General features: G+C 38.7%; 2 protein-coding genes and 1 long non-coding RNA gene across 3 annotated transcripts; 1 reads left to right on the top strand and 2 right to left on the bottom strand.

Annotated features, from left to right (window-relative positions):
• Positions 1–24428: 24428 nt before the first annotated feature.
• Positions 24429–106198, top strand: PRR5L (proline rich 5 like). The gene is made up of 10 exons (XM_081312643.1): positions 24429–24563; positions 25910–25990; positions 54761–54885; positions 57342–57422; positions 64222–64270; positions 77147–77204; positions 82704–82795; positions 86920–87060; positions 89653–89779; positions 103868–106198. Exons 3-10 carry the CDS (start codon positions 54767–54769, stop codon positions 104248–104250), a joined length of 1050 nt encoding a protein of 349 aa, XP_081168769.1. The 5' UTR covers positions 24429–24563; positions 25910–25990; positions 54761–54766; the 3' UTR covers positions 104251–106198.
• LOC308659187 lies at positions 100958–104118 on the bottom strand. The gene is made up of 2 exons (XR_014024472.1): positions 103993–104118; positions 100958–101026 (listed from the first exon to the last, which is right to left on the bottom strand). It is a non-coding gene; the product is annotated as an uncharacterized lncRNA (long non-coding RNA).
• A 6279-nt stretch (positions 106199–112477) lies between the features above and the next one.
• On the bottom strand, positions 112478–139716 carry TRAF6 (TNF receptor associated factor 6). The gene is made up of 7 exons (XM_081312642.1): positions 139474–139716; positions 127960–128289; positions 124879–125029; positions 123897–124055; positions 121968–122039; positions 120420–120497; positions 112478–117068 (listed from the first exon to the last, which is right to left on the bottom strand). Exons 2-7 carry the CDS (start codon positions 128262–128264, stop codon positions 116190–116192), a joined length of 1644 nt encoding a protein of 547 aa, XP_081168768.1. The 5' UTR covers positions 128265–128289; positions 139474–139716; the 3' UTR covers positions 112478–116189.
• Between the last annotated feature and the right edge of the window lie 4463 nt (positions 139717–144179).

The following is a 144179-nucleotide window of genomic DNA, read 5'->3' as shown; positions in this document are numbered from 1 at the left end:
GTCGCAACTGGCGCACCAGGCAAACCTGGGCAAAAGCCCCCTTGGTCACGGCTCCTATATGGTCTTCCAAATTGAGTCGTGAATCCAGGAGGACGCCCAAGTTGCGAGCCCTATCAACGGGGGGTAACACCTCACCCCCCCATCGTTAGAGATGGAATAGTCTGGTTGACCCGAGATGCCGATATGCACAGCCACTCAGTCTTGGCGGGATTGAGACGAAGCCTGTTTCTCCCCATCCAGACCTGGACCGCCTCCAGGCAACGGGACATCACAGCGAGGGCATCGCTGGGTTGTTTCGGGGTGGAAAGAAAAAGTTGGGTATCATCAGCGTACTGATGATACCCCACCCCGAAACCACAAATGATCTCACCCAGCGGCTTCATATAGATGTTGAACAGGAGGGGCGAGAGAACTGACCCCTGAGGAACTCCACAAATGAGAGGCCTCGGGGCGGATCTCTGCCTTCCCGTCAACACCGACTGCGAACGGCCCAGGAGATAGGAGGAGAACCACCGTAAAACGGTACCTCCCACTCCCAACCCCCTGAGATGCCGCAGTAGGATACCGTGGTCGATGGTATCAAAAGCTGCTGAGAGATCTAATACAGTCGGCTAGCAAGCCACGCTAGCTACCACGTGCTCAGCGGATTCAGTTCCTGGGCCTTGGAGAAGCAGGATCGAAAACCACAGGAACCAGCTGTTGGGACTCTTCACAACAAACAAACAAACACCCCACATACTTTTTCCAAGAATGTTGAGATGGTCTATTTTCTTATCTGCATACACTTTTAAATTGGTTCACAAACCTGGTAAAGAAATGGGCCATGCTGATGGCCTCAGTAGACTCCCACTGCCACTAACAGAACCAGACCCGGCCCCTGCGGCCAGAATTCTATTCATTCAGGACCTGCCAGAATTTCTTCTCCATGCTGGGGACATAGCTGCAGAAACAGCTACAGATAGAACACTTAGTAGAGTGCTTTCATGGGTACACATGGGGTGGTTGGATAAAAGCCCAGGCTCTGAGTTTCAGAGTTTTTTTGTCAGAAGACATGAGCTATCAGCTCACAAGGGGTGCATCCTATGGGGAAACAGAGTCATAATCCACTCTTCACTGAGAGACAGGGTTTTACAGTCATTACATGAGGGCCATCCAGGCATTGTCAGAATGAAAACTTTAACAAGAAGCTACCTTTGGTGGCCTGGCCTTGACCAACCTGGAGAGGCCATCCAGAGAGCATCTAATTCCTTTGACTCAGGTGCATCAAGGGACATTGGTCTACCTGGCCCAACGGGTAAGCTGGTAGACCAGAAAGTGACTGGAACCCCAAGGCGTTCCACAAGGGCACGCAAGCCTCCTTCTTATCTAACTGATTATGTTGTAAAATAAAGGAACCATAATGTTGCCTGTACTGTAACTTGTCACTGTACTGAAACAGTATTGGAGCTATGACATTAACTGTCTCGTGTGCTATAATGGAAGTCTATTCATTTGGACTAACTGATGCTATAATGTAACTTGTATTGTTTTACAAAAGTTGCTATGATGTTAAGTCTTGTAACTTGTACTGTTTGCCAATTATTGCTATGATGTTGTCTGATCTAAGAGGGGAGGGGTGTTATGTATTGGGCTCAGTTGTAACACCATGTGGTAAGCTGGAGCAGCTAACGGCTCTCCAGCAACCCAGACTCCAGGTCTCCAGTGCTGCTATTGGCTGTCCCTAGGCGGCAATGGGTTGTTTTAAACCTATTGGCTGCTGCCTAGAGGCCAGGCTATAAATTGCTGCAAGCTGCAGCCCACTTCTCAGTTCAGATCCTGCAAGCAATAAACCATGAGCTTTGTTGAACTCACTTGCCTCGTCTCCTTTCCTGCACGAAGAACTCACTACACAACACTTTCTTTGGGATTGTATTTGAAGTGTAGATACCCAGGAAGGCCACCTCCCAATGAAAGTATTGGAATCCTTGACTCCAGTAATCAGAATGTCATCACAATATTTTTCTTTGTTCACTTCTATGGATGAACTAATGATATGCAGATAGAGGTTCCTTCAGGGCTCTCATGTAACTTTGTCCACAGAGTCTGGTGAGTGAATAAGAGTCTTCCTGCTTAAACTAAGCTTTATTTGAGCAATAGGAACTTATATATGAAATATTAGTGCTGTATAAAGTTTGTTAATTTTAGTCCTCTGGTGTTGGTGTTGGCCACACCAAAACTGAATCCATATTGTGAATAAATGAAGCCATCCTTAGGACAGCCATTCTTTCAGACTGTTCAAAATATGTTCTAAAATTCAAAATGTGCCTATTGGTGTGCAGTTATGGGATTTGTAATATTGAAATTAGGCTTAGCAATAATAATAAAATTTCAGTTTAACCTGTCTTCTGTGGAAATTTAAGGAGTATTCCAAAAATATTCTGGACTCTGACCAAATAAACATTTATAGAATGTGGCAGCAGATGAAACAATTGTCTCTGTTGCAAATGAGAATATGCCAGATGTTCAAATGGATGTTTTATTCTAACCATACATCATTATGCAGTTAATGGGGCTTGGTTAGCACAAATTAATACAGGCATTTTATTTAGTGTGAAAAGCAGTAAATAATTTATTTAGTGTGAAAAGCAGTAACCACTATGTAGCAATTCATTATCTTAATCCCTGTCCCCAAATCAGGAATTTATTATAGTTAGTAATAGCTTTGTCTAAGCTTTCTAAGCTTTTAAAACCTTGTATTGATTTTAAGGCCCGTTAGTGGCTCTGGGTAATATATATGAATTAGAAAAGTGGGACGATGCCAAATTTTATATAAAAATTAATTATCAGTTCTAGCTAGTGATAAAGGGACATTAGCTGGGTTTGTATCATATGCCTGACTCAATTAAAATGGCTTGGGCTGTTTGGGGTTCTGTATGGCAAGGAATATATCTTTGTAGGTTGTGTGAACCAGGCTATAACATGGTTTGTTTGGAATTAGTAAATCAGAATTCTTAGTAGGCATAAAGTTAGAATTACTGGTAAGATTCCTTGACTGCTATGTACACTGGAAAGTTGAAGGTGCTGATTCTGAATTATGTATTTATTTATTTGTAGCCTACCTTTATTGTTTTTACAAATAACTCAAATTGGTGATCATACCCAACATACCTTCCTCCTCCTATTTTCCTCACAACAACCCTGTGAGTGGGTTGAGAGAGACTGAGTGTCACCCAGCTGGCTTTCATGACTAAGGCAGAACTTGTTGTGATGCAGGATGTATAGAAGGAAGGAAGAAATTACATCAGATTCAGGAACTGGTGCATAAAACATTTTATTCCACAACCTCCATCATACCAGCTCACTGGCCATGTTGGTTGGATTTTTTCAGAGCTTCAATTCTTAGCTAGAAGAATCTTTAATGCCTTCAGTAGATATAAGTAAATAAAGACAGACAAAACCCATCCCATTAAGAACAGGGAAGTTATTACTGTTTTTCCTTTTTAACACTTTTAGTTTACATAAATGAGGATTATTTTTATACAGGAACCAATTACAGCATATAAAAGAAGATTAGTCTATGCACTTCCATTTTCTCTAGACTGCCATTGTCCCTGTACAACTTGGAAATTCCCTATGTAAAATGAGACCTGAAAATTTTCTTCTTGTTTTTAGTCTTCCTCCATCTGAGCCAGGCCAAAGAGTCTCCTTGGGATGTAACGTTTTTGTTTTTCTGTTGTTAGTACATTGAACAAAGAAGCTGATTTCATTCCTAGTTGTCACAATGAGGGTATTATACTCTGAATGTAATTAAAAACCTTATTCAATAAAAGGGATCTTGTCACATAGCACTAGGGCTCACATCAGGGAAGATTTTAAAGCACAAATAGTCCTAACATACACATAATGGTAAATACAAAATTGCTGCCTAACTATCACATTCCACTTAGGATTTCATTGCTTCTGGTAAAATAATATGTTCCTCACACAGTTTATATTAAAGGTACATGTGTATATCACACGTATATTGTAGGTTAATACAACCTGCATTTCCCTTCAGTGCATTTAATTTATGTATTAAATGAAATGGGAAATTTCTTTGTGAATTCAGTCTAATCTTACTTGATTGTTTATTCTTCAGACAGAGAGACACACTAGGATGTGAAAGTGGAACATGCAAGTTAAAAGCAAGTTATTTGCTTGTAGAAAAAATTAGTACAGTAATTTATGCAAAACAAATATTGCTTTTATACCTTTGGGGAAATATATATTGCACTGGTTATTGAGGAATGTGTACCCAGAAAATATATGCACCTTTTTTGCTGATATGAACATTTGAGGAAACACAATTCTTTATAAAACAGCATTATGCGTTGTTTTGTTTAGCTCAGGAAAGCAGTCTCTGATCATTTTTCCTCTCTTTCTTCCTGCTAGGAAACATAAAAATAGCAGTCATCTTGCTCTGCAGTCTACAATGGAGGTGAGAACATGGTCCATCACTTTTCTTCCTCTCTGAAATGATTATATATTATTTCCATCAAAAGACACCAATATTGCTATGCAGAAAAAAAGGTGAACTCATTACATACAAAAGGAGAAGGAATGCATTTCATTTAATCGGGCTGGCATGCAAGCTAAAACTAAATGAAGCATTGTACTATAAGGCTTCTGCTTTCTTACCCTTTTGCATTATGGACTAAATATAACCCTAGGCAGGCAGATAAGTTTAAAATGGCTACTTCTCCATTCAAATTATCAGCACTTCTGTGACTTAATTTCTACTGTCTGTAGCTAGTTCTTTTAATGCTTCAGAAAAGCATGTTAAATGCAGTCAATCTGCTCTTCCTTAAAACTCCAAGGAAGTTGTTCTTAAATCAAAAAAGAGGGAAGACAATCTTAATCTTTGCCTTTTATCTGATTAATAAAACGGACAATCATGATAAAATATCGCAGTCCTTCATCTGCAGCAACATATGTTTTCCCATTACAGTAGTGTTTCTATCAGTACTGCTGAGCCTTTGTGGTAAAAAGCTAAAGGTTACAAATTTCCTCTCCTAGAAGTGTTCTGTATATTCACATATCCGCCTGCTTCTTGTTTTGAAGTAGTGGTTTGCTAGTTCCTGTTGCCACCGCTTATTTTCCAGAGCATCTCATTGGCATCTACTTCCTGACCCTGGTACGAGAGAGCTTGGGATATCACACCTTGTGTGACCTAAAAAATAAAATTGCAAAAAAGTTTATTAGTGCACTCCCTCTGGGAGAAAGATACTCTTTCCCCGCTAATTAATATGTTCTTGTTAGCTAACCACCAAAAATGCTTTCTTTTTTAAAAAGATGGATTAAAATCTGTTTCGATTGGTTCATTTATTTCAATTTACATGGGTGCCCATCTCAACCTCTTGATTCTGCATGGGAAAAAGCAATTAAAAATTATATAATAAATGGTACTGTAAATAGAAATTAGCAGCAAAGTAAAAAAAAATCATAACTATCACCCCAATTATCCCACAGGCTCCATCATGTATTCCAGACCTGGTGGCGTAATCATTAGATGGCATAACCATTAGATATTTGTAAACAACACTGCATTATTTCTGGATAAAATAATGTTTAAAATAAATAAAATAAAGACATAAGAGTTACTATGTTTACCTCCACAAAAGCTTTGTCTCATCTTCTTGAAGAGCAATGTTTGACTTTGCTTTAAGTTTTTTTTTAAAAAAAAATTGGAATAGTCAATAACACTGAGTCACTGAATGATTGATAAAGTAAAATGAGAAGCCAAAATCCCACACATGGTTATGGATTTAGCTCAGCAGACAAGAGTACATGTTTTGTATGTCAACGTTTTTAGATTCAATCCACGTAAGCTGTTAATAAGGGCCTCTGCTGGAGAACCTGGAAAACCACTGTCAGTTTAGACAATAGATGAAATATTTGTCTCTTTTGGTATGAAGCATTTTAAATTATCCATGTTGTCTCGTATTCCAAATATGGATCTTGGAGTTTTTCTTTCTTTTTTCAAACCATGTAAGTGAGTCCTCAGTTAAAAGACTTTTCTTATTGTAACTGTTTGGTGTCTGTAACCTACAACATGTACAGGAAAGACTGGCCAGCACGATTAAGTGGAACTGAATCAATGCCCTTAGATAGAGGACAGGATACAGGACAACAGTATTATGTCTTGGGTTTCCTGAATGGAAGTCTGGTCAAAAGGGGTAATCTGCATTCTTTTAAGGCTATTGTTCATTCTCAAATTTAAACCCTAGCTTTTCTTATTTATTTATCCGGGCTGGCCAGCTGCTGACATATTTGTTTTTGTTTGTTTCGTAAACAATGGTATAACATGCCCCACCGTTATGCATTTCCTTATCTTTCTCAGTTTCTTTAGTATGCTTATCATTTGTGCCATTGCTTTATTTAGCTATCTAGTTTCTAAGCACTATATTATGAAATATTATATAATGTAATCTTTTTTCTTTATACAATAGTAATAGGAATGTTTCCTAATAGAAAATTCACTTAGATAATGCATGAAATCTAGATGCCCCATTCAATGCATTGTTGAAATTGACTGTGAGATACCCAGTTCAGCCATAATCTGTGAGCCTTGGTGGAGCAGTGGGCTAATGCCTCCTTAAGTAACACCAGCTGCCTGCAATTAGTGCAGGTTCGCATCCCACCAGGCTCAAGGTTGACTCAGCCTTCCATCCTTCCGAGGTAGGTAAAATGAGGACCCAGATTGTTGGGGGCAATAAGCTGACTTTGTAATAATGCCGCTTGGGTGTGTGTGTGTGAAAGCCCTAACAAGCAGGCATATACATAGAATGAAGGCTACTGCTAAGCTTGTAAGCCGCCCTGAGTCTTCGGAGAAGGGCGGGATATAAATGTAATAAAAATAAAATAAAATAAAATAAATAAATAATCAGTTCAGACAAACCATGCATCACTTAAGTTCAGGGCAGAAACAGGATGGGATAACATCAGATTATAGATTTAAACCTTCATATTGAATGTGAAAAGTGTGATCGAAAGTCTCAAAAATATATTTCTATAGTAAATCCATAACAAGGAAATTAACATGCTTAATAGCTATTTCCAATATATAGCCAGTCATTTAAGGAACTCAATCTGTTCATATTGCTCTCTCCTTTCTTGGTATTCACATAATAAAGAAAAAAAGGAAGTGTGTGTTGGGGGGGGAATTCATTTTTAATAGCAAAAGTAGTGCCTAGATAAAGGTTATGATAGCTTGCATTTCTGAAGACATATGCTTGAAATATTCTTCTCCCATCAGGCTTGTTCCCAGTACACTGCATTGGATAAAAAAGGAAAAAATAATTTATCCGCCAGCATTCTAGGATTTTAGAATTTTAGGACTTCCTTCCCATTCTTAATTGTACAAGTTAAATTAGAACTTCTCTTCTACTGTTGGGCAAATTTATATGTAAAAAAAATACATCTATAGTATTCTCTTGAGTTTCTTCCTTAAAATGAAAATGTGTTTTTTACTCTGAAATATTCTCCTTTAGAGTCACTACATCAAACAGTTTATTTTGGAAATAAATATAACCTGGCAAATGGAAGACCATATGATTTCTCTGCCCCTTACTCTGAAGTGATTTTATGACTAAAACCCTAGGTGAACTATTCACTTGATACATGCGTAAATTGTTGTTCTGGTACACTTTATGTGCTATTATGTGAAGACGTATAGCCTAGTTATAAACAATTATAGGCTGCTGTCAAGACAGTTCCTCACATTCCGGTCACCTCACGGTTTGACTATTGCAGTGCATGGTGTTACTTCTGAAGACCACTTGGCAACTGCAACTGGCAACAGTGGTGTGCGGATGATGGCCGTGGCATGCCTGTGTGAAACTGCTGCTTCATAAGCTGCACTGGCTGCCAGTATTTTTCCAGGGGCAATTCAAGGTGCCTGAATTATCAGCTATAAAGCCCTACATTGCACATGGTCAATTATTTGAGGGACCAGCTAGCTCCTGAAGTTTCTGTCAGCTTGGTAAAAGCTGTCAGGGTAAGTGCACACTGAGTCCTCTCAGTCAAACAATTTCATCTTTTGAGACCCAGGAAGAGTGTCTTTTTTGTCATAATGTTTGACCTCTGGAATGAGAGATCCAGATGATTTCCACCCTCATGACGTTTAGGAAGTCCTTAAAGACATGGTTGTTCTCTGAGGCCCTGGGTTACAGTGAAAGGTCCCTGTTATTAAAGCTGTTGCCATTTTTTCCTGTATTCTATTGTTTATTTATTTGTATTTAGGTTTGTTTGTTTTTGTACTGTGAACCTGTCGGAGTTGCTCTGGAGTTGAATAGTACCAGCATCTTTTTTTTTATTTATGATAATCTATAAACAAATTCTCAAAACCCTATCATTTCAATCCTGATCGGTAAAAATACATTTAGGATCTCCAGAGATAACAGTATAACTACTGTATTTTAACCTTGATCAGAGGTTTAACCTTGATTAAACTTTATATTCCTTCATTTTACTATTAACGAACTTGCTCTTTAATTTCTTCAAATAATGTTCTAAGAACCTGGTCGTGGTTTTTTTCTTCATTTTTTCTTTCTCCCTTCTCAAAAAATTCTTCAAAGCTTTAACAAGCCTCTTTTGTAAATCCAATATAGGAAAATTACCCAGGTCATTTTCTTGCTTTATAATTTGAACATTCCTTTTAATTTAAGCTGGTTTCTTTTCTATGTCCAGTGTAACATCTTTTGTCATGTCATTTTTTTAGCCTGCTATTTTTAAATCCACTTTCAAATCAATTGCAATCTTGTCAGGTAAAGCCTGTTCCTTTTCCACAACATATTTTAAATACAATCTAGCTATAGAGACAGACACTCCAAATAACTTCTGGGATTCTTGTTTCAGTATAACCAATGTTAAAATATTTTGCTTCATTCTATATTATTAATGCAAGTTTGAAAGTTCTCCTCCTGTAATTATAATCTGTAGTTTCTTCTAGTTCCCTCTAGTGTTCAATGATTAAAGTCTTATGTTTTTTCCTGTAGAGTTCAATGCAAAACATTTTCCCATGGGAAGGAAGGAAGGAAGGAAGGAAGGAAGGAAGGAAGGAAGGAAGGAAGGAAGGAAGGAAGGAAGGAAGGAAGGAAGGAAGGAAGGATTATAAAAACCACAGCATCAGTTTCAGAGACAATGAACCATGCTTCACTGTTCAAGAATGAAAATGCAAATGCAAAGCTAAAAGAAGAAATCCTACAGTAGTTTCAAACTCACTGATATGCAAAGTCCTGAAAAATGAGGCTGCTTGTAGAGGCTTTATAGAATCAACAAGGTTCATTTGCCAAGTAGCTTTACTATATTTTCATGGTCATCTCCTGATGGTTACCCACAGAAGGAAAACTAACAAAATGTCTTTAGATATTCAGTCCTGGGGAAAGATAATTATCCCCTCCTTACTTTCAAAAATGTTTAGATGTACTAAAAAACAATGTACTAAAAAACAATTTTCGTTTGTTTAAATTACCACTGGTAAACCCATATGAATTCCTCTGGAGAGGTTCATACTAACTTTCCCTTGATATTTTCAAATAAATAAATAAATGACTAATGAAGTTGATGTTCTGTAATTTACCTGTATGTATACTGTATGCACACACACACACACACACACACACTTGGAATGAGTTTATTGAAACTATATAACAATTTTCAAATATATGATATATTAAATTAAGGAGATACAACTTGTGCCAAATTGAACAAAAATCTGTGTTGGGTGTTTCAAGCAACAATGCTTTAAAATCTTTGTTTAAAGTGATAATTTTATTGTTCAGAGAGAAAATAATGAAACTTGCAATGAGAGTAGTCCCTAACATGGAAAACTAATTTTTGATCAGTAAGATAAAGAGATTCTGTGTAGGGAGAATACACAAATTCTAAAAAGGATATGACTTCTAACAGTACAGTAGAGCTTCTTAACACAGTTTAAATGTAATTTAAAGTGTTGGTTAAGCTCTATGTGACCTGAGACCTGGCTATCTAAGAGAGTGTTTCTCCCCTCACAATTCTATACAAGGCTTAAGATCTTAAGAAAGCATTTCTTTAATCACATCATCCTCAGAGAATTTCTAGATGGCTGGTCCTAAGCTTTGGAACTCCTGATGAAAACAGCTCAGGCTTCCCTTTTTCTATTTTCCTTCTACCAATAGCCAGATATATTTTATTTAGAGATGCCTTTGATATATGAGCATGTTTTTAGTGCTAACTTGGCAATGGAAGATGCTGATTACTTTTGTTTTTATTCTTCGCTGTCATTTAATAGCATTTTAATTATGCTTCCATTGCATTTTAATTAAATTCTTTTTATAGGAAAGACAAGAATGTGGAACATAAATCCAGTCAATAAACAAATATCTACTTGTTATATATACATAATCAGCCAAGTACACATTTTTGTCCTTACATCTTTAAGCACAGCCATTCTTTGCTGTCTTAATCCTATCTCACTCTTCAGTAGCTTGTACAGATTGAAATTTATGTCTTGCACTTACTTGGAAGATTGATTTTGCAGGCTGTGTCAGTTTCAATAATTTGATTGACTCCCACGCTTTTGACATCATCTCTTTTGGGGTGAAGGTTATGCATTCATGCCTTCTTATCATAAAATTTCTGGCAGTTTTATTGCTTTTCATTTCTATGTATAATGTTTATTATGTTGGTGTAATTGGGAAGATAGATGATGGTAGTGGTGGAGGGTAGTGCCTAGAAATCGTATTTCTAAATTTTGTCATGCTAGGTGGCCATTGCCAAAAGGGGACAGGGCAGAACTAAACTTCAAATAAGATGCTAAGGGGGCAATTCGGAAATAAACCTCCGTTTGAGCATGTAGAAGAAATAGGCGGGGATAGCAACACCCGTCCTATGACGCCGTGCACAGCAGTGAGGAGTGAAAGAATAAGGTTGAAAATGAACCCTGCCATAGAAAAAAAACTTGATGAATCACAGTTGCTGAAAGATTTTTCGTACACAGGAATCGTATTACTGCACACACTTGACATTTTGCGGGATTTTGGTGGGATTTTCTATGGCAGGATTCATTTTCAATTGATCTAGCGGCCGAGTCAACTGCAACACAACCTTCTCCTTCCACTCCTCTGCCTACTGGACTACTACGCACGGTGCCTTAGGACGGCCATCACTATCCCTGCCTATTTCCAAATCACCCTCGTATTTAAATGTTGCTCGTCTCATTTTAGGTCTTTTCATGTTCTTGTGAGTTTTGTTTTTTTTATCATAAATAGACATGAAAATGATTCTATCAGCTAAAAATCAGAAATGTATCTAGAGATAATATCTCAAAATAAATGATAATTTTTAAAGAAAAGGGTTTTATTTCTGATGGATGTCTTGATTTTTATTTCTGTAAGATGATAAAAGTGAGAGTGAGATAGTATCCAAATCTGAGAAATAATAAAATGACAGGTCATGAGTACAGAAGACATGAATCCTCTTGGTAGAGAATTGATGGACTGTTGTAATGAGATTCATTTGTTGGCAACAAGATAGCACACATGTGCAACAAAATAACAAACAGGAAACCAGTTTAGAGAGAAGGAGGAATTTCTCCTGGTTATTGTTCACAACTTGTATAGACCTTACTGAATAACAATCCAGGTTGTGTTTCCCTAACATTTTCCAGGAAAATATGTGCAGTTATGTAGCTTCTGAATGCTTCAGTAGTTGAAATGGTTGAGTGAAAGAAGTGAATCTGTTCTACTACCGCATGCAGATCAATGCTGCAGTTTCTGTGAACAAAAAAAAAAAAATAATATCCATGATTTGTCTTACTGTCTTACTGATTTTCGTAAGTGGAAATGGAGGATACTCTAGGTAGAGGCCTTCCATCTTGAGAAAAGAAAGAATTTGATATCAACAAGACTTCCACCTTATATCCATACATATGGCAAAAGATCAAAATACCTTGTCCAGAAGATAGCCAGAGAACAAGATAGAAAGAATTACTCGGATCATGAGTAAAGGAGGTTCAAGACATAATAATTTGTGTTTCAAATTTTTCTCATTGTATTTCATATATAAATCACAGTTGTTTCTGTTAGAATATGTTGTTGAAAAAATGGTTTGTTTAACAGAGTATTATTAATACACAGTGGAAGTTGTACTGGGACTTTTAGGCAAACAGTAATGCACTAACACGAGTTTTATAACTTATTTTTACTCAGACAACAAAAAGAAACACAGTAAGAAATAGTCCAAGTATCAATCCAGTATCATGCACATAAAAGTCAGTCCATAAAAAACATAGTATCAAAATACAAAAGCTGCTTACCAATATCAAAAACAATATACACTGTAGCAAGCAGTTGATTCTTGAGAGAATAAATATCAAGTTAGCAAACAAGAAAACAAGAGGTATCCAAACACTAACATCAAACACATATACAAGAGCAACTACGTGTAACATCTAACTCTCTTTTATGTGGAATAATTACAGCCACACCCTTAGGCCGTTTAACTCCTTAAAGGTGCTTTTACTCCATTATATAATATTGTCACCCAAATCAAGTTTAATCTCTAACAATCTCCCCTTTTGGGTGGCATATTATACATATATTTTTACAATCTCAAATTACACATATCACAAACAGATTTATGCTTTATAGCACCCTGAGCTTTAGTAAACTGGTCAGCAATATTATCTTCAGTTGCACAATATTCCAGTTTAATCAAATTATCTTTAACACATTGTCTGACATTTAGATACCGTAGATCCGTATGTTTTGATCTAGTTTTCACTGCAGCATTAGTTGCTAATTTTATAGCTGCTTGATTGTCTTCATACACTTTTATTGGTTCATTACAATTTAAACCCATATCAAACAATAATTGTTTCCATACCAATAGCTCAGTACATAATAAAGATAAACAAGAAAATTCTGATTCAGTTGTTGATAAGCTTATATGCTTCTGTCTGTTAGACCTCCATCCTACTAAAGCGTTTCCCAATAATACAACCAATCCTGAAGTGGATTTCCTGGTTACAGTATCAGATGCAAAACTAGCATCTGCAAATGCTTTTAGTTCCAATTCCTTTGTTGGCTCTAGATATAGAGAATAATGTATGGTGTGTTTCAAATATCTTAAAACTCTTTTCGCACCTTGCCAACATCTGGTTGTAGGATTCTCACAATATCTAGCTAAATGATTAACCGTAAATGCTATGTCAGGTCTTGACCAGTTACATAAATACATCAAGCTACCTATTAATGATTGATATATCTTTTTATCAAAGACATTGCTGTTATCTGCTGAACTCTCAAAACCTTGAACCATAGGTGTTTTTACTGGTTTACAGTTTTCCATATTATAACGTTTCAGCAAACCATTAATTTTCTTAGCTTGAGACAGTTTAAATCCTTTACTAGTCCTGACAATATCCAGCCCTAGATAATGACTAATAGCTCCTAGATCTTTTACTCTAAATTTTCTTTTTAACCCTGAAATTATTCTTTCAGTTTCTGTTTCATCTTTTGCTATAATAGCAATATCATCAGTGAATAATAATAACAATGATAATTCACTATTTTGCTGTTTTATAAATAAACAAGGATCTGCAATACTAGCTTTAAATCCCAAACTATTTAACTCTTTTACTAAACATCTATTCCACTCATAACCTGACTGTTTTAAACCATACAAACTCTTATTCAGTTTCCAACAGTACCCTACCTTACTTTCTATTCCTGATGGAACTTTCATATATATATCATGGTTTAATGTTGCATGCAAATAAGCAGTTTCAATATCTACATGTTTTATACTATAATTCTTATTTGCTGCGCAAACTAAAGCAGCCCTAAGAGTGGAAGCTCTTAACGTTGGGGAAAATACTTCATCATAATCACTATTATTCTGTGCAAATCCTTGAGCAACTAATCTTGCTTTATGTATTACCTCTCCTGTAACACTTTCTTTCAGTTTAAAAACCCATTTACATCCAATTAACTTTTCTGTTTTAGGTATTTTAACCTCTTGATAAACATTAAGATCTTGCAAAGACTTTATTTCTTTATCCATAGCTACTTTCCAATTCTTTCTTTCATTCTCAGGTTACATTTTTATTTCTTCAACATTAGAAGGTTCAATGTCTATTTGACAAATTAAACCTGCCTCGAAACGATCAGGCTGTCGTCTTTCCCTGTTAGACCTTCTGAGAATTATTGGACTTATAGGTACATTTACATTATTATCTTCTTCCTCTCCTGTCTCCACTATCAGTGGTTCTTGTTTGATCTCTCTAGCAGGTTCCTCCTCTTCTTTATCACTTTCATTTGAGGAGTTAGTTAAATCTTGTTGAGGAATATATACAATATCTTCTACCCTTTCCCAGCCTGACTGTTCTTGAAAAACAGCGCTAGAACTACAATAAATGTTTTTAGTACCTTTCTCCCAGAACCGATAAGACTTATGGTTTAACTCATAGCCAACAAAAAATAATTGTTTAGCTCTATGTTCTCCTTTATTTCTTATTGAACTTGGAATATGTACCCAAGCAGGTGTCCCAAATGTGTGAATATAACTAAGATTTGGTTTTCTCTTATACCATAAGGTATAAGGAATTTTACCTGTAGCTGAACTAACCACATTGTTTAAAATATGATTAGCACATTTTGCTGCTTCTCCCCATAAGCTATCAGGTAAACCAGAATCTTCAATCATAGATCTAATCATAGCTTGCAATGTTTGGCCCCTCCGTTCAACAAATGCATTATGCTGAGGTCTATAAGGAGCTGTACGTCTATGCTCTATTCCCTCTGAAACTAACAGCTCATTGAACTGTTTATTAACAAACTCAGTTCCATTGTCTGTTATTATGGTTTTTACATTTAACTGAGTTTTCCTTTGTACAAACTTGAGCCAATTAGATATTGTTTGTATAGTTTCAGTTTTTGACGTAAGGAGATAACAGAACCCATATCTGCTATAATGGTCTAAAATATTTAATATGTAGCAAGCACCCCCTAAACTGGGTTTCATAGGACCTATCAAATCCATAAATACCAGTTCTAATGGAGTTGTGGTTTTAAATCCATCTAACCTATTAGCTGGTGCTGCCCTGCTCTTTTCTCTACCACATACGTTACACTGCAGATATTTCTTACAAGCCTTTAACTTAAACCCATTAGACAAAGCTACAGTTCTTTTTAGTGTATTAAAATTCACATGACCCAATCTTCTATGTAATAAATGAATACATTCATCATGTGGTTTTTGATTTGTACAAGTAGTAGCCATTATTATAGGATCATTGCTAATTACAAACAAACCGTCTTTCATATTAGCTATTAAGTTCACTTCATTCTTTTGAATAAGACATTCCTCCCCTTGGAAAGTAACTTTAAAACCTGCTTCCAATAATGCCTTAACTGATAATAGATTATAATCACATCTGGGAACATATAGCATTTCCAAATTTTGTTTTAAAAATGAACAGTAAACCTTACCCTCTCCAGAGACCTTGACTCTCCAGCCATTAGCCATAGAAATATATTTTTTACTAGACCTTATATTCTCAAAATCCCTTTTTATTTTTGAAATACAGTGTGTAGCTCCACTATCTACCACCCACCAATTGTGGTTATTAGTAGTTCTATTAGCTACAGCTACATTAATCAGCTTTTTATTCTTTCTATGGCTTTCCTTTCTCTGACAATTACTATTCTGACAAAACTTAGCAATATGTCCCTTTAACCCACAATTAAAGCATTTCCTTAAAATATAAGCAGATTCAGTCTTCTTTATTTCTTGTTGCAATGGCTCTCTCAACTGTTTTCTCTCCATACGACATCTTGATTCTTCCAACAACCTTCCAGTTATTGAAGAAACAGTTAGGTCTTCTTTGGACAAAACCTCCAAGGACGATACAAAGGCATCGTAGCTCTCATCCAATGATGATAAAATGATGTAAACCTGGTGAAGCTCTGAGAAAATAAGTTCTTTTTCTTGCAGTTCCAACAAAGTTGCTTTTATAAAGTTAAGGTGAGCTAACATATCGCCATTCTTTTCCAGTCTAGCTCTAAATAGCTTTCTGGTAAGATTTATATGAGCACCAACACTGTCCCGAACAAAAATCTTTTTCAACTTAGCCCAACATTTAGCAGCAGATTCTTCTCCACGCACATGGACTAGCTGTTGGTCTCCTAATGTTAGCCCAATGATAGATAAAGCCTTATCATTGTCTTTATTGAAGTCTACAATCTTCTTGTTATCTTCTTCATTAGTTGGATCCCAGGCAGTTACATCAGGAGGATTATGGACTATTTTCCAAAGACCTTGATTTTGTAATAGCAAACTACATTGTGTAGACCAGGATACGTAGTTTGACCCATTAAGCCGGGTAATGCAGAATGGATTGAATAGTCCTTGTGCCATTGTCTGAATTTGAAAACTCAGTTAGGAAATATAAATACAATACTGTGCCTGTCCTCAGCACCACACTGGATCTGGGCCCATAACCATTGTTAGAATATGTTGTTGAAAAAATGGTTTGTTTAACAGAGTATTATTAATACACAGTGGAAGTTGTACTGGGACTTTTAGGCAAACAGTAATGCACTAACACGAGTTTTATAACTTATTTTTACTCAGACAACAAAAAGAAACACAGTAAGAAATAGTCCAAGTATCAATCCAGTATCATGCACATAAAAGTCAGTCCATAAAAAACATAGTATCAAAATACAAAAGCTGCTTACCAATATCAAAAACAATATACACTGTAGCAAGCAGTTGATTCTTGAGAGAATAAATATCAAGTTAGCAAACAAGAAAACAAGAGGTATCCAAACACTAACATCAAACACATATACAAGAGCAACTACGTGTAACATCTAACTCTCTTTTATGTAGAATAATTACAGCCACACCCTTAGGCCGTTTAACTCCTTAAAGGTGCTTTTACTCCATTATATAATATTGTCACCCAAATCAAGTTTAATCTCTAACAGTTTCATTTCTGGTGACTGAATTGTGACACTCAGCAATAAATCCATCCTTCCGAGGTAGGTAAAATGAGGACCCAGATTGTTGGGGGCAATAAGCTGACTTTGTAATAATGCCGCTGGGGGGGGGGCGAAAGCCCTAATAAGCAGGCATATACATAGAATGAAGGCTATTGCTAAGCACATTTGATTTGTGCTTAGATTGTAAGCCGCCCTGAGTCTTCGGAGAAGGGCGGGATATAAATGGGATTAAAATAAAATAAAATAAAATAAAATAAAATAAAATAAAATAAAATAAAATAAAATAAAATAAAATAAAATAAAATAAAATAAAATAATAAAATAAAATAAAATAAATAAAATAAAATAAAATAAAATAAAATAAATGTAGTTATTTATATTGCTATGTCTACATGTGTAACATGGCTTTGACACATATGTTAGATTGGCAGATGCCCATACTGAAAACCACAGTGTATACGAGTGGACCAAACAATCAAAAATTAAAATCTGTTCTATTTGGTCTGTACAATCCTTTGATGACAGCTGTCATTATAACTTTGTTTTCATAAATAATGCTTTTAAAAAAAAAGAAATGTGTGTAACATGTTAGCAAAGTACATTGTCAAAGAAATGCCAGTGAATTGAATTGGATTACAGTATATCAGTGGCTGATTACAGCCCAAATGCACAATTTCCTTGTAGCCATTCCCTGCCTGTCAGCTTACTGATAGAATTTTACTGAAAACAGTTCAATCATACTGTAATACTCCATTTCAGATACATGCAGAGTTACCTAAAAGGGCAGGAGAAATTGCTTTGGCTAGAAAGGTATTAGATGCAGTCACGTGTGAAACTGAACTTCTTGTATCACCTTTGTTCCAGTTATTCATTACAAGAAGCCATGGATGGCCTTTTTTATTATTAAAAAGTTTTACAATTTTTAAATACAATGAACTCCCTCCTCCCCCTCCCCTCCCCTCTCCCCAACCCTCCCCTCCCTTCCCCCCTCCCCGACTTCCCAGAGCTGAATACAGGGTATAATAATACAAACATAAACTAAAATATGCTAACAACAAAAATAAAACATTAAGTTCTATCGGACTTTAACTCTCCATAGTCATAATATTAATAAAGTAACAAATAACTAATCATACATCATAAAAATCCACTACTTATTCAAATGCTAAATGAAACTTTTTAGTCCCATATTTATTCTGAATATATTCAATCCATCTTCTCCATTCCACAATATATCTCTGTTGCGATTGGTCTTTCAAATATGCTGAAATCTTTGCCATTTCCGCCAAGTTGGAAACTTTCAAAGTCCACTCTTCTATAGTCGGCAATTCCTCCTTCTTCCAATATTGCGCAACTAAAAGTCTTGCTGCTGTAATTAGATGCAACATCAACTTAGTGTCTATAACAGTAGTATCTGTAATAATACCCAATAAAAACAATTGCGGAGAAAACTTTATCCTTTTCTTAAATATCTTTTGCATATTCCACCAAATTTTAATCCAAAAGGCTTTAACCTTTTTACAAGTCCACCATATATGAAAATATGTTGCATCCTCACAACCACACCTCCAACATTTGGGCTGGCAGTTCGGATACATGCTTGCTAATTTTTTAGGGTCTAAGTGCCACCTATAAAACATTTTATAAAAATTCTCTCTTAAATTTTTGGCCTGTGTAAATTTTACATTTCTAACCCAAATCTTTTCCCAAGTATCCATTGTTATAACTTCTTGAAAATTCTGGGCCCACTTTATCATACAATCTTTAACAAGTTCCGTTTCTGAGTCAATTTCTATCAATGCATTATATATCCTTTTTATATGTGCTTGACCTTGATCTCTAATTTGTTTTACCAAATTTTCATCAGTCATCGAAAAGCCAGCTTTCTGGTCCTCTTTCCATCTTGCCTGTAATTGCCCATACTGGAACCAAGTTTGTACAATCTTTTCTTCTTTTAAAATATTATATGGCTTTAATTGCCATACATTCCTTTCTAGACTTAAAATTTCCTTATATGTAGTCTCATCCTGTTTGAATCCCACATTTATATTTTCTATTGCATGTTTAGGTATTGCCCAAATTGGTATCTTATAATTTAACTTATGTCTATACTTTTTCCAAACTTGCAACAGAGCATACCTTAAAATATGTATCTTAAACACATTATCCACCTTCTTATCATACAATAAAAATGCATGCCAACCAAATAACAAATCATGACCCTCAAGAATTAATAATCTCCCTTGTGTTAAATTAAACCAGTGACTTATCGATGACAAAGCAGCAGCCTCATAATATAATTTAAAATTAGGCATTTTAAGACTACCTCAGCCTTTTTTTTTCTTCATTAGAGTGGTCTTCATAAGCAGTATGAACATTTGTTACTTGATCTTATATGCTACTCCAATCAAAGCAACTCTGGCCAATTTACAGTTTCTCAATACATTAGTAGGGTTTAAAACCTACAATATATTAAAAAAAAAAATCCAATCAGCAACTTACCCCAAGAGTACAATTTCTACAATTACTTTACTCCCAAAGATTCTCCAAAAGAGCTATTTATTAACATTTTTATTGACACTGGTTGGGATAGTGCCATCCTTATCTATGAAAGTAGGTTTTTTTCCCAGAGAGGGGACCACCACTGGTAAAGCTCTTCCTCAGTCCCTGATGATGACATTCCCTATAGGTTGAGACCTGCAGCAAGCCCACTCTTTTAAATGTTAGTTAGTGGACAGATGCTACTAAAAGAAGGTGGTCTCAAAAGTAGCCACATCCTAAGCTATAAAGGTAATAATTGCTCCCAAAAACCCACTGGAAACCTGTGTAGCCCCCATAGTACAAATATAGCACAAACAAAATGCAGTAAATCCTTTAATACTCAGAATGCTGCATTCCAAATAGGAGTAACCCCATTGATGGTCACTGGCTTCAAAAGACAGATGCAAACAGGTGATCATGCCTGCCATTTTGAAGACAGGGACGATAGCTATAGATGCCTCTGATTTTGCAGTAGCTACAGAATCCAAGTGATTGTCAAGGACAGCAATAGTCAAACAAGAGGTAAGAAGGGCATCGCAACAGTACTTCTTAGTCTAGGAATATCCAAAATTGGCACCAACATGAAGCTGTGTACAAGGGGTCTCCTGGCTAGAGCTTTCATTTGCTTATTCAGCATTGAGTCCAACAAGACCACTTCCACCACCACCCCAGTCCCCAAAATTGTGAACTTTTCTATACAATGGAGAATAAACTAATGCAGGGCTAAAAATGGAAACTATCAGAAACCACAAGCTTCTGAACCAACAGCCATTCTGTCTTGCAGGGATGGAAGCTAAGTCTCTTTTTCTCCCCTCCAGAAACAGCTATCCTGGTACATGATCTAAGAGACATTAAAAGGTAAAGGTTCCCCCGCACATGCGTGCTAGTCGTTTCCAACTCTAGGGGCCCATGCTCATCTCCGTTTCAAAGCCGAAGAACCAGCGCTTGTCCGAGGACGTCTCCGTGGTCATGTGGCCAGCATGACTAGACGCCAGAGGCACACGGAACGCTGTTACCTTCCCACTGTAGTGGTCCCTATTTTTCTACTTGCATTTTTACGTGCTTTTGAACTGCTAGGTTGGCAGAAGCTGGGACGAGTAACAGGTGCTCACTCTGTTACGCGGCACTCGGGATTCAACTTGCCAAACTGCCGACCTTCTGATCGACAAGCTCAGCGTCCTAACCCACTGAGCCACCTTGTCCCTTAAGAGACATTAGATTAGCTGAAATGGTCCAGCAATAGAAATGTAAGACAAAAGTTTTAAAAGAGGTCTGTGCTTAATCAGTCTTTTTCTGTCTCTTATGGTGTAAGTTGACAGAAATCTCACCTTTCTTAAATTTATAATGGTACCAAAACCGTTTCAAGCATTCAGCTGCAGTTTTGATTAGGTGACAATTTTGTGAAGATGTGTAGTTTTGACAAGCAACACCTAATGAAGATATTTTTCAGAATTGCTTCATCTTAGCAGTTGTTCAGGTACTTGCAAGGTGGGCAAGGAAAAGATATTCTAAACATATTTTATCTAATTCTTAAGAAATGTGCTAGTTTTCCAAAGTTGTTGTGTAGAACATTAGAAAGAGAACTTTGGCTACATATTTCATAATTTGGGGCCTTCAAGGTTTATTGTGTGAAGCAAACTTCCCTTTTAAAGATTCAAAAGCCTATTTTCAGGTACACCTGTCTCAGCTGTTGACATCACTGTTGTAAAACAATCATACTTTATTACTGTCTTCAACCTCAGCTTGTTCTGCTATGTAATGGTTACATGTCCAAAAACTGAGATTAAGAGGGAAATGTTCAACAAGTTTTATCAAGTACTGATAAACAAGTGCAATTTGTTATAATCTTCCAGCTAAGTCCTATGCAGGAAATTCCCATGAAGAAGTGAATTGGTTTTATATTCAAATCAGCTTGTAAAGAACTACAGAAGCTGGAATGATCCTCCTATCACACTGTGTGGTGTGGAATAGCCACAGCAGGACATTATTGAGACAAGGAGCCATGGTGCCTTTATGTAAATATAAGTACATGTAAAGTGGGGGACAAGGGACAAGGGAAATGCAAACTTAACTAGAATGCTGAAAGGACAATTTGTAGCAGTGAACTGAAATAACAAAGCACCATTTTGGAATTCTAGTTCAGTATCAGTTCATTGAAACCAGGTGCAAAAGGAAAGCAGATTCCTGGGCCCATCATTGTCACTAGCATTCCAAATGACCTCCTAGATTTGGAGTGCTTTACAACAGCTCTCACTCTACTTGGACAGGGACAATTTTGTAACAGTGACTCAAAAACCTTGCATTGGCATTATCGCAATGCTGAATTTTACAGGCTGCCTTTTCAAAAAGTCAGGATACTTCAACTAGTTTTATACCAAATACAGTAGTTTAAACAGGAACTGGCTGAGATGATCACGTTTATGCCAGTCATTTGCCAAGACCCAATCGAGTTTAGTCTACTTTGAGATCAAGCAAGGTTGGCTAAATTCCATCATTTGCTGCAACCACAACAGATGGTGCCACATTTATGAAATACTCTCATAAACACTCTCTTGTATTATCCTTCTGGCCTCAGGTAAAGACCTTTATTCTCCCAAATATTTAAGAGAAAAAACAAACATTTTTAGCAATTTTAGAACCTCACTCTATTTCTTGCTATTTGAAAGGAATTGTTTTACTGTGTATGCTTCACATATTATCCTGGCTGATTATGATTATGATGTTTTTTCCTGTGGTGGCTTTATTACTTCTTTATAGGAAAATACTGTAACTGAGGTTGTATAACTCACTTTGAGAATGAGCAACTAAATTTCATTTTTAATGTGTGCCAATGTACCCACAGTAAAAAATGGCAATAAAGGTTATCTATCTATCTATCTATCTATCTATCTATCTATCTATCTATCTATCTATCTATCTATCTATCATCTATCTATCTATCATCTATTCTGATGTAGTTTAGAAGCATAACAACATGGATTGAAATTTTTTAAAACTGTAAGCAGACACAATGAATATATATATTGTGAGAACATGGTCATTTTCAGACTCTTGTACAGGAGTAAAGCAGCATTCCCAATCTGTTATTCTATCTATTCAGCTCCAACCTCCACAATTTTCATCTATAGGGACATCACCATGTGGGGAAAGATCTAAGAGCTATTCACGTGTAAATAAAATATATTTGGCTGTAATATTGAGTTCATATTCATAATACTGTTGTGCCAATTTCTGAATAAATACAACTTGCTACTGGGTCTAGTATAAGAAAGTTTTGGGAAAAATATAGAAAGTGTTAATACAGGTAGTCTTGACTTATGACCACAATTGAGCCCAAAGTTTATGTTGCTAAATGAGACATTTATTAAGTGAGTTTTGCCCCCTTTTATGACCTTTCTTGCCGCAGTTGTTAAATGAATCACTGTACTTGTTAAATTAGTAACTTGGTTGTTAAGCAAATCTGATTTCTCTATTGGTTGCAAAAGGGGATCACATGATCCTGGGACATTACAACAGTCATAAATATGAGTCAGTTGCCAACTGTCTGAATTTTGACCACATGATGGTCTTAAGAGTGAAAAATGGTCATAAGCCACTTTTTCCAGTGACGTTGCAAGTTTGAAGGGTCACTAAATGACCATTTATCCTCTTACTACATTTCCTTGGTTTTCCTTTCTTTCATTTTGGCTGATTCCAAGGCTGCTGACTCAGTAAAATCATGGAATCCGGGGCAGAAACCCATCAACAAAACGCAAAACAAACCTTTCTCTCGCCTGAACGGCGTGTGCCGTAGTGAATCTATATCGGGAGGACCTTCTTCCTCCACCAGCTACCTACCGGTATTAAAACTTCCACAGTCATCTCTAATTTCCCATCCTTCCAAAAGCGGCGCTCTAAGCTCTTTTTCAATAAAATTGGTGGCGGCGCGTAAAGCGCAAACTTTCCTCGCGTCCGATTTCGACTGAGGGCACGGCGAAGTAAGGTGAGAACTTCCCCTAAAAGCTGGGAGGAGGAGGAGGAGGAGTTGGGGGCAGTTGTAAGATTTAGGAACCGCTGCAGTTTCCCCAGCAACGGCTGTACTATAGACGGATTCTGAATCTCGCCGTCTGTTCGTCTGAAGAGACGCTTACAATTTACAAGTTGTGCGTTTTGGGTTTTTTTTTTTTACCACCCCCACCCCTCACCCCCGCTATACGAGTAGCTCTTGGGATGCGCTAAGAATCTTTTATTAAGGGGGACGCAGTTAGTTTCAGAACGAGAGAAAGAAGAAAGTAAGTGGAAAGAGCCGTGGATTTGCCTTATGTTTGATGGCGGGACGGGGTGATGTTTCTGTGTGTGTGTGTGTGTGTGTGTGTGTGTGCGCGCGCGCGCGCGTGTGAGTGAGAAAAAAAAGACTTTTCTTTCACACTCAGCGCCTTGTTTACGCTTTCGCGCGGCGCGACACACGCGCTGGGTCCTCGCCCGCCTCCAGCAGCGAGGCAGCTCCTGGGTCTTTCTGTGCAGACCGACTCCCGCTCCCGCCGCCTCCCGAGTCCAGCCTTCAGAAAAACAGGGAGGGAGGCGGCAGCGACTCGCTCCCCACGACCGGTGCGCAGGTTTGGGCTGCGGCCAGGACAGACCCGTGAGTGTCTGTCTGCTCGGAAGTGATGCCTCCCTGCGGATGATTCTTACTTCCACGTTACAACTTTCCCCTCTCCGGCTCGCAACAGCAGAACTAAACCTGCTTGTTTTCCAAGTATTCGTCTGAGCGATTCGCCAACTTACACGCTCCTTTTGAGCTATTTTTTTCCCCCTCCGGGAGGTGCTGCTGACTTCCGAAAGCCGAGTAGGCGGAGACGGCGGATAGGTCATTCCTTCCTTCCCCCACCCACCCACTTTTTTTCATTTATTGCTAAATGAGTTTAATTAAGAGCGTAACCGGCTGTGGCTATGTAGAGACTGAAGACGTGCGGTTAGCGTGGAAAAAAAAAAGATCTGGCTGGCTTCCCCCGTTTAAATCCTCGTCTCGGGGACCGGGTGAGTTTGGCTGAAGGATCCAGGGAAGAATGAAACGCTTTTGGTTAAATTAATGAACCAAGGCATCTCCGAGCTGGGAAGGCTAGGATAATTGAGCGCCTTTATTCCGTTAACAGAATGAATACCTTTTTTTTAAAAATAGAAACAATCCTTTTGCACTCCGGATAACAAGAGGCTCAGGTTTTTCTTTGCCTTCTCCGATTTCTTTCATTTCTGCCTTGTTTCATGAAATTTCCCCTCCTGTCTCAACACTCCCAGGGCCCGAATGACTAAACTGACGCTTGAGCCGGTCTCTTGTGTATTTTTGTTTGTTGGTAACAACTATGGAGTGTATTTATAGGCAGTGCTGTAATTTTGTGGTGCAGAAAGTTTCAATTTTGTTCAGCCAGCAATTTACTACAGATCCAGGCACCCTATAATGTTCTGATAAGAATAGATGCAGTTTATTGAGAGGCAAGTCAAGTGCTGGGAGGCCCTGCAGAATTGGATGCACAACATTTTGGCACCTATGCAGAAGGTTTTTTTTCCCCTTCCCATTTTATCGTATGGCTGGATTCATGCTGCAGAGCCAAATACGCAACCCAGCAAAAGTGTGCTTTTTAATCTGTCACTGATCTGTATGGGCAAGTGGGACAAATTGGAGGGATGAATTGTGGCAAGTCACAGCAAGTAGAATGTGAGTTGGCTGGACTGTATTCTGATGCCACCGTAGTAGTGGCTTGCAGTCTCTTCAACAGTGGGGTTGCCAGCAGTTGTCAGATATGCTGGCATGATTCTTCTGTAGCGTCCTGGATGGATTTGTAGGAAGGAACTGGCAGATACAGTAAAGCTTTTCCAGCATGTAGGCAAGCATTTGTGCACCCTGGATTGGTGCTCAGCTGAAGTTGGGGAGATCTAGACTCAAAGCATCCTTGGTCATGGAGCTTCTTAACAACTCTGGGCCAGTCCCTTTTCCTTTGATTTCTTTGAGGATAAAAATGATGAGAGTTCTCATGAAACTACTCGGAGGAAAGGGAACCATAAAGCTGAAATTTGGTCTGCTAAAAAAATGAGCAAAGCTATTTAGTTCATCTCTACTGCCTTCATATTGGTTTTATGTTCTGGATAGTTAAACAGTAATGACTGGTGGAAGGCAGGTAGGCTCCCCCATTGCTATATGCAGGAGTAGACACCTGTTTGCATACCATAGGTATACCAGGGAAGCTAAGTGTATTACAAAACAACATCTGATCACTTGTAAGAGCCCTTTGGCGGCTGTTCCCATCTGTTATGTGCTAATTAACCAGTGTCGTAGATTAGGCAGGGCAAGCATATCTGTATTAAATATGTTCCTTTTCCCTTTTTAGGAAAGGTGTCAGGACTGTCCTCTTTAGCAAGACCTTTTCGGGTTGAAGGAAGGTGGATCTGTACGACAAGCCTGGTCTAGTGTGAGTAGGAGCTGCTGCTCATTTTTATTTACTTGTTCTACTCCACCAAATCAACAGGGGCCAAATCATGGAAATTTACAAAACACGCATAACAATTAAAATGTCCACATAAGATGCCAGTAAACAAAACCACCAGTAGTTAGAGTTAAAATAATACAAATATAAAAGTTAATGGTGGTAATGATGGATAAATCATGCAAAAGCTGGTAAAATGCCCACAGTTAAATTAATGCAAGTAATTAAAGTCTTGAGGGCAGGGATGTCTGATGGTCTCACTTACACTAAGGTCACTGGAAAGGCAACTTGAAACCCTCATTTTTTTTGGGGGGGGGAAATGCATCAAAAGTAGTATTTTCTGACTTACCTGCTATGCTTTATTTCATTATAGATAACATATTGTGGGCAAAAAAGTCTACAACTAGATATTCTGCTCTATATCAGGAATACCTGTCTCCTTCAGTCACTAGCTGCTGCCTTGAACATTTTTTTTAATAAAATCATTGGTGAAACAGTGAAACATTATAGAATTAACTGTCTCAACCACCTGTGTTGTGAGTTTAAGAATTTTATTTTATTTTCTACGCTTTTCAACACCTAGAATCATTTGGCTATCTAGCTGTGCAGGCTAAAATGTCATTTTACCACTGTATGGACAGCCAACAGATTTAATAAATTATATAAATAAATATAAATTAACTACTTTTTTAAACTAAAATCAAGTGAGAGTGTGGATGCTCTGAATCAGTTCTTGATTAATATTGGACGAAAGCCAATAAAGTTAGATTTAATCAAAACAAAATAGATCAGAAAACTAATTAGGCAATGGTCACCTATCCTGGAAGAGATTGCAGTAGTTTAAGAACATCAGATTGGTAGTTTAAGGATCCGTTGGTAGTTCTTGGATCTATCAAGTTTTGCCATACAGACAGGGCTTTTTTTCTCATAGAACACTCAGAATGGCATTCCAGCACCTTTTTTTGCAAAAAAAAGCTCCCCCTATTGGCTTTAGGAGTAGGCAATCTTGGCTCTTTTTTATGACTCGTGGACTTCAACTCCCAGAAATCCTGAGCCAGCCACGCTGAGGGGAAAGAGAGAGGTTTCCAAGCTGAGCCATGCTAGCTCAGGAATTCTGGGAGTTGAAGTCCTTGAGTCATAAAAGAGCCAAGGTTGCCTACCCTGCACTAGAGGAGGACGTTAAAATTATTTACAAGGTTACTTCTTTAGGAACTAAACTTTTAGAATCTAAAACAGCTAATTCAAAAAAGCCAACAGGAAAGAACCTCACATTTTTCATCTGCTTCTGTCTTCTGGAAGGTAAAATTAGATAACAAAATGATCTATTTCCTACGTTAACATCTCTGCAATGAAATCAATCAAGGTAACAGGAAAGAAATGAGAAACATTTTTCTCAATGTAATATGTCTAATTTAGCTGATGCTAAAAAAATAGTATCTTTTGTGCACTCTTGAAAACTATTTTGAATCTATAACCATCTATTACAACTAAACCACTTTAAATTAAACAATTCTTAAGAATGAAATATTCTTAATTTGGACTTTACTTTTACTGTTTGGACTGTTGTGTGTTTTGAAAAATAGATTATTTAGAATCTAGTTATGTTGCACTTCAGTCTTTAAATAATTAACCTAGTATATACATAATAATATATGATGTTTTCCATGGTGAGCTTAACATCAATAACGACATTTATTTAAAAGGCTAAAATAATTTCTGGTGGTATTATCTGTAAATTAAAATTTTGTTTAGTCACAATCTTTCACTTTTCACATTCTGGACAAGCAGTGGTCATGTATCCTAGAAAAAGATGTTACATATGTGCATAAGTGTAGTCAGTAACATATGCCTTTTTAAAAATATCAAACATGCAAAGAAACAAAAATAAGTCCAAAATATCTGTATTACATCCAGAAATGCCAACTTTGCAACCAATATTTCTCATCCATAACTATGGCACCCTAAGGATACCTTCATACATGCAAATGCTTCTCTGGAATCAGTAACGCAGCAGGGATTGCTTTTTCCTTCCAGTAACAGATTATTCTGACTGACTGTTGTTTAATGATTTATCCCCTTGCTAAGACCCCTGTGCCTGGCCTGTATAAGTGGATACTATCACTGTTAACACCCTTTGCCAGATAGCAGAACTCGTGGAAGTACCTTTTATCATCCAGAAGTACCTTTATTTGCATGCAGAGAAGATTACAGCAAAACAAGATGTGGTAGATGATGAATGGCCAGTATTTCCAAGGTCAAAAGACAGTAATGGTACCTACTGTGTCTGCATGTTATGGTGAGAGGTGAAGCACAGAGGAACAAGAAGCAGGAAGTACGTCCCAGAATGGGAGGGGTGAAAGTACGGGGTTAAGAAGGAGGAGGAAGTACGTCACAAAATGGGAGGTATTGGCTGACCACATTAGCATAATGTTGCAATTTCCCCAAACAACCACATGGTGGCAGCACGATATGCATTACATAGTTCTGATGTGACAGCACAGAGATTACTGGTAAATACCAAACATGGCCTTGAGAATTCCAATGTTTGTTACAATTTTTTCTGGATGTGGTTGGAAAAAGGCTGTTTGGCACTGGAGACCACTGCCACGAGGAACACAGCTCTGGGTTGGGGTTCGGAGCAGCTCCGGGTGGGGGCTCAGCGTGGGGCATGGCAACTGCGGGGAGGGGAATCCCCACGGCAGCTGTGGGGAGGGGAATCCCTGTGGCATGTGGCTTGAGCCGCAGGGGTGGGGGTGCAAAGGGCGGGCGGCAACACCGTAGCAAGACACCGGCATCGCTCCCAGTGACAGCACCGCTGAGTTCCGGCACCTTTTTTTTTTTTTTTTGAAAAAAAGCACTGCATATAGAGGCAGAGGTAACCTTAATGGAGTGTCTTATATCACATCAGATTGATACAGGAACTGCTTCTGTAGAAATAGCTTATGCGAGTTAACTTCTAGGGTGAATTATTAGAATTTGCTGTACAGAACAATGTCTCTAAAATTGGATGAAAATATTATTACTCTAAAATAGTACCACTTTGGCAAATTATATCCAGGTCTAGTTCAAAGTTTTAATCTCTAATCTCTAAAGTACAAAGTGACTGGCACCTGGTCCCCATATTTAACTTCCTTGATCCTGTCATTATTGGCTATATATTGTATTTCCGTGTGTCACTATAAATGAAACTGAAGCACTTTTTTCAGTGCATTTAGAAAGGAAGGAAAGAAACAAAGGGGAAACCAAACTAGATGACTATGAGGTGAAAGGAAGAGCAGTTAGGGAAGAAAAGAAAATCAAGCAAAGCCCCATTAAAGCAGGGGTCCCCAACCCCTGGTCCATGGACCACTACCGGTCCATGGCATGCCAGCAACTGGTCTGCACAAACAAGCAATGCCCCATCTGCACACAAAACAACGTACCTTCCGGTCCGCAGAAAAACCTCTCTCCACAGAACTGGTCCCTGGTACCCAAAAGGTTGGGGACCTTTGCATTAAAGCATTAACAAGAGTTTACTAAAGTGGTAAATGGGTTTTCCAAAGCTCTTCTAAAGCTAGTCTTTAGACTAACTTTAGAAGGTAACCATAGCTTTCATTAGGGATGGTGCATCAATTTATACCATCTGCCCTGTTCCTAACAAATTTAAGATATCCTTTCCTTTAGTTTATAGTAGCGATTAGGAATGGGGAAACCCTTTTTTTTGTTAGGATAAATATAATCATGCTATATAAAGCTTGCAATTTTTCACTTGGGAGATCAGTGTAAAGTTAAAGTCTGTATCTAAAGTTAACCTTAGCTAAATTTTCAGCAAAAGTCCCAAATGTGAATTGCCTTGCAAATGTAGTTCTTCATCAGCATGTCTATGTTTAATTTGTATTTATGTATATATTTCAAATAATACTAGTAATTCACTAGTTTTTAAAAAAATAAAATTGGTGAATTACTAACATTTAAATTTAAAAAACATGTGATGGTTGGAAATTTGACTTGCCAGTGAGTGATCCAGATGACTTGCTAATCATTATTAATATCCAAAAGTAAGGATAACATTTCCATCTAAGGGATTTTTAAATTAGCAATCAAGCAGGATGGAACTGTATCACTAGGGTCACACGGGATATCTTTACTCTGTGCATAAAAATGGCCAATGCCAGGCTCATCCACAAAGCCCTTAAGAATGTTTCCTTGTTTCTTCCCATCATTGAGATCAGAGGAAAGTACTGTGTGTCATTTTCAAAATTGCTATCACCATACTTGTTTTACCCATGGGAACCAGGTTTGTAAGATTCCTGACCTTACAGAAGGATGGAGGTTACTATGCTTATTATATTATGGCAGCTAGGAGTAGGGATTATTCTCATCCTTCTCATCCTCCTTTCCCTGGCCCAACATTGATCCTCCATCTTCCCTGGTCCAGCATTGATCCCTGGTCTTTCCCCCTTTATTATACTTTCTTTAACTCCATCCTTTGCTCTTGGAAAGATCTGTACTTGGTCCACATGGTCAAGGGCTGATGCTGCTGATAATGGCATTCTCTAGTATACATGAAGGTAAGAAAAGTTGCAGCAAAGGAACAAGGAAGGTAAATAATTCACAGTTGGTTTTTTGGGAGAGGCAGATGCAGAAAAGTAAAATAATCCTTTTTGCTTCTTGCTCCCTCAGCTGCAGCAACCTTGCTTTGGTGCTTGGCTTTAGGGGAGAGAGGTAGGTAGACTGACTTAGGAATAGGAATAGTGATGTTATTTAAGTTGTTCCATAAGGTCAATATTCTCCTAACACACACACACACACACACACACACACACACAGGTTGCCTATTGAGGAGGCTCTGATCTCTCTAGCAGGCAAAGCAAAAATGATGACACAAATATGGGCTCCCGCTGTACAACATAAAGTGTTCCCATAGAGGGTGGCTTGTTTCGTTTTCTCAGCATTAACATTACTTTCCTGCTGGATCACCTTGATCTGCAATTGGCTTCAGCAATAGGCTGGCCTTGAAGTGATCCCTTGATGCGAGAAAAATGTTTTTAACCAGTAGTAAGCAACTACCTCAAAGTTGCTGGTGCCTATGTGTACTCTGTGATTGGAAGCTAAGCAAGTTAAGACTGGTTAGTATTTGAATGGGAGACCGCCAGGGGAATTGTAGGTTTAAGGTTTAAAGGCTACACTAGGAAGTTGAAAAACCATCCCATGTAAATAAGTCAGTCTATCTGAGCTAAAATCTCTGAAACACCATGTTGAAAGCCTTCATCAGGCGTATTCAAAGATAAGACCTGGATCAAATTATTTCATTCTTTCAAAATAATATGAATTCTAGTATCTTCAACAACTTCCAACTACTTCATTAGAACATGCTGTACTTGGAGAGACTTAGTTTTGCTTCTCACAAGCATGTACGTATAAGCAGTTCCTTTTTTTGGTAATACCTCTGATGGAAATGTATCAACTATACTACCTTCAATTAATAACTGCTCCATATACTGTGCTGCACTCCTAAACGGTACATGTATCAAACTGTAGTGGATGGATAATGCTCCTAACAAATACAACAAAAAGATAGCAATTTAACAAATCAATGAGCAGGAGGCTAGGCTGAAACTCTCCTAAATTAACCCATGCTCTGCTTTATTGATTTCTTTTTCCTGCACAGAGAGTATCACTCTCTCAAAAAATCCTCTCAGCCACTGCTACTGCAGGATTGTGAACATTTTACATGCTATGTAGAATGAAGTTTTTCACATTCAAAAACGTTACTTGCCTTAGAGCTACAGAGGGTTTGAGCCTGAATTTTAATGTCAACAAAGCTCTTCGATGCAGTAGGTGTACTAAGTGTTTCCCGCGATAAGAAACCTGACCTTTTTTTCTTTTGAAATAAACTGATCTAAAGATACTAACTTTTTCAGTTTACTAGTTTGGGTTATTTGTTAAAGGTAGGATGAGGGGAAAAAATACATTGAGAGTATTGACAAAAAGCGTAATCTGTTCCTGGTTTTTCTAAAGCAGATTTACTGAAGCTATTGAACATGTTTCAGCTGTGACTGCAGTGCGTACTTGCACTGAAATTAATCAAGAGTCATATGGCAAGTTAATCAATTATACTGGAGTTCTACAGTAATTATTGTTTTTATCTTAATAGCATCCAGGATTTGATAACCCTTCGTCTAATCTATCATTCCTGAATTAATTTTATGAACTTCTGTGCATCAGTTAATATCATTTTGAAATCTAGCTTACTAATTAAACAATATTTAATCATAATAATAGTAGGAAAATATTAGTAAGTTAGGAACTGGAATATTGGTGAACCACAGTCATCTGCCTACCGGAGTTTTTTTTTTCCTTAGGTTTTTTTCACATGAAGTGATGTGATGAAAATGGAGCTGTATAAATACAATTGTGCAACTTCTTTTAGTGGAATTTTGCTCAGTGGATTTTACATGCAACAGATCATAGTTTTGCAGTATTATTTGCATAATGTCACATGCAAATTATGGTTTTTGTGCAATGTCATAATTATGCAAAGGTAAATTGATACAAATAACAGTTGGCATCATTTGCATTACTTTCATGCTTTTTTTACCTGCAACTACTTTTTTAAAATCAGAGTTTACTGTAGTTGCCCACTTTTTCTGTCAACTAAATCACGTTAAAGAAATAAGAATAGTAAAAGTAAGAGACTTCAGTATTCATTCAGCTTTATAACTTATTCATGTGCTATACCTCTAGCAGAGATTTTATTTAGAGAAGTTAGCTAGTGATACTTTTTCTTGTATATGTATATTCAATTTATATTTGGTCCATCAAATAGTTCTTAAAAGGTTTATAAAAAATAACGGTTACTTTTGCAGTACATGGATTTTTTCAGTGAAAGTGCTGTAAATGCACAAAGCCAAATTAGATTATGCCCATTTCCCTCCCCTCCAGTCATCTGGCAGAGCAGATACTAATCTTGAAAATCCATGTTTGATTTCTTTTTTTTTATAAAGGCTTATTCCTTATGTGCAAATTTTACTTGACTTTAGGTTTAATTTTACAATACCACAAAACAGTGATTGCCTATTGTGACTAGAAATTTTGGAAATTGTAGCCCCAGTGAGCAATATGTCTGAAAATTATGGTTCACAGCTTCAAAATAAGTGAGGATACTAAAGTAACTTGCGACTGCATTAAAATAGCCTTTCTTGATTAAATAAGAAACTTTAGCTAATTGAAGATTTCTTGATTTGTTATACCTAACGCAAAAGGATAATCTTATGGGACTTGTAATCATCCTAATGGAGTCTTGTGAAGTCAAAATATTATGGCTATAATTCATATTACATTTTGTGCATATAGTGTACTGTATGTTTGTGTGCTAAAGACAGTTTCTTGTATTTCACACAGAAAAAGAGAGAAGGCAGAGGAGAGAGAGTTTGAGTTAATAGCTTTTCATTTCAATTAAAAAATGTAACTTTAAATCATATTATAAGTTAGCCCTGGACATATATTTCACATGTATATTGATGAAATCTGAGCACTCAGGACCTTGGGATTGTAATAAGTCTGGAATCTGACCTGTGAAAAAAGCAAAATTACAATTGGAGATATTTTTTTAAAAAAAATCATTTTATTTCATAATAACCATAAAAAGCTATGTGGCAAACATACCTGGAATACCATCCTGCTGCCTGCATTTCAAAAAGATACCGCAGAACTGCAAATAAACAGAATAATAAATGCAATATTTACTTAAACCGTGAATGTGGTGGTGTTGGTACTAAAATTTATCTTGTTCTTTTTATGGGGTGGATGGTGGAATGGGACTTTGCTTGAAGTGGAACACTCAAAGAGTAACTTTGTTTTTATTGGTCAATTTGAAAGGAGACTATTAATAGACTTAAGCTGTTTCCTACACTTTTCTGCTATTTATTTATTTATTTATTTATTTATTTATTTATTTATTTATTTATTTATTTATTTATTTATTTATTTCTATACCGCCTTATTCCCGAAGGACTCAGGGCGGTTTACAGGGCAATATTTAAAAGACAATATAAATTAAGATAAAAATAGAATTAAAAAGAATTAAATTAATAATAGCCCAACAATAAAACAATGTTAAAACTTAAAACTAAACCCCCCCCCCCAGTCCAGGCCAGATAGATCGAAAAGCCAGGTTTTCAGGTCCCGGCGAAACGAGCGCAGGTTGGGGGCAGTCCGGAGTTCCACAGCTAAATCATTCCAAAGGGCAGGCGCACCCACAGAGAATGCCCTCCCTCTGGGAATCACCCGCCAGCATTCCCTGACCGGCGGCACCCTAAGGAGGCCTTCCCTATGGGAGCGCACAAGATGATGGGAAGTTGATGCCAGCAGCAGGTGTTCCTTTAGATAGTCCGGACCCAAGTCATTTAGGGCTTTATAGGTCATCACCAGCACCTTGAATCTCACCCGGAGGGCAACCGGAAGCCAATGCAGCCAATGCTATTCACTTTTCAGGTCAGCTTCACCCTGGTTTTTAAGGGACTGATGGATGGAAAGGTGGCAATATGGAAGGCTACTCCCTAACTATCTCCCCTCCTTATTTCTGAACAGTGGCATCTTTTCAAGGACCATAGCAAAACAAATCTTGGACAGTCATAGCACGTTAATTGCCATGTAGGAATTAGACATTCGTGCTGGTTTAATTAAACTGTTTCTTATCCCCCACAAACTGTTATCTTAAGAAATCTGATTGGGAAAAGTGCAGATTTACAGACAGAAAACAAATCCTACCTGCAGCTTTTTAACAAAAAGTTCCTTTTTGCCCCTTTGGTAATTATTTGCCATTACTTTGATGGATAACTCTGGAATCATCATTTGCTTAACAGTTTATGGCCATAAGAGAGCCCAAAATCACATTTTCATATATCTGTGCTATGTTCGTTCAGTTGTGTAAGCTGATAATGCATGAATAAACCAATGAAGAGCAGATTTAGGGAGATGTATATATATTACATATACATTTGTGCATGCATATACATTCATAACTGTATAATGGATACATCAGTGGGATCGAATTCCAGATTCTACCAAAAATATTTTCCTGCGTTTTACTTTGCTTATTGTGAGTAGCTTTATTGTATGTGTTTGTACATATGCAACATAGTGTATGTGATTCTTGACGCAAAGACATAAGACTGGGATAAACTAAACATCTTTTAATTAATAGAAGAGGAGGAAGAATTTATTTTATAAGTGATTGAAAGGCAGTATTACCAAGAATGTGATTTATGATGAGTCCAGATTTTTTTCAAATAGGACAGTATGGGGTAAGCAGAAAAAGGGTCAGTTGGGTTGTTGAGGAAATTTTATATGTCACTCTAAAACAGTATAAAGCTATATCTCTTATTATGTATTTATTTAAGTACAAAAAAACTATCACAAACAGAGCAGTGAGGTTTTCACTTCATTAAAGGAAGCAGTAGAATTTCTACTATTTTACATTTCATGCGGGAATTGACTGTGAAAATTTAAAATACACGGAAGGATATGAACCTTAAAATGGGTTACATGCTAAGTAGTTAAGTGAAAATAAATTGCATAAGCGCATGGTTTAAATAAATTCAGGATTAAAACCAATTACCTCAGAAAGGCTGAAAAGCTGTGTGGAAAACAAATCTGTTGAGATAAACAGATACATTCCTCTAGTTTCATTTTGTATAGACCTTTTTGTTTTTTGACTCAGTCTAAGCAACTGAAAATAAACCTTTAATACCAATGAAACAGGGTGAAAATTTTGTCCCTCAGTTGTAGTTATGTATGCTTGTGAGCAAAAAAGGGTTGAACTTTGGTCTTACCACCATTCCAACTCACTTACCATGATACTTGGCCCTGGCTTCTTCTAGAGCAGGGGTATCAAACTTGCAACATCACACGGCGTGTCAACTTTTTTGCTATTGCCGGCAATGGGGTGGGCACTAGGCATTGCTATGATGCATCTGGCCCACGGGCTGGCAGTTTGACACCCCTGTTCTAGAGGAAGGAATCTCTGTTTATTAGCAACAAGTACCTTTTTACAGAAGTGAATCACAAAATTATCTTTCATGAGATAGTTTGCAGAACCATTTAAGGCAGACATGTCAAACACAAGGCCCGGGGGCCGGATCCGGCCCGCAAAGTGGTTTTATGTGGCCCGCGAAGCCATCCTGGAAACAGTGAGGGAACGGCCCCCACTGCCTTGGCCCTGGCCCAGAGACCCTCCTTCTGCCACAGACCCTCAGATCTGTCCCACTCCTGCCCAGGCCCCTATAGGCACCCTTGATGCAAACGATGTAGACCTGGCCACGCCCGCTGAGTAGGCCATACACACTCTAGCCATGCCCACCCAGTAGGCCACGCCCACCCTGGCCATACCCACCCCGGCCCCCTGAGGGCAACCGCAATGCTGATGCGGCCCTCAATGAAATTGAGTTTGACACCCCTGATTTAAGGGAACACCTCTCTCACCTTTTCCCACAATTCTAGTTATCTTCCTGTGGCAAGAAAGTGATATTGCTTCAAAAGAGATCCTGACAGACAGCTGGAATCTTCAAATATTAAAGATGTGAATGTGTGTGTGTGTGGGGGGGGAGAGGTTGTCCTAATGAGCAATAGGACAAAGCTGTCCATATTTGCTGAAAGATGAGCTCTGATTAACTAATAGCTGTGTTCTCTTTTATTACATAGGAAGGAAAGTCATGATTAACTGCTGGTTCTCTGTCACTCCAAACCCTTTTTACAGTATATCAAATCAAGCATGGCATGATCCCTGTATTTTTATCTATTTAACTGATGTGGGTAACATATAAATTTAGACATGTTTAGCATTTTCATTTAAAGGTATAATGCTCTCTTCCTGATTTTTTAAAGTAAAAAAAAAGAATTATAAGAATGTGCTAAAAGGAACAAAATAAAAACAATCTACCGTATATACTTGAGTATAAGCCAACTCGAGTATAAGCCGAGACCCCCAATTTCACCCCCAAAAACTGAAAAAAGTTATTGACTCGAGTATAAGCCGATCCGCCGTTCTGCAAGCCTCTGCCGCCAGCAGAGGCTCGATCCGCCATTTTGCAAGCCTGAATACACAGGAATACCCTGTGTGGCTGCGGCTCGTTGGCAGGTCTCCGTTCCTCCTGCCGACCTTTGGGGAGGTTTGGGCGCCTCCCCAAACGTCGGCAGGTCTCTGTTCCTCCTGCCGACCTTTGGGGAGGTTTGGGCGCCTCCCCAAACCTCCCCAAACCTCGGCAGGTCTCCGTTCCTCCTGCCGACCTTTGGGGAGGTTTGGGCGCCTCCCCAAACCTCGGCAGGTCTCCGTTCCTCCTGCCGACCTTTGGGGAGGTTTGGGCGCCTCCCCAAACCTCTGCAGGTCTCCGTTCCTCCGCGCAGACCTGCCGACCTTTGGGGAGGTTTGGGCGCCTCCCCAAACCTCGGCAGGTCTCCGTTCCTCCTGCCGACCTTTGGGGAGGTTTGGGCGCCTCCCCAAACCTCCCCAAACCTCGGCAGGTCTCCGTTCCTCCTGCCGACCTTTGGGGAGGTTTGGGCGCCTCCCCAAACCTCGGCAGGTCTCCGTTCCTCCTGCCGACCTTTGGGGAGGTTTGGGCGCCTCCCCAAACCTCGGCAGGTCTCCGTTCCTCCTGCCGACCTTTGGGGAGGTTTGGGCGCCTCCCCAAACCTCCCCAAACCTCGGCAGGTCTCCGTTCCTCCTGCCGACCTTTGGGGAGGTTTGGGCGCCTCCCCAAACCTCCCCAAACCTCGGCAGGTCTCCGTTCCTCCGCGCAGACCTGCCGACCTTTGGGGAGGTTTGGGCGCCTCCCCAAACCTCGGCAGGTCTCCGTTCCTCCTGCCGACCTTTGGGGAGGTTTGGGCGCCTCCCCAAACCTCCCCAAACCTCGGCAGGTCTCCGTTCCTCCTGCCGACCTTTGGGGAGGTTTGGGCGCTTCCCCAAACCTCCCCAAACCTCTGCAGGTCTCCGTTCCTCCGCGCAGACCTGCCGACCTTTGGGGAGGTTTGGGCGCCTCCCCAAACCTCCCCAAACCTCGGCAGGTCTCCGTTCCTCCTGCCGACCTTTGGGGAGGTTTGGGCGCCTCCCCAAACCTCCCCAAACCTCGGCAGGTCTCCGTTCCTCCTGCCGACCTTTGGGGAGGTTTGGGCGCCTCCCCAAACCTCCCCAAACCTCGGCAGGTCTCCGTTCCTCCTGCCGACCTTTGGGGAGGTTTGGGCGCCTCCCCAAACCTCGGCAGGTCTCCGTTCCTCCTGCCGACCTTTGGGGAGGTTTGGGCGCCTCCCCAAACCTCCCCAAACCTCGGCAGGTCTCCGTTCCTCCTGCCGACCTTTGGGGAGGTTTGGGCGCCTCCCCAAACCTCGGCAGGTCTCCGTTCCTCCGCGCAGACCTGCCGACCTTTGGGGAGGTTTGGGCGCCTCCCCAAACCTCCCCAAACCTCGGCAGGTCTCCGTTCTTCCTGCCGACCTTTGGGGAGGTTTGGGCGCCTCCCCAAACCTCGGCAGGTCTCCGTTCCTCCTGCCGACCTTTGGGGAGGTTTGGGCGCCTCCCCAAACCTCCCCAAACCTCGGCAGGTCTCCGTTCTTCCTGCCGACCTTTGGGGAGGTTTGGGCGCCTCCCCAAACCTCGGCAGGTCTCCGTTCCTCCGCGCAGACCTGCCGACCTTTGGGGAGGTTTGGGCGCCTCCCCAAACCTCGGCAGGTCTCCGTTCCTCCGCGCAGACCTGCCGACCTTTGGGGAGGTTTGGGCGCCTCCCCAAACCTCCCCAAACCTCGGCAGGTCTCCGTTCCTGTTTGGGGAGGTTTGGGCGCCTCCCCAAACCTCCCCAAACCTCGGCAGGTCTCCGTTCCTCCGCGCAGACCTGCCGACGTTTGGGGAGGTTTGGGGAGGCGCCCAAACCTCCCCAAAGGTCGGCAGGAAGAACGGAGACCTGCCGAGGTTTGGGGAGGTTTGGGGAGGCGCCCAAACCTCCCCAAACAGGAACGGAGACCTGCTGAGGTTTGGGGACGTTTGGGGAGGCGCCCAAACCTCCCCAAAGGTCGGCAGGTCTGCGCGGAGGAACGGAGACCTGCCGAGGTTTGGGGAGGTTTGGGGAGGCGCCCAAACCTCCCCAAACAGGAACGGAGACCTGCCGAGGTTTGGGGACGTTTGGGGAGGCGCCCAAACCTCCCCAAAGGTCGGCAGGTCTGCGCGGAGGAACGGAGACCTGCCGAGGTTTGGGGAGGTTTGGGGAGGCGCCCAAACCTCCCCAAACGTCGGCAGGTCTGCGCGGAGGAACGGAGACCTGCCGAGGTTTGGGGAGGCGCCCAAACCTCCCCAAAGGTCGGCAGGAGGAACGGAGACCTGCCGAGGTTTGGGGAGGTTTGGGGAGGCGCCCAAACCTCCCCAAAGGTCGGCAGGAGGAACGGAGACCTGCCGAGGTTTGGGGAGGTTTGGGGAGGCGCCCAAACCTCCCCAAAGGTCGGCAGGAGGAACGGAGACCTGCCGAGGTTTGGGGAGGCGCCCAAACCTCCCCAAAGGTCGGCAGGTCTGCGCGGAGGAACGGAGACCTGCCGAGGTTTGGGGAGGCGCCCAAACCTCCCCAAACGTCGGCAAGTCTCCGTTCCTCCGCGCCCTGCCTGCCTGCTTCTTTCCGCTGCGGAAAGAAGCAGGCAGGCAAGGCGCGGAGTTTGGGGAGGTGCGCGCGCACCTCCCCAAACCTCCCCAAACTTCGGCAGGTCTCGGACGGCGGTGGCTTGGGAGAGGTGCGGGCGATCCCGGAAGCACCAAAGCCTCGGCCGCGCACAAGTCCTCGGTAAGTTTTTTTGTTGACTGGAGTATAAGCCGAAGTGGAATTTTTCAGCCCAAAAAGTGGGCTGAAAAATTCGGCTTATACTCAAGTATATACGGTATATATGTATATATATAAAAACAGCCAAGGTTTGGACTAAACTTCCATAGTTCTTGATATAAATATCAGACATATTTCCAGCTGCTGGTAGGATCTTCATAAATGATATAGATAAGGGAATAGAAGGAGCACTCTTAAATTTGAGAACACTAAGTTGGCAGAAGATCCAGAAGGATCTCAACAGACTTCAAAACTAGGCCCTTTCTAACAAAATGAAATTCAGTGGAGAGAAAAGCAAGGTTTTATACTTAGGCAATAAAAACCAAATGTACAGATAGAGAATAGATGAAACCTGGCTGAGGTGAAACCTACTAGCAGAATCTTGGGGTCCTAGTGGAGAATCACTTAAATATGAACCAGCAGGTACTGCAGTTGCCAAAAACCAATGCAATCCTAGGCTGCATTAAGGATAGACGGATAGAATCAAGATCATGTGAAGTGTTAATACCACCTTATAATGCTTTGGTGAGACCACACTTGGAATACTGCATCCAGTTTTGGTCTCCAAAATATAATAAAAGATGTTGAGATCCTAGAAAGCAACAAAGATGATTATGGAGCTAGAAGCTAAAATAGGAAGAATGGTTGCAGGAATTGGGTATGTCTGGTTTAATGAAAAGGACTAGGGGTGACATGATAGCAGTGTTCCAGTGTTTGAGGGGCTGCCAGAAAGAAGAGAGGGTCAATCAATTTTTCCAAAGCACTAGAAGGCAAGACAAGAAGCAATGGGTAGAAACTCATCAAGAAGAGAAGCAAACTAGAACTAAGGAGAAATTTCCTAACAAAACAAGTGAAATGGCTTGCCTTCAGAAGTTGTGGGTGGTTCATCATTGCTTGAGCAGAGGGTTGGATTAAATGACCTCAAAAGACTCTTCCAATTCTGCTATACTGTTATTTAACACAGCCTTCCTCTCTATGAACTTGCTAGTTGAGTGCCCTGGTTAGCAGCAGTAAAGACCAGATTTCCTCAATTATCCTTGAGTGTACCTTTTATACACATGAACAGGTGAAACTCCTTGCTGTACAAAGATACGATAGAAAAAACTTTACCTGTTGCCTGGTTGCCTCTCCTGTGGGAGGGAAGAAACCCATTTGCTTTCAAGCAATGATTGTTGACTTTGTCTTTTGCCCTTTCCAATGCAGCTTCCTTTTCTGTTGATATAATTTATTCCTTGAATATCATAAGCCTATCCAGGGTCACAGGATGCTGAGTTTATGGGTGCCTCTTGTAGCATTCTCCTTGTCTGGAAGTCCAGCCAATTGAAATGTTCTTCTCCTTGTGGCTGCTAGCAGACATCCTGCTTCTGGTGGGTTACTGAAGTGGGAGGAGTTGTGGAAAAGAGGAACTTCCTCCTTTTGCTTCTTCTCTCCTGCGACTGAATGTCTTGCCAAAATTGGGTCAGATTCCTCAAGGGTCCAAGGTTTTCTTCTCAGCATACCATGAAAGAAGTGAGCGGCATTCCCATTCCTTTATAGGTGAGTGTTGAGAATATCTTGATTTGGGGCATTTTTGTGCGAATGACTTTAAAAAAGTTTCTAGCTAATATGCAGATGAAAGAACTTTTTTTACATTTAACTTGTCTTTAAAAAATATTAGGTTATTTTAGCAGCAGTAAATGTTTTTAAAATTAAAAAGAGTTATAGGTTTGAATTTTCCCTTTGAAGTGGAGGTTGCAATCTTGTTACCCACTTATCCAGAATGAGGCACATTGAATAGGGGGTACCATAAATACAATGTGGATTAATAACTAAGAGCTATTAAGAGGTAATATATTCAGCTTTGAATATGATAATTATTTAGGCAATTATTGTAAGTACAGTCTTCAGGTCAGCCTTTCCCAAATGGATGCCTTCTAAATGCATTGCAATTACTGGAAGTTAATTAATAAATTATACTTAGGTTATATTGGACTCCCCAAAGAATATATTTGAAAGCGTAGAGATCAGATTTTTTTTTTGCTGGAGGTGTAAATAATTGAAGACTCATTGACCACATTATATGATCATGTGATCTTTTAATAACTTTTTGGAATTGTGTATAAGTGTAGATTTGTAGATTTATGGCAAAATCTTTCAATGTTAATGTGAATGTAATGATGACTTATATGTCAGCTTTGGAATTTGACTTTTTATAAGGAATTGTAATTGCATCACCTGTCGTATTAAGAAAAGGCAATATTTTCTAACAATCAAAGGATGCACCAATATGTCCCATTGTGCTGGATACTTTTGGTATCTCACAATAATATCTTATTTTGCTTATATTATAATATTCAATTCATTGGTAAACCAGTGATTTTTATGCTGATGAGTATAAGATAATGATTTTTTTTTCTTTTCAGTTTGTATCCTCAGTTTGTATTTTTAATTTTCTTTTCTTGTAAAATTAAATATTGTTGGTTAAGAAAAGTAAAGATACTAAACATTAAAAAAAGAATTTTATGTAGCTTTTGCCTACTCTAGATAAAGTAATTGATGTGGGAATACTGAAAGCAGCTGCTTTTTTTAATTAGATGTAGTTATCCAAATTACATTTAAAGGCATGAGCAAAGAGGGATGATAGTAGCTCAATACACATAGAAAACAGCAAATTGGAGGAAGCAACTTTGGGATGCATTTTCTGTTGGTTACCATTGCTTACTATTGTGTTTAAAGAGTTAGGATTAGAAGCCTACAATTTACTCTACCACTGAACCCTGTTTAGTTAAATAAATAACATTTTAAATGTTAAAGATTTTAAGAAAATGTTAAGAAAAGAAACAGCATGCTAAGAAGGAAGACAATTCGAGAAATGTTTTGAAGAAAACTTTGCTGAAAAAATAGGAAAAAAGATAATGATAGAGCTGTATTACTGGTTACTTCCTCTAAAGCAGGAGTGTCAGTCTGGTGGCCCACGAGCCGGATGCGTCATGTGCAGGCCACGCCCACCCCAACTCCACAAAGGCAAAAAACACGATACATCACGCTATGTCACATGATGTGATTGAGTTTGACACCGTACTCTAAAGTATGTCATATTGTTATTAGCTGTGGTTATTAATCTAAAATTGCATGGATTTGCTCAATGCTAAATAATGAGTGAACCATGATGTATAAGCAGTGTCTAAGCCAAATCAAAATTAATTTTGTGTGTTCTGTATACATATCTTGGGATAAAATATCAGAAGAACAGAGTTGGAAGGGACCTTGGAGGTTTTCTAGGCCAATCCCCTGCTCAGGCAGGAAACCCTATACCATTTCAGACAAATGGCTGTCCAGTCTCTTCTTAAAAACTTCCAGTGTTGGAGCACCCACAACTTCTGGAGGCAGATTGTTCCACTGATTAATTGTTCTAACTATCAGGAAATTTCTCCTTAGTTCTAGGTTGCTTCTTTCCTTGATTATTTTCCCTCCATTGCATCTTGTCCTGCCTTCAGGTGCTTTGGAGAATAGCCTGACTCCCTCTTCTTTGTGGCAAACCCTGAGATATTGGAACACCGCTATCATGTCACCCCTCACTCTTCTCTTTATTAAACTAGACATACCCAGTTCCAGCCACCGTTCTTTATATGTTTTAGCCTCCAGTCCCCTGATCATCTTCGTTGCTCTTCTCTGCACTCTTTCTAGAGTCTGGATACAGTATTGGATACAGTATTGCAAGTGTGGCCTTACCAAGGCATTATAAAGTGGTATTAATAATTCACGTGATCTTGATTCTATCCCTCTGTTAATGCAGCCTAGACTGCATTGGCTTTTTTGGGAGTGCAAACCAGCATCTTGTCCCAATTGGAGGTGGTTAATAGTACTCCACCTCCTTCCTGTGCACATTTTGTTCCCTACCCCTCTATCCTGTTTAGTTTTATTTTAATTCATTTTAAAATTTAAGATTCTTACTTATTATTTAAATGTTTTATAGTGCATTTTATTCAATGTCTGTAAGGTGCTTGGACTTGCCTTTCATGAGAGGGGTGGTATACAAGTTTGATGTATGTATGTATGGATGTATGTATGGATGAATGAATGAATGAATTTGTAAGCCACTCTTGGTTATCAAGAAGTCAAGTGGCCTCAACACTGGATTAAATAAAGTCTGCTGGGTGGAGATATGGTTTGAATTTTTACCTGCTGAGTCCAGAAATTCTTTTTTTGCCCTTGTCATTTATGTACTACCCATACCCAGTGAAGACAGAATGCAATGCTGAATCTGGATCCAATTTTAAAGGAAGTTTGGCATTTGGTAGACTAGGTGACCTATAAGGGCAGCACATCATTAATTATATAATATACTGTTGCATTTTTATCATGGAAGATGGAGAGAATCTTGTTTGTAGCATATTCTGTCTCACAAGACAAAGGTTAATGCAAATGGTTTGGCTGCATCAAAATCTGTATTGTTTCATAAAATAAGTTCCAAAATGATTTAAGGTATGTGTATTTATATAAGTGTACTTCTCAGGTGGTGTCATATATTATGAATCCTTTAAAAAGAATCAAGGCAATATTTTATGGACTTCCCAGATGAGTAGGATTAGGTCTGGTTGATATTTAGAAAAAGCAAAGCTGCAAATTACCGGTAGATTGTTGAGAAATTAATGGATGAAGGGAACACAAGCCATTTCTGTAGCATTATGAAGAAAGTGTTAATTTGACATAGATCAGTTTTCAGATATCCTGTATAGGTATAAAATTCAGGGGGCAAGTTTGTACCTTTTTTTTAAAAAAAAGTATAGAGATGATGAAACACATTCCAAAAATACACCATTCTGTTTCTCAAGTAGCGGTCATCTACCGAGTAAGTTAAATCATTTTTGAATTCTATGTAAATTATAGTACAGTCATTTTGAGTCTTCTCCAGAATTCAGTGGGTGAGTATAATGCTCAGCACAGATATCTCTTTGCTCTTTTGCTTTCCTTTTTTGTAACTAGAGAATTTGACCAGAAATATGCTTGTGTGGATGAGAAAATAAAAACAAAGCTTGGCAATACACAGATTATTCTTGGAACAGATGGAAATGACTTCATGTACATAGTGATGTATAGAAGTGTAATGGTATGTGGGAATGACCTTGAGAAATAAGGAGAAAATATGCTGCCTAGGAAATGATCGGACAAGAGGGAAGAACCCCCACTTCTTAATGGCTGGAGACAGAAATTTAGGAAGGACCTACACTAAGTGATCAGACTGTTAAAAGTGGTGACAGGATTCTTTCAGATTTGCAAGATTCTGTTAAGGTAGCCTTATAATAAAGTAGAATTAGCTCACTTGGTCCTGTTTCTTTGTCAGGCTTACCTGAGAGAGCTGATGAGCAATGACTCATCAGCAATGACATTTATTGTTTAAATCATCTTATGTGCTCCCTGAACACACATGAGACATACATATTTTTTAAAAACTTACATGTTTCTTAAAAATTAACTGGAGACTGGAAATTATCATCTGTACCTGTAAACAAGAATTTTGATAATCATATATTCAGTAAAAGAAGGACTAGGTTTGAAAAGGAAGCAGGTTGTAGCTTCTGGACTAGGCTAAATGGATAGAAAGAATTTATCTTTTACAACCTACAGTGTTGTTTAATTCTTTTTACTTTTTAAAAAAATGACTTCTAATATCTTTCAAACCTTTTTAAATATTATTTGGCAGAAGGACAATCCATAGGCAGAAGAAAAGTGAAATAATCACCCACCTGGTTAAAAATCAAGAACAGGCTGCCAGACGATTGAAAGAAAAGTGCTTAAAAATGAGGATTTACAGTATTTACTCAGCCTCTCATTAATAAATTACATAGACATAATAGGGAATAATTCCTTAGCATTTGTAGCCTGAATTAATGCGATCTTGATAAAAATAATAAGGTCCATGCATATCATTAAAATATTCAGGACCACCATTTTTCTAGAACTATTTGTAGGCCAATACTTCTAATGCCTTTATTTGCAAAATTGTTCTAGCATTTTTAGTCAGTAGCAGAGGAATCCCTACGCGGTGTTGCAATGTATTCCCACTCCTTTCCTAAATGCGTTGTAACTTGCATCCATGCATGAAAGGGGTGGAGCTTGCAGTGTGATGTTGCAACTCTTCTACCTTTCTGAGGAAAGCTTGAGGTCCTATGGACACCACTGGTCGGTCAGTTGTATTACAAAACCATCCTTTTACTAAAGGATTTCATGTGTGGGATTTTTAAAAGTTAAAAATACTTCATGGATGGAAGTGTTTCATTGCCTTTTTTTAAAAAAGATTGGTTTTTTTTAACTTCCCAGCCTTACTTACAGCCCTGGGTTTTCCTGGATGTGTCTCGTCCAAGGACTGACTGACCAGGCCTGACTGCATTGTTTTGGGGTCCAGAAAAGATAAGTTAAGTGCTGTGAACTTTTGAAATAGCAAATACTTGGCTTTATTAAATATGTTAAAAGTTTATATATTTGAGCAACATTTGAAACATGACTGTGCTTGCCACTAAGAATGGCCCAGAACCTTTAAATTGGTAGTGAGATATATGACTTTCCTCTTCGACATAACAAATTGTATTGCAATATTGCAAGCATGTTCCACTAGTATATTTTGGGATGATACTTGCAAACAAATTTGCTGTGCAAGGAAAACTAATATTTCTTTGGTTGCTATGAAGCCTTTATCTCTGTATCTCTGTATCTCTCTCGATAATATACTGCTGACTCTCAGCTGGGATCCCAGCTAATGATCAGATCTAACAAGGGCAGTTTCTTTGTGCCTTAATCCAGATTACATCTGAGATTAACTAGCATAGTGACACTGTTCTAAATTTGAAATGTAGGAAATAAAGCCTTTTTAAGAGAAGGAGAATTTCTTATCAGGATTAGATAGGAAATGATGTGTCAAAAAAATAAATGCTTTTCTTTCTCAGCATCTGGTTTAGCCTTTGGAAATTCCTTGTGTCTGCAGCAAATGTTGTAAAGCTCTGTGAAATTTGATTTAGTTCTGCCTCTAATCTTCAATTTAGTTTTAATTTTAAAATTTTACCCCTTTGGGTTTCTTACCTTGGAGATAACTGCACTGTTAGGCAGCATGTTCTACACACATTTAGCTGTAGAAAGACTTAGTATATGTTGTATTTGACCTTTGTAAATTCTAGAAGATAGAGTCTTATCTTTATGGTGAGTCTGATTTAACATTGTTTGCTGAATAAACTAGTTGTTTTATTGTTGTAATGGCAGCGTAACAAAGACATTTTCTAAGGAGAAGGAAGTGTATTTTCTAGATGTGGACAAATTATTCAAAAGCTTGTAATAAACCAGTTGTTTGGTTTAGGTAAAAATGTCCATTTTTAGTGGTTGGTTTATACCTATTCCAAATATAAGGGGATGAGCTATCTAAAAAATAGCAATGAGAGGTATGTTATTTAACAGTTGTTTTTCTGATTTGCTGATGATCAGATGTAAATTATGTTTTGCTTCTGAAGCATTTTTTATACAATATAACGCCATTAGGCCTAAGGCTAATGAAAATATTTTCTCATTTTTTAAATCAGAAAGAAAGAAATGAAATAGGTTATTTTCATGCCTTTTAATAAATAATTTATTCCCATGCCTTTTAATTAAAAAAATGCCAAGAAACACAAACACTTAAAACATCAAACCAATTATCTTATTTGTAACCTATAGGCACAATATGAATATTAAAATTTAGTAACTTTGATGATTTGTGACAAACATAATCACTTGTTGTGGATTAATTATTATTACCAAAATGCATATATTATTTACTGCTCCCTATTTCTTTGTAAAAAAATAAATATTTAATATCATGCAAAATATTAAATACTATTATTTTCACTGGAGGAGGATCTACAGCGGCAAAAGTGCCTAAGATCTACAAAAGTCATAATGTGGTCTTGATTAGTACTATGTGCATATCAGTGAAAAAGATAAACCTTCCTGTAACAGGATCTGTATTAATGAAAAACATCAAAACCACTACCAGTTATCCCACCCCAAATCAAAGCCTTCCACCCAGGGAACCATGTTATATATAATTCTAGCATTCGGAGTAAGAGATAAGAATTTCATCATCCATCCGGTTCTTCTGAACTTATTTGAACCTTCTAGTTGTATTTCCCTCACATTCAGGATAATACAGGTTTGTGAGGGATTTGGAATTTCCTTGTTTTGAACATCAATACTTTTGGTTTGTACTAGAGATGGGGAACCTCTGACCTGAAGGCTGAGCTTGGTCTTCCAGACTTTCTACAATATGAATTCCTTTCTTGGCAGTTGCTGTTTCAAGAAGCTGAAATAAATAGTGCGTCTCTGGGTCTTTCTTCACTCTCATTTCTCTAGGAAAAGAAACAGGCAATCAAAGCCTGAGTGGCAGGGAGGATGAATGTGATGTATGCTTAGGTAAGAAGCTGACAAGATGGACGGTGACTTTGCCCTTCTCTAGTATTAAGTCCACCTTCATCCCTTTGTCTTCTTCTTTGTCTTTGTCCTATACCATTTTACACAATTATATAAAATACAAATTGAAAACCAAAACTAATGTACATGTTTCACAGGGCTTTTATAACATCTCTCTTGGTTGATCTTCAAAAGCAGAGAAAATGGGAGTGTGTTGCTCTAAGCTGTGAGTATTGGCAGGAGAAGACATATGTGCCTGATGGGTGTGTCTAAAAGATACAATAATAGATATAAAAAGAGCTTTTTGAAACCCTTTTCTTTGATATCAAGTTGAACTATGAATAAATAAAGATATAAGATGCATGGATAGCAAATTATGAGCATTTGTTTTATATACAAAAACATTCCCCCAACTTCACTCTTTTGCGGTGCTGGAATGGAGAAAACATTGGTAAGATGGAGTGTCTGAGGGTGAGCCCTTCTGTACCCAGGAGTTTATTATCTTTGGTCTTGGATGGGATTGCGCATAATTCGGGGGTCTTCTTGGATTCCAGGCTTCTGCTCAAAGAGTAGATGGAAGCCCTGGCTAGAAAGGCCTTTGCTCAATTTTGTGTTGTGTGCCAGTTATGCCCTTCCTGGACAGGGAGGCTCTTCTTTCGATCGCTCATGCCCTGGTCATTTCCCGTTTGGATTATTGCAATGTGCTCTGCATGGGACTATTCTTGGAAGCTTCAGCTGGTGCAAAGGTTGGCTGTGCGAGCTATATTGGATGTCCAAACAAGGGCACATGCAATACTTCTGCTCCACAAACTGCATTTAATGTCGGTTTGCTTTTGGTCCAATTCAAGATGTGGCTTATAAAACCCTACATGGCAAAGAGACAGGCTACCTAAGGAACTAGCTTCGTCGCATCACATCAGCCCATCCCACCTGACCAGTCAGTTAAAGAATTTCGACTGGCTGGGTTTAGGAAGAGAACCTCCTCTGCTCTTGTCCCAACGCTATGGAATATTCTCCCTCAGAAGTGAGGAAGCCCCCCCCCCCCACTCTCCTGGCCTTCTGAAAAGGGGTTGAAACATGGCTCTGCAGCCTTGGGTAGGGAGCCCAAAGAAGCACACAGTTGTGAAGTTGGTTAATGACATGAAAACTTTCCTTTTGCCTTTGTCAACAAATTTTTAACAGAGTTAATTATTCTTGCTTTATATTTCAATGTTTTATTCAGTGCTTTATTATACATCACCCATAAGCCCTCTTTGAGGGACATAGGAGGGTTTAGCAGTGTGAAATATAAACAAACAAACTTGAAGGTACCGGTAATCTGTGTTCAAGTGTGGGAGAAAAGAAAGCTTGGGGGAATTTTGTCTGCATTTGTACTTCAGCTCTGCAACTATTTAAAAGATTTTCTTTTCTTTTCTTTTTTCTTTTTTCTTTTTTTCTTTTTTCTTTTTTTCTTTTCTTTTCTTTTCTTTTCTTTTCTTTTCTTTTCTTTTCTTTTCTTTTCTTTTCTTTTCTTTTCTTTTCTCTTTTCTTTTCTTTTCTTTTTTCTTTTCTTCTTTTCTTTTCTTTTCTTTTCTTTTCTTTTCTTTTCTTTTCTTTTCTTTTCTTTTCTTTTCTTTTCTTTTCTTTCTCTCTGCTTTCAGTTGGTTTCCGATGTCCTCCCAAAAGTTTTTTATTTTTATTTTCTGCACTTGATGTTTAGACTTTGTCCATACCCTCAGGAAATATTTAACGGTCAGATTTTCTTCGTACATAATATTGTACCATTTTCACATGTGACACATTCTTGCATTGTTGGTGTACACCTAAGCATGTTTATTACCAAAACTGACTGAGTTGTGAAAGACTGTGTTAAATATTCCGAAGCTGAATGCTCTAAAGTTTGAGACTAGTCAATTCCTGGAAAAAAAAACAAAACCTTGCCTAGAAATACATACTGGTATAGAATTGACAGCAGAGAAAAGGTATGTTAAGTAGGGTCTTGTCTTAGGACCACAATTGTGCCTGGAAATTTGATCATAAGTCACTGCAATTCTAAGTGGAGTCACCGTGTGACTGCATTCAATTTTATGACAGTTAAGTGATTCATATGGTTGTACGTCTTAATCCAATTTATCAAATGAGCTTTTTCCCCCCCAGAAAATGGCAAAAAAACAACAACTCACAAATTGCAATCACATGATCGTAGGATACTGCAACTAGTCGTAAATGTTGCCAAACACTCAAAATGCAATTATGTAACCATGGGGCTGATGAGACAGTCATAATTTCAGGAATGGCTTGTAAGTAATTTGTTTTTTGAGTTCATCTTAACTTGGAACAGTGGTTAAACGAGCGGCCGTAACCTGCATGAATAAAAGAAACAACCAAGCGCAGGTAATCCTCAACTTACAACAGTTCATTTAGTGACCATTCAAAGTTACAACACCACTGACAAAAGTGACTTATGACCATTTTTCACACGACCGTGGCAACATTCCAACGGTCACCAGATCAAAATTTCAGATGTTTGGCAGCTAATTCATATTTATGATGGTGGTTGTGTCCTGCGGTCATGTGATCACCTTTTGCCACCTTCCCGGCAAGCAAAGTCAATGGCGAAGCCATGTTTATTTAACAACCATGTTACTAATTTAACAATTGCAGTGATTCACTTAACAAAAGTGGCAAGAAAGGTTGTAAAATGGGGCAAAAATTCATTTAACAAGACTCGCGTTTAGCAACAGAAACTTTGGGCTCACTTGTAGTTATAAGCCAAGGACTACCTGTAAGTAAAAATTGTGGGAATTGTTACAACTGATACATATACGTTTAGAAAGAATGTACTTAAGATCTTTATCTTTTGGGGTTTGTTTTTACATATAGTAAAATATAACTTTATAACATATAAATAAGCTTAGGTTTTTCTTTCTGTGGTGATTAGTTGTAGGGGGAAAAAAACTAGCATGAGGGGGAGGTTTTTCCTGAACTGGTGTGCAAAGGGGGAGAATCTGATTACAATTGTCCTTGAAGAAGCAAGGCGTAATTGTGTACCGCTGTGCCAATGACCAGTTGAGTTTTATTTTGCTATTTAATTAAAAGAAGCTGGGGTAACACTTAACATTTTTATACAATGATGAGATTCATAGTTGAGCAAGGTTGTGTTACACATATAGATGCAACCCGAATTGTCTGTTTTTGTGTATTTTTTTCTATTTTGGATGGAGAGTGAATGTAGGTATCTTAGTTTTAAATCTAAGTTAAGTTATTATTGCAAATGGATTATGAATTAATTTTCCTAAATTCTGGGAAACTGTGGAAAGGAGATCTGTGGAAAGGAGGATATAAAATAGATTTGAGAGCTGAATGCCTGTCCCTGAATTAACCCAAGACTGTGATGCCTAGTTTGCCTTTAGAATAGATATTGTTGAGTTCATTTCAAACTTCAGCTGTAATTTAACAAGTCTATAGAAACACTTATACCTTTTTATATGTCAATGATTTACTTCTAAAGGTTTATAGTACTAAATGTGCTGGATGGAATTGGCTATCTAAGGTAGGACATTTTCTACCCAGTGAGAGTAGAATTTATTGAAGAGAACTTAAACCGATCTAGAACCATAACTTTATTGGATTTGCCTCTTTGTTTTAAGAACCTTTGATGTGTTTTTAGAGAGAAAAAAATCTATCCAAGGTAGTTTTTAAAAAATAATTTATAAACCCTTCAGGTTATCTGAGGGACCATCTCTTGTTGATCACATCCACCCAACCCACTGGAGCGGGGAGACAGGAGTGTTGTGTCTCCCATCCCCTAAGGAGGTACATCTAGTAGGACCTACTAATAAGGGCCTCCTCCATAGTGGCTCCCTCCCTCTGAAACTTTATTGCTCCAGAAATTAGTCTGGCCCCCACATTGACACTATTTCATAAGGCACTGAAGATGTGGTTTTGTCAGCGGGCCTGGGGAACCCACAGTGGGATGGAGCCATTAAATGGTTGATTTGAGTGTTTGTTGTCACTGAGGGGGGTGGGTTTTTTATTTTATTATTGTTTTATTATTTTTACTTTTCATTTTTATTTTTTCTACATTGTGTTTTTATTATCTGTAAGCTGTCTAGTTGCTGTGAGCCAGTAGGCGGCTATATAAAATATCTAAATAAAATAAATACAACCTTTTAACTTGCACACATTTTAATCTTGTATTTTATATTTTAAGTTTTATATCATATAGCATGCCTTATTTTAATCATGATGCTTCTGTAAACAAACATTTACAGTCTTTGGGTTAGATCCAAGCTTAGTTATATTTGGAAGAAGAAATGGATTTCGTGTTAATCATGATCCACTAAAGTCTCTTTCATTTGCACTTACTCTCATCCTAATTCTGGAATATAAATTTCATGTTTGTCAAGGTGAAGATTCTATAGAAATGTAAAATATACCAATTGTTCTCATTATTATTATGCTTGATTGTTATGACTTTGAAGTAATATGCAGTATTATCCATATATTGCAAGGTGAAGTAGTGGATAAAAACTGTGGTTGAAACAAACTTCTTATAAGCTTAAGATGTGACTCAGAAATTTCAGCCCATAATCTTTACTTTACTGTTTCACATGACAGCACAGGCAAGTTTGGTGCGGCCTTCTAAGTCCCTGTCTACCACTGATGATTAAAAAAAATGTACAGACCTAAAATTCCCATTGTCTAGCTTTGACCCCAGAACTACTTTTAAAGTCAAAATAAAACCAGTTTGGGCGACCTAAATCCCCTTTGGCATGGTGACAGTCCTAAAGTGGGAGTGGCATATATCTAAACTGTAAAGGAAATTTCCACTGGTAATGATCCAAAAGCCTGGTATAGTATTACCAATCTCAGCCTTACTCATTGGTATGTAGTGATTTCACAAGGAATAGATTGCAACATTGCTTTACAGTAAAAGCAAAACTGAGCCTTTGACAGTTTTCTGCATTAGATCCAGGGGGTCTGTAATGAAAGGCTTGATTCTACCTTTCTCAGTGCTTCTTTAAATAATGTGTGATCCTTCCTAACAGGCCAGGTTCTGTTGTCAGTGTGTAGGTGGGAGAGTGTTCCTCCTGTACTTGGGTTAGGCATGTTGCAATATAAAAAAATCCTTAAGAGGTTCAGTCTAAATAAAACCTTTTGAACAAAATAAATGGCATAGCTTGCTGTTTTAGATCGATCGATCGATTGATAGTACGTTCCTCTTCCTTATTCTTTTCTTTTTATGTGTCCTGATTTCTAAACATTTATTACAAACATGGGTTTCCAAGTCAGGCTTTTTTCTGTTTTCCCCAAAGTATTCTGAATACTGGCGGAGACGTCCTCGGACAAGCGCTGGCTCTTCAGCTTTGAAACGGAGATGAGCACTGGCCCCTAGAGTCGGAAACGACTAGCACGCATGTGCAGGGGAACCTTTACCTTAACATCAAAACACCCAGAACATCTCTTAAATTAGATTAGAAAACCTTTATTGTCATTTTTTCCTGTGGGCACAATAGCACACATTAAAAATGAAATTTAGTTGCCTGCTCTCAAAGTGTACACATACATAACACACATTTAAACATACTATATACAACATATGTATAGACCTACACCCTTACATATATGTAATATATAAATATTAGTCACTGTCCATCTTGAGCACATAATGAAAGGAGGAAGTTTTAGAGTTCACAAGGTTAATACTGTATGGAACAAAGCTGTGACTGAATCTGGATGTTCTGCTTCAGATACCACGGAGCCCCCTCCCCCCAGAAGGTAACAAGGAAAACAGGTCGTGAAGAGGATGTGTTGTGACCCAGACAATCTTGTGGACCCTGCTCAAGCATCACTTATGTGCTATGTCCTGGATGGAACTGCCAATGATCTTTTCAGCCATCCTCACCACTCTCCGCACCGCCTTCCTGTCTGAAGCAGTGATGCTTCAAAACCAGACTGTGATACTGTATGACAGGATGCTCTTGATCTTAAGGATGACGTTAAAATGAAAGAGGTTTTTTTATTGCATGAGTTAAACCATCTCAGAATAGTGGTAATGGGAATAGGGAGTTTATTTTGGTGCAACAGAAACCTGAAAACCTGGTTATTCGAGCTTGCCGGCCTGGACTGAGGGATTGGGGTTTTAAATTTCATAATTTAATTTATTTTGTTTGGGGCTAAATTTAATTTAATCTATTTTTAACTTTTGTATGTTATATTTTAATTGCCCTGTACACTGCCTTGAGTCCCTCGGGAGAAGGGCGGTATATAAATCTAATAAATAAATAAATAAATAAATAAGTATTACGACCAAGGTATCACACACAGTAGTTTATATAACACGTTCAAGCCGCAATTCTTCTTTTTTGTTTCCACTTCGGACAGGTTGAATTCTGATTCCTGAGGAAACAGAAGTATCTTCCCTGCCAGTTAACACTCAATATCCTCATGCAAATCCTTTTCCTCACCCTCTTCTGTCTAAACTGAGGATGTGGATTCCATCATAGCTCGAGTTTTTGCTTTCCAATTTCAGACGGAGATGGGCTCATTCCGAAAGCCCCGGCCACGTTTCATGAGCTCCCCGGTGCTGAGTGATTTGCCGCGATTCCTGGCAGCTCGGCAATCTCTGCAGTTCAGATCTAACTCTGCCTGGAACAGGTGAGAAACATCCTATCAATGTATACAGTATCTGATGTCTTGAGACTTGGATTTAGAGGGAAAAGTTGCTACAGAGTGTGCAGGGACTCTCACACGGCACCTATCAATAGTTCCTTAAAGCAGTGAGGTGTCTTTCAGGGATGGTGTGGTTGTCCTTTGTAGCTGCAGCAGATCCTGGGAAAAGATGCGTTTAGTATAAGGAATTGTCCACAGGGATTATGTGTGCACTCAATAAAACATTTTCCCTTTGACCCAAAGCACTGGAGAGCCCTATTATGCCTTTTAATACCTTTCTTCCAGCATTACTGGATTTCTCCATGTGTTTGAATTCACAAAGTATCCATGCAATTCTGTGGATATCTCATTAATTGTACATATCTTGTGGGAGTAGAACATTTTTCTGCTTTGGTGTGCAAAGGAAAATAGTTTGGATTAAATCTGGTTTAAACTTTTCTCAAATGCCTCAAGTGAATAAGTGAGTAAACCTGAGTAATTTGTCTGTTTTTGTGAGATAAGATGTTGTGAGAATTAATAATATCCTGGCAGGGATTGTTTCACACTAGAGAGCTTTCTGTGTAGGTGTGTCTAGATGATTTTAAAGTGTGGTTACAAAAAATGTCTTGGAGTATGTATTTCCAGATGATTTGATGGCTACAGTTAATTCTACTTTTATTGCTTGGTTAACCTGTCATGTTATGGTTTAAAGTTCTGCTAAGAAGCAAAAGTTCCTAACATAGTTTGTTGATTCAGATGTAGTGGTTATCAAAGTATAGATTTAGAGAGAAGAAAGTGAGCTCCCTCAAGGGCATTTGTCATAGTATCAAACAGTGATTCTATGCTGTACAAGTAGTCCTCTAGTTATGACACAATTGGGTCCAGAATCTTAGTCATTAAATGAAATGGTCATTAAGCAAGATGACATTTCACTCAATGACCCCAATCTCAACTCTCCCATTGTAGTTGTTAAGCATACAGTATGTGCAAGTCGTTAAGTAGCATGCTGGGGATAGGGCCTGGGCTTCAAACCCAGACCCTCTCTCTGCCCTACCATGCCCAGGTCCATTTACTTTTTGCATTCTGCAGCTGCTGATTATTGAGGCACTTGCTCCATCCTACAAACAGGCCCCATTCTTGTGATGGTTCAGAAGGCTCCTTCTACAAATTGCACAGTTTGGAGAAGGGACCCTCTAAGTGACCATGAGAACAATGGCATTTGTTGGCCCTTTTGCCAGGTTTGAGATCTATTCCTCCAGTACATGCATGGATTTTCCCTCCCCCTATGGAGGGAAGGGGAAACCCCTTGGTGCACTGGGGGAACAAACCTCAAATTCTCCATCCCCTTTGCTTATCATTCCCTGCTGGCTTCCCCACTGACTTTCTGGGGAAACCAACAGAGAAGATTGCAAATTATAATCACATGACGGCAGGACAGTTGACATATGTTTGTAAATGCGAACAGATTACCCAAAGCCTGAAATGCAGTAATGTGACTGCAGGGAGGGGGATTGCCAACCCATTGTAAATGCACTTATTAAATTACCCTAAGTTGAGGACTGCCTCTATGTGAATTATCAGGAGATCAGTAACTAGAAACACAGCCTATTTAAATGCCTGCAGTTAATGGTGCAGAGAGCATTTGCAAATTGCTGCAGACAGCAGTGATTGATTCTGCTTTCATTTCCCCCTCAATCCACATGGTCCTAGCTGAGGACTGTGATTGGTTTGAAAGTGGATAGTTTGTACAAATATATTTATATATAACTGTATTAGGTGAAAGAACTGGTAAAAATGTCTTTATTTTCTTGAATTCTGTTATCTTAGAAAACATTTTTTCATGTTTCATGGGGTGGGGGGGAAACCCTGGATTAATTCAGTGACTGTTCCATAGTGATTTGGCCATGCACTCCTACAGAGACAAGTTTTTGCATCTTGTGAAACATACACCACTCTGCCTGCCTCTTCTTTTTTTCTTTTATAAGACAGTATTCTTTTGCGGAAGACAGTATTCTTTTGCGGCATGCAGTGAAGCAAACTGTGTTTAATCTCTGGCCTTTGTGTAAGCCTGGAGAAGTCAGAATGCACAACAGTCAACATTTCCCAAGTGATTTTTGTTTCCAAAGGAGATAATGCAAAAGTCAAGGCAGTGCTCTGAATAAGAGCTGCAAAAGGGCAGAAAGAAACAGTGGTGTACTTAATTTTGGCTAGCACCTTCCTGTATTAGTCTCTTGATATCTGTACAATTATATTTCTCTCCACAGCCATGGGCAAAGGAGCCTAATGATCCCATGGGGGGTGGGTGGGGGTGGAATGCAGAAGTCATTTAAGGGCAATTAATCTTCTACTCTACTCACCAATATATTTACACAGTTCTTGACTGCAGTTTCATTGCTTTGTGTAAATCAGGCTAGGACATTCATTATTTATGACTCCCCTAACCTTCTCCTTCTGTTTGGCAGTGTTCAAACAGCAGTGATCAATGTGTTCAAAGGGGGAAGCTTGCAAAACAATGAACTCTACATCCTCAATGAAAATGTCAGGTATGTGGCTTTAACTGAACTGGATTCAACAGCCTTCCCAAGTTGGGGCAAATGTAATGCTGAGAGCTTTGTGCCTCAGTAGTAGCTGGTGCCTTGGATTCCTAATATGCTTCTTCTTTTTTTTTTTTTTTATTGAAAAGTTTTAAAAATACAGTTTTCCTTTAAAAAACCCCCTTCCCCCTCCCTACCTCCCCTCCCTACCTCCCCCCTTCCCCCCCCTCCCCCCCTCCCTCCTCCCCCCCCACCTCCCCCTAACCCCCCTCCCCCCCCCGGACTTCCCAGAGCTAAATACAAGGTATATATATATAAAAAGGCAATCATAAACAACCATATACTAACAACTATAAATTCTAAAATCCATCACTCTCTAACTTATATAGGATCAAACAAAACTTAGCATTATTAAATATATATAGAAGACAAAATAAAAAAAGAAAAAAGAAAACGAAAGAAGACTTATTCAAATGCTAGATAAAACTTCTTGACCCTATACTTATTCTGGATAAACTCAATCCATTTTCTCCATTCCATAATATAATGTTCTTGCGAGTAATCTTTCAAATAGGCCGAAATCTTCGCCATCTCTGCCAAGTCGGAAACCTTTAAAATCCACTCTTGTATAGTCGGCAGTTCCTCTTTCTTCCAATATTGACCTATCAAAAGTCTTGCTGCCGTAACTAAATTCAACATCAACTTAGAGTCCACAACTGTAGCGTCAACAATTATTCCCAACAAAAAAAATTGCGGACAAAACTTTATCCTCCGTTTAAAAATCTTCTGCATATTCCACCAGACTTTTATCCAAAAAGCCTTGACCTTTTTACATGTCCACCATATGTGAAAATATGTTGCCTCTTCATCACCACACCTCCAACATTTAGGCTGATAATTCGGATACATACTTGCAAGCTTTTTAGGATCTAGATGCCATCTATAAAACATTTTGTAAAAGTTCTCTCTTAAACTTTGAGCTTGAGTGAATTTTACATTCCTCACCCAGATCTTTTCCCACGTGTCCATTGTAATAACTTCCTGAATGTTTTGGGCCCATTTTATCATACAATCCTTAACAAGCTCTGTTTCTGAATCGATCTCTATCAATGCAAGATATATCCGTTTAATATGTGCTGGTCCTTGATTTCTAATTTGCTTTATCAAATTTTCATCAGTCGTTGCAAATCCATTTTTTTGGTCTTCTTTCCACCTGGCCTGTAACTGAATATATTGAAACCAAGTCTGAACAACCTTCTCTTCTCGCAAGAAACTATATGATTTCAAGCACCAAATATTCCTTTCCAAACTTAAAATTTCCTTGTAAGTAGTCTCATCATGTTTGAAACCAGCATGTATATTTTCTATTGCGTGTTTTGGGATTGCCCACAATGGTATCTTGCTGCTTAACTTATGTCTATACTTCTTCCAAACTCTCAGCAATGCCTGTCTTAAAATATGCATCCTAAACACAGTATCTACCTTCTTATCATACAACAAATATGCATGCCAGCCAAACAACAGATCATGGCCCTCAAGATTTAATAACCTCGATTGTGTCAAATTAATCCAATCACTTATTCCTACTAGTGCAGCAGCTTCATAATATAATTTAAAATTAGGCATTTTAAGGCCACCTCTCTCACGAGTATCCTGCATAATCTTAAGTTTAACTCGTGGCTTTTTCCCTGCCCACACAAATTTATTGATACCACGCTGCCATTCCTCCAAGTTAGAGTCTTTCTTAAGAATCGGTATCATTTGAAATAAGAATAAAAATTTGGGCAGGACATTCATTTTCACTGCTGCAATCCGTCCCAACAAAGACAATTGCAATTTTTCCCAACTCTCCAGTTCTTTTTGAATTTTCCCCCATAACTTTTCATAATTATTTTTATATAGCTTTGTATTAGAGGGCGACAAAATCACCCCCAAATATTTAACCCTTTTAACAATCTCAAATCCAGTTAATCCTTCTAAGAGAGCCTTCTGCGAAACTGTCATATTTCTAGCCAAAATTTTAGTTTTCTGTATATTTACTTTAAATCCAGAAACCTTCCCATATTGTGTTATTATCTCCATCAGGTCCACAACAGAGTTCTCTGGCTGGGTCACTGTAACAACCAGATCATCTGCAAATGCTCTCAATCTGTAATCCTGATCTCCGACTTGTATCCCCTTAATTTTTTCCGAATTCCGAATCTTAACCAATAGTATCTCTAATGTTAATATAAATAACAAGGGCGATAGCGGACAGCCTTGCCTTGTGCCCTTCTCAATATTACATACTGTTGTCAAACTATTGTTAACTATAATTCGGGCAGTTTGTTTTTGGTATAATGCCCTAATCGGTTGTAAAAAATTTTCCCCAAAATCCATTTTGTCTAAAACTTTCAACAAAAATTGCCAGTTCAATTGATCAAAAGCCTTTTCAGCATCTAAAAAGATTAGCGCAGCAGAGATCTGGTTGTGCCTTTCCAAAAACTCTAACACATCAACTATATGTCTCACATTGGTTTTCATTTGTCTTCCACTAATAAACCCCGTTTGGTCCCCATGAATCACCTGTTGCAGAACCCTCATCAGTCTATTAGCCAAAACCTTAGCAAATATCTTATAATCTGTATTTAAAAGCGATATCGGTCTGTAATTTTTAACTAAAGTAGCATCCTGGTCTTCCTTCGGAATCAAAGAGATAAAAGCTGTTCTCCAAGACGGGGGCACCTTTCCCCCCCTCTGGATTGTCTGGAACAGTTCCTTTAACGGTTTTATCATCTCTAATTGTAAGTTTTTATAATAGGCCGCAGTCAAGCCATCAGTGCCTGGTGCTTTATCCACCTTCAGTTCCTTAATAGCTGTAAAAATTTCTTCTTCTGTAATCAGTTGGTTAATCCCCTCTTTTTGTACTTGCGTAAGAACCGGGATGCTAGCCTTCTCCAAATACGTATCAATATCTTTTGCATTAATGTCCTCTTTAGTATATAATTTCGAATAAAAATCCACAAAGGCATCCTTAATAAGATTCTGTTGATACACAACCCTTCCTTTATGCTCAATCTTATCTATATTAGATGCCCTTTGTTTTTTCCTCAGTCTATAAGCCAACCATCTGCCTGGCTTATTAGCATTGCAAAAAGTATTATGCCTAGCAAACCGCAGATTGGTCGCCACTTGATCAGCCATTAATTTATCAAATTGTCCTAATATGCTTCTTTTATTGGCATAGTAAAGGAGACTGAACCATGGACTCTTTTTATGATGCTAGAGCAGTGCAGAAATTCATAAGAAGAAAAAAAAATCATATATCAATGATTTCACATGGGAAGCAGGAGAACGGATTTAGGTCCTTCTTCCTCTTGTTACCAGATGATTTCTTGCAGTAGTAGTAGTAGTAGTAGTAGTAGTAGTAGTAGTAGTAGTAGTAATAGTAAAGGATGGTTGAGATCAGAACTTGGCCTGGCTCTTCCTCCAGCAAATTCTTTATATGCCGCAATCATAGTTAAGAAGTGGCTGGGAAACTGTCACCTGTAAGAATGGCTTATTGGTGGTTGGCTGTGTTGTTGTTGATGTGGTAGATACATGTGCTTCACATTTTTAGTGTACAGAGCAATGATGCTATGTGGTAGAGCCAGGGATTTTTTTTTTCTCTTGATTTTTTGCAAAAGTTTGAGGGGTTTTCTTTCCCTATCATTGTTCTTCTGCAATAATATATATGTGGTCAGAAATGAGTAAACTTGCACTTTCTGGGGCAAAGATTTAATCGAGGGTGAGAAAGGCTCTATTTGGTTTTCTCTGCTTTGTTGCTTTGTAAGTTGATAGTCTAAAAAAGTGGCAGCATAGAAGAAAACTAGCCACGAACAGGGTTTCCTCCTCAGACAGGTTTCTCTCTCTATGCCCAGCTTTTTCTTTAAAAAAAAAAGTTGTGAGGTGTTACTGATGGTTGGTGTTTTTGGAAATGGGATGCAGTAGTTCTGCTCTTCGAAAGCTGAATGAAATCATATTTGGGTACTCAATTTGTGTGTATGAAAGAGAAGATGTGAAAAAGAAGGTGTGTCAGAGAGATCACTATGCAGTAGGTATTAGAATATTGCTAGATTTCAGTGTTCAGTTGGGAAAATCTTTGTGAGTCCCAGAAGTTTGGATAATGATGAAAACAGGCACGCAGTGATCATGCAATGAATTTATTTGAACAGTCTGGTCAGATATATGAGCATAAAAAAGATTAATGTCTTGATGGAGCTTGTTTGGTTGTGGTGGTTAAGGCGCCAGATTAGGAACCAGGAGACCATGAGTTCTTCAAACCTTAGGCACAAAGCCAGCTGGGTGACCTTGAGCAACTCATTCTCTCTCAGCCCTAGGAAGGAGGTAATGGCAAGCCACTTTTGAAAACTTTGCCAAGAATACTGCAGGGACTTGTCCAAGTAGTTATCGAGAATCAACAATGACTTAAGACACCAACCCCCCCCCCCAAAAAAAAACCCCAAATACAAAGGCATGGCAATAGGTAAGAGTTTTAGGAAATGCAAACAAATGTCAGTTTGATTATAGCTTCAAATTTGATAATCACATAGAATGATCTCCTTTTTTTTTCTTTTTCACTTCATGGCCTTTTCTCCTTCAACTCCATGAACTTGTTTGAACATTGTCAATGTCGAGAAAGCTGAAATGTTTTGACAAAGGGTTATCAGTATCCTCCATGCTTCTGATTGATATGTGCTCAGCGAGTTAATTAAGAACAGAGCTCTGACATTTTCTCCAGTAGCACAGATTTATGTGACTGATTTGAAAACATCTGTTTAAAGCGTGCAGTTTTGGCCATACGATCTTGCTTTGAAAGCAGGATGAACCTGCTTTTTGTATCTTCTCAGTAAGATATAGTTCTTCATGCTCTGGCAAATAAGGTTTGTAAGTTTCTTCTGAAATCAGATTCCCCCCACCCCTCTTTTCATGCTTATGGATGAAAATCTTACTGCTTTAATGCATCCTTTAAATAAGAAGTTTGGAAAGGATTGTTGTTAATTAGCAGTACATTCATTTTGTTCTTTGTAAAGGCAATATTTGTTTCTCCAGCTATGCAACTGCCTTCCATGTATATAAGCAAATGCATATAACTAGCTTGCTTGTGTATAACCAGAAGAGCCAGAAATTTCAATTGGATCAATCAGCTGTCAACAAAACCACCAATTACACCTATTTTAGCATAATTTCCAGAAGGATAAATGTATTGGTACATCACAGCAAATTTATGTATTTCATTTTGAAGACAAATGAATTTTGTTAATGTGGATTAAAGTTCACTTGATGCATTGACTAAATTGGACTCCAGTTCACATAATCCTTCATTTAATAAAGCTTACTTTGGAAGGATGCCTGATTAGGTTTGTTCAATGGATTGGTTAATTGCTGGAGTGAGAAAATGAATAGCAAATGTATTGGGCGAATGCCTGGAAGATTTTGACCATACAGGATTAGGGAAGGAATTGGTGATTTTATTTTACATTTCAGAGCACAAGCTCAGAAAGAAAATTTGTTAGTTCAACAAATGGGATAATTTAAAAAAGGAGGAAAGAAATAATATTGGTGAAGAATGGTTGCCCATAATTTGAGAAGCTCTATGGGGTAAAAATTGAGGACAGGAATTCAGAATTCGTACAAATCTCATGTACTGAATTAATGTTGGTACTATAAAATACTGGGTGCAGCAAGGAGAAAAGTGATGTCAGAACAGAGTCTCAGCTTCATGACACATGGTAATGGGGAGGTTGTGTCATAGTAGTAATGTACACTACTGCAAAATATTTTTTTAAATTATTATTTTGAAATCATAGATGGGGTTTATTTGAGAGTGTCATGGTTTTTGGTTCATCCTCAGCTTTAATTTCAGTATTCAAAATTAGTTATACCTCAATTCTAATTGAAAATATTCAGATTTAAAAAAGCAATATTATAGTGATTTACTTGTTGAAATTGGAATTGTATAATGTTTGTCATTAATCAGGAAATGACAAAGGTTTTCTGTACTTGAATGTTGCTGAAAATATCTCTTCTGGCATGGTGACTGAACTTTGTCTTACAGAATTTTGTAAGGTTTGAAATGGTTTCCTCATGATTATTAGGCATTAAATGTGTGTGGGATGGGACATCAAAGCATTATTATTATTATTATTATTATTATTATTATTATTATTATTATTATTATTATTATTATTATTATTATTTATTTTAATTCCATTTATATCCCGCCCTTCTCCGACGACTCAGGGCGGCTTACAAGTTTAGCAATATGAGATAACCTGTCTGGAAAGAGTAGAAACTTTGGTTTTGCTTTGCTTTCCGGCCCACTCAAAAATATCTAGGCCAAGTAAGGTCTTACCTTCTTTAGTAATTGAACTTGTTCTTGCTTGATGGGAATTAATGAAGACTAAGGTCTTTTGCTATAAACTTTGTCTCATACAAAGTTGTATTTCTAATCCAGACAGTTAACGTGCTACAAGGAATGCATTGTCAGAATGTGATTCTAAATCATTCATGCAAGTGGGATAAACCAGATTAAAAACAAATGAAGCCAGCTTTGGTTAAATTTAATGTTATACTGGCTACAGTAACAGTTTGGTGTTCCACCAACTTAGGACTCTTTGTCTGCTATCAAATGTATCATGGGTAAGCATGAAAGAAATACAATTACTCAGTACATAAATGCCTCAAAGTATCTTGTTAGTCACCTATGTATTGTAGAGTTCAGTAAATATCTATTTTTATTACTATTTTCTGGAAGTGTTTTCATGATAAGTGATCCATTTCTTTCCAGGCAATTGTTGAAGAGTGAGCTGGGATCCTTCATCACAGACTATTTTCAGGTAACATTTAGTCCTTAAGTGGATAGATGAAAGAATAAAATTGGACTATCTTTTGGTTCAGTCTGTATGCTGGCTTTCTTTTTTCTTGCCCTTTTTAAGTAGCTGCAAGTTCTTGAATTTTGAGTAGAAAGCTGGAAAGCGTTTTGAACAACATAGCATGATAACAAAGGGTAAAACAACATTGGGACAACCTTATTCGCAAAACTGCAAATTGATAAAGTCAGTATTTCTTTTTTGAAATGATAGGATTGTATTACATAAAAACACCCCATTTAAGTGGATAATACTATGAGGACAATTCTTTTTCTTTAAAAACTCTTGAACAATTGGAAAGTGGGTTTCAGGAAAAGGGTCATAACTAGGGAATTTTCTCTGTTTTTGGCCTCAAAATCTTTCTGCTTAAGTTACAATGGTCACAACTAACGTTTCTCTTCTCCATATTCCCCTCATCATTCTCATTGCAAAACTTATAAGTGGAAAGGTACTTCAATGCCTTATGAACATTTAGGTTAAATAATATACCCAATATCTTTTTAGATAATGTCTGGATAATTAATCCAAGATTACCAGGCTCCTCTAGAAGACACTGGAGCACCTTAAAACATTATAAAATTAAAAAGAATAAAGAGATTTGATAATAAGGCACCATGAAGAAGTTTCCACAATCAGTCTTTGAAGATATTCCACCTTTCCATAAATACTCAACTGATGGCTTAATACTTCCTAATCAGAAATACTTTATGTTGTTTCTTGTACCATAGGGTTAATGTATATCTTCATATTGATTTAAGATGACTTCAGCGGTCACTGAGAAGTGACCATCTTTGAGAACAGCTTCTTTTGATGAGTTTTCCTCCTTAGGAATTCATGCTATGATGCTTAGCCTTCCCCACCTCTTCAGAAAAGGCTACCTAAGCAATGACATAACATGTGCAGTGCAAATTCCCATTCTTGGCAATTAAATGTGGAATGCATGTTAGATAAGCTGTCAACCCACATAGTTCCAGCATGCTTTAAAATATGTTGTGGTTGTGGCTTTGAAACAGTGAGCAGAACTCTCATTTATTAAGCCTTTCAGGGAATGTAGCATTGCTGTTTGAAATCTGAATAGTCTGCAGAGCAACAATAATTCAAACACTGGAAGTGAGGAAAGGCATGAGTCAGAGTGAAATTATTATGTACCTTTTAACTGATAAACAGCCCTTAAAGATCTTATATTTAACCACAGAAAATGTTTGGGTCTTGTTATCTGTAAGAGTCCAAAAAAATGTCTGCACAAATTCATGGCTGTAGAAAACAGCTTCATTAGTGAAAATGAAACTTCTGAAACCAAATTATGAATAGGATGTTTCTTTTGCCCACCTCTGTATTGGGAACTTGTTAGATTTCCCAGAAGTAGCCACAAGGATTTCTAAAAAGGCAGACAAAACCTATAATTTATTCTTTATCCTCAATTTCAGAGTACACTATTAAAATGCATTTCTTTTTTTTTATTATTATTAAAAAGTTTTACAAAACTTTTTTTTACAAAACATCCCCAAAACCCACCCACCCCAACCCCCCCCTCCCCCCCACTTCCCAGAGCTGAACACAGGGTCATAAATATAATAATCATATTCTAACTAAAATTATCCATTATAAAATTAACCAAATTCATAATGTGCTTTAACTCTAACATTGATACATTCAAATTATTAGAAACATAATAATAATAACTTAAACAAAATATAATCAATACTAATACTGAAATTAATAAAAATCTAAGATCTACTCATAAGCTAAATGGAACTTTTTAGTCCCATATTTATTCTGAATATAATCTATCCATCTCCTCCAAACTGAAATATATCTTTCTTGCGAATGATCCTTCAAATAAGCAGAAATCTTAGACATTTCTGCAAGATTCGATACCTTAAGTACCCATTCTTCTATAGAAGGCAAACTATCCTTCTTCCAATATTGTCCCACCAGTAACCGTGCTGCTGTTATCAAATTCAACATCAGATTAGTTTCTTTAGTATCACAATCTACAACAATACCCAATAAAAACAATTGCGGAGAAAACTTTATCTTTCTCTTAAAAATCTTTTGAATGTTCCACCAAATTTTAATCCAAAAAGCTTTTATATTTCTACAAGTCCACCACATATGAAAATAAGTAGCATCTAAACTACCACATCTCCAGCATTTAGACTGTAGGTTAGGATACATGTTAAGACAACTTTTTGGGATCCAAATGCCATCTATAAAACATTTTATAAAAATTTTCTCTTAAATTTTGAGCCTGAGTAAATTTAACATTTCTAACCCAAATTACCTCCCAAATATCCAACGGAATTGGTTCCTGTATGTTTTGTGCCCACTTTATCATACAATCTTTAACTAATTCCGTTTCCGAGTCCAATTCAATTAAAACATTATATACTGTATATACTTGAGTATAAGCCGACTCGAATATAAGCCGAGACCCCTAATTTTAACCCCCAAAAGTGGGAAAAGTTGGTGACTCGAGTATAAGCCGAGGCTGGGAAATGCAGCAGCTCACCTTATGCTCCTCTCCAGAGATCTTCCCTCAGCAGCGGCCGGCAAAGTAGCTCGCACGCGAAACAAGCCCGGCAGAGGAGCCGGAGCGGCGAGCAGAGGCGCCCGGCCCAGATCCTGCAAGGCCCGGCCGAGACACGCCCCCAGCAGCGGAGCGGTTGTAGCGGCATGCAAGGTCTGCGAAGCAGCCACCCACACTCTCCAAGCCGCCATCGGACCCGAAAAGTCCCGTGAGGCCCGTGCGACCGTCAGCGGCTGTTTCTAGCTGCCGCTCAGTTGATCGCGCTGCGTGACCACTGGTAGACGTCCCCGGCTGCCCCTTAGCTGTTTGTGCCGGCGCGGAACCTCCGCAGCCGCTCGGAGTCTCCTTCAGCCGCCGATCAGCTGTCTGTGCTGACGCGGACCCTCTGCGCCCGTCCACAATCTCCTCCGGCCGCCGATCAGCTGTTGATGCGGCCGCGGAACCTCTGCAGCCGCTCGCAGTCTCCTTCAGCCGCCGATCAGCTGTCTGTGCTGACGCGGACCCTCTGCGCCCGTCCACAATCTCCTCCGGCCGCCGATCAGCTGTAAGTGCGGCAGCGGGTCTGGCGTTCGCCCGCCGAACAGTTGGGGGGTGCGGGTGCCAATGGGCCTTCGGTGCTGCGCGGGCATTGTTGGAAGTGCTCCCCTGGTCCCCGTAGGGCTTGACACCCCCATTTCGGCTGCTTCGCAAACTGCTTCCTCCACCCCACCCCACCCCACCTCACCCCTCCCCGCAAAAGATGCCGGGGTCGACAGCGTTTTTTCTACCCGGAACAAGCAAACACGCAGGCAACCCTGCACTATTCAGCTCAGTGAAGTCACGCTTGAAACGGCTTGAAATGCCCGATCAGCTGATTTTCGGGGCGGAAAGCATGCGGTGTTGTTGTGTTTTTTTTTCCTCCCCCCGAAAGTGAACGGCAGCTTTCCGTACTAGTGTATTTGTACTGCCGCGAGTGACAACTGACAAAGCTTGCCGGTGTGATCTTGATTTTGGAACTGATGAAGTCTGATAACTAATTGATTGGCACTCCGGTCGCTCATCGCCGTGAAACTAGACCTTGTTTTTGGGGGTTTTTTTTTGTACTTTGGGCTGATCAAATGGAATAAATGGAATAAATAAAAACACTGGCATGTCAAGACACCAGCACAAAGACCAAGGTACAAGCAGCTCTCCTTCAGTCATTATTGAAACATTTGATCAGCTCAACTTCTTCTTCTTATTATTATTATTATTAAATCTGTTTTTTAACCAAGCGTGACTTCACTGAGCTGAATAGTGCAGGGTTGCCTGCGTGTTTGCTTGTTCCAGGTAGAAAAAACGCTGTCGACCCCGGCATCTTTTGCGGGGAGGGGTGAGGTGGGGTGGGGTGGGGTGGAGGAAGCAGTTTGCGAAGCAGCCGAAATGGGGGTATATAGAGGATGGGAGGTTCCCACCGAGAGAGCCAGCAGAGTTGTTGTCGAAGCGCGTCACACGCCTTTCCAACCACCAGAGAAGGGAGGAATAAGAAAGAAACACACACACACACACACACCAGGAAATCGAGGAAGCTTGCGTAAGATCTGAAGGAGACACGATCGTGGGAAAGGCACCGAGCGTGCCGTGGAAAAAAAAGAAAGGGTGGACTTGGGCTCGGCTGGTTTCGCAACGGGAAATGGGAAATCCCCGCAAAAGATGCCGGGGTCGACAGCGTTTTTTCTACCCGGAACAAGCAAACGCTGCCCCAAAACTGGGGCATTTCAAGCCATGGCTCCTCCGGCAACAGTCGCTTAAGCTGCAGTTCATCCGGTTCCCCCAGCCTTTCCAAATATTCCAGGCTGGAGCATTCACTCCCTCCGCAGTTCCTCCAGCCATTACGAGCCGTTTCTGGTTAAGTTCAAACAAATACAAGCAGATTCAAGCCGTGGCTCTTTCCGCCCCGAAAATCAGCTGATCGGGCGTTTCAAGCCGCGGCGTTTCAAAACGGCCACAATCTCCCGGCAAGACCTCCTCTGCAGTTCCTCCAGCCATTACAAAGCAACTCTGGTCAAATTCAGGCCGTTTCGGTCTAATTCAGGCAGATGCAAACAGATTCAAGCCGCGGCTCTTCCACCCGAAAATCAGCTGATCGGGCGTTTCAAGACGCGGCGTTTCAAAACGGCTACAATCTCCCGGCCAGACCTCCAGCTGCCTCACCTGACAATCGGGGAGGGGAGGGGAGGGGGGGAGGAAGGAGGAAGAAACCAGCGCACCCTTCGCCCTTTTATTGTCGCAATCGAAGAGGCAGGAGAATGCGGGGTGGGGAGGGGAGAGAGAGAGAGAGAGAGAGTAGAAATCCCTATTTTCGGAGCCGAGAAGAGAAGCGCGGCTACAGCAGTCGCTAGAGTTCCCCCAGTTCCCCCCAAGGGGGCGGAGAAAGAACTCTCGGAGCGTTTCTTTCGTAAATACGCGCGCAGGCACACACTCGCCCAGCCGCGCGCTTCGCCCAGCTTCTCGTGGGGAGTTTGCAAGCCCTTCGTTTCTCTTCAGGGCCGTCAGAAGGGCGAGCAAGTCTCTGCCCTGCCCTGCCCTGCCGTGGGGGTGCGCTTGACGTTCCTGGAAACGAGAAGGGCCTGCGGAGACTGACACCAACCCGAGTGCCCAAGCGGGTCTTCTCAGCGTCAGGCAAAGTAGCTCACATGCAAAACAAGCTCGGCAGAGGAGCCGGAGCAGCTCCGCTGCTGGGGGCGTGTCTCGGCCGGGCCTTGCAGGATCTGGGCCGGGCGCCTCTGCTCGCCGCTCTGGCTCCTCTGCCGGGCTTGTTTCGCATGTGATTCCGGGCCAGGTGCTGCTGAGGGCGAGCAGAGGAGCCCGGGCCGGATCCTGCAAGGCCCCGGCCGAGACGCGACCCCAGCAGCGTCAGGCAAAGTAGCTCACATGCAAAACAAGCCCGGCAGAGGAGCCGGAGCAGCTCCGCTGCTGGGGGCGTGTCTCGGCCGGGCCTTGCAGGATCTGGGCCGGGCGCCTCTGCTCGCCGCTCCGGCTCCTCTGCCGGGCTTGTTTCGCATGTGATTCCGGGCCAGGTGCTGCTGAGGGCGAGCAGAGGCGCCCGGGCGACCCCAGCAGCGTCAGGCAAAGTAGCTCGGCCGCGCGCAAGTCCTCGGTAAGTTCTTTTTTTTTTGTTGACTGGAGTATAAGCCAAAGTGGATTTTTTCAGCCCAAAAAGTGGGCTGAAAAATTCGGCTTATACTCAAGTATATACGGTATCCTCTTTATATGTGCACGATTTGAATCTCTAATTTGTTTTACTAAATTTTCATCTATAATTGTAATGCCAACCTTCTGATCCAGCTTCCACCTAGCTTTCAGTTGGGTATATTGGAACCAAGAGTAATTTATGTTTTCTTGTTTTAACTCATCTAATAATTTAAGTTGCCAATTATTCCCTTCCAATCTAAGTAATTCCTTATAGGAAACCATATCCAAACTCACTCCCATAGATACACCTTCTATCGCGTGTCCGGGAATTCCCCAAATCGGTATTTTATTATTTAACTTATAATAATACTTTTTCCAGACACGTAACAAAGCACTTCTAAGAATATGAGATTTAAAAGCCCTGTCTACCTTTTTGTCATAAAGCAAATATGCATGCCATCCATATACCAAGTCCCAACCCTCAAGGGTTAGATTATTAGTTAGATTAAGCGAATCACTAACCCATGTCAAATGCATTTCTTGTAACAGCAATAATCTATAAAAATATTGGCTCAAAGGTTATTTTTATATAGTTTGTACAATATATACATAAACAATTGGCACAAAGTTTTCACACACACATACTGAATTTCACTGTATTTTATTCTTGTTTGAGAAACAGAAAAAAAACCCTATAAAATTCATAAACTTACCAAGCCTAATTCTTGTTAAATATGAAATAAAAATAACTGGAGATTGTAATTCCAGGCAATACCTTGTAGCATGCCATTTTGTAGTACAGATTTAAATCAGTCCTCTTCAGGTCAGATGAATGTCATGATATCAAATAAATAAATGAATGTTTTAGATTGATTAGTGAGAGACAATTTTAATTGGCAAGATTGTGGGTTATAGGCACTTGATTTTGGTGCAGGTAATGGCATTTAAGGGGTAAGAAAAAAAATTGTTACTTCCTCCAATGACTTGTTGCTGTAATTTAAGCTCTGCTTACTTCTAGATTTTTTTTTTAAAAATAAGTCAGCTAAAACAATAGTAGAATAGACATTGAACAATAAATCAACACTATTGAAAATCATGGCCTATGATGAATTTCAACTTATTTACTCCTTCTGCTAGCTTGAATTGTTAAATAAATCTGGAATGATTTATTGGCACATCAGTTGGACTAGAGATGTTTGGCTGCTGGTTTCCATACAAGCCATAATTTGTAAATGAGAAAGGAATCCTGGCTTACAATTCTGGCTTGTAAGCAGTGAGATAAAGCCAACATTTCTGATGCAGGAATGTGCTGAAGGGATGGGGTTTGTTTGATCTCTTGTATTAATTGGGAGGAATAAAACATAATTAATGAGCAAGGTATATCAGCAGCTCATTTACAGTGAAGATTCTCTAGAATTCTGATTATCATTCTATGTGAAAATGGCAAGTGTTTAGAAATATTATTAGTTCTTTTTTGAACATAAAAATAATGGAAATGGGTCAATAGAGCTAGGCTGAAGTTTGAGCTCATTCAGAACATCAACCCTAATATTTTCTTCTACACTCTTGTGGGAACAAAGAGTACAAAACCCAGATCTTACACAGATACAATAGGTCTAATGAAAAGATAATACTTGACCTCAGATAGCAGTAAATTGACTGAAATTGTGGAATATTAGGCAATGTGAAATGATGTAATAAGTAAACCATGGTTTATGGCTATAAGTATGAATGGACACAAGTTTGGAGCTTTTGCAGATAAAGGGAGAAGAATGTACTGTAAGTTTGGGGTTGCAGCCATCATAGTTTATTTAAAATTACTGGTTCATGGTTTGATTTTGGCTCATATTAACCAAATATGTTTGCTATTATGTTTGAACTGAACTATTTGAGGAATTGATAACTTTGTACAAAAACACTTTCAAAGATAATTTCTCTCACAAATATTTTCTTCTATCATGAGTTAGATGGACTAAAACCTCATTTTTATTAAAAACTCTTAAAGATCAACTTTCTATTTATGCCTGCCCTAATCTTAGCTGTAAAGGAGAATTCCCTTAATAACAAATTTGAGAACTGGAATTTTATCTCATAATATGAACTTAATCTGAGAGAGGCATTTTCTTTTTCTACTATTTTAGATGGAGATTTCCATAATAAAAACATTTCAGATTGAATTACAAAAAAAGTCAAATTGTGAGATACCACATCACTTAATTCTCTTTTAATCTGAAAGTCAAAAGGAAATGTTTGTTAGAACACTATGGACATGTGTGCATTTTAAACAAGTGATCCTAATTCTATGAAAGAGGATGTAGAAGATTTACACTGTGGAAAGGAGAGCAACTGTTTTATCATTTCTGTAATTCTTGAGGACAAGTTATTTTATTATATACTAAAGTACTCATAACCAATTCACTGGCATTTCATGAGAACAGAATTAACCAATCTACAAATGTTTTTTCTCAATAGTGAACATTTTTAATTCTATAATCACATTGACTAGTGTGCTCTATGCAGCTGTATCATGCCTTAAACACAAACATATCCTTTTGACTTTAATTGCATATATGGGAATTGTGTATTTCAAAGAAAACTTCTAGTAATACATGGATGTCCCTACTCCTTCCAGAGGATATGTGAGATATATACAAAGATGTGTGTATTGGACGTTCATTTTTATAAATGTAAAAGAAAAAGCTCCATGTTTCATATGAGCAGTCTGATTCAAAAAATACTAATAGAATTATCTGGTGGGATGCATAATTACTGCTCACAATGTTAATCTTGAATAAACTATTCCAGCAGATACTTCTCCAAGGAAGCACACTTCTTTGTTTCTATCTTTTTTCCTAGTTTAATTGGGTACAATGTCCCATTTTTTTTTAAAAAAAAATACTTGAGTCTTGGCTATGGGAATTTGTATGACTAACACCGCTCAACCAATTTTTAATGAAATCCTCCAGTTTTTTGGCATTTTACAGCCATATATGGAGATTTAAAACTTCCTATAATTCTTCCAACTCATTTACAAAGTGGCTTCTCAGGTAACAAAAGTTGAGTTTGCCCTCTAATTGTCCTAGATAATCTTTGGATAAATGGTGGCAATAGGAAAACATGATTTTTTTAAAAAAATATTGTTCAGAGTTGCACATATCTCTGATAGGCAGTGAACTTTTCAGCTAAACCACTGACATCTGGAAAATGACATCCAGAAGAAATGTAAAAGTGTTATAAGTTACCAGTTACTGTTCCTCATATGCAGCAATAATGTGTGAAAGATTCTTGCTATCTTGTTATTTAACAATCTGGTAATAGTCTGGTTGCTTAGTCCTTTATATGTGTCAGAAAGTTTCAAGTGACAAGCTTCATGTATTCTATTAAAGTAAGCTTTTTTTTAATCAAGTAGCTTACATTTCACACTAGCCACCTAACAAATACCGGTATATGGTAATATAGCTTCAGATCTTAAGTCAGTAAGGTTTATTCAATATGTCAGTAAACCATACCATATGTAAGCCATAAACATAATTTCTAGATTCATAAATCAGATTTAGTCGAAACAAGGAAACAAAATTACGACTTAACATGATGTGTACCTCTAACAAGTTACTATTTTATGTTTGAATTCTGGTAGATGAAACCTTATATTGCCTTGTAGCTTCTCAAACTTTTCTTTGTGTTACGATTCTTCTTCTGTCTGGATTTTTAATTTGAGATACTTTGTTTTCCAATATCTTTAACCAAGTTCATAAGTCATTACAGAGGGGAGAGGAGGGAGAATATAATACATGGCATGGTTTGTGAGAATAACATGAGTAATTGTTTATTCTAACATTTTGAGAAATTTGAGATGATTGCTTGCTTTTGCCCAAAGCTATATTTATTGAATCTGAAGTAATGCTAAACTTCTAAGTGACACAGAGAAAGGCCTTCTGTTAAAAAGGCCTCAGACTTCCATGCACCATATTAAAACAAGACCATGGATTATTTTAAACATAGTCTCTACTGAGTAATTTTAATTGGGTTGGCATAGCTTTTCTAGGCTTTCAAAATGTAGCTTCTTGGGAAGGAAGCACTGCAGGGGCATTCATGCATTACTTAAAATGAGAATAGCTTCTTGCCCATGACTGCTATATATTTAGACCATTTGTGTATTTTTTGCCTGCATTCCTTTTCTTTTGGCTTGATTTGAGTTTGTCAGAAAATAGTGGCTTGGGTAATTGAACATAATATTACTACTGCTGACAAATTTTCTGTTTTGTTCACTGATCCTCTGTGTGCTTGCTTGCACAAAGATCCCTTGTCAGCCAATTATTTTCCATCAGATAAGGAATTCACAACTATTCTTGATAGTTGTGAATTATTCCATGTGCATACAGTATAGGTAAATTGTAGGCAGTGGAGTACATCCATCTCTTGAAACCACAAACACTCCCTATAAATGTTAGAGGAATAGTTACTTATAACTGCTCATATGATTCATTTGCCTCTTTTTCATAGTGGAAGGATTGCTCATAACTGTGTGCATATTTTATTACATAAAATTCTGCATGCATAACCACCTGGCTCAAGGCTTCCCCAATTGGTGCATCCAGATGTGTAGGGTTTTAATTTCTTGAATTCTTATGACCACTTTTTCTAGGAATTCTGAGAGTCCAGAGGGCACCTTGGTGATTATTATATAAAATACTGCTACATTATATTATCCCAGAGGGCAGGAAGATGTTAGGGAAAACATCTTAACAGTAACTTGAAATTAGAATCAATTACCTAGAGACATATCTTTCTTATTAAACATTTCTGATTTAATGGTAAGCAGAAGCTGAGTAAGTCTCTGTCAGGGATGGTTTAATTTGGGGCTTTTTTTACACCAAGCAGGGGATTGGACTTGATGGGCCAAGCAGTTCCCCAATTCCATGATTATAAGTATTTGGCTTCCGGTCTGCTTTTGAGTACAGTTCAAGGTCCTGGATGTGGCCTTTAAAGCCTTTAAAGGCATAGGTCCAGGCTACCCATTGAACCATAATCCTGTTAAGATCAGCCCAGCTTATGCAAGCTGCTGTGGGGGCCTACTGCAGATCCTGTCAGTCAAAGAACTCTGACTGTCAAGATTCAGAAGAAGAGCCTTGCGTGCCACAGCACCTGCCCTTTGGAACATCCTGCCTCCAGCCTCCTATCTTTCCTTAAGATCCTAAAGAACTGGCTCTGGGAATTGGCCTGGGAATCCAATGGGGAGTTCTGGAGCTGGCTGCTAGATTGACAGCTGGCTCCACCTCCCTTTCCCTCTCTGCTCCCCACCCACCCATTTTTTTTTACTAGTCACATCGATGTGTTTTCTTTGTTTTCTTTTTCCTTGCTTGTTTAATTGTTTTTATTATTATACATTATTTTTATATATTATTATTCTATTTTACTTTCCCTTTGTTTGAACTTTCTTTTTATTTCTTCCTATTTTATGGTTGGGAGCTGCCTAGAGATAGGCAGCAAATAAATTTGATGATGATGATGATGATGATGATGATGATGATGATGATGATGATGATGATGATGATAATAATAATAATAATAATAATAATAATAATAATAAAATAATTAGACCATGTTTTCTTAGCTTCATCTCTCATTCATTTTCCCTGCCAGCAAACTTCAAGTTGCCAGTTCCTTGGGAGATCTGTGCGAATATTCTTAAACCACATTCTACAGAATAACAATGTAAACTATTGAAGATGTTCTGTGAGTTGTTCTGAGGTCCAAAAAAACATTTTAATGGGTTTTAGATCTATTTAGTTTCTAATGAAAAATGAACAGGAAATGGTGGTAGATCTCACCATAAGCATATATTAAAATAACTTGAAAAAATCCACAAATTTCAGTAACTGGCAGTATGGCTTCTTTTTCCTTCAGCACAACTTTGTGAAAGTGGATTTGCAGCATATTCTTCCACAGTGACTAAGTACTGAAATATGTTTAATGATCAGAAATCTTGTAAATAAAATGATATTGCATGAAAGGCCATACATCCTGTTAAACCGATTATTATAACTGCTGCATTAAATATAAAGGAAACAAAATATTTATTTAAACAGCTTTTCATTTGTTTCCCTTTTTTAAAAAAAAACCCAAAAAATCTGAGGTGTTCCTCTTTTTTTAAAAAAAGAAAAGTTTTGCAAAGTGCGGCATACACTGATGATGTGAAATAGAAAGTCAACATTGACTCATTCCTTCTATTTTTTGAAGTTCAGAAGTGTCAGTTGTTATATAACATGATTGATACAAGAAGGAGTTGTGTCTGGGGACAGCCCCAAAGGTTTTAATTGTACAAAACATTTTTAGGAAATTCCCTTCTTTAAGGGGAGATTCCAGAGAACAGACAGATTCAGTGGGCAGATATACAATTGGATTGGAGCCATCACCTGAAAAAGGTAGAGCAATAAAATGGAATAAAATAAAATAATAAATAAACAATAAAATAAAATGGCTGATAGCATATAGGGGCATTCCTTCATGCAGTGTCCTAGTTGTGTTCTAATTCTTAACACACTGGAAAACCGATATAGCATATATAATATCGTGTTGTCCTTTTAAATTCTATACAGTGCAGATCCAGACAGAATAATCTCTGCACTATTTCCATAAGAATTTAGTTCAGTTGTTTTCTTCCACCAGTGAATGTCTTTATAGCATTGGACCATCAAGGTTTTTGCAGATGAGATATGCCAATTGATTGAACATAAGCAGAACACAGACTAATCATATGCAGGAATGCTTTCTTTGCATGTATTTTCCCCATGTATTTGGCAACCTGGAAATGCATGCTCTTTGAGACTTTCCAGAGCTGAAAGTAAAATTTAAATATAATATTAAAATGTAATTCAATGATTAAGGCACAATAATAGCAATAAAATCCAACTTGAAAATGGTTTGGGCAGAAAAGTCTGATTGGGAACGGAGATATTACAGCTAGAGCATGTAAAACTTTCATTGGCCATGTGTGTTTTGACATACTTGATATAAAACTAAGAGGGATTTTAAAAATATCTTGCTTATTCAGTAGATTGGGTAAATGTATGTGAAATAACCTTTGTAAAAATTGAAAGCATCATTTGTATCTTTGAATTTATGAAAATCCAACTTTCTTTTTCTTTTCTTTTTGGCAGAACCAGCTTCTTGGAAAAGGTTTGCTATACGTAGAAGAAAAAGTTAAGTTTTGTGAAGGCAAGTATAGAAATTGACAACTTTGGGGAGGGCTCTGAATTCCCAGAAAGCTTTGTGAATCATCTTCTGAAGTTGCTAAGATGAATTCGTGGAAAAAACCAGCATATCAGAATCACATGTCTAAATATCCCCAAGTCATAATGTGTATAAGCACCACAATGAAGTCATAACAATAGCATTGAAAAGAAGTGATTTGGAACAGCATGCTTTAAACGCCTATTTATCAATACCATTTGTGAAAAAAGAAGAGAAAGCTTGCCATGTTATATGTGCATCATGTAAATGTTCATATGGCAGCATTTATCTGTATACATGTACCATCAATGTCCAATTGGTGGTGAAAGATGTCTAACAAATGGCTGTACTTAACTTCACTATCAAATCAATATTGTTATGAAAGACTATTAAACATTGTTTATATTTCTGCAGGGAAAGCATGGCTTATGCTTGAACATTATAGACTGGGATCAGTTATGTTATGCCTATAATTCTCAATCTGCATCAGAAATCTTTTATTATGTTCCATGTGGTTTTTCCAATTGGTCCTGATGGGTACAACTGAAACATTGTGGATATGTTGTGGTGGTCTGTCACTATCAACTTTTTGATTATAGTGAAAAGTCTGGAAACTATTGCAGCATGTTGGACTAGAACAGTGGTCCCCAACCTTAGTGGCTTGGCAGCCTGGGGGAGGTGGGTGGAGAGAGAAGGGAGCAGGCTGCATGAATGGTGGGCTGGTGCAGGTGCAGCTCAACATGCATAAGCAATGGGCCGGCGCGCACACACATGTGCACACAGCTTGACTTGCGCAAGTTGAGCTATGTTTGTGTAAGACGAGCTGGCCTGCCACTCACATGCCCGCTTACAAATAGGTGACTGCCTAGTAGTTGGCCGTGGCCCGTGGGTTGGGGACCCCTGGACTAGAAGACCTCCAAGGTCCCTTCCAACTCTGTTATTCATTTGAAAGTTAATTCTGAAAAGATTGGGGCAGGGCCATGGTTTTCATGAAATGTAGCCTTATCTTAGATTGACATACAGTACACGGGAGAATGTTGCCTAGGCCAGGAGTCCCCAACCCCCGGTCCGTGGACTGGCACTCGGCTGCAGCATGCCAGAATGCACAAACAAGCAAAGCCCTATCTGCAGTATGCAGGCAGTACATGAAACCATGCCCCCTCTGCTCCACAAAAAACCTTCTCTCCATGGAACTGGTCCCTGGTGCTGAAAATATTGGGGACCTCTGACCTAGGCCATAACAGTTTTCAGTTGCCAGTCTGCCAAGAAGTTATGTTGGTCTCTAATAGATCAAAAGGAAGCAGGAACCTATGGCGAAATAAATCTATCCTAGTTTCTTAACCACAAAACCATTCAGACTTCTGACCAGATAAACTTCAATTGTTGCACCTGTTTCTTCACTAGTATGAGCTTTCTGGTTTACTGTTTTTCTGGATTCAAAAGAAAAGAAAAGAAAATAGAGTTTTGCAGATGTTGTAAAAATTGCGTGTAATATTTTTAGAACTTTTTTTAAAGACCAGAGACACTCTTAGCTAGACGTTAAAAAGCAGATGTGATGTGACAGCTCTAGAACCTGTCAACGATATTGTTAAATTACAACTCAAAATAATTTCTAATTAAAGTCAGAAAATTAGGGCTCCTTTGAGAGAGACTTTTACAATCTTAGTTTATTTTTTTTAAATAAAGTTTTATTACAATTCAGTGGGACATAGGCTCCTAAAACTTCAATTCCACGAGTCCTTATTTGGAAACAAATCTAATAGCAATGAATAACATCTGCCTATAATGTTGCAATGTGAGCTCACAGTTATTTGGAATGTGTGCTCATCTGGGTCTTAGGCCATGACACTACAGCAGCCAGAAATTTGTGCTTCTAAATTGGAAATAAAAGCTGAGTTTGGCAATTCTTCAATGGTAAATTTCTGAATCACTCAGCTTTATATGGAAAATTCAGTTGATGCCATTTGTGGCTGTTGAAATTTAATTTGGGAGAAAATCAAGTGATTCTTCAGTTCCATAAGTACTGAAAAAATGTGATGGTTGGTTTCATTGGCACGGGACCTGAAAAATACTTGTAAGATATTTAGACCAAAGGAGTTATATCTGTAATGATGGTGCATCATGCTTAAAAATAGTTTTGTCTTGTTTTAGCACAATTCAACTGCAAATCCTACTAAAACCCACTTCACCTGCAATGTATGTTACAGGTAGTCCTTGGGTTACAATGACAATTGGGACTGAAATTTCCATTTTAAGTGATGCAGTTGTAAAGCATGATATCACACAAATGAGTCATGTAGCAATGGCAATTCTTTAGTCCCAGTTGCTATTGTAACTGTGGGACCACATGGGTCTTTAATGGTAAGATTCAAGAGTCCCAGGCTGGCAGGTGAGAGCTGCAGGTAGGTGGTGGGGTGCTGTGAGCAGTCACACTGGAGCATAGGCAGGTGTGCAGATGCTGTAGGGAGGTGGGAATACCTTAGACAGGTGCTCTGGAGTGTGGGTGGGTGCTGTGGGCAGCCCCTGTGGGACTGCAGGTGTGTGCTGTGGTGGAAGTGCTGTTAGGAGGTGGTGTAGAGTGTGAGTGAGCAAAAAAGCAGCAGGAGCTATTTCTGATTTCCTGCAGGTTTCCCACTGACTTTGCTTGTAGAAAGCTATCAGGGAATGTTGGAAATTGCAGTTCCTTTATCACAGCTCACTGCAACAGCCAGAATTCTGAACACAGGTTATAACTTTAAAGAGTTGAATGAATTGTTTTGACCCAAGTAGTACTGTATTATGATTTCAGAAATGAATATAAAGACACAATTAACATGCTAGGATATGACTTCATTGGAAGAGCATCTGACCAGTCTCCAAAGAATTTTGAATGGATGTTTTACTTTATAACTAGTTCTGAGAGGTAAAGTGAGCAGACAGAGAAGTATGTTTGGGGATAAGATGGTAACAAGATTTAAAGAGAAACTAACTGCATTTATCTGGGTGGAATTATAGTGTTCCATAATATGCATGCACAAATGCTCACCACAAATTTTCTCCTCACTTCACTTAAGAGTTGCTGAAAAAGGCTAGAAGAAATCCTGTTTAATGGGTTTTGAAATATTAATGCATACTCACTAGCAGGTATTTTCTTACCTGGTCAAGAAAAAGTTTTGAGAAAGAGAACAGCCTTATGGATAGATCTAGTACAGTGTTTTTTTGATGCTGTTATGTAGAATTATATTAGTAAAAATGTAAGGGATGCATTTGACTGATTTTTCCGATCTGCATTCTTAATGTAGTATTAAACTACTGCTTTGTTGAAATTGAGCATATATTCAGCAGCTCATGTTAGGATTACTGTACAGCCAGCATCTCTAGCCTTGATCTTTCTGCATTGGAAATTGAATAAAGATTCTATTCATATTCAGACAGTTAAATAAAAGCCACTGTTTGTGGAGAACCATGATAACAGGATTCCTAACCAATTTGAGATTTATGGTTGTGTTCAAAAAACAGCAAGTAGAATGTCCCTTGAAAACTTGCTCTCAAGTTCAGGATGCAGGTGGGAATAGGTTTTGTGTTCATAAACCCCCCTCCATGTTTAGCCTGCAGATGACCTTACTGTGATAGGATTATATAAAATATAGGCTCATTGTACAAAGTATTTCCAGTCTTAACAGCTCCTCTTATAATATGGGACTTCTGATTTCCAGTGAATTTATACCCTTCATATAAGTATGTGTCTCATTAATTGATATATTTGTACAACTGGAGATAGAATATTAAAATTCCTAGTACTGAATCTTTTGTGGATACTGAAATATTCTTTAAATAGAGAGGAGTGGGGACACTTTATAGATTCTCTTTCTTTGAAATGAACAATTAAAAAAATGATCTGAAAGTTGAAGCCTGCTAAATTATTACTGTTATTTTTGCCTCTCTCTCTCTCTCTGGGAGAATGCCCACATTTTTATTTAAAGGTTAATGGACTCTAAACAACAGGGGCTTTTTACTAAGCATATTTTTTTCTTTTTAAATAAATCATTTTTATAGCTTTCATATGACCTTAGCCTGAGGCAATATGGAATACTGATTATCTTTCAAAAAAGGTCAATACATTATTTTATTTTGGAAGGAAGACAAATAGAAAGTTGGCACAACTGCCATGTGTTGTAATTTATGCATGTGCAGAATTTTTATACTATCAGTGTTTCATGCAATTTTTTGTCAAGGTACAAAGTGCATAAAAATCCTCGAAAGATAATACCATAAAACCTACCCTACCCCAAAAGATACCTGGAAATAAACAATTTGCAACATTTCTAAATAATTAAATGTTATGTGGAAGTGCTTAGCCATTAAAGCCTTCTGGAAAACTGTCAGGGATGGTCCCGTTCAGTTCTCCACAGGTCACTTCTTCCATGATATAGGACATGTTCCCAAAACTATAATGCCCTTCTTCTTGCTCTTCTGATCTTACCTGGGGAAGAGGTACTTTTACCCATTTGGAGCAAACAGATCAGATGGGTTAGTTCTACCTTAACTAGTTCTGCAGACATCCAGACTCTATGCCATAAAGGGCTTTATTGGTTAAAACCAGCACTCTGAATTGTACTCAGAAATCTGTCGGAAACTAGTGAAAGACCTGCAAAACAAGTGTTGGGTGGCTCTGGTGGTTTTTACTCACCATATGTGGCAGCTAAGTTCTGCACCAGTTGCAGCATCCAGGAAGTCCTTAAAGGCAGCTCCATAGAAAGCATATTGCAGTCGTCATTCCAATTGCAGCTGAGTCTCCCTTTGTGCAAAATTAGCCAGCATTTGGATAAAGGAGGAAACTTCCTGAGGTAAGCTTCTGGTGACTCTGTGAGCACATCCATGTGGTTTTCTTGGCCACCAGATGGAAGTGGTTTGTCCTTGCTTACTTCCTGGTTTTGTTTTTCCTATTTCTCAGTCTAATCCATAAACTAGTGTTAAATAGCGGGTTCTTTGACGCAGGAATGAAGATGTGTAACTGAGTACAGGGTAACTCATAGTTTATTTTGTGCAGAAACTGTACTGGGGAAATGGCTGCAACTAGCCGCAATATATAGTCTAACCCTAGGCGGCAGCCAATAGGTTTGAATCAACCATTGCCACCTGGAGATAGCCAATTGCAGCACAGGAGACTTGTAGTCTGGGTTGCTGGAGAGCCGTTAGCTGCTCCAGCAACCCACGTGGTATTCCTCAAGAGCCCAGTACATAACAACTAGTATTCCTGGAGGTCTCCCAACCAGGTATCAACCAGGTCCAATCCTAGTTAGCTTTCCAAGATCACCCAAGCATGGTTAGGTGCTACCACTTATCTGGGTCTCTGCTCCTTAGCTAGAAGAGACCTAGCCACCTCCAGTAATCTCACAAAGTCAAGCAATGTATGGACTTAAGTTGTACTTGGAAATGAGAGCTGTGTATCTAATAGCAACATGTTTCTTGAAAGTTCCCTAACGTTCATTGTATTTGTTTTAGGAGAAGATCGTATCTATGTATTATCTGAAACTTGGGACCACTTCTTCACAGAAACTCTTCCCACACTACAGGCTATATTTTACCCTGTTCAGGTAAATCTAGTCAAATTTAAGCTCAACAGGGCAGAGAAAACATTTCAAACTTACTCTGTAGTTGAAGGGAGACATGAAACGTAATCAGTAAAGGAAAACAATTTTAAACTTTAAGAATCACATGTTTCACCAGAACTGCTGTTAAACTTGTATGTCTTGCTGTTGATATGGTTATAAAACCCTTGACTAATTTAAACCACAAACCCTGTTACCCAATAGTTATAAATTTACACTATGTTAAAAGATAAGTTATTTTGGATCAATATCTTCTGTAATTGTTAATTTACAGCTCAATGTCTATTGTTAATGATGCATTTTATTTTTAACCACCCAGAAGACATTGTAATTGGACAATACACTAATGATAAATGTCTTCAATCTGGCCCCTCCAGGTATATTAGAATAACAAAATTCCCAGCCATGCTGGCCTGGCTTCCTCAAGGACAAGATTTTGTACTTTCTTCACCAGCTTTTCTCTCAATTCTTTGATTATCTTCATTATAGCCTTTTTTTCTTACCATTGTACTTGAGTAGAAGAACAGGAAAGAAATCTAATTTCCGTGGTTGACTCTTGAATTTCAAATGATGATTTGTAAAGAGGCAGGCAGATACTTGAGAAGGTTCTTTGAGATAGATATAGAGGCAGCATATTACAAGCTAAAATTTCCCCCTCCCATTTTCTGATTCTAGAACTGTCTGTTCCCCTAGAAGCAGAGAAATCATAAAATGTGTTTATATTGGCCTCTGACTAAATTGGCTCAACCCACCATCCCATAAGCCCAAGTATTTGTGTGCCATAGTTAACAATCCTCACTGTTGCACCACCTTTTACACAAACCACTTTTGCATTTGAAACAAGTGGAATAATAATAACTTCTCTGTGTTCTTTATCCCAGTAATTATATTGGCACTCTGAGGAAAAAAAAGGTAATATTTTTCTTTCCAAGGAGTTGAACGAGCTCAGTAACAGATTAATTAGAAGACCAAGAAAATAATGTTATGTAGGCAAGAGAAGTTACTGATGGAACGGATTTCTTGCAGAATGAAATCTATCTGTGCTTTTCCAGAGTTCCCTTTAACAATCCAACACTAACTGGTGCTATTTTTTTCCCCTCTAGACCAAAAATATCAACAGGTAAACATCACTAACTTATGCAAGCCTTGTTTCAAAGTGTGTTTTCCACATTACTAGAGAGAATGTAGGGACGCGGTGGCTCAGTGGGTTAGGACGCTGAGCTTGTCGATCAGAAGGTCGGCAGTTTGGCAGGTCGAATCTCGAGTGCCGCGTAACAGAGTGAGTGCCTGTTACTCATCCCAGCTTCTGCCAACCTAGCAGTTCGAAAGCACGTAAAAATGCAAGTAGAAAAATAGGGACCACTACGGTGGGAAGGTAACAGCGCTCCATGCGCCTTTGGCGTCTAGTCATGCCAGCCACATGACCACGGAGATATCCTCGGACAAGCGCTGGCTCTTCAGCTTTGAAACGGAGATGAGCACCGGCCCCAAGAGTCGGAAACGACTAGCACGCATGTGCGGGGGAACCTTTACCTTTACTTTTAGAGAGAATGTAAATATTTGCTCCTTGCTATAAGAATCTTGATTTCCCATATACTCTCTCTCTCTCTCTTTTTCTTTTTCCTGTTATTCCATTCCCCTATTCCTCCTTTTTATACTTGCAGCAGATGATAAAAGGTATGTGTGGCTTTACGGGCAGGTGAACTGTGCACATTTGAAAAATCTTTAACTCCTGGGCTCCCAAAAATATGACCATGGACATGGGTGCCAGAGTGTATTGCAATTCCTTTTTGACCTACCAGGGTCCCTGCCCCATCTGATTTTACCTTTTGCTTTAATTTTTTTTTAAAAAATGGGAAGCTGCAATGTAAAAGCATGCTCTCCAAATATAAGTGGCAAAGAATATATTAGAAAATCAGAAGAGGTTATTAGGACAAATCAGATGAAAATCAATTTAGCTTCTGGTGGATGGTCTGAACATTCCAAATATATCTACAGGCCCAGGAAGATTGGGACCTTAAATCAAATCAGTTTTTCTGTCTGTCACATTTGTAGGCAGATTAAATCATAAAGTCCAATGCTCCATCTTCTTTAGCATCTGTCCCAGGGCAAGTTGTTTGAATTAAGGAGGGTCACCGTGTCCACTCATAAGCATCTTTATGATTTTGGATTTGAAGTGCTGCTCAGCTCTACCACATACTAAATGGATTATAACACAGTTTTTCTTTGAATTATCTTCAATTTTGCCATCTGTTAACACAATATATTTTACTATGTTTATAGGAAATGATTCACTCAGAGTTGTTATAGCTTGATGGATGTGATATGAAGTCACATTCTTTTTTTTAATCTCATAATATTGTTGTTGCTTTGTTGATTGAAATGCTGTCCTAGATTCTTTTTCATCTGCGCTACTGTTCAGACAAGTGCCTTCCCTTTTAAATAAATGAAAACAAGCATATTGAAGCATAAGACTTTCTAAGACAGAGCTCAGTAGCATCGCACTTGAAACCTTCCTCCAATTTGACGGAGAAATAATTGAGGTTCTTTCTGGCTTTGCAACCAACTGTGACTCCATTTGATGTAGCTTTGCTGATTGTCTAACCAAAATATTATGTACAAATGGAAAGATGTTTCTTCAAGTACAGATAAATGGACGAAAGCTTCATATTGTAAAACATGTTTTCATGCACTGTGCTCTCTTTCACACTTTTCCTTCATAAACAAACAATAGCATAAATAGCACAAAAGAAATTTGCTGTTCTAAAATTCTCTTGTAGCTTGGGTATAGCAACGAATGCTACAATGATATGAAATTCAATTATTGAACTATAAAAATGAACCAGAATTGCATAGGTTAAATTAACAATTCTATATATAAATTGCTTAGGCCAAAAGCGAAAGAAAAGCCAATTAATTGTAACAGAACCTTTTCCCCAAAATAAATATTATCAGTAAAGGTTTAATATCATTAAAAGTGAAGAGCCAGGCAAACAAAATTTGTTATCATTTTGCCATGAATTGACAGGTATGGATAGTTCTAAATGTCCCTAGCCTCCCACCTTGCCAATGTTCCCCTGCAGACGAACACCTATCTGTATTCTTAATGTTGCTGGATTGTGGATACTTATTTGCTGAGATGTTCCTTCTTGGTTATTTTTTAAAAATTGCACAGTAGGTTGGTTGTAATACAGCAAAGATTAGGTCAGGCTGAGAAGCTCACATATCTGTTTCTGTAGAAATTTCATTCCCTTCTTTTTGCAAGTCCTCCTCCATTTATTTGCCCAGAACCACACCCTTGGGATCTTAAGAAGAGCAGACCTTTTTTTAAAAACAGGAAGGCTCTGACTTCAGAGGCTTTGGCTTGTGTTCTTGCTTTGCATTTTGATGAACTTGTTAGTTGTATCATTAACCCTATTATGAATTGATGATTAACGTACATTTATTCCCTCCAGCTAGAGTTCTGGTTCATTAGTTGGGGATATCTAAACAATTCCCACGGAGTATATACAGCAGGGTTGATTTTTAGCTATTACAATAGAAATTGTAAACTCATTGCTGAAGCAAAGGTTGAAGGATATGGTAGCTTCATAGGCTTGGCATTAGTTTTTTTTTTAAGATGGTAGCAGATAACAAAAACTCATCTTTTTAAAAGAAAAATCTTTATTCAAATGCTATATATTTTATCTCTTCCAGTGCTATTAAATATCAGAAATTGGACCAGCAAAGACAATAAATTAAGCCTCATGCTTTAAGAACTCCAAGATGCATTGTGAAGTTTTTGGGGAACCCCTTGTCAGGGCTGCTGCTTGTAATACAGTATGCTTTTCCCATCTAACTACAAAGTGTTCCTACTTCCCCATTCTTAACAACAGTTTATACAACTGTCTTTCTATCCACAAACTGATTATCAAGGGTCATAATCATTATATTTCTTTTAATTTACAATAATTTCTCTGTCAGTTTATGTTCATGTTTCCATCTTGTTCTCCAATTCTTTTATGATATTGTATGGCATTACTGTCCTAAAACATAGGGTTCAGTTCACAAATAGGGTTTAACCATATTCCAATGCAAATGGCTGCCATTTTTTTTCTGTGTCTGTGTAGGGTCAAGAATTGACCATTCGTCAGATTTCCTTGCTTGGCTTCCGAGATTTCGTCTTATTAAGAGTAAAGTTGGATGAGATTCTTCCTTTGGTCCAAAGTAACCTTCCACCCTCCATTATTCAGATGCTGCTGATTTTACAGGTGGGAAATGATCTATTTCCACCTCTCATTTGTGATGTTTGAAGGAGATGGGCAAACATTTCAAGGCTGAAATATCCTGAAATAAGTAGTGATGCTAGAACAGCCTCATTAACATTAGCAACCTTGAAATGTATTGCACTGACATACAAATATATTGCACGCCACTGTTAATGAACATTAAACAATTAGTGGAGAAAACATACTGTAAGGATGAAATTACTGCTTTCCAAACAGTTTATGAAGCAGAGAATTGCTTTTGGCCTGGACCCACAAATATTGGTTTTCTATATCACTGGGGTTCTGTCTCACAAGAAGGCATTGATGCAATGGTGGGATTCAGCCAGTTTGCACCACTTTGGCAGAACCAGTAGCTAATTTTGTTGCCCAGGCCCAGAATGGACTTCCAGAAGTGGCCTCCACACAGAGAACTGGTTGTTCACATATTTGAATCCCACCATTGCATTGATGATATGCCTGCCTGCACAAATGTCTATTATGCTGTAAGCATGGCTCTGGCGGGGAAAGTCAACACGCTGCAACCTTAATTATGTGTTGGACAAGGTATTTTCAATTAAGAGGGCTGGATTTCTGATATCAGTCTTTCATTGATAAAGTTTGAGCTATCTGAAATTTGAATAATGAAATTAAGTTTAATGTTGCAATATAGTGGTTTCAATGACTGTTTCAAGGATAATAGTTTTGTTTGTTTTAAATTACCCTGTCTGAGCTATGGCCATGAATTTTTGTCTTCTGCTCATTTTCCCCCAGTGACAACTCTGAAGGCAAAAATTTGAAGAAAGGGAAATGGGAAACATCCGCAATGCTGCCCTGAGTTGCTGGGGTAGTTTGGATCCAGAGAATTAAAATATCCATCACTTCCCAATTGGGTCCCAAGTCCTGGGGAAAGGGTTAATTCTTTGACTTATTGGAATGGCCTGCTTGACTATCTGCTAAGAGCATTCAGTAGGGTGCCGTAGAACAGCATTTCTCAATCTTCAACGTTCTCACTTGAAGATATGTAGATTTCAGCTCCCAGAATTCCCCAGCCAGCATACAGATTGATATTGAGAAACACTGCTATAGAAGATTTAATTTAATTTAATTTATTAATATTTCTATACCGCCCTTCTCCCGGAGGACTCAGGGCGGTGTACAGGGCAAGAATAAAACACAGAAATTTACAAAAACTAAAAGATAATTAAATGCATGCCCGATTAAAATACAATTGATACATAGTAAAAACCCCAATAAAAATGATAAAAAACCCCACCAATCCCCCCTCATGCCAGGCCGGCTTGCTCGAACAAGTATGTTTTCAGATCGCGGCGAAAGGAGCGCAGATCGGGCGCCGTCCGGAGCTCAACCGGTAACTGATTCCATAGCTCCGGGGCGCCCACAGAGAAGGATCTCCCCCTGGGGGCCACCAGTCGGCATTCTCTGACCGGTGGCACCCTGAGGAGGCCCTCTCTGTGGGAACGCACAGGGCGCAGGGAGCTTGATGCCGGCAGCAGATGTTCCCTGAGGTACTCCGGCCCCATGCCATGGAGGGCTTTGAACACCATTACTAGCACCTTGAATCTCACCCGGAAGACAACTGGCAACCAATGCAGCTCACGGAGCAGAGGTGTCACATGGGAGTATCGGGAGACTCCCAACACAACCCTCGCGGCTGCATTCTGTACCAGCTGGAGCCTCCAGGTGGTCCTCAAGGGAAGCCCCATGTAGAGAGCGTTGCAGTAGTCTAGACGAGAGGTCACGAGCGCGTGAGTGACCGTGCATAAATCATCCCGGCTTAGATAGGGCCGCAACTGGCGCACCAGGCGAACCTGGGCGAAAGCCCCCCTAGTCACAGCCACCATGTGATCTTCCAAGGTAAGCCGCGAATCTAGGAGGACTCCCAAGTTGCGAGCCCTATCTACGGGGGGTAATAATTCACCCCCCATAGAAAGAGATGGAATATCCGAATAGACCCGGGATGAAGGTATGCAAAGCCACTCGGTCTTGTCGGGGTTGAGTTGAAGTCTGTTCCTCCCCATCCAGACCCGAACCGCCTCCAGGCAACGGGACATCACGTTGAGGGCATCACTGGGGTGGTTTGGGGTAGAACGAAAAAGCTGGGTATCATCAGCGTACTGATGATACCCAACTCCAAAGCCACGAATGATCTCACCCAGCGGTTTCATATAGATGTTGAACAGGAGAGGCGAGAGGACCGACCCCTGAGGAACTCCACAAACGAGAGACCTCGCGGTCGACCTCTGCCCTCCTGTCAACACCGACTGCGAGCGTCCCTGGAGATAGGAGGAGAACCACTGTAAAACCGTGCCTCCCACTCCCAATCCCCTGAGACGCCGCAGCAGGATACCATGGTCGATGGTATCGAAAGCCGCTGAGAGGTCTAATAGGACTAGAACAGAGGAATGACCCCTGTCCCGAGCCCTCCAGATGATATAACTTACAACTCCTACATCATAATTTAATACATAATTAAGTTTCTTTTCTTTGGGCAATTAGAAAAATAAAGATGGACCAATGAAATGTGTTGATTTGCATACCCCAGGTATTTGACAATAGGCATATTTTGTGTTTCAGGGAGTCCATGAACCTACAGGTCCCTCTAAGGCCTTTATGCAACTAGAAGAACTTGTGAAACTGGTAGTTACCCCCTACCTTGGTTTGTGTGAAGAACATTGCTTCCCTGGCAGTACCTGTGCCCTGGGTAAGATGTAAAGTATTGCAAGTCCTGACATTTGGGTCCAAGTAACTAGAGAGTCAGTGGAATCAGTAGCGCATCTGTTTTCTATGCACAAAAAGAGTTCACAAAAACATAGTATCCAAAATTTTTGCTCACATTTGAGTATTGCTTCATTTGATTATGTTATAAAAACCCTGCAAAACATGTTTGGCCAGAGGCAATACCATAGGGCAAAGAAAAAGTGTGTGTGTGGTGTGTGTGTTTCTGTGTGTACAAGATACCTGCCATTTACAAATTGACTATAAACCATCCATAGTCAAGGATGTGTAATCAATACTCAATTATCCCTGTGTGGATACTGATCAATACAAACTTGCATTTAATTTGTGTACATGCAAACAACAACAACAACCTCATTTTCTTTTTCATCTAACTGAATGATAATAAGACAGTCATTTGCAAATGTTTAAAAGCTAGTTAAAATCTGATTTACAAAAATAAACATCATTTTTAGCTGTTTTCCTTTGGCTTTTTAAAGAGCTTACCTAATATATTAAGTGTCTTTCCTGTTTTGTATGCCTACCCCTTGTTCCCACAGATGCCTTTCTTTCTCCCCAGGATAGCTAATCTGATTGTTAGGGAAAAAATTCTCTTGTGGTTAGATTAAATCATGATTGCTGTGGGCTGTTCCTCCCATTGCATAGTGCTACATTGTGGGCAAGGAAATGACTGTAAATTCAATAAAGTCAAATTAATGCAGTGGTTCAGTACAATTTTGGGCACAGATTGTGTACATGCAAACAACAACAACAACCTCATTTTCTTTTTCATCTAACTGAATGATAATAAGACAGTCATTTGCAAATGTTTAAAAGCTAGTTAAAATCTGATTTACAAAAATAAACATCATTTTTAGCTGTTTTCCTTTGGCTTTTTAAAGAGCTTACCTAATATATTAAGTGTCTTTCCTGTTTTGTATGCCTACCCCTTGTTCCCACAGATGCCTTTCTTTCTCCCCAGGATAGCTAATCTGATTGTTAGGGAAAAAATTCTCTTGTGGTTAGATTAAATCATGATTGCTGTGGGCTGTTCCTCCCATTGCATAGTGCTACATTGTGGGCAAGGAAATGACTGTAAATTCAATAAAGTCAAATTAATGCAGTGGTTCAGTACAATTTTGGGCACAGATTGTTCCCATCTTGCTGTCTTAGATCATTTCAGTGGAAATAGCTAAAACGTGGTTTTCTCCAACGGATTTTCACAATTAGGGGAGCATAGTCTGCAGATTTATTTCAATATGATTTGATATGTAGTTTGTTCAGTGGAAAGAACGTTAAGTTGCTTCCAAGCTATCCAAGGTTAACTGTTTCTCCCTGTTCATTCTGTTTGTTTGTCTGTTTCTAAAGTTTGACTTAAAGCCAAGGTTTCCTACATTATGCAGGAGTATAGGCCTCTACTTGTGGGTTCTTAGCTCCTAGTGTTGGGATGTTGATCTTGCATGCATATATCTTGAGTGTTTTTAGCCAAGCAGAGTTGTAGGCTTCCTACTAGGTCTTGGCATTAACAGCACACCAGATTAGTTTGTAAAACTGAGCAGTTGTAAATTCATGACTTCCATAAATGAGATGTTCCTGTCACAGTGCAAATATAATCAGTGTACAGCTAGCTGTTTACATCTAATAAAATCGTGACCCTTCTCCTTCAGAAGAAAAATAATACAAAGTGTACAGGAACTTGAATGATAGTGAAATTGTTTATTTGAGGTGGCCGTGTGACTCTTGTGAAAGCACTCTGTCTACCAATAAAACCAGGGTTTATTGTCATAAACACATTTTATATACTCCATGACCTTCGAAGAATTATAGATTCAGAATACTTACATTTGGTCCTCCATTTAGAGAACATGTGGGTTCCATTATCATGCTTTGTATGTGCACATTCAGAACATCCTTGGTGCTTTGCCAGCTGTGGTCCTGCATTTGAAGTTGACAGTTGTATAGAAATACTGAAATTACGCCTTTAGGGATGGAGCAGAAGCAGGCAAAATTTACACAGTGGCTGATATGGAAGACTGCTTGTTCTGAAAACAGCTGATGTGATGAAAATGGCAAGTCACAAATCACCTCTTTATCATAAGATGAACTAGTCAGTGCCCAAGCACACTCTCATCCCAGTATACAACCGTCATGAAACTCAAGGATATTCCTGTAAATGAATAGGATAATACAGATTAATCCTTTTTATTGCTAACTCTCCATTTTTCCTTGACTCCCAATGATAGTGAGGAGTATAAAAATTACATAAACCATCATTCCTGGCTTGTTTTGATAATTACCTTCACATCCACTGTCTAACCTGATATTTTAGGTAGTTTCGGTAAGGTCTTCCATCTTGCTATGTTTCAAGATGAAGGATAAAGGGAAAACAGAACATACCTATTTTTAGATTGATCTGAATTTGGCAGCAACTAAAAATGCTTCCCTGGACTCAGCTGTTTTCCTTCGTTTACTGGGATGAATAAAGGATGAGAAAAACTACTATAATGATTTTGGTGTTTTAAAGGGAAGCTGTGATTTTGAAGATTTGGATGTTGGGATCAACATTTATTGACCTTGAAAAAATTAAAGCATCCTATAGTATCTTGTGAGCAATGGTTACCTTGTTGTTAGTTGCGAAGTCGTGTCCAACCCATCGCGACCCCATGGACAATGTTCCTCCAGGCCTTCCTGTCCTCTACCATCTTCTGGAGTCCATTTAAACTCACGCCTACTGCTTCAATGACTCCATCCAGCCACCTCGTTCTCTGTTGTCCCTTTCTTCTATTGACCTCAATCTTTCCCAGCATTAGGCTCTTCTCCAGTGAGTCCTTCCTTCTCATTAGGTGGCCAAAGTATTTGAGTTTTAGCTTCAGGATCTGGCCTTTTAAAGAGCAGTCAGGGTTGATCTCCTCTAGGATTGACCGGTTTGATTGCCTTGCAGTCCAAGGGACTCGCAGGAGACTTCTCCAGCACCATAGCTCAAGGGCCTCAATTCTTTGGCATTCAGCCTTTCTTATGGTCCAACGTTCACAGCCATACATTGCAACTGGGAAGACCATAGCCTTGACTATACACACACTTGTTGGCAGGATGATGTCTCTGCTTTTTAGTGTGCTGTCTAGATTTGTCATGGCTTTCCTCCCCAGGAGCAAGCATCTTTTAATTTCTCGGCTGCAGTTCCCATCTGTGGTGATCTTGGAGCCCAGGAAAATAAAATCTGTCACTACCTCCATTTCTTCCCCATCTATTTGCCAGGAATTGAGAGGGCCGGATGCCATGATCTTGGTTTTCTTAATGTTAAGTTTCAACCCAACTTTTGCACTCTCCTTCACCCGCAACAAGAGGCTCTTTAGTTCCTCTTCACTTTCTGCCATTAGGGTGGTATCATCTGCATATCTTAGGTTGTTGATACTTCTCCTGGCAATCTTAATTCCAACTTTTGATTCATCTAGCCCTGCCTTTCTCATGATGTGCTCTGCATATAAGTTAAATAGGCAGGGTGACAGTATACAGCCTTGCCGGGCTCCTTTCCCAATTTTGAACCAATCAGTGGTTGCGTGTCCCGTTCTCACTGTTGCTTCTTGACCCGCATATAGGTTTCTCAAGAGACAAATAAGATGGTCTGGTATGCCCATCTCTCTAAGAACTTGCCACAGTTTGTTGTGATCCACACAATCAAATGCTTTAGCATAGTCAATGAAGCAGAAGTAGATGTTTTTCTGGAACTCCCTAGCTTTCTCCATGATCCAGCGTATGTTGGCAATTTGATCTCTAGTTCCTCTGCCTCTTCGAAATCCTGTCTGTACTTCTGGTAGTTCTCGATCAACATACTGCTGGAGTCTTGCTTGTAGGATTTTAAGTATAACTTTACTAGCATGTGAAATGAGTGCAATGGTGCGATAGTTTGAACATTCTTTGGCACTGCCTTTATTTGGAATTGGAATGTAAACCGATCTTTTCCAATCCTGTGGCCACTGTTGAGTTTTCCAAATTTGCTGGCAAATTGAGTGTAGCACTTTTACTACATCATCTTTTAAGATTTTGAATAGCTCAGCTGGAATACTGTTACCTCCACTACCTTTGTTGTTGCTCAGCTTTCCTAAGGCTCACTTCACTTCACTTTCTAGGATGTCTGGCTCATGGTCAGTAACCACCTCATCATGGTTATCAGGGATGTTAAGCTCGTTCTTGTACAGTTCTGTGTAATTTTTCCACCTCTTCTTAATCTCTTCTGCCTCTGTTAGGTCCCTGCTATTTTGGTCCTTTATCATGCCCATTTTTGCATGAAACGTTTCCTTCATCTCTCCAATTTTCTTGATTTTCTGGTCTTCCCTATTCTATTGTTTTCTTCTATTTCTTTGCACTGTTCATTTAAGAAGACATTCTTATCTCTTCTAGTTATTCTCTGGAATTCTGCATTCAATTGGATGTATCTTTCTTTTTCTCCCTTGCCTTTCACTTCTCTCCTTTCCTCAGCTATTTGCAAAGCTTCCTCAGACAGCCATTTTGCTTTCTTGCATTTCTTTTTCTTTGGGATGGTTTTAGTTGCTACCTCTTGTACAATGTTACAAACCTCCATCCATAGTTCTTCAGGCACTCTGTCTATCGGATCTAATTCCTTAAATCTATTTGTCACCTCTACTGTATATTCGTCAGGGATATGATTTAGCTCATATCTGAGTGGCCTAGTGCTTTCCCCTACTTTCTTCAATTTAAGCCTAAATTTTGCAACGAGAAGCTCATGGTCTGAGCCACAGTCAGCTCCTGGTCTTGTTTTTACTGACTGTATAGAGCTTCTCCATCTTTGGTTGCAGAGCACATAGTCAATCTGATTTCTGTGTTGACCGTCTGGTGATGTCCATGTGTAGAGCCGTCTCTTGGGTTGTTGGAAAAGAGTGTTTGCTATAATCATCGTATTCTCTTGACAAAATTCTATCAGCCTGTGCCCTGCTTGATTTTGTACTCCAAGGGCAAACTTGCCTGTTACTCTGGTTATCTTTTGGCTTCCTACTTTAGCATTCCAATTCCCCATGATTATAAGGACATCACTTTTTGGTGTTAGTTCTATAAGGTGCTGTAGGGCTTCATAGAACTGGTCAATTTCATCCTCTTCAGCACCGGTGGTTGGGGCATAGACTTGGACTACTGTGATATTGAATGGTTTGCCTTGGATTCAAACGGAGATCATTCTGTAATTTTGGGGATTGTATCCCAGTATTGCTTTTCCTACTCTTTTATTGACTATGAAGGTTACTCCATTTCTTCTGAGGGATTCTTGCCCGCAGTAGTATACCTGATGGTCATCTGAATTAAATTCACCCATTCCTGTCCATTTTAGTTCGCTGATTCCTAAGATGTCGATGTTCAGTCTTGTCATCTCTTGTTTGACCACGTCCAGCTTGCCTTGATTCATGGATCTTACATTCCAGGTTCCTATAGAGAAAAAATCTTTACAGCTTCGGACTTTCCTTTCACCACCAGATACATCCACAGCTGAGCGTCCTTTCAGCTTTGGCCCAGTCGCTTCATTCTTTCTGGCACTACTAGTACTAGCCCTCTGCTCTTCCCCAGTAGCATATTGGACGCCTTCCAACCTGTGGGGCTCATCTTCCAGCATCATATCTTTTTGCCTTTTGACAATGTCCATGGGGTTTTCATGGCAAAGATACTGGAGTGGGTTGCCATTTCCTTCTCCAGTGGATCACGTTTTGTCAGAACTCTCAGCTACGACCTGTTTGTCTTGGGTGGCCCTGCATGGCATATCTCATAGCTTCATTGAATTACACAAGCCCTTTCGCCACAACAAGGCAGTAATCCATGAAGGGAAATGGTTACTAGTTGTTTTTTTTTTAAAAAAATCCAACTATTTGATGGATGTGTATTTTTAGCAAGTGCCAAAGGTTAACTTAGCAGAATCTCTTGCATTTTTCTCACTCTCTAACTAGCAATTAAATATGTGAAAAGGAAACAGAAGACGTGAAGATTGGTCCCTTGAACAATGCTGTGATGTATGGAATAACAGTGAAATGTTAAGATTGTTTTAGAGTTAAAAGTGAAATTGGAGCTTTCAGGGCCTAATTAAACACTTAAATGGAGCACACTATGCTTCATGGCTTCCAGACGGAAATATATTACATTAAGTTCATCATCTTCTCTCCATATAAACTTTAACCATTGAACCAGAATGGGTGGGCAAAAATGCTGAATATTATATCAAGAAACTTGTTTTTCTAATTCTAAATGCTATTGGAATAGATTAATGGTTAAGACATCTTTAGGCCCTTAAAGTTAATGTAAACAGTCTCTGTTCAGCATAATTGTTGACAGTTGAACAATATCTCCACCTATTGGATATTGAAGAAAATATCCAGCACTTTTCAGATTTCAATAGTTCAGTGCATTTTGGATGAAAGTGTCACACGCTTATAATGATGGATGGTGCCATAGACACTCTTCTCACAAGGCCAGACCATAAACATTCTGTGGGTCATGTTTACTTGAGTCTTAACATGAGGAAAGATGTGCCTGACAACCAAGGTGTGTTCGTTATTTCCAAAAATTGATGACTAGGGAGCAACAGTTAAAATAGGAAAGGGGTGACTAAATGGTTCAAAATAGGGAAAGGAGTGCATTGTATTAAATAAATAATGTGACAGCGAAAGTCTAATTTATATGCAGAACATGTTATGAAAAATGCTGGAGTAGAATCAGTAACAGATTTTGGTATGCTGATGATACCAGACTGCTCAGTGGAAACCTTAACAATGGAACTAAAGCTGAAATATTATCTAATGAAAAAGTGAGAGTCACTGGAGAAGACTCTTAAGCTTGGAAAGAAGTTGACAGAAGATAGGGTGGCTAGATGATAACCTAAGCATGTGCTTAGAGCAGGGCTTTTCAACCAGTGGTACGGGTACCACCTGTGGTACATTGGCACCTGGCAGGTGGTACACGACCATCCTAGAAGTGGTAGCGGGGGAGGGGAATGAGCTGAACTGGTGGTAGCACCACACAAGCCTGAGCGAGAGATAGCTGGAGCTGCAGGGCTGTCAGGGCTCAGTGGAAGCACCAGAATCAGCACCAGGCTCCAGCTGGAGCTCGGCACTGATCCTGCACTTCTGCTGAGCCCAGAAGAATGTTGCAGCATCTCCAGGATCTTGTGATTTACATTCAGATGCTTGGCAACTGATTTATATTTATGACAGTCACAGTGTCCCGGGGTCATGTGAAGTGACCAAAACCTGCTGCAGCCACCCAGCGGGGGGGGGGAAATAAAAACCAAACACTCACCCCACCCCACCCCTGCTGCCAATCCTCAACAGAAATGCTCACAACAATGAAAACCTCGGACAGGAGGAAGAGCGCCACCGGGCGGGCAGGCAGGTGTCTTGCTCAGCTCTGGCTTGGGGGGCACTTTTTTGTTTGTAACTTCAAACAGTCACTAAGCAAACTGTTGTAAGTCGAGGACTACCTGTACTTCATCACTTTTTTCCTTTTTTTTTTTGGTCATCAAGTTTTTGACACCTTGCTAGGCAACTGGTGGTACTCGGATGTTGCCCTATCCTAAAAGTGGTACAATGGGTGAAAAGGTTGAAAAGCCCTGGCTTAGAGGAACTCAGTTATTGGGTAACACTTCTGAAGAAAGGATGTTCACCATCTCACAAAACAGCAGAAGCAAATGAATGATTACACAGCAACCACTAAAGCCACATGGCAGGAATCTGTGGCATAGCATTCAGTTTGGCTTCTATACCTCTGCTGTGAGATTATTTAGTTGAGATGGGCAGCCATATAAATTTAAAAAATAATGCAGTAAATACCTGAACTGTGGAAAACATACCCCATTCTCTTGGGCATCTTAGGAGAAATTTGGCAAGATTTCCTACATTTTTGGCAGAAAATTTTTGGTATCTTGCTGCAGCGTCTCAGGGGATTGGGAGTGGGAGGCACGGTTTTGCAGTGGTTCTCCTCCTATCTCCTGGGACATTCACAGTCAGTGTTGACAGGGGGGCAGAGGTCGACCTCGAGGTCTCTCGTTTGTGGAGTTCCTCAGGGGTCGGTCCTCTCGCCTCTCCTGTTCAACATCTATATGAAACCGCTGGGTGAGATCATTCGTGGCTTTGGAGTTGGGTATCATCAGTACGCTGATGATACCCAGCTTTTTATTTCGACCCCAAACCACCCCAGTGATGCCCTCAACGTGATGTCCCGTTGCCTGGAGGTGGTTCGGGTCTGGATGGGGAGGAACAGACTTCAGCTCAACCCCGACAAGACTGAGTGGCTGTGCATACCTGCATCCCAGGTTAATTCGGATATTCCATCTCTCTCTATGGGGGGTGAATTATTACCCCCCGTAGATAGGGCTCGCAACTTGGGAATCCTCCTAGATTCACGGCTCACGTTGGAAGATCACATAGTGGCTGTGACTAGGGGGGCTTTCGCCCAGGTTCCCCTGGTGCGCCAGTTGCGGCCCTATCTAGGCCTGGATGACTTATGCACGGTCACTCATGCGCTCGTGACCTCTCGTCTGGACTACTGCAATGCTCTCTACATGGGGCTGCCCTTGAGGACCACCCGGAGGCTCCAACTGGTACAGAATGCAGCCGCGAGAGTTGTGTTGGGAGTCTCCCGATACTCCCATGTTACACCTCTGCTCCGTGAGCTACATTGGTTGCCAGTTGTCTTCCAGGTGAGATTCAAGGTACTAGTAATGGTGTTTAAGGCCCTACATGGCAGGGGTCCGGAGTACCTTAGGGAACACCTGCTGCCGGCATCAACTTCCCTTCGCCCTGTGCGTTCCCACAGAGAGGGCCTCCTCAGGGTGCCAACGATCAGAGAATGTCGATTGGTGGCCCCCAGGGGGAGATCCTTCTCTGTGGGCGCCCCGGAGCTATGGAATCAGTTACCGGTTGAGCTCCGGATGGCGCCTGATCTTTGCTCCTTTCGCCGCGATCTAAAAACATTCTTATTCGAACAAGCCGGCCTGGCCTGATGAGGGATCGGTGGGGTTTTTTTATTGTTGTTTTATTGGGGTTTTAATTGTATTGACTGTTTTTAGTGGGCATATATTTAATTTTTTTAAATTTTTGTAACTTTGTATTTTTATTCTTGCCCTGTTCACCGCCCTGAGTCCTTCGGGAGAAGGGCGTTATATAAATATTATTAAATAAATAAATAAATAAATAAATAAAATCTTTTTCCCCCTTTTTTGTAGCATCTCCTGTTTCATTGACTTCCCACTTTTCCGGTTCCGTTAATTTCCATTCTAGCCGCTCAGCAATTTTTCTTTGATATTTTCTCTGCTCTGTGAGTTGAGTTTGGAGTTATTTGTCACTCCTGCTTTTCAGATGTGTTTTTAACTTCTTGCTGTTCTAGTTTGATACTGCATTTACTTATCTGACTTCTGAAATGAAGTGGTAACAATAGCATAATTGTGTATATAGACATTATATATCTGTTTCATCGCAAACGTAGTACAAAAATTTCTACGGACTTGTATTATGAGTTGGAATAAAAAGAAGAGAACTTTAAATCGTGAAACTTTGCTCTCAGTTATAGGTTTGGATAATAGTGAGACAAAATTGGTTAATTCAATGTACTTTTAATAACCATTACCAATGGAAGAAGTAAGCTATTAACTTGAGTTCAGTTCAGATATGAATTGGTTGGAAACAAATCCATTACAACTTACATATATGAAAACTAAGGAAGATCTATTTAGATACGTTAGATTAGATTATTTTAAAATTCCACCTTTATTATTATTATAATGAATAACTCAAGGTGGCAAACATACCTAATATTCTTTCCTCTTCCTATTTTTCTCACAACGATAATCCTCTAAGGTGAATTGGGCTAAGAGAGACTGACTGGCCCAAAGTTATCCAGCTATCTTTCATGCCTAAGGAAGGACTAGAATTCATGGTGTTAGCCTGGTGCCTTAACCCACAGCTAGCTAAATAGACAGAAGCTTTAAAGTGAAATATCACTCCATCTCTGAAATCTGTAGTGTTATAATTATTTAGTACCTCTGTCTCGGTGGCGCAGCAGGCTAGCTATCTATGATTTCTCTCTCCCATAGATGATTTTTTAATGCTTATAGTCTTGTGAAATTTGCTGTGCTGTAAAATGTGGCAAGCCATTTCTGAACTCTTCCCATGCTGCAATAATAAATGTTGCAGCGTCTCTTTTGGATGCAGTGTTTCTGTGAGCAGAACTGTCAGTGGAGATGTATGCTGGAGAAAAAAAAAGCAAGTCGAGTTTTATTGATGCCATACTTTTCTCTGTGGTGTCTCAACTTCCTAAAAAATAATAATTGTATGGGGGCATTGGAAATGTTATCAGAATAGTATGAAGTAGTAGTATGAGGATACTAGCATACACAGCATCTCTGTATTCTCCTTTCCTCTACAACCCTGTCAGGCAGGTTAGGTTGATAGTGAGTGACTGATCCAAATTCATCAAGTGAAATTTGAATGCTGAGTCTATACTAGAATCTGAATCTTCCACAATGCCAGTCCAGCATCTTCACCATTATATTACAGCTACTCTTTGACTTACAACCACAATTGAGCCAAAAATTTATAAGGTTAATTGAGACGGTTGTTATGAGAGTTTTGCCCCATATTATGATATTTCTTGCCACAGTTGTTAAGTGAATCACTGCAGTTGTTAAAGTTGGTAGCACGATTGTAAAGTGAATCTGGCTTCCCCATTGACCTTGCTTATTAGAAGTTCACAAAAGTTGATCAAATGATCCCGGGACATGACCATAATAAACATGAATCAGTTTCTATGCATCTGAATTTTGATCACATGAACAGGAGGCAGCTGCAGTGGGCGTAAGTGTGAAAAATGGTTATAGGTCACTTGTTTCCCATGCCATTGTAACTTTCAACAGTCATTAAATAAACGGTTGTAAGTCGAGGACTACCTGTACACTATCTCTATGATCTTAGAAGAGGTGCTTTAGTACATTATGGGACCATGAATGTAGTACCTGTCCATGACTTATTAAAGCAGCTGTATTTTAGGAAGATTCCTGTTTCTTTTTCTTTTTTAATATAACTTTTATTAAGAATTTTAAATGCAATAAATAAAACTTAGACAAAGATAAAATGGAAATAATAAAGCATGCAGTAATGCAAGGAAATGACTTCCAAACTTCAAGTATAAACAAATTTAATAACTCTTCAGCTCCTGTAATCTCTTCATTCTTTATCTCATTCCTCATCTATAAATAAATCCATAAAACATCAACCCTTCAGTCCTATGTCAGCAAAAAGTCCATAAATGGTTTGCCAGAACATTGCAAACAAACAGAAAAAAATCTTGTTTTAACTTTGATCAAATAAGCCCACTTTATATTTCTTTCTTTTATTCCTAACAGTCTTAACCTTTAATTCAATCAAATATTGTTTTAGAATTTAATTTAATTTAATTTAATTTAATTTAATAATTTAATTTGTATATTTCTCTTCAATTCTTCTTTATCCTATTATACAAATTTATTCAAAGCTAAAATTTACAAAATCTCCTCTCCTCTCTCATCAAATTTCACCAAATCTCATCAAAAGCGACTCTGGGCAGCACCCAACAATCAAGGATTTTTTAGTATCAGTAAAGTGTTCTTTTCAAAATCATTCTGTTGATCTGTTTGCGATGGTTCTGATGTTTTTGCTCTGACACTGTTATTTGTAGTTCCATTTTCAGTATCTTCTCTGTCTTGTCAGATAAAATTTGTTCCATATCTGTCATTGCTTCATTATTATCTTTTGGACATAGTCTGTCCATAGAAGAAGACATCATTGCCAACAAATATTGATAGTGTAATTACTAATTTCTGGCTCCATTTTTAAAATAACTCATTTAATATTTATAATGTTATAACATTTGATCGGTTTGAAAATCCCAGTATTTATCGACATCAAAAACAAACTTGTATTTTTTTCTTCTGCTTAGAATATTTAGTTCCCTCCAGTTTTTAAAATCATCACTTATCTTTATCCTGATTTGCAATAACCAGAATAGCCAAAATAAGAAACTCTTTCTTTTTTTTAAAAAAAATATCAAAATCTTATAGTGAAAATCAATATTCACCTGGATTTTTGATCCATTGATAACTTTCTTAGGTCAAAATTTTATTTAGCATTTTGCTATTGGTTTCATGTTCTTTTAAATTCTTAAACTTATGATTAATTTTTCTTTTGTTCCGAGTTGAAGATAAATTCACCTGGCAAAATTTTTTAAAACTTGTCTTGAAGGTCTCTAATGCTTTACGATGGTTTGGCAATTTCCAAAAATGATTAGAAAGTGGGGTTTGCAAACTTAAGTGTCCTTTAAAGGGCTTCACTCTCTTTGTCTTCCAGCACTCAATCCTGCAGAAAACTGCTGGTTTTTGCTGAGATTACCAGCTCCACCTTGCAGAACTGTCTTCAGCTTGCCATACCTTTCCCAGAAGCAGAAAGGTTCCTGTTTCTGATGCAGCAAACAGTTTGTTATTATAAGGAAGTGGATGAAAAAGGAAGTGGTGCAGCTTTGTAGTACAGGAGTAGATAGAAACTAGAGAAGAAACTATAGCAGATTTCTGAATGATAGACAAGTATTTTCAGTTCCCAATGTAACAATAGTAACTATAAAATGACTCCTTGTTTAAAAGCATAACCTACTGTAAATGCAAAAAGCTTGAGGTGAGCAGACATAGAAAAAAAAATGCATGTTTAGGGACTCAAAACAAATTCCTGAGTTCATAATTCTTTAAGCATGCCTGTTTTTCCTTGGGGCACTTAGGATTTGACAGCTCCTCCCCCTAAGTAAAACTGAGTTTGCCTGTGCTTGCACTGTAAGTTTAAAATATGTGATCTGTAATTCCATCCCTATCATTGGTCTAACTGAATGTACTAAAAGTTGCTAGTTAGATCCACATGAATCCCTCCCGTATAGGGAATACTGTTGGCCAATGGAACTTCAAGAAAGCAGTATCTACTACTTTCATCCATGATCTGCATCACATAGATCAGGAATAAAGAACCCGTGGCTGTCTATAGCTGTAGTTGAATTAAAGTTACCACTATTTTTAGCACCGCCCATGCTAGCTGGAGATGCTGAGAACTGGAATTCAGCAATATCTAAAACTTTACTGGTTCTCTCCATCTACCCTTATAACAACCCTTTTGTTAGAAATGGCAATGAATTCAAACTGGACAGCTCACTAGATCAATGTTTACAAAAGCTTTCTCTAAAGTAGTATCCACCAGAAGCACAGGACCGCAGACCTCAGAAAGCATAATCACCATGGCCACTGTAGGATACCAATTTGAAAAAAAATGGGGTTCATAGTAGAGGTAGGCAGAAAATGTATGTGCCCAGGATTTTGAGAATCAAAATTTCAAATGTTCTGTCATAGAAGAAAATCTTAAAACAGACTGTTCTTGTCTCAAAATGATCCATTCTAGATGCTAGGAATATGCATGTAGAATAAGCAGTAAAATTTCCCACAGATAATTTTGTTTTTCTTTGTCACCAGTTGGTTATGTTCAGATAACACTATTAACTTTGCCCATAAAATAATCATTCTGAACTGTATTTGGTGAAAAGTTAAATCAGAGAATAAAAGATACTTCTATGTCAGATTCTCGGCAATATCCAGAAGGATAACTAGTCACACACAATGCATGTACAGCATAGGTTATAAGCTCAGTCAGTATTTATTACTCTAAATGCAGTGGACTTAGGGGTGGAAATTTAGTTTACTACTATACATTTACCCTTTTAAGTGTAAGGCAACTTGAGAAGAGAGATTATATTACAATAATGTCAAAGTTCTCCAACATCATAAGTTCCTCTCTGTCACAACATGGACTTCTAACAGGATCATACTGGTGCAGATTAAATATAATCAGTTGTATAACTTTTATTTATTCCCAAATATCCTTATCATCCACATGTGGAACTTACTGGCAAAACTGAAGATGAAGAAACATTTAATGTGCCTTTCACAGAGACAAAATCTGGGGAAACCAATTCTTGCAGTGGTAAACAGTTAACAAAATGTCTCTTTCCTCTTATTTTCCAGAGAGACGGTATTACAGATCTCGCTACAAACCCAACGGGCTAAGCATCTCTTCTCACACAGTGGCAACCCGGCAGGTCAGTGAGACCGCCTTGACACCCCTGACTGAACAGGAAGGTGAGGCTTACCTGGAGAAGTGTGGGAGCATCCGTCGGCATACGGTCGCCAATGCTCATTCTGATATCCAGCTGTTGGCCATGGCTTCCATTATGCACTCAGGCATGCTAGCAGAAGAACCAGACAATGGCGACCAGTGTCTCCTTTTGCAGCCCAGTTTGAATCACAGACAGTTTTCCAGTGAGCCCAGCATAGCAGACGGACCGGAAGGACTGGCCACCCCAGACATGGAGGAACCCGCAGAATTGAATTGCACATCTGTCTGTTGAAACAAAGGAAAGGAACACTCCTGCACAGCAAAGCAAGCTGATGTTACTTTTCATGCTGCTTAGATCAAGAGCTAGATCTACAGGGCACATCTTGAAGCTGATTGTGTTCTTAGGGCTCTGATATTGTGAGGGTCCTTTCTGTGGACTACAAAGGTACAAAGTTGTTTCAACTGAAACTTTCCAGTGTTGTCTCAGAGCAATGGTTTCTCAGAGTTTGTTTTTCCAGCCAGGTTTTTGTACTCTCAGTTGCATTCACTTTTTGTCTTATCCAGAGGGTGAATACTGTAATGCCAGTTTTATTTTGCCTTGCAGATCAGGGAGATGAACTCTATGTGTTAGGGACAGACACTTATTTCTTCACTCCTGCAATGTCTTGTGATAAACACAAGGACGCCAGTTATAAAATCTTCAAGGTGTTGCAGTGCTGCATCCCTTTGTAGGACAATGAACATTCTGATTATAATCTGGTGTATATTTAAATGATTAAAATGGGAACAGTAAAACTTCTTCCACTCTCTAGCATTAGAGCTTCTCAGAGTAACACATTCTAATCTGGGTGAATGAAATAAAATGAAAACAGTAGCCTAAAACAAAACTACTGTGGCTAGCATATTGTTTTGATGTTTTGAATGCAGTACATCTCAGGGAGTATTCAAATTATTTTCAGAAAACCATTAAAGCATTTTTAGGGAAGAGAACAGACTGCTTGCCAAAAAAACCAACACCAGTGCTGAGCTGGTCAGCAAGCAATAATGAATTTGAGCTACCGAAGAGATTAGCTTCTGTAAATTAGGGGTTGCTGGGTTTAAGACTGAACATTCTGGAAATAGATTTTATTAATAACAACAATGAGATGCTGCTTTTGCATTAGTGCGGTGATAGCAGACAGAACCCCTTTGGCTGGTGGGAATAGCCTTTATTGTAGGAAACCCTTCAAAACCCTGCAAAAATTCCATACAGAACAGGGAATATTCACGACGGCCTTAATGATTGACTGCTGCAAATATCAGGATCAAGTTAGATGAATTTTTTGGAACTGGTATAGTGATGCTGCCTTCAGACTGTTAGCTTCCATTTCTGAAAATATTTCCGTACACCTTTGGAATCCAACCCATTCTTTAATAAACAGGATAGAGAGAGAATATTTTAAGTTTTGTGGCTAAATGTCTTCTTCCTGTAGGTCTGTCAGTGTTGATGGGACAATAGCCTTTAGTATCTAGAATTGATAGGGTTGGTTTTTTTTTGTTTTGTTTTTTTAAAAAAATCCAGTTTCCTAATATAATTTTCATATGGATAATGCTTCTTTGGCAGTGGTTCCTTTTTGATGGAAGTCATTCATAATCCCAGCAGAAGGCAAATTTCTACATATAGAGAGATAAAGGAATGCTATTGGTGTCTTGGCATAATGCTACTGTAACTTATTTAGATGTTTGAATGGTAAAAATAATTGCATCATGCAAAAACAAATGAACAAACGAACAGTAGAATAAAATCTGTGTGGAGAATGTAGGATGTATGCTTTTCCTGCCAGTACTAAGACTCCAAAATAAACATTTAACAAATACTGCCCAGATTCTATTGTGTATGCAACTTTCTTGTCACAAAAAGTATAGTTAATTAGGAAAACAAGAACATTTTTCTATGTACTTTGACCTGGAGCTCAACGTGTTTGGAAGATACGTTAGGAAAAATTCTTCTGCTTGAAAACAATAATTAGTTATTCCAAATATCTGGTGGAAGTAGATATAAACCAAACATCACACAATTTTTTGGTACAATAAAAAACCCTGAATTTTGAGAAGGTGTCACAGTCAAGCTCACAACAAGGCTGCCATAAGGAGTATCACAAAACACTCATTTTTAAGAAAATAAAACACCAGGAAGGAACTTCCAACAATTGCAATTCAATGCAGAGCTTAGATCCAAGTTCAAAAACATTTTTCAGCTCACTGTTCTGATCCAACATCCAAATTATAGGTAGTTTGGCTGAAGAACTGAATGTAAGAGAGAGCCCTAATGTGAAATCATTTATTTATTTAACAGAATTTAAACTTTACAGATGATCAAAAAATATGGGGACCATGGCAAAGTATTCTCTTTCATGAAATAAACCACAGGTAGGGCATACGTATATTAAAAAAATCATAAAATCATAAAAATTAAATTATTATTTTTTTAAAAAAAGCAAGCCAAAGAGATACGGGAAGTCCTTTCAGATATATCAGCTGTTAAGAAACAAAGCTTTGTTATCTTAATTTGATATTTTCATGTGAAACAGCTTTGAGGCTTAGTCGTATATTTTCTCTTGTTTGCATAGAACCAAGACGACAATGTAAACCCTATCTAACAAGTAGTTTGTCACTTTGTCAGCCTTTCTTATTGCCTTAATTCTGCATGCTAAAGACCTTGGCTCCCTTCTGGGAAATTGTGATACAGGAAAAAAAAAAGGCCGGGCAGGTAAGTCAGCAAGGGAGCAGAGTCCACCAGTAAAATAGCCATTTTTGCATGCATTATGTTCTCCACTGGAACCATCCCTAGTTAAAAATTTAGTAGTGAAATTAAATCTCTACAAAAGACTCTAAAATAGAGGTAGGTGAATTGAGATCAGGGTGACTGGGAATTGCAGTCTGGCATTTTTTTTCCATGACAGCAAGTTTCCCATCTGATTATAGATAAGTGCTGCCTGGCAAAATTGGCAATACCAGGCCACATCGCCAAACATGACACTACCTTGTACCAGATACCCAGAAAGACTGATAGATTTGCATTAGCGTGCAACATGATTTTTACCTTTACCAAAAGTAGAAGACCTGGAATATGGAAACAGTTGTATCTGAAGACGTAACTTGGGGTAAGTATAGCATTTAGCTTTCAGAAAGGTTGAGATCACTTTCCCCTTTTCCAGAGTCTTGTGAAAGTCTACTGATCCTGGCCATTTATAATGTAGCCTAATCCCCAGTTAAGATTTTTTTAATAATATAATTTTATTAAACTTTATAAAATACCAAAGAAAATAAAAATTTTGGGGGAAGGGGGAAAAGGGAGAGAAGTGTATGATAAAAGAAAAAAGAAAATAAATACAATTCTCCCAACACCTTAGAATGAACATGTTAGTCTGAACTTTTTATTTTGCATACTGTTTATACTAACATTTCTATAGCAAAACAAAAAAACCCTTGTCCAATCAGTAAATTCCAAAGTTAAAAGTTTCATTTTTTTTTCTGTCTCAAGCACAAAATCCAGAAGTAGCTTCCAGAATCAAAGTTAGATGTATTTTCCCCTTTGATTAAAGCAGTTAATTTGGCCATCTCTACTAGTTCCATCAGCTTCTCCAACCATTCTTCCATTGTGGGAATTAATATAGCTTACCATTTTTGCGCATAACAAATTCTGCTGTCGATATCACAAAGTTCCATTTTTTAAAAAAAAGCCTTTTGTACATTAAACAGTTACGGTAAGAATTAAGTTCAACTCCCAGAACCTAAATGCATGACATATAATGCAGAACTTTTTTTAAAAAAACAACTAAGTGCCATGGCTTTTTAAAATGCAGTCATTTTCTAAAAAGAAGCTGATTGCTCTGTTAATTTTTAACATAGGTGGGGGGATTTCTTGTGTCTTTGTTTTTGAGTCAGTCTTGACTCCTGGCAACTACATGAACAAATCTCTGCCGTTTTCGTGGCAAGGTTTTAAAGGTGGTTTTTCTTTGTTGTTCTTCCCAGAGCTGAGAAAGAAGGACTAATTTTTTAATTTAATTTTAATTCCATTTATATCCCGCCCTTCTCCGAAGACTCAGGGCGGCTTACAAGCTTAGCAGTAGCCTTCATTCTATGTATATGCCTGCTTATTAGGGCTTTCACACACCCCGCAAGCGGCATTATTACAAAGTCAGCTTAATTGCCCCCAACAATCTGGGTCCTCATTTTACCTACCTCCGAAGGATGGAAGGCTGAGTCAACCTTGAGCCTGGTGGGATGTGAACCTGCACTAATTGCAGGCAGCTGGTGTTACTTAAGGAGGCATTAGACCACTGCTCCACCAAGGCTCTTGCACTAGCCCACCTGGTTGAAGACAGGATTAGAACTCAGCCTTCAACCAAAAGAGCCAAGGTCTCCTGTTTTCTAGTCTGGTACCTTAACCACTACACCAGATTAGATTAGCTCTTAATGGTTGTTAATCAACTGCTACATAAAAATCTCTTGTCCTTACAAATAGCACTAGAATAGCATGTAATATTGTTTTATTGCTGATTCAATGTATTGAAATAAGTTGAGGAGCCTGCATTGGCAGAAGGGTTTCCACTGCAGACCTTTGCTTTCTAAAGGGGCAGAATCACTAATGGTGAGGAAGATGTTTATTCTCAGCTAGGAAACATATCTGGAATGCTAATAGAAACAGATCCATTCACATGTAGGAAAACTTATCAGGCTATCTATGCAACTTTACTAAATTCTTGGGTTTACTTATGCCGTTTTTCAGAGAATTCACAGCTTTTCTGGACACTTAATGGACACATTTGGAGATTTTTCTTTCTTTTTAAAATATATTGGGCACATTCATCAAATTATCGTGCCAGTGAAAGAACCTATCCATTGATCAAAGTGGCTGTTGCACCAAGTCTCAACATATTAATTTTTCATGTGGCAAATAGGTAAGAAAAATAGGTTCCCAAAAAGCATTAGTCAGAGATGGTGTTCAAGTTCAAAAGTAGCAAGTACCACCATGAATTCACAATTTTCTTACTCCACAGAGTAAGAAGGCAATAGGTGTTAAGAAAAAAAGTAATTTGACCAAGAAATAAATTGAGATAGTTCACTAAGGCACAACACAAGTCTCCATCAAGACAGGCTAACAATGCTCAGCATATAAATGCAAGCCAAATACTTGAATAATACTATTTAGCACTTAGAAAGACTTTTGTCTTTCTAATTGTTAGCCCATTGTTTATCACTAACTCTTTCTACGTTCTTTATCTGAGAATGCTTCACACAAAAATACAGGGCTGTGTAATAACATCACCCTTGGAATCTATATTCTTGAAAATGAAATTATACTGTAAAGAAATAAAGTATGGGAGCTATTTAATATCAAAGGAAGTATCTACAGGTGAAACTCAAAAAATTAGAATATTGTGCAAAAGTTCATTTATTTCAGTAATGCAACTTAAAAGGGGAAACTAATATATGAGATAGACTCATTATATGCAAAGCAAGATAGTTCAAGCCGTATTTGTCATAATTGTGATTTTTTTTAAAGTGGTAGTACCTTGGTGATTTTGATCAATCTCAGCAAGCTAAACAGGATCAGACATGATTACTACTTGGATGGGAGTCTGCCAGAAAACTACAGAGCTGTGGGTCACCTTAGGAAGTTGGAAAATCCCTTCAGAATAAATTATTTTTCAAACCATTCTAATTGAGGTAACCGAAATGTTCATGGGCTTGCTCAGACTTGGAATAGAAACAGGTGAGATGGGTTTGGGAATCAGAGGAAGATGCTTCTTCCAAGGGTTTGGCTCAAAGGCATGAGAAATGGAATCTAACTTGGCAACAGCTGCATTCTTTATTCTGTTGAATATATTTTTAAGTGACTCACTTTTTAAAACATTTGCCCTAGATTTAAGTCTCTATTAACAAGGTGACGAGGAGTTGCTACCAACGGTTCCCGGAAGCACTCACAATTTATTTAAGAGATTGTTTCTTTGTGGCTGTGATGCTTACTTATAGCCTCAGTAGCTGAGTAGCTGGATTTCCATTTAATATTTATCATTTATTTAGATTGTGCAATCTCAACATAAAAAGAAGGCACTAAAATCTAACTACTTGGCAAGTGCTGCAAGGGAAAATTTCATGGTTTTTATAGCATGTGTTTAGTTAAACAGGTCTGCAGTTGGGCCAGTGAGCAGAATTTTAAAACCTTTGTCTTACCAATGACTAAAAGCATCTTTCAAAGCTCTTGAAAGCCCTTATTTTGAAACAGCGGTGTTGAACTTAATAGAGTAATGCTGCCCCCTTGTGGCCACTTTAATCAAAGATGTGCTCATGAAAAAAAGTTGGCTCCAGCTCTTTAGTATTTAGAATGCTCATTTAATATATATTCAGAAGCATAAGTTAAACGGGGCAATAGTAATAACTATATGAAATTAGTTAATTATACTTAAGCACATGAACAAAGCCAGTGTGCAACATGCACATAGGAGAAATATCTGGAATGTATGGCATGAATGTGCTACACCATGTTGTTGTTAGTTGCAAAGTTGGGTCTGACCCATCGTGACCCCATGGACAACGTTCCTCCAGGCCTTCCTGTCCCCTACCATCTTCTAGAGTCCATTTAGGCTCACGCCTACTGCTTCAGTGACTCCATCCAGCCACCTCATTCTCTGTCGTCCCTTTCTTCTCTTGCCCTCAACCTTTCCCAGCATTATTTATTTATTTATTTAGTTATATTTATATACCGCCCTATTCCCTGAGGACTCAGGGCGGTTTACAGGGAATTAAAAATCCAAAATACAAAAATTAAGAACCAAATTAAAAAATATTAAATTGACCCTGTAGTCGATTAAAAAGAACCCTAAATTAAAATTTCTCCTCAGTCTGGGCCCGAGAGCTCAAAGAGCCAGGTCTTCAGGCCCCGGCGGAATGATCGGAGGTCGGGAGCAGTCCTCAGCTCCATTAGGCTCTTGTCCAGTGAGTCCTTCCTTCTCATTAGTATTTGAGTTTCAACTTCAGGATCTGGCCTTCTAAGGAGCAGTCAGGGTTAATCTCCTCTAGGACTGAGCAGTTTGATTGCCCTGCAGTCCAAGGGACTCGCAGGAGTCTTCTCCAGCACCATAGTTCAAAGGCCTCAATTCTTTGGTGCTCAGCCTTTCTTATGGTCCAACTTTCAGAGCCATACATTGCAACTGGGAAGACCATAGCCTTGACTATACGCACTTTTGTTGACAGGGTGATGTCTCTGCTTTTTAGTGTGCTGTCTAGATTTGCCATTGCTTTCCTCCCGAGGAGCAAGCGTCTTTTAATTTCTTGGCTACAGTCCCCATCTGCAGTGATCTTGGAGCCCAGAAAAATAAAATCTGTCACTACCTCCATTTCTTCCCCATCTATTTGCCAGGAATTGAGAGGGCCGGATGCCATGATCTTGGTTTTCTTAATGTTTAGTTTCAAGTGCTGCACCATAGACATATGTAAGACATGAAGCCATGCTCAGATTTGTTGAATGCCATCTTATTTACTGTCTTGAAATAAGGACTTTTCATCATGATTTTTTATTTTGGAAAACCCAACATTTCTGAGCAGTTACAAATTGTTCATTTTCCTCAAACAAGAGATGCTGATGTGCAAGGCAAGCAACATTTTCAGTAGACACTAGGCCTGAAAAAGATTTGTAACCATACAAGTGACAGTTAAGCATTTAGAAATACTACAGCAGTTGGTTCTCCTGTTAAACTACTGCTGAATTCACAATTCCCATTAATGGCGGCCATTATGAAGTACAATTGGGGTTGCAGTCCACATCACTGAAAATTTATGCTCATCCCTGTAATGCAGCACTGAAACACTGCACATTCCACTCAACAGCATAAACGTTTGTTATTTTTTTTAAACTCAAAACAGAGTCAAATGCGCTTTATTATAAGCAACTTCCTCTTGTGTTCAAAACAGGAAGACGAAAATCATGAGCACATGTGCATTAAAGAAATGAAGTTGGGCTGCTATGCAAATGAGAAACTAATTGCTAAAGTTAATGTCTTTTACCCATTCAACCACATTTTTGAAAAAAATAAAGCAAAACATTATACATTTTTCAAAGTAAGTTTGCTGACTGGGGACATTACATAAAACGATGATCCAGAAGACTTCCTTGAAGTTTTGGTTTGTCCATGTTTTTGTTACTTCTGACATTTTGCCTATGAATGTTACAAAAAGAGTTTTCTATGACTTGTATTTGGGTCTTACATTAATGCATTTATTACACAATGTATTTTTGTTAAAATATTATACTGAGGCATTAGCAACATTGATAGTATGTAATATTTTAGTGTGCCGTTGTTACTAGCATTTTTAATTTACTGGATAATGTCACAGCATTAGTTCATTTTAGGCAGAAACCCTGCATTTTAATTCAAATGGTTTTCCCCCCTTGTAGTTAGTTTACTTGTATGTTTGCATTGGTACTTGGTTCAACACATATTACGATAACCTGACATTTCAATGAAACAGAAAACCATTTTCCAATCTTTTATTTAAAAAATATTACTACTGTTATTGGGCAGGCCCGATGGGAACAGGAATTTAAGACAGCTAGAAGCCTGTGAGTTACTTGCTCCTCCACTCCATGCATATGAACTACTGATCTATAGTTTATGAAAGCTTATGCCATTTTACTGAAATTTGTTAGATTAAAAAAGTGCATCCAGCTCCCTATTTTTCCTCCTAATTATGTGGCAGAATATAAAACATTGAATAAAAACAGTAGCATACTGCACAGATAAGTACAATATATACAGTGAAAAGGGATGGGGAGCTGGTAGTAAGGAAGCTAAAAATCAAGTAATTAAAAATAAAGGGATATCTTAAAGAGATGGATTAGACCTTACTGATGTCCATTAGCAATGAATTCCAAAATTAGGGCTCAAAATATTTTGAATAAAAAAGCAGGATAAAACAGAAGTTAAAATATTTCTAGTGATGGAAAATAAAGTTAGTTTAAATAACAGACAAAAAGTATAGATATTTTAGATAGTGATCTTGACATGTATTCAACAATTTTTAAATAAAAGATGACACTGCAATCCCATATTTCATTATCTGAAAGTACTCAAGTTGTCCATAAGACTACCTGAAGCTGAAATAAGCCCACATATATTTAGTTCCTATCTTTATTTTATAGAGGACTTATAACAATCTGAAATTGCAATTGACAAAGAGAGAATATGCAATCTACTAGTTTATTAACTAAATGGAATACTATTCCTTAAAAGTTAATGCTTATTACAATAAATTACTATTCATATCCACGTGTCCCGCAAAATTGGATTTTTTTCCTGTCAAAATAGCATTGTAAATATGCAGTAAATTGATACAATGTAATACATAATACTTCTATATATAAAAATATCTAAAGATGCCAGCATTCTTTTTCTTAGCTTTCTAGAAGATAGTTAGAAACAAGTTTCAGTAAGTGACATTTACTTTTGGATAAGTAAATGAAATATATCACACTAAGAGTTGCTATTTCATCAAAAATGACATCCCTATAATTAGACCAAAGTTTAAATAAAGAATAATCTACACTGTTCTTTTTCATAAAAAAGCATGAGAATAGAAAACTATATGGTACAAATCAGTATTTATAGATTTGTATTCTGAATAGACAAGCAATTATTTCAAATAATGCACATTTTCAGTGCCTATATAGGGTGGGAGTTTAGAAAAGGTAAAAAAACCTTTTGCTTTCACATAAGCTTCTCTTCTATAAAAATGTAGAATAGGTATGTGTTACACTCCCATAATACTTTAATTCACTCCCAAATTCTGGGAAATGTTTGGTTCAAATAAGCTTTGCCTCCATTCGTGTCTTTTCATAGGCAGTGTTCTGACAGGTGCCTTCAAATCTGACAGGTCAACTCAAAATTTTGAGTGTTTTTTTTCCTGTGATTGCTTCATTGCTGTGTAGCTTTTATTTGTTTTGCAAGGTAAGGACCATACTGAGATTATTCGTATAGGGCTGTAAGGAAAGATTACGCTATCATAGATCTACAAGTTTACTGTCGTATGTTCTTATGGAATAGTAGTGCGGATTTGGTTTGATTAACTATTGCCACCAGTACTATTTATATCAGTATTTTTTTTCAAAGTAAAGGTAAGGCTGCTTTGATTATTTTTCTTTCACACATCAGGGCTACACTTCCATCCTTTAGTTAACTTTGGTCAGGACTCCACATTTTTGCTCTCATGTCACACAAGTGTTATCAAGAGCCCTTTCACCAAAATTATCCTGTTGACACTAATGAATTTTGACCAGAGGTTTACAATGTGCACTAACAGTAAGGTTTTTGCAACAAAGTAATACATTTCTACATAGATTGTGGTGCGCAAAAATAAAATGTTACAGCTTTGCTCAGATCAGCCAATCTGAAGCTGGGTAAAAATCACATTTTTGAGAATTGTTAACACCTATGCTGAATATGTCAGCAAAACTGAAGACACTGCAGAATGTGAGCCTAAGCCTATCCCAAATCACCTTTAAAAGAAGGGGAATTCCCTTCTAACAGATTGCAACAGTGCTTCCAGGTTAAAAATGAAACGTGTTTAACATTTGTAGCAGAGTCACAGTTAAAACTTATCATCACAAGTGCAAAACAAAAACGCCACAGGGCAAGTGATAGGAATAAGCAGTGCAAATGACATAGGGACATGGAAACATCAGTCAAGGCTACCTCAAGATTTCATCAGTCATCAGGGCAAAGATGTCCTGAGGCAATCAGGTTGATGCCTCATTAAGCTTCTGCCGCGATCTTTTAGATACATCAAACATAATTTATCACTATGTTAAACCAGTAGTTGAGAATGGATTAACGCTCAATTCTCTGGGAAGGGAGTGCAAGAAAGAAGTCGCCATTCCACATCTACAAAGATATGAGTATTGACTTTCTTGCTTTAATGATAAAAGAGCATTAAGCAATTATGCATAGGTCACACAGGTAGTCCACTACACATGACCACAACTGGGATTCAGAAATTCAGGTCCCAACAACTAAGCAATGCGGTTATTAAGCAAGTCATCACATGCCAGTCCTGATTTTACAGCCATTTTTACTGCTATTAAGTGGATCACGTTGTTTATGTGAAGTATGTGGTCATTAAAATGAACCCAGCTTCCTCAATTGACTTTGCCCATCAGGAGCCAGCCGGGAAGGTTGTGCCACCACAAAACATTGCAACTGATGCAAATATGAAACAGGTGCCAAGCAGGTGAATTGCAATCAAGTGATCGCAGGAGTGGTACAATTGTTGCAATTTTGAGGATGGGTTTTAAGACATGATTTAGCCCTAATTTATTAGCTTATATACTCAATTCATGGAATCTTAGGAATTCTATGGAATACGTTGGAAGGCAGCTTGGAGTTTTTATAATCTAACACACCCCCCCCACGGCTCCTCCCAGGGCAGGAATTTTTTCAAACCTTGAGCATGTCTTCGGAGTTTTCTCCTCCTAGCTTTGTGTCATTTGCAGATTTGTTAAATTTCCCCTTGCATCCTTTTCTCTAAGTAATTTATAAAAATGTTGAACAATTCTGGGCCCAAGACAGGAACCCTGAGGTATCCCACTACATATTTGCCTCTATGCAGACATATTTCAGAATTTAACTTCTCTGAGATACAAAGTTTATAGCTTCATCTGTCAATCATCTAATGTCAAATAACAATAGAATTTGGCCAATTCCTCACTGTACAATAAGCGGTTGTTTTAATTACAATTTTTAACACACGTCAGCTACTGATAATAGTCAGTTATCTAGCTCACCAAAAAGAACAACAGAGTGCACTAGATATATATTTTGTCTTATGAAAGAAGAATGATTTCCCCTTTCCTAAAAAGCATACAGTTTTCCAAGAGTGGCAGTCTAAATTCTGCTTCAAATATCTGTGATTTTTTATGAATCTCACCCTTCATTTTCAGTTCTGCAGATTCTTCGTCTAAGAAGACAGAAAAGCAGCTGCTACAAGTGAAAGATTTTTCATATAGTAAAAAAAGGCATAAAATGCATATTTATTATTGCTGCCTTTCTGGTCCTAAGGAGGAAGAACCAGAAGTTTGCTCTGAAGGTAAGATCACTTTTTTCTTTTTGAAATAGGAACATCATTTGCTCCCCTTTAGGGAGCCAAATAATTTAAACCAAGCTTGGTTTTCATAATAACAGTAACAATAGGCTATTATGTTCCATCTGTACTACGAGGCTGAAAACCCTCTCTTCGGAGACTGGTTAAGTCCAGACGCGTTAAAACTTCACAGCGCACCAAGAGAATATCATCTTTTATGTATGTTCTTTGTTTTAGGGCTTGCAACTGCATAAAAGTCACATATCCAAAGCCCTTTGGATTACGATGGGCCATAGGACGTTGGAAGGCTAGCAACTCAGGTTTGGTATCCATGACTTCTTCATGGTTATGCCTTGGAGATCCTTCAGACTGATCCAAAATTGATAGACGTATGGTGCCTTGGAAAGGCCAAGGGAGATGACTGTCATAGTCGCCTTGCATGGTGTGAACAAAAAGAGAAATGTAGTTAGCACAACGCTGAGCGCTTGGTAACTGGATATGCAGACGCAAGCAAAGTTTATATCCTGGTTTCCCTGTGTAGAAACCTGGACTATGGATCACAACGGGTTTTTCTTCCTCCTGAGCTTTCAGATACGCACTGAAATTTTCAATTTTCCACAGGAAAATGCCGTTACATTGTTGGGCTTCCATGTCAGCCATTTTTTCCTCTAGTGTTCGGATGGTGCGTTTGAGATCTCCCATCTGGTTCTGTTGTGTCTCCATTTTTGCAATGAGTTCTCTAATTTGGTGATCTTGTCTTACCAAGCGACCTTCCAGTTGCTGAATAGTCTCCTTGAAGTTCTGGACCTCTGGGCTACACTCACACGAGGGTGGCATGCCTTGAGAGAAAAGTGATGGGTCAAAGGGTAAGGTTCCAGAAAAATTCACAGAAGTTGGAGTGGTGACGCTGACACTCCGAAGAGTGTGAGCCATCATTCTCATATGAACCTGAGTAAATTCCTGCATGTGGCATGCCAAATCATTTCTCTGCATCTGCAATTAGACAAAAGTGAATACAACTCTATTTCTTTGGAGTAAAATCAAGGACTGAATTGTAGAAATTTCAAATGCTCAGAAGCAGATCAAGGTCTATTCAAATTTCAGATGTAAAACAAAATATTTTAGCTACTTAGAATAGCATCAGTATTACTAATCATTAATGTAATATTTGAACTATGTCATATTGTACAGTCAACAACAGAACTTTTGTTTTGAAAAATTATATTTTACAAGAATGTAACCCATCACATAGTAAAAATATCTTTCTAACATTAATGATTATGAAAATATGAAGTATGAAAGGAACATTTCTCTGATTTAAGTATAGGAAGAACATAATCAATGAATAATCTTTTCCCTATAAATGTTTATTTTTTAAAAATAAACATTTGAATAAACATTCTCACATGAATATATAGATTACAAAACAGCAGCTTAAGATGAGAAGCCGAAAAACATTTATGCAATTTAAAAAATCTGCAAAATTATAAAAATATACTGAAATCTTTAATTTTCATTTTTACAGATCTACATTATTATTTTTATTTTATATAACTAAAGCAAGAAATATTTTACTTAATTATGAAAATACTTTTTGCTGTTACTCTTTTTTTCTTTAAAAAGTCACGGTACCATGATATACTACAGAACTCATTTTCCAAAATTTTCCAGAACTTATTATAATTAATCTCCATTTTAGAATAATTACCAAATTCCACTCCAATAAATTAGTAAATTGAGATTACACACACACATATACACAAGTGCGTGCATGCGCATGCGCATGCGCGCACGCACACATACACACACACACAGAAATCAAAGATATATATTGTACAAAGATATATCATTTGTTATATATGTCTTTTTATTTGGCTTTATTTTTACATTAGTATATACTTTAACCTTGGAATAGGTTAAATTTCAACCAGAAGCCCTATAGAATGTGTTGTGGTACAATTCCTAATCAGCAATGACTAGTTTAGAATCCTGGTTATAATTTTGGATGTTATAGTCTAATGTTATTTGGAAGACTCCCAGCCGGGCAAAGTCATAGAAAGCCAGAATGACAAGCTTGTTCTTCTGAAATAAATATGAGATTTAAATTCTATATGTGCTATCCAACATTCAGTAGCTCAAGGTATTTCACAGCATGACTGAAAAGCTCCTTTCCCTCCCCCCCCACGTGAAATCTACTCAATCCTGCAAATTTTATCTACAATGAATTATTACACGAGAAGAAATTGATAATTCAGAACAAAAAACTACCATATTGGTTGGAAAGAAACTAAAAAACCCCTAGCAGACAGTAATCGGACCTCCCACTAAATGAAAGCAAATTACTTTCACATTAGCAATTACAGAATTAATTCATTCCATGGAAGAATCAAAATAAATTCTAAACTGATTTTCTGGGAAGACAGACCTTTTCTACCCTAGAGGCTGGATTGAAAAATGGGCTACATTTTGGCAATCATATATAGCTGAATAAACAAAGACATTTTTTCCCTCCAAGGCTCTATTTCAGCCCTAGCCCCAGCCTTCTTCCTCCTCTGCTGATGAGGTAAGCCTAGTCATATGCAAGACAGCTGATTGTCGTGCCATGACTTATTCCCAAGACTATATGTTGTCCTCCAAATTGTGCAATGTTTCTCATGATGCTTCTGAGGCCTGTCAAAAGCTTGTAAGAAGCCCTTACGCAAGCCTCCAAATCACACACTGCTTCTGAGGCCTTCCAAAGCATTGCAAAAAGGCAGTGTGCGATCTGGAGAAGCATGCACGTGGCCTCAGGAAGAAGGCCTGATGTGACCAGGAAGTGCCACGTATAGGGGGAAGCTGGATGCAGCAGGAAGAACACAAGAGAAGTTCAGCCTGGGAATAGCAGGGTCTGCAGGGCACAGGGAGTAGAGGGGCTAGGAGGCTGTACCGGGGCAGCTGGCCATGATACTCGAGGTGGCTCTTGGTAGCGGTAGTGTCACCACTGGCATTGGGATGGAAGTTGAGGCCTGAGTTGTTGTTGGTGCCTGACTGAGACTTCTGAAGGCCTTGAGCTTCTAATTCAGCCCTGGCACTGCCTCTGCTACTGAGGAGTGCCAGTGCACAGAGCAGCCAAAAGGGCACAAATGGGACGAGATAGGTGGGTATAGTGGAGTTGAGGTAACCCTAAGGTCATAATTGTTGTGGACTGCCAAACTTCTAAGTTTTGATCATATGATCATGGGGGTGCTGCAACAGCTGTAACTTCAGGACCGGGTGAAATACCATTTGTTCAGTGGCACCATAACTTTGAAAGGTCATTGAACAAATGGTTGTTAAAGAGGCACTACTGTAGCTGTAGAAAGGTATCATATTGAAATTCTCTTAGTTCTCTGGGAAAAAAAATGAGAGACTTGCCTCCCAAATACAAAATGTGTATAGCCATTGTTAGGTTTCAGGTTTAAGCAAAACAAAAACATTAGTCAACTGAAAACTTCCTAGTTTAGATGATAATTGGGATGAATCTAAAAGTAAACAGACTACATTTGAAAAACTTGTTCACATATTTAGTAAGCAAAGATCTTGTCCAGATTTTTTCATATCACAGAGGTTCTAACCTATTTCAAGTGCTGTCAATAATGTTCCCAAACTTTAAATGTTTAAATCTTCTCTATCCACTTGCACACATGTATATTAAATTTTTAGGACTTAGTAGTGCCTTTAAATTTATGGGCATTCTGTTCACTAAAATACAAGGTGAAGGTTTCCCCTGTCTGATTGTGTCCAGGTCTAGGGGGTGGTGCATATCTTGTTTCTTAGCTGAGGGAGCCAGCGTTGTCCCAAGACATTTCCGTGGTCATGTGGCCAGCATGGCTATATGCCAAGGACATGGAATGCTGTTACCTTCCCACTGAAGTGGTACTTATTTATCTACTTGCATTTGCTTGCTTTTGAACTGCTAGGTGGGCAGGAGCTGGAGCAAGTAATTGGAGCTCACCCCATCGTCCTGTGCTCGGGTCTCGAACTGGGCTGTCAGCTTTCCAGTTGACAAACTCAGCATCTTTAATCACTGAGCCATCATGCCCTCCCCATTAATATATGTGATGGGCAATGTTTTATATATTACATTAATTTATTTTTAAAAACTGCTTTGGGTGCCATTATTAAAACATGTAAACTTTAACAAAGTAACAAACTTTTGTCATATAAATATTGAAATTGCTTCCCTAAATTTTCTTTGCTTCAGGGCTAACCAAACAATCAAAGTGAGTTCATTCTTTATACATTATACACAGATTACAATATTATCTGACAAATATTTCTCTAAAATCAACAAATATATACATGTATAAAACTAATTTAAATTACCTTTTCTAGACATCCAAATGCACTATAGGTACATGGTACTGGAGCTGTAGGGCAGTCATTATCATAATGATTAGGCAGCTACAAAAAGAAAAAAAAGAATGATCTGTAATTTCCAGAAATCCTACACTAACAAGTAAATATGTGTCATTATACCATTTATTAAATAATATTACTTTCTAGTGAGAAAACTGGGAAATTAATAGCAAATATATTTTGTCTAAACTTTTATGCTCAGATTCAGATCATTTTCCAGGTTTCAAATCAAATAACAATTAAAAAACAGTGCCATTAATACTGTAAAGATCAGTAGCATTATACTGAACTGAAATTGCATTATATTAATTGCAATACTTCCTAGATGGTATTGGCAAAGGTTTAAATAAATAGTTCTGTATTTTCCTTTTGGATGACAAGACCTAATTAGCCAAGTTTTAATAAAACTGATAAGCTTTGCAAACATCTTAAAATGAATCCTAGGATTTTCTATCCTATTTTATGTTGCCTACAACATGAGTTGTACATTTAAAAAATGATTCAGTTTCTATTCAGTTTAGCTGCCAGATTTGTTACTGTAAAGCAATGGAAAACAAAACTTTCAAAGTGTGGAAAATAGCGTTGATAAAAAAATAATTCTCTTAAATTTTTACAACAAATTATATGTACATCATTACCAGCAACACTGTAGTATTATCAATCTTTTCAGACATTAGATCTTACCTTGATCTGACTCTATCTCAAAATATCTGTATTACCAAATTTAAGCTTTGTTTTTCCTTACCAGTTTATTATTATGTTCATAACAAGCAAATATATTGTTTATTTGTAACTGTCACATTAGGATTTTTTTAAAAAAAGTTTTCACCTCCTATTTTAAAATGATCCCCACTTTCAAAATCTCTCCTCTACTATAACTTAAAAATGACAAAAATATTAAACTAAAAATCAAGGTAAAAGGACAAATAAAACATATTATAAACAATAGAAAAAATAAAACACTTAGGAAAATAACTAAGCGTCAAACTTTTTAGTAAAGTCATTTTTAGCAATTTAATTTAGTTGATATTTTGAGACAGAGCCAGATCAAGGTAAAATCTAATCTCTGAAAAGATTAATAATACTACAATATTGATGGTATAAATGGTGTACATATAATTTGTTGTAAAAATTTAAGAGAGGCCACAGAGATAGCCTTCCGGGGAAAATCATTTTGTGAAAGTCACTGTAAAGTATTCTTTCTGTAGATATTATCTGCTTAGTATAAGGTGAAGCTTTCAGAGTCCCAAGACATTTGTGCCTATACAGAAATACAAAAAAAGCTTTTGAATCTAATTATAATATAGATCTAAAACTAAGTTGCTGAATAAGAAAATATTTTGATGTATGAAAACACAAGATAAAGTTCCTCCCTAGCATTTAACTCTATGTAACAGTTCACACTATCCTTTTATGTCTCATAATAATGTTTGTCAGAGCTATAACTTATCAATTTGTTCTATTACACTCTGAGCAAAGTAATAAATACAAAGCAAACAAAATATGTCCTTTTACCTGTTCTCTGATTAACATTGTATTACAATATTTACAGAAGACGTTTGCCAAAAGGCATATTTCATCGTGAACCTTTATTTTAGTGAAAGAAAGAAAAAAGAAAGAAAATTAGTTGTCATGGAAAGGGAAATGATACATAATTAGGACTATTAGATGGTTTACAATCCAGGATACAGCTTCTCTCTATCACAATTTCAGAAGATTGTCTGGCTGCACGAGAGAAGGTTGTCTGCCTTTCTCCCGGAATAATGATTTTGAATTAATAGAGGTTACCCACTCTGATCTAATCAGAGGGATTGGAAGCATTTTATAAAGCCATGCTTCAAGGGCAGAACTTTTATCCTTTTTCTCAACTCATGTATGTAGGCAGGTACACTTACAATGTTGTTATCCATGGAAGCTGAAAACCCCCACAGAAATAGAAACTGTGGTTACTGAAGCACTGATGTGAAAACATGTGAATTATTATTAGAATGGTGTGGAGATTTGTTATCACAGTGAACACCATGAGAACAAGAGCATGGTTGCCCTTGGTGTAGCCCATGTCAATGCTGCTAGGTCACACTTTGTTCTCTACTGCCATGGTTGTGTATAGCTGTGTTGAGACATTTGACAAAAAATTAACACTTCTATAGTGTTATCCACAACAGAATATGCAGCTAATGAGGAATGAGTATAGTTTATGTGCAATTATGTATACAGGTAGTCCTTGACTTATAGCCATAATGAAGCCTGGCCATTGCAATGGTAAGTTGTGATGACCATAAAGTGAGTCACCCACATGACTTTTTTTGCCATGATCATTAAGCTAACCTGGCAGTCGCTGAGTACACCAATTGCAAAGCATTGGGTTCACAAGGGTCTGTTTTTGCTGAAAACAAAAAATGCCAGTTTTCAGTAAAAACATCATAAAATATGGTCACATGATGAGATGCTGCAAACAGTTATAAATGCGAGCCTGTTGCTGAACCCCTGATATGTGACAAGGCCCGTCTATCAGAACCAGGTTGTAAGTAGCTCTAGGGAGGTCTGTTGTAACTCTGAATGGTCACCAAGTGACTGGTTGAAAGTCAAGGACTACCTTTATAATTATTTTAAAAGAAAGTAGTAAACAAAATATTTTCTTCAAAACGTATAGGACAGGGGTACACAATCTCGGCTCATTTATGACTCACGGAGCATAGCTGTCTCAGGAATTCTGGGAGTTGAAGTCCATGAGTCATAAAAGAGCCGAGGTTGTCTACCCCTGGATAGGACATGATTGAACAGAAGGGGGAAAAAAAGCTGTATAACACCTTCTGCTCTGACACCTATAAATACTAGTCTACATCCAATATTGCTTAGATCAGGGGTCCCCACCAGGCCACTTGAGTGGCTAGCCAGTCCGCATGTGATTGTGGGCGCACACAGGCCCACTTGCACGTTGCCGTGAGCATCACAGCCATTTGCGGCCCCACTCACATTTGTGGCCTCACTTGTGCGAGTGGTACTGCGAATGTCTGTGACGATGCTCGTGCAAGCGTCACAAGTGTTCGCGGCCCCTCAAGTGAGTGTTGTCACGGGTGTCTGCAACCCCTCGTTCGAGGAATGGGTATTTGAACGCTTGTATGTGCATATTCACTCCACACACAAAACCATCCCTTCTTTCCCCCCTCCCCGGGCCGCCAAGCCCAAAAGGTTCAGAAACTCTGATCTAGACTGACTTTTCATTGTTCTTTAGATCAAGATAATGAACAGGCAGAACTGGAGAAGGAACAATCATTTCCACAGAAAGATGCAATTACCTCAGTGGATTAAGGAATAAAATACTCCATTTTATGGACCATTTTATATGAGAGAACAGAAAGCAACCTGGAAATAATCAATGCATTATTAAAATAAGTTTATTAATTTAGTATAAATATATAACAGTTCTATTTTGCATTATACCTTTTTTTCTTCGTAAGGCATACACATGGCACAATTTGGACAGGCAATTTGCCGTCGTGGACATTCTAGCCTAATATGTTCTTGCAACTGGTTCTTCTGGAAAATCTCTTGACACAGAGAACATTTTTCTGTTGCAAATCCACAATGTATCTCATGGTCCTGGGGAAAAGCCATTAGAAGAACAGGTGCCCAAAACAAAACAAAACAAAATTGTTGATTTTGTTACATAATTCCTGAAAATACAAAGTTTGACCATAATTGTAATATTACCAGAGAGAAACATTACTGGTAACTATAGCTTTAACAACCATACAAATAAAGATATACAAATGGTTTCATATGGTTTTCTCAATGGTGTTATGGAAATATTGTGATACTTAGTGACCCACAATCTATTTTTTTCATTTAAAAGCAACCAATATTACAAAATCAATGGTAAACTTAAATATAACAAACATTACCTGCTGCAGCAGAAGGAAAAACTTGAGTGAGCAGCTGAAATCCACCTATGAAACACTCGTAAGGGCATGGTGTTCAGAAGACTCTTAAATGTTATTACAGGTGGTTCTTGGTTACCAACTTATTTGCTGGCTTCCGATCAGCAAAGTTAATAGAGAAGTCAGCAGGAAATTGAAAAGGGCAGCTGTGAGGTCCTTATCCACAGTGGTTTGGGAGTGCCAGAATTGTTGTCGCTAAGCAGTACAATTTTGTGACATTGCACTTTATGACTGTCGCTTAGTGATGGGAAGTCCAGCCCAATCAATACTATACCTGAGGACTATCTGTAACTTATTCAAACATAACAAATTTAGCCCTAGTTTCAAGGAAAGAATCATAATTACCTTACTTCCTATTATCCAATTTTTCAAGAGTTGTTGCTTTACATATCCTAAGTATCTCTTTATATAAGTCCTAAATATACTGATCAGGCTAGTATAGAATTAAACCTTAGTTCTTAAACAAGATACACATTAAAACTTACCTCTAAGTGCCTTAGCTCCATCTTTTGACTGCAGCCTTTGTTGGGACATTTCACTGTCAGTGAGAGGATTTCACGTTTTGCAAAATTATCAGGGAAGAGTTGATTTTCTAGTAAGATTTCATTGTCTATTGGACATTTATGACCTGCATCTCTGTCAAAAAGAAACAATATGTACTGTATGTATAATGTATGTATCTATGCATGTATGTGTGTATGCATGTATTAATACCAAGTGCTGTGCATTTGGCTACAATGTGATTCTTCACATTTCTGCAAACAATCAGCTTTGGTTCCAAAAGTGTCTCACATGAACTGGAAGACATTTTTATTCCTGCTTTATTGCCCTTCCTCACAGCCAGTCTGAAAATCTCTCCGACTCCAGCATCTTTTGCACCTCATAGCAGATTAATTGAAATAGCTTAGCAGTGGTGGGAGTAGAGATTGCAGCTAGGAAGGGACTCAAGGAAAAGTAATATTCCAGATTTTTTTTTCTTTTTGCTTGCATTTATCCGGGTTCCAAAATACACACACACACACATACACACACACACACACACACAGGGGGGGGGAGAGGGAGAGACTCTGTATCTGTACGGCTAACACAAGATGTAAACATAAACGGCAGCTCCCTTTGGTCCTGGAGGAAACTGAGTATCTGGATCCGTACCAATCGGGTTTCAGACCCGAGTATAGCACGGAGACGGCATTGGTCGCGCTGGTGAATGATCTCTGGCGGGCCCGAGATAGGGGTTACTCCTCTGTCCTGGTCCTATTAGATCTCTCAGCGGCTTTTGATACCATCGACCACGGTATCTTGCTGCGTCGTCTTGAGGAGTTGGGAGTGGGAGGCACCGTTCTACAATGGTTCTCCTCCTACCTCTCGGGCCGTTCGCAGACGGTGTTGGCAAGGGGGCAGAGGTCAACCCCTAGGCCCCTTAGTTGTGGGGTGCCTCAGGGGTTGGTGCTCTCGCCCCTCCTGTTCAACATCTATATGAAGCCGCTGGGAGAGATCATCTGTGGCTTCGGGGTGAAGTATCATCAATATGCTGATGATACCCAGCTTTTCATCTCCACCCCGAACCAACCCAGTGATGCCCTCGATGTGATGTCCCATTGCCTGGAAGCGGTACAGATTTGGATAAGAAAGAACAGGCTCCGGCTCAATCCGGCCAAGACTGAGTGGCTTTACGTACCGACATCTCGTTTAGTCCAAGAGGTTCCATCTTCGAGTATAGGAGGAGAGATGTTGATAGAGCACGCAATCTGGGCATCCTCCTGGATTCACGACTCAGTTTTGAAGATCATATTGGAGTCGTGGCTAAGGGGACATTTGCCCAGATTCGCCTGGTACACCAGTTGCGCCCCTTTCTGGACCGAGATGCCCTACGTACAGTCACCCACACACTCGTTACCTCCCGTATAGGCTACTGCAATGCTCTCTACATGGGGCTGCCCTTGAAGACCACCCGGAGGCTTCAACTGGTGCAGAGTGCAGCTGCACGGGTAGTGATGGGAGCACCCCAATACTCCCATATTACACCCCTCCTGTGTGAGCTGCATTGGCTACCGGTTGCCCTCCGGGTGAGATTTAAGGTGCTGGTACTTACCTTTAAAGCCCTACATGGCTTAGGCCCGGGATACTTGCAGGACCATCTGCTGCCGGGAACGAATTCCCATCGCCCAGTACGCTCACACAGAGAAGGCCTCCTCAGGGTACCGTCGGCTAGACAATGTCGGCTTGCGACCCCCAGGGGAAGAGCCTTCTCTGTGGGAGCGCCAGCCCTGTGGAACCAGCTCCCCCCTGAGCTTCGGATGGCCCAAGATCTCCAGTCCTTTCGCCGCGGCCTCAAAACACTCCTTTTCCACCTGGCTGACCTGGACTGACAGGGATTTTAATTATGTTTACAATTTTAACTCTAATCTTTAATTTATTTCAATTTTTAATTTTAATTTACTGTACAGAGACCTTTAATTTTTGTTGTTGTTAGCCGCCCTGAGTCCTTCGGGAGATAGGGCGGGATATAAGTCCCATTAATAAAAATAAAATAAATAAATAAATAAATAATCATTTCATTTATTTACCACATGCAACGTGGTGTTTTTATTTCTTAGACAATATACCTGTTCCATTCCCATTTTTAAAAATATTTGAAACAGAACATATACAAGAAGAGCAGAATCCAGTGGAGAAACAGGAACTTGTGGTTTGAAACTGGCAGAGAGTTCCCGGATATGCTCCTATGTCTAAGGCCTGTACTATTTAAGTCAGAATTTAACATACTGACCTTCCAGTGCTAAATGGATAGATATATGTATATGTGAGATTCACAGTGCTATGCTATGATTTTAAATAGATTTAAAAGTCCTTTTTGTTGGTTGTTATATTTTAATTGTTTATTAAAATATAACAACCAACAAAAAGGACTTTTAATTTTTTAGACATTTGTCTAATAAATTCAGACATGAGGAAAATCAAAACTGATTATTTGAGGAAGCTTACATTTAAAACTTATTCAGCATTACAGGTGTTGTACCTCATGAGAAGGTTGTCAGAATGTTTTTTTTTTGGTGGAATAAAGCTAAGGCCCATGATTCTAGTACTAAAATAATGGGAAAAAGTATTGAGAACTTGAGTTCCTACAATCAATCCATCAGTAAATTATTCCGCAATACTGTATTTTACTTATCGATATTTATCACAGCTCTCTAACAGTAACAAAGGATTACTTTATGTCAGCATGCCACAGTTTAAAATAAATCAACCAACAAGTCAATCATACAATAGAAAACACAAACTATGTCATGAAAGACCACAACTAATTGGTAAAGACAATTCTGACTTTGCAACGATTTGTTTAAATTATAAATAATTTTGGAAATAGAAAAGGCAAAAGTCTTAAAAGTAGACTGTATGAATTTCTCTCAGATGATTTTTCCCTTGATATCATTCATTTCATTCACAAGAAATCCTAGCTTTAAATTTTTGAAGGTTGCATAAGAAACCTGATGTAGCAATTAATGGACACTGCCAGGAGACTGAACCTGGGGCACAACTGAATTTCAACAAACTCACTGTGTTACCTTAAGGATTTGACAATGCAAGCTTTGCAAAAACGATGTCCACATGGCGTCTGTACTGCTTCCCGTAGAGCCATTAAACAGATAGGGCACTCATATTTACTTTCCAGTGGTGGGTCGAACTCCACATCGTAGCCTTGGGTTTCCTCCGTGAAAGAGTTTGAAAGTGTCCCACCAATACCGTTGCTGATGGGGGCAGAGAAGCTTTCCTCCTTGGTCCCAGCACTGCAAGCACTGGCCATGGCTGCACAGCAGTCACTCTCTTGATCATTGATTTCAAAACTTGTGTTACTATGTAGTAGACTCATACTAATTTAAAAGGCGGCAGGATACCTACAGGCACAAAAAAAGAAAAGAATAACTTGTCATACAGGCATAGATATTTATCACATTATTCCCTTTTGGAGTATTAGGAAAAGTGCAATTTTACACAAAATGCTAGACAAGAGCAAAAGATTGTGGAAATAAAAGGGAAGGGAGGACGGAAACTAAAGACTGTTTATAATGATAATATTCTAATGTTTCTAATGTGTTTAGTCATAATTTTATACATACCTTTATACAATGATTTATTACCTGTTTATTTTTGGGAAGCCTTACCAATTCCATCTAACCCAGACATGTCAAACACAAGGCCCGGGGGCCGGATCCGGCCCGCAACGTGGTTTCATGTGGCCCGCGAAGCCATCCTGGAAACAGTGAGGGAACGGCCCCCACTGCCTTGGCCCTGGCCCAGAGACCCTTCTTCTGCCAGAGACCCTCAGATCTGTCCCACTCCTGCCCAGGCCCCCATAGGCACCCTTGATGCGAACGATGTAGAGGTGGCCATGCCCACTCAGGCCATACGCACTCTAGCCACGCCCACCCAGTAGGCCACGCCCACCCAGGCCATACCCACCCGGCCCCGAGGGCAACCGCAATGCTGATGCGGCCCTCAATGAAATTGAGTTTGACACCCCTGTCCTAATAGTTCAATAGTATCCCTTCTCCCATTTGGTTTCACAATTGCAAACAGGCACTGCGATGGAAGTTTTATTATATTTTTATCATCCATCCATCCATCCATTTATCATCTATGTCTGCCTGCCTGCCTGCCTAGTTAGTTAGTCAGTCAGTCAGTCTGTCTGTGTATCTAAAACAGACATGTCAAACACAAGGCCCGGGCGCCGGATCCGGCCCGCGAAGTGGTTTCATGTGGCCCGCGAAGCCATCCTGGAAACAGTGAGGGAACGGCCCCCACTGCCTTGGCCCTGGCCCAGAGACCCTCCTTCTGCCAGAGACCCTCAGATCTGTCCCACTCCTGCCCATGCCCTCATAGGCACCCTTGATGCGAACGATGTAGAGCTGGCCATGCAGACCCAGTAGGCCATACACACTCTAGCCACGCCCACCCAGTAGGCCACGCCCACCCAGGCCATACACACCCGGCCCCTTGAGGGCAACCGCAATGCTGATGCGGCCCTCAATGAAATTGAGTTTGACACCCCGATCTAAAATCTAAATTGCTATTACCATGTTATAAAAAAATCAAAGAAATCCCTTATATTTATGTGATTGGATTATGAGAGTAAGGATATATCCTTCTACTTTGATAGAACAAAGAAATGAGCTAGATCCATAACTATTCAAGGAATTTGTATTACTAGAAACTATTTCATGTTTGTTAAGAGCTACAAGAATGCAATATCCTATCTAATGGAGGTTTCTATTCAGGTATAATACGTTTAATTTGAAGTTTAAGAATAAAATTCTGCCCATCTGAAGGAATATTCAATTTGGCAAAATTCCCGTTTGTTCAGAATTTTTAACAAGAAAGAGGCTACACGCTTCACAAAACTGTTACCTAGACACTGGCCATTTTGCCAGTTAAACATTTAAAGCAGAATGGAGCTGTGAACAGCCCAGGGAAAGAACATGGTTAAGCTCTACTTGTTGTTAGTTGCGAAGTTGTGTCTGACCCTTCACGACCCTATGGACAACATTCCTCCAGGCCTTCCTGTCCTCTACCATCTTCTGGAGTCCATTTAAGCTCACGCCTTCAGTAACTCCATCCAGCCACCTCATTCTCTGTTGTCCCCTTCTTCTCTTGCCCTCAATCTTTCCCAGCATTAGGCTCTTCTCCAGTGAGTCCTTCCTTCTCATTAGGTGGCCAAAGTATTTGAGTTTCAACTTCAGGATCTGACCTTCTAAAGAGCAGTCAGGGTTAATCTCCTCTAGGACTGACCGGTTTGATCGCCTTGCAGTCCAAGGGACTCGCAGGAGTCTTCTCCAGCACGATAGTTCAAAGGCCTCAATTCTTTGGCGCTCAGCCTTTCTTATGGATCCAACTTTCACAGCCATACATTGCAACTGGGAAAACCATGGCCTTGACTATACGCACTTTTGTTGGCAGGGTGATGTCTCTGCTATTTAGTATGCTATCTAGATTTGCCATGGCTTTCCTCCCCAGGAGCAAGTGTGTTTTAATTTTTTGGCTACAGTCCCCATCTGCGGTGATCTTGGAGCCCAGGAAAATAAAATCTATCACTACCTCCATTTCTTCCCCATCTATTTGCCAGGAACTGAGAGGGCTGGATGCCATGATCTTGGTTTTCTTAATGTTGAGTTTCAAGCCCACTTTTGCACTCTTCTTCAACTGCATCCTGAGGCTCTTTAGTTCCTCTTCACTTTCTGCCATTAGAGTGGTATCATCTGCATATCTTAGGTTGTTAAGCTCTACTTACACTGCCTTAATTCAAGAATTTGTGCCTGGCCAAGACTTGGTAGAAAGGATTTCTCTCTTACAGATTTCAGGGCAACTTTTAAAAAGTCCTCTTTATACCAATAATCCTTCCATTGATGCAGCAACAATACAGTACAGTAGGAGTCCCCAATCCCTGTCCCTCTTCTAGAAAGCCTCTATTAACAAAAATATGATTAATTTTGAAATGACAGGTGTCAAATAAACTGACATTTTGCTTATTTCAGAAAGCTTTCCTTATTAAAAGTATAAAAGAGAAATATAATGGAATATTGAAAGTACAAGTTGCAGTTCAACATGGCATTAAATATGCAATCCGTTCAATCAATTCTTTGCTTTAATTATTAATTTTTTTAAAAAACAGGATTCAAGAATGGATTCAAGAATGTGTTAAATGCACAATGCTCAGCTACAGCCAAAGTACCTCATCCTCCAGGAATGAGAGCTATGTTCCTTTCCTTGTTTTCATTCTGTCCTTTTCTTATAAAGTAACCAAAGTCAAAGACCTAATCTCTGTTTGTTGAGCAGTATCAGCAACAGACACATCAGAACAACCAGTAAATTAGCAGGGATAGTATAGATGATGAAGTCATTAATGCTTTTTTTTGGCAGCCAACAGCTTCCCTAATGAAATTTCTTCTTCCAAATAAACCTGGGTTTTTGGGTATAAATATTAAAATGTAATTAAACAAAGCATGTTAAATGCCATAGTACACTTTGGGATAATAATAATAATAATAATATAATAAGTTGGAAGGGACCTTGGAGGTAATCTAGTCCAACCCCCTGCTAAGGCAGGAAACCCTATACCATTTCAGACAAATGGCTGTACAGTCTCTTCTTAAAAACTTCCAGTGTTGGAGCATTCACCACTTCTGGAGGCAGGTTGTTCCACTGGTTAGTTGTTCTAACTGTCAGGAAGTTTCTCCTTAGTTCTAGGTTGCTTCTCTCCTTGACTAGTTTCCATCCGTTGCTTCTTGTCCTGCTTTCAGGTGCTTTGGAGAATAGCTTGACTCCCTCTTCTTTGTGGCAGCCCCTGAGATATTGGAACACTGCTATCATGTCACCCCTCACCCTTCTCTTCATTAAACTACACATACCCAATTCCAGCAACTGTTCCCTATATGTTTTAGCCTCCAGTCCCCCAATCATCTTTGTTGCCCTTCTCTGTACTCTTTCTAGAGTCTCAACATCTTTTTTACATCGTGGTGACCAAAACTGGATGCAGAATTCCAGGTGTGGCCTTACCAAGGCATTGCAAAGTGGTATTAGTACTTCACATGATCTTGATTCTATCCCTCTGTTAATGCAGCCTAGCACTGTGTTGGCTTTTTTGGCAGCTGCAGCACACTGCTGGCTCATATTGAAGTGATTGTCCACTAGGACTCTGAGATCTCTCTCACAGTTGCTACTATTGAGCAAGGTGCCACCTATACTATACCTGTGCATTTGATTTTTCCTGCCTAAATGTAGAACCTTACCTTTTTCACAATTGAATTTCATTTTGATAAATAGTGCCCAGTGTTCGAGTCTGTTCAGATCCTCCTGTATAAGATAAGTAGGCTACTTATACCGCTTACTAAAAACTTAAACTGTATGCTTTCCTTCTGCCTTTTACCTTTCTGTGCAAGTTGAGGATATTACTAGTGGTTTATAATAAAGAGTATACTGTCCTGCCTAAATTTTTATTTCTATTTCAAATGATACCGATTCTTAAGAAAGATTCTAATTTGGAGGAATGGCAGCGAGGTATCAATAAATTTGTGTGGGCAGGGAAAAAGCCATGAGTTAAATTTAAGATTATGCAGGATACTCGTGAGAGAGGTGGGCTTAAAATGCCCAATCTTAAACTATATTATGAAGCTGCTGCATTAGTAGGAATAAGTGATTGGATTAATTTGACACAGGAGAGATTATTAAATCTTGAGGGCCATGATTTGTTGTTTGGCTGGCATGCATATTTGTTGTATGACAAGAAGGTAGACAATGTGTTTAGAGTGCATATTTTAAGACAGGCATTGCTGAGAGTTTGGAAGAAGTACAGACATAAGTTAGATTGCAAGATACCACTGTGGGCAATTCCAAAACACGCAATAGAAAATATACATGCTGGTTTCAAACATGATGTGACTACGTACAAGGAGATCCTAAGTTTGGAAAGAAATGTCTGGTGTTTGAAATCATATAGTCTCTTGCGAGAAGAGAAGGTTGTTCAAAACTGGTTCCAATATACTCAGTTACGGGCCAGGTGGAAAGAAGATCAGAAAAATGGTTTTACAATGACTGATGAAAATTTGATAAAGCAAATTAGAAACCAGGGACCGGCACATATTAAACGGATATACCTTGCATTGATAGAGATTGATTCAGAAACAGAACTTGTTAAGGATTGTATGATAAAATGGGCCCAAAACATCCAGGAAGTTATTACAATGGACACGTGGGAAAAGATTTGGGTGAGGAACGTAAAATTTACACAAGCTCAAAATCTAAGAGAAAACTTCTACAAAATGTTTTATAGATGGCATTTAGATCCTAAAAAGCTCGCAAGTATGTATCCGAATTATCAGCCTAAATGTTGGAGGTGCGGTGATGAAGATGCAACATATTTTCATATATGGTGGACATGTAAAAAGGTTAAGGCCTTTTGGATAAAAGTTTGGTGGAACATGCAGAAGATTTTTAAACAGAGGATAAAGTTTTGTCCGCAACTTTTTTTGTTGGGAATAATTACAGATGCTACAGTTGTGGACACTAAGTTGATGTTGAATTTAATTACGGCAGCAAGACTCTTGATAGGTCAGTATTGGAAGAAAGAGGAATTGCCGTCTATAGAAGAGTGGACTTTAAAGGTTTCCGACCTGGCAGAGATGGCGAAGATTTCGGCCTATTTGAAAGATCACTCGCAAGAACGCTATATTATGGAATGGAGAAAATGGATTGAGTTTATCCAGAATAAGTATAGGGTTAAGAAGTTTTATGTAGCATTTGAATAAGTCTTCTTTCTTTTTTCTTCTTTTTTTCTATATTAGTTTTTTTTATATATATTTAATATTACTAAGGTTTGTTTTATCCTATATAAGCTAGAGAGTGATAGATTTTAGAGTTTATGGTTGTTAGTATATGATTGTTTATGATTGGTTTTTTTATATATACCTTGTATTTAGCTCTGGGAAGTCGGGGGGGGAGGGGGGAGGGGGGAGAGGTAGGGGGGGAGGGTGAAGGGAGGGGGAGGGGGGTTTTTTAAAGAAAAATTGTATGTTAAAACTTTTCAATAATAAAGAGTATACTAATGGTTTTTAAACTCTTAGCTCTCATAAGACTTTGCATAGCTGTATAGATTTCTTAAGCTGCAAAACATAATTCTGTAAATTACATGACAGCTTGATTCACTTGCTTATTCCCTTATTGGGAAAATAAGGCACAGTGGTTAGAATGCAGTATTGCAGATTAACTCTGCCCACAGCCAGGAGTTCAATGCTGCCGACTGCCGACTGGCTCAAGGCTGACTCAGCCTTCCATCCTTCCGAGGTCAGTAAAATGAGGACCCAGACTGTTTGGAGCTGACTCTGTAAATCACTTAGAGAGGGCTGTAAAATCACTGTGAAGCAGTATACAAGTTTAAGTGCTAGTGCTATTATTGGTAATAATGAAAATAAGTTTATGTATTGTGACATAGTGATGAAGAAAACATGTATGCCTTTGTATTTTATCATATATAAAATTAAATTTCACAAACAATACAAAAATGCACAAGGATATTGCATCTTCTTTTTATAACTTATGGATAACAGTGACTTTAAATAACTTTACCTTTCTTTGATACTTAATTTATTTTGCCAATATTTTATGCCTCTTGAAAACCCTAAAATTGTTCTCATTGAAGCAAAGTGTTTAATTTAATAATTTAATAGTTATCTTTAATAATTATGCTTTACTTCCTTATGATGTAAAATGTTGAAAAAAATGATATATAGCTTAATGTTCTTTAAAATCATGGTAGTTTGAATTGGTTGCTTAATGTGAACAAACGCTATAAAATAACTATTTGCTCACTACTACCTAAATATGTATTTAGTTCTTCTGAATTACTTTCCACAGAATAAATTATTTCCTATTATAAAAGTATGTTTTAGGAGTTATTCATGCACACTATATCCAAAACCAGGCAGTGGAAGTAAAACAGTTTAAAAATCCTTACTTTTTTTTTTAAGGGATGTTGTGAAATTATTTGTATTGTTAGCTACAAAGTAGTGAAGCTCTTCTACAGGAACCAGACCAGAAGAGCAACATATCTCACAACTGAAGAATTCTTTAAATATAGAGACTATTTTGAAAATATAAATTTCCTTATCTCTGTATATCACTTAGGAAACAGTAACAGAAAAAGTTACTATGCACATTGCCTGTCAGCCTATTCTGTTTCCTGCTTTTGCCTTTACCAATTTAAAAGGCTTCATATAATAAAACTGAAAAATATTTTACAGGTGACCACTAGGAATCATCTTGAAAATACATACATACACACACACACACACACACACACACACACACACACACACACACACACACACACACACACAGACCAGGGGTAGACAACCTCGGCTCTTTTATGACTCCTGGACTTCAACTCCCAGAATTCCAGAGTCAGCTATGCTGGTATAGACCTTACTTAATAACTGCCCTGCTTAGCAACTGTTTGAAACTTTCAGTGCTGAAAAAGTAACTTTGTGACCAATCCTTTCATTTACCACCATTGCAGTGACCCCAGTCTTCCCTATTTGTGTACTTTACAATTGGTTTTTCCAACAGGCAGAGTTTATGTGGATGCTGGCAGTAAAATTGCAACTTGCAGTCATGTGATGTCTCACTTAAAGCCCATGGGTGATTTGCTTAACGTTCTCAGTAGAACTAAGGCCATCATGGGCTTGTAGTATTTCGCTTAGCAATGGGAATTCTTGTTTCCAATTGTGGTTGCCAAGCTATATGTAAAATAAGCAATAACCAAAAAAATATATCCAGGACACTTAGCATTACAGTATATTATTTTCATGCACCTTCTCAATACAATAATATTGCTAATTTTGAAGTACATATTGCTTCACAACAGCAACAGTTTCCTAGTTGAGATTATGAAGAGAGAAGGTTGTCATATCTATAAAAAATAAACAGCAATAAACATTTGGTCTACAACTACACTTTCAGTTACGCAGCTGCATGCGACTATTTTTATTCATGGAAGTTACCAAAATAGGAAAGTTTGTTTTTCTTATTAATTCTATGTAGTTTTTTCTATGGATATAGAAATGTCACATTCTTGCACCCACTTTTCTCTTTAGGAATGCTAATTTTCTTGTAAAACACAACTTCTGAGCTTCATTTATCTCATTTTTCCTCCTTTTACCCACAATTTTTGTTTATTAGGACTAAATGTGCCTGTTCTAGAAGTCCTTCTCTGTTTTTCAGTTAAAACTATTTCCCAGAAGAGGTGCTGAATTAGAAATTGGTAAATGGATGCCAGCTGTATCTATTAGGGCCAGACATTCTCTCTCAACCCAGCCCATTCTCACAAGGTGGTGGTTGTAGGAAAAGCAAGAGAATTTATGCATACTGCCATGAGTTGTATAAAATAAATCCAGGCTATAAATCAAACTAATAAATATATGAAAACTGAAATTTTGATTTTTCAGATGTTTGTATTTTCCTTCCTCTTTTTAAAATGCTGTTTTGAGGTATGCTTTCTGATCATAAATGAAGGCCAGGAAAGCAATTATTTGAAAGGAAATTAATTACTTTTAATAGTGCTTAATATATACTGGTATACTAATTTGTGAGGGGGATACACATCTAAATATCATATTTGCAGCTTAACTTAACAGTATGGTTAGTGTGAGTTACTGGTGAGAATATATACTCAGGGACACTTTATTTCTAATAATCTGTCATTAATGACTGACTTTGGCAAAACTTTAGGACTACATTGCAACCTGGATTTGAAGAGAAAAAAACCAACAGTTCAATTACATTTAACAGCAAGTGTTTCAAAAAGCTGTACCTTTTCCTAATTGTTGTGCTATCCAAGGAAAAGTCAAATTTACTTTAACAAGGCACCAACAGGTACCTTTGAAATCTCCATATTGGGTTTCCCCATTAAATCCATATTGCTGCATAGCCCTTTCTCTCCCTTTGTATACCATAGGATAAATGTACTTCAAATTACATGAGTGAAATGTAATATATATCTTTCTCCTATCATGCTCACTACTTTTGTCATTTCAGACAGCTACTTTTGTCATCTAAGACATTTGTTTGAAGATAGATTTAAGAGATTGCTTACCATTTGTAATTTATCTGAGTCTGGATGTTGTTGGTCTCATTACTATTATACTATGTATTACACTACAGACATGCTAATTCTCAAACCTATTAAAATGCCATACTATTTCAACTCTTATCTTCAATTCCAAAATAGTGAAAAAATAGTGTATGGAATTAGGTTATTGGATCCTCAGCGTACACAATACTGGAAAGTCATTTAATCCAGTTTCAGTTTCCGTTTAGAATTGTTGCCAATTAAGGGAAGCCCATTTGTGTAAAAAGGAAAACAGAACAGGTTGCATAAGTTCCAATTTCTATTTCTGATAAACAAACACAGAACAATTTTAAGAACCCACCTCTTCTTGATCCATTAGGATTATGATATTAATGTGATTATGATATCAATATGATTTTGACATGTGTTTTGCTTTAATTTCAACACTGAAAAATTTATACCAACAAATTCCTCTGTTAATCCAAACTGTGGAAAAAGGAACAAAGCATCTCATTGTCACACTTATTTAAACATGAACAATGCATGGAACATATCTGTCATCATTGAGGTCTCTGATCCTAGAAGTTCAAAAAAGCTGCTTTTGCAATCTACTTTAAGTACTTGAGGAATTATTTGAAAAGAGTATAAAGGTTGTAAACAGAGTGAGGGGGAAAAAACTTTTTCTTCCAAGCCACTAAATACCAGTAATAAGAGAATATTCAATTTTAAGGCCAGCTCAGAAGTTAGGATTTCATTATGCTAAACAATGTAACTACACTGATTAAAAAAAAGAAGTTTAAAATGCTAATCACATAGTGGGAACGACCCTGTTCAAATCTTACCTAAGGAGCAGATAACCTTTGATAGTCATTCTTTATTTCAATATGTTGATTCAAATATGTTGATTAGAAAACAACAAACAAGAAACTTTTATCTTAATATGTGGTCTGTCAAATAGAGCTAAATACCCTGCTTCGTTCCATCCTATATGTGGTACAGGCCATCTTCTATTTATTTCATTTTAATTTATTGGTTCGTTGTGAGCTGTCCAGAGCTGCTTGGAATTGGGCAGCATAAAGTTTAATAAATTATTATTAAAACATGAGGTTAATAAATGTGAAGGCTGTAATATTCAGTGTCGACAGATACAGTAAGTATCTGTAACAGAGAGGTGTTGTTTTTATATGAAGCCTGAAATACTTTTTTAAAGTTCTACTCAAAACATATAGGTTTCTACCCAGTGGTGGGATTCAGCCAGTTTGCACCACTTCGGCAGAACCAGTAGCTAATTTTTTGTTGCCCAGGCCCAGAATGGACTTCCGGAAGCGGCATCCACACAGAGAACCAGTTGTTCACATCTGAATCCCACCACCGTTTTCTACCATATATATTCTTCAGCCTTTGCAAGTACAGACAAAGCAAACTTTGATTGAGATTACATGGCACAAAAGCCAGGCTTATCCATTCTCTTCAAAATATGGCTGTTCAGGATTAAATTACATTTATCAGCAACTCTTTCAAAAAGCTTGATCTTCTGCTTGATGGAGACACCTTTCTGACCTCAATTTCAGGGGGAAATTTAATTAACAGTGTGCCACACGGATCAAAGTAGAGCCCCTCCAAAGCAGATTCCAGTTGGAGGGAATAAAAGCACCAACTTCTAACTCTCACCACACTGTCAAAAGTAGTCCTCATCTTACAACAGTTCATTTAATGACCGTTCAAAGTTTCACAGGCACTGAAAAAAATGACTTATGACCGTTTTTCACACAACCATTGCGGCATCGCCATGATCAAAATTCAGCCGCTTTGGCAAACTGGTTCATATTTATGACCGTTGCCCTGTCCCAGGGTCACGTGTGATCGATTCGCTTTTTTGTGACCTTCTGACAAGCAATGGGGAAGCCGGATTCAATTAACCACTAACTTAAACCACTTGCCTTGATGCACTTAACAACTGCAGCGATTCACTTAACAGCTGTGGCAAGAAAGGTCGTAACAGGGGGCGAAATTCACTTAACAACTGTGCGGCCTCACAACTCTGAGCTCAATTGTAGTCGTTAAGTCGATTCCCAACATAGAAGCTACCAGCGGAGAGGAAAACTACGACCTTCTTAGGTCGAGTCAGCTTGGCGGGCGACGCTAGAAAGCGCTGGGAAAATCTGTTCCAAGGCGGACAGGTGGAGATTAAGCCCACGCGCGCGGGTGTAGCCCGGACACCTGGGCCCGGGTGGGCAGCGGCAGAGACTACCAAGCTTCTCCACTGAACCCAGTCTGGGTCCCACGAGCTACTCCGGACACTCCTTGAGCTGGAGGCGGGGGCTAGGAAAGGGGCCCAGCAACGAGGCCTGGGCGCCAGAAGAGAGAAGAAAGACGTCGGCAGAGAGACAAGGAGCCCACGAGCTTTGCACTTTTTTACAAGTTTTTTTGTAAAGGGAAGGGAACAGGGCGCCGCCGCGCTTACCTCAGCCCGGCGGGTCTCGCCTCTTCCGAGACTTCTCCTCGGCCGCCGCTCGCTCGAGCGCCCCGACGCGAAGCAGACTGACGACGGGAAGAAGGAGGCGGCGAAGGAAGCCCCAACGAAAGGACGCTTCCGTCTCCGCCAGGCCTGAGAGGGCGAGCCGGGGGGACGAAACCGCGCCACAGCGCCCCTCGGCAGGCAGTCTTCCCACGCCTTGGGCGGGCGAGCCTTTTTTGCAACGCCTGGGCGGTCGAAACCCGCCCGTCTGCTGAGCTTTGCCCACGCAGGCGGGGAAAGTTGCCCTTTTGGCTTGCTCGCTTGCGCATTTCGTTTGGAAGCCTCTCTGGCTTCCCCTCCTGGCCAAGGCCGCCTCCGCTCTGCAGAGCGCCAGCGGCGTGCGGAGCCTCCCATTCTGCCGAAGTGGAGTTGCTTCAACCATCCACAAGGGCTGCGTCGATCACAGGATCGCGTGACCCGTTTCTAGAGGTGTAGCTCGATATTTTTTTAAAAAATCCAAAATGTAAACTTGGGCTTGAATAATCTTCCATGTAGGAAAACGGCTCTGTATGTGTGTGTGTATGTGTGTGTTTGTGTGTGTGTGTGTGTGTGTGTGTGTGTGTTAGACAGCTGTTTCTAGAGGTGTAGCTCGATATTTTTTTTAAAAATCCAAAATGTAAACTTGGGCTTGAATAATCTTCCATGTAGGAAAATGGCTGTGTGTGTGTGTGTGTGTGTGTGTGTGTGTGTGTGTTAGACAGCTGTGAGTGCCCGCTCCTTCCCTTCCACTCTTTCTTATCCTTTACAGCAGCGTTTCCCAACCTTAGGAACTTGAAGATGCGTGGACTTCAACTCCCAGAATTCCACAGCCAGCTATGCTGGCTGGGGAATTCTGGGAGTTGAAGTCCACGCATCTTCAAGTTCCTAAGGTTGGAAAACGCTGCTTTACAGTACGGTAGGACTTTCTGGATGTTCTGTTTAAGGCCCGTTTGCAAAACTAAGCGGAGGCAAGGATGGCAACGGATTGGAATTTTTAAAATAAAATTGCTGCTGTGAAGAGAAATACTTCTGCCTTTTGTACTTTCGTTCTATGCATGCATGTTTTAGTATTTTTGTCCCCCAGATAGTTTTTATTTGTCCATTTTCAAATAAGACAGTGTAAAATAAAATAAATATGAACTCATTTTAGTATTGTTTTACTTTCAAATTAAGTGGCTTATTATATTATTTCTTTTTGAACACTTTTACTTTTAATTATTTTATTTTGCTTTTGTTGCAATCAACTACTCTTCCAAGATTCCACTTCTCCACAAGTACTATTATTAGGGTTGTTCCCCGCCCCCCATCTTATACCCAGGGATTTGATGTCACTTTGGAAAGTTCTGAATTTGTCTTCATTTTGTTTTGTTCTATTGGTTTCAGCCCTTGTCAATAGTATGCGAAGATTTTCTTCATATTTTCTGTGTTTTTAAGATCCTGCCTTCCTCATCTGATTTTCTGTAATCTGAAAATTTGATGAGATTTCCTGCTGCATCTTCATTTGTCATTAATAAAAATATTAATGAAACAGCACTTTATGGTCTGCTACCTTCTTCAGTTTGATGAGGAATTTGTTGATGAGCATTTTTAGCATACTTCTTCAGCCACTTCCAGCAATTGTTTAAGAAATCTAACGCAGAATTTAAATAACTTCCTAAACATAACTATGTAAAAGCTTCATTAAATATTGTTCTGGAATCAAAATACATTATGGGGACAATATTTCTATAGTTTGCTATGGAGTTACCTGATCTAAAATAATAAAATAAGGATAATTTGGCAATATTCGTTGTTTTTTTAAAATCGAAGTCGTGGATTTCCAGTGATTACCATATTGCTTTCAAGACTGTAGATTAGTTTCTTTATGATCTGCCCTAGTATCCTCCTAGGAACTGATTGTCAGATTGGTTGGTCTGTGGTTTCTTTCCCCCATTTTTTTTTAAATAAAGGTATTTGCCCTCCTTCTGTCTCTTTGGCACTCACTTCACCAGTTCAGAATAATTTCTACATAGTACCAAAGGAAGAAGTATCTTTCTTTATCTGCTGTACCCACAGATATTGACCTCTGCCTTTTGCCAAGACTTTTCAGTAACATAAAGATGTTGTTTAATAGATTACCAGCCTCAGCTATCCCTTTAAAACCAGTAGCATATCCAGCAAAAGTTAGATCAGTACTGGTTATTTTGGGCCAGCAACTAAAGCCTAGTTTTACTCCAAGCATGTTCATGCTGTTCTACGCAAATTTTAGAAACTCTCAGGCAACACAATTGCCTCATCAATTAATAGGTCTATGCTGTGTCCTCACTCATAAGTCGCACTGTATAGTTGAATGTGGTCCTGAGTTTTAACCCATTCAGAATAAGCATTCTCTGATAATGTTTCTGTCTTATTATACTGTTTATCACAGTTGTTAGAAAAGGCTAAGCTAAGAGAGATTTCTTTGTTGGCAGATGATTTATGGAATCTTTTGTTTTGAACATTTTTTTATATATTTAGCATCCTTTGCCAATATTAGCTCATGTTTAGTTGCAGACACCTTCAGTCTGTGGCTACTGAACTTATTTATTTGTTAAATAGTAATAAGTCCTATATTTTCTAGCCAGCAGATTACGGTAGCTAAAATGGATGATTACAATCCAGCATTCAGGAGATCTGGACAAAAATAGTTAACTTGACAATAAGGATATGCTCTATTAACAAATGCATGATAACATTTTAAAATAATAGCATTTTTTAAAATAAGCCAAAAGCATTTCAGCACAAAAGTTCTTATCAGTATAATGTATAATGTACCCTCATACAACTAAATACAATAAATACTGACTTTTAATGTTTTATATATATGACATTAAAAGAAAACAAATACACCAAGCAAGGCAGTTGTTAAGTGAGTTTTGCCCCATTGTATGAACTTTTTCACCACAGTTGCTAAGTGAATCACTGCAGTTGTTAAATGAATCATGTGGTTGTTAAGCAAATCTGGCTTCCCCCGTTGACTTTGCTTAAGGAAGTTGGCTGGGAAGGTTACAAAAGGTAATCACATGAGCCTGGAACACTGGAGCTGTCAAAAATACATGCCAGTTGCCAAGTGCCCATATTTTTATCATGTGACTATAGGAATGCTGCATCTATTGTAAGTGTGAAAAATGGCCACAAGACTCTTTTTTTCAGTGCTATTGTATCTTCAAATGATTGTAAGTCGAAGACTACCTGTAATAAAGGGGAAAACACTACTTTAACATGAGCACAGCTAAACACAATGCAAGCCTTTTTCACTCAGGGTAGGAAGAAGATGAAGGCCAAGTTAAATCAACAGGAAAAATAGATGATAATAATAATAATAATAATAATAATAATAATAATAATAATAATAATAATAATAATAATAATAATAATAATAATAATAATAATAATAATTTTATTTGTATACCGCCCTTCTCCTGAAGGACTCAGGGCGGTGAACAGGGCAATACATGCTAAAAGACAAGAATACAAAAATTAACAGAGATTAAACAAGATGCCCAAGAACCATAACAATAAGTTAAATAGATAAAAAGCAATAAAAACCCAAACCCATCGCCCATCAGGCCAGGCCGGCTTGTTTGAACAGGTAAGTCTTTAGGTCGCGCCGGAAGGAGCGAAGGTCGGGCGCCATCTGGAGCTCAACCGGAAGATGGTTCCATAAATCCGGCGCGCCCACAGAGAACGCCCTCCCCCTGGGGGCCACCAGTCGACATTCTTTGACCGGTGGCACCCTGAGGAGGCCCTCTCTGTGGGAGCACACTGGGCGGAGGGATGTTGATAAAGCATGCTTGTATCATGATTAGTGCAAGTGGGGAAAGACTATTAATCAGCCAAATCACACCAGCTTTTAAAGGTCAAATCTGTACATTTAAAAAGGTTTATCTGACCTGACCATTGTCCTCTTTAATTTTTGCCACCCATTCCAAATCGCTTTTGTCGAGTACTCATTGCTATTCTTTTTGCTGATAAAATGTGTGATCTCTCCCGATCTTTCTAAATATTCATGTGTTGGTTCTCGTTGCTAGTTGTCTTTCACCATGTTGCCCCTCCTGTTTTTTCATCCATGATGGATTTGCTTTTGTTGCTGTTGCTGCCACCATCTACGGAAATGACATTCAAGATTAAGACAATCATCTGGGCACATACACACCCTGCAGAAAGCCACAGCCAGTACTGATTTGTGCGTACTGTCCTTTTTCTATATATGATTGTTTTAAAAATGCACTAGACAATCCATGCCCTGTTGGATCATTATTTCAGAGATATTTCACTGCCTAAACAGAAACAGAGTGACTACTGTATGGGTGGACCAAAAATAAATATGGAAGTGGAACCGATTTCCAACTTCCTGCTGGCTCTCCCATTGAGTTTCCTTGTGGATAGTTCCCTTGTGGAAGGGAAAATAATAATAAAAAATCCTTCTTTCCTTCTTTCCTTCCTTCCTTCTTTCCCCTCCTCCCTCCTTGGGATAAGAGAAGAAGAGGAGGAGAAATGCAATCATGTTACAGAATTCTCAATAAAGGAGCATTGCAGTCATCTTGGGGAGTCTGCTTCCTGATCTGGATTGAAGAACTGAAATAAATAAGCAACGGGGTGGGGTGGGTGGGGTGGGGCTGCAAAGAAGAAAGTAAGTGATGGAATTTCTGTTG

This window comes from Vipera berus, assembly GCF_964194415.1.
Source record: "Vipera berus genome assembly, chromosome: 1".
NCBI lineage: Eukaryota > Metazoa > Chordata > Lepidosauria > Squamata > Viperidae > Vipera > Vipera berus.
Note: the sequence above shows the minus strand (reverse complement) of the source record. Positions and strands in the feature narration are given on the sequence as shown.

Coding starts and splice junctions, on each gene's coding strand:
- PRR5L (XM_081312643.1), top strand. CDS start 54,767: ATGGGCTCATTCCGAAAGCCCCGGCCACGTTTCATGAGCTCCCCGGTG. Junction 77,205..82,703: donor AAAAGTTAAGTTTTGTGAAG/GCAAGTATAGAA, acceptor TATTTGTTTTAG/GAGAAGATCGTATCTATGTA. Junction 82,796..86,919: donor CTATATTTTACCCTGTTCAG/GTAAATCTAGTC, acceptor GTGTCTGTGTAG/GGTCAAGAATTGACCATTCG.
- TRAF6 (XM_081312642.1), bottom strand. CDS start 128,264: ATGAGTCTACTACATAGTAACACAAGTTTTGAAATCAATGATCAAGAG. Junction 125,030..127,959: donor TGCATTGTCAAATCCTTAAG/GTAACACAGTGA, acceptor TCTTTTTGACAG/AGATGCAGGTCATAAATGTC. Junction 120,498..121,967: donor CAATGTTAATCAGAGAACAG/GTAAAAGGACAT, acceptor TTCTTTTTGTAG/CTGCCTAATCATTATGATAA.